Here is a 144,179-nt window from a genome sequence, read left to right as displayed (position 1 = left end):
CTTGGCACCCCATATTCAACTGCATTACATTACCATCAACAGTAAGCAAATCTTTCAAATAGCGCCCAATATAAAAATATCACCAATATATTGGAAAAGAGTTGCTAAAAACAAAATGATGTTACCTTGTTTTTTGTCATCAGATTCTCTAGCATCTTCTTCAGTTTCATAATTAGGATCCATCTTTGGATCAGCATGCACTTCTGGAATTGCAAGTAGCCTCCGCTGATGTTCCTCAGGCGTTTTCAGAAGCTCTAGTTTCTCTACACATTCTCTGAGCGTGGGAAGTGTCAAGGAAATCCTCATACCCATGCTCAAAGTCTTATCCAATATTCCAATTTAAAATGATATCCATAGATATTGAAATCATATGCTCTTTTCCAAAGAAGAATATTGAAATCGATCTTTTACAGCGAGATCTAATAAATCTCCCAATGTTGAACTGAAAATTGTGAGTTAACAACACCACTATGATCCAGCAGCAATTTCATGGTTCACTCTAAGTCATTGTAAAAGATTTAGTTTGCGCATTTCTATAGGTTAAGTAATTTTTGTATAACACATTATCATTTATGCAATTTATAAGAGGTGATTGCAGAAAGAAAAAGTAAATACGAGTGATTCAATTTTAAAATGTGTTTAGAGTACATAAAAAATGGTTACTAATGTATGTGAAGATCCTGACTAGCAAAAATAGTCGCAACCTTTTCAAAATAATTATAGAATTTTGAGAAGCACTCCTATTTATACCAAGTAAATTTATCCATCTGCTTATAATAATGAGACAAAAAATAAGTACTTGCATTTTACTCTTAATTTTTTTTCTTTAAAGTAACTTCAATCACATTGAAATGTAATTCAAATTAGTAATATCCCTGTTTGGACCAACCTTCTCATTGCAATTTAAATTAGTTCATGTCCCTGTTTCTGACCTACTCCTTTTTTCTTTCCATCATGCTTATAAACTAAATTATCCATTTGCCAAGGTAAACAGACAGAAACATATGGAACTGTCAAAAAAAAGTGTGGAGCAAGAGAAAAGAAGAAAAACACAGAAGTTTTAAAATAGTCTCTGCTATGTCAATTGGAGCCATCAATCTGATCTTGAGATAACAATATATAGAGGTAAACTGTTTCAACAGAGGAAAGGATATTCTTTCTTACGCCCTTTCTCACTTGCTCTATCACGAAGATTGTTGAGTCGCAGTATCTCTTCTTCCAGAGACTGTTCTTTTATCGAAAATAAAGAAGTAAAAGCCCATCACAACACAGCCTATATGACATCTTTTTTTAAAAATAGTAACAGTGACAGTATATAAAAAATCTTCGAATACAAAAATATTTAAGTTCCATGAGAGTAGCTACAACATTTTACCTACGTTATGTTTATGAGTCGGAATAGTTTACCTACTTTGGAATGTAGAGTAACAAAATGTGTATATTAGTTACCATTCAGAAATCAATACATTTTCATTCTTTTGGAAGCAATTTTTGTGCTTTAGACACTACTCAATTTTGAAGCACAAAAGATTCGAAAAGGAAGGAAAACATTTAAACATATTTTAAAAGATCCAACTATACCAATTCCTCTCTGTTGCAATTAAATTATGACCAAGTGAAATATTTCTATCTCCCAATACTGGTTTCAATACAAAATATTATTAATACACTATGTGACATGGCCTCTTCCTTGCCTTACTTGCCTAACGAGATACATAGGTATTAGAACTTCATTTAGGCCCTTCAAAGTCATGCAAAAGCTTGCTAAAATTAAATAAGTATTGAATTATACCCAAATGAAACACTCATATCAAAGATCATTAAATATGATCTAAAAGAAAAGGAAATCTTAAAGACTTAATTATGCTCCTCCCATTCCAATTTCTTGTGGCCCATTCATTATCATTCCAATTAAATTTGCATGGCCATTTTATTAAGGGAAACATGTCCATCTACATATACTGATAGAGAAAATTGCAATGAATAATGAAAAGGTGTGATCACTATTGAAAAGCAACTGACATACATCATTGAGTTTCACTGCACGCAGTTCCATTGCTTTCTTCTGTATCTCACCCTATGTTGAAGAATAAGCATCATTTAGTCAGTCATTGTGATATACTAAAGAAAACTTAAAAGTGACATCAGGTTCAACACTTACTATGGTCAGCCGCTTTACAAGCCCACATTTTATAATCTGACGTAATCTTCTGCATTCATCCTGAAGAAATGCCAATAAATGATTAAGAAATTATCCAAATCAACACCAGTCTCACCTGCTGAAATACCCATATACCCTATACAGGGAAAACATATTAAGGTGACAAAGTAGTACTTGAGAGACCCACTTTGTTGAAGGTATGAGTGGTAGTCACTTCAAAAAAAAACTTTTTATTATTACACAGGAGACAATTAAAGAGAATTGGAACAGACCTAATTGAATCCACACTTATTGTAATATCACTAAGCTATAGTATTTTTGGTAGTCTCTTCATATGGTTCCAAACAGTATTCCTCACGAGTTAACTTTAGGGATAGAGTTAGGTCCAAGGTCCATTTTCCTTAACATATAAAAGGCAAACTCATCCCTGGTACTAGACTAACCATTGTAGGGACCCAAATTATGCTATCATTACTCTTAACAACGCTGAGCATACCGAAAGATGTTAGAGTGAACACATTGGATGAGGGAATGGACTGTAATTTCTTTATATGATCATGGACAATCCAGATCTCTGGAGCTAACTTTTGGGGATTAAGTTAGGTCCAAAGTATATTTTTCTTCGCAGAACAAAGAGAAAAAAGGTTTATGTACCATTTGTAGACATGAAAATGAAGCTATTCATTAATAAATGCAACAATCTTGCAACTCGAAGTAGTGAACAAGGAAGAATCACTTGTATCTAATTACCTCAGAGAAATCTTGATTTGAAATAGAATCAATAGGAACAATCTCTTTCTTGTTTAAGTTTAAGACTTCAAGCAATACATCAGCAGTCTTATCCCCAATCTTATATGGAACAACCGCCTTGCTTGTACCTGAGTTGAAGAAATTATGTGCTCTGGAATCTAGATTCGAATCTTAGTTATACCATCATGAGTAGTTAACAAAAGCTTTTAAGAAATATCAGTACCTACGACATGGACAAGCCTGTACATATCTTGCTTCTGATTGTTACCAGATATTCTTATCCGGACAACTGAGCCAATAACTCTGCCTTGGAACTTTTTCATATCTTCAATAAGACTCTCCATCAAATCACGGCGCAAATATATGAGATTGATGTTATGAGCATCAATTGCTGCATACTCATCTAGATTTATCTGCACTAAACTTTCTTCGGTGTGTCTACGCGATTTACGTTTCTTAGCTTTATTCATCAAGAATGAGATATCATTATTATCATCAGCCTCCACACGACTAGTAACATTTCCAACAATTCCAGCTGGTATAAATGCACTCCTCTGCGAATCCTCCTTTATCAGAAAGTGAAACTCAAGAAGCTTTAGCATTTCTATGTGGCCAGCACGATGTTTTCCAAATAGACTTTTGAGCCTCGAATCACAAATTATTTGACTTTTCTGATGAGGATCTCGAAGATTATTTCTCTTTATGTACTCTAGTAATAGTGCCTGGACCTCAAAATGTGATAGAGCAGAAGTATCGCCATTCTTCATGTGTGCAACAAACTCCAAAAGCTCTTTGGACGCCCATTCCATGCAACCATTCAATGATGTCCCCATGGAATCACTCACTTCTTCTTTCTTTAAAGAATCTTTCCTCCGTAACTCTAGTTCTGTGGGCTGCATTTGCTCCAACTGTGGAGTACAACCAGGACAACTTACATTTTCAGCCTCAGCAATGGTTTGGATTTCAGTGATCGGAGGATCCTTGCAAGGTGGCTCCAGCAATTGTTTGGGTTTTTTCAGCTCCAGATGGTCAAAAGACTTGCCCACAATACCTTTTCCATCAAATGCAACAGTATGACCAAAAGGTAGTCGCTGTTTCTTAGCATGTACTGCATCTGATCCTTTCCAGGGCTTTTTAGCTTGAATAAGTTCACTTTGTGTTAATGATAATTTTTCTTTTAAGTACATCCAATATACCTTGAATAGATACTCCCAGCTGCTTTTGTCATCAAAATCTACTTGAACCTGAAAAGATTTCAGGCACACAAAGTTAAATACAAATGGCAGACAAGTGTCAAAAACCAAGATTCCTTCTTTTTTTTCCTGCAGAAGGAAAAGAAAATGAAAAAGTACACAGTAATACTATCTGAGAAGAAAACTTCCATTAAATAATTTCTTTCTTTATGTAATTATTTACAAATCTGGCAAGGCATGATAGGAAAAATGTCTGCAAAAGTTTAGTAATTAGAACTGATGATTAGATCTGTTCCTGGAGAATGTGACATTCTTTATATATTCACAGGCAAAGGGATTAATCGTCAGGAGAATGCCTCTTACTCAAAATAGAATAAAGTAATGAAAGGCCAAGTATCTAGGTCAAAGGGATTAATCGTCAGGAGAATGCCTCTTACTCAAAATAGAAAAAAGTAGTGAAAGGCCAAGTATCTAGGTAGCCCCTCAAACTTGGTACGAATTGTTTAAACACTCCATTAGCTAGTGACCAGTTAAATACCTCTACCTGGCAGAGTTGTGTCTCGTGGACACCTATGTTCACACGTGAAAACATTCACTGTTGATATGACGGCTGAACAAATCAACAAATGTCACGTGTAATATTTTCCTATAAAAATGCCACCTATAATTATATTTAAAAAATAAAAAACTACCTACAAATATCCTACTGAACCTCAAAACAACTCCAAGCATCCGCCATGAATTTTGGGGAAGGAAAAGAATATGTTACAGGAGAGAAGTTGGCTTGTTGCCAGAGAACATTTTCTGGCCATGATTTCCAGTTGTTTGAAGGTGGCCATTCTCTGATATCCGTTGGTGGTCTCTTCCCTGTTTAAGCCACCAATGAACTTTACGATGTTCCCAGAAAGTTGATTGTTCGAGGTCTTAATTGCCTCAAAGAATTTACTTGTCTTGTTGATTGGTTGGTTGTTGGTTAACATCTTTGAAAGAGACCCGAAAAGCTTGTTTGAACAGAGGTCAAGAGGTGAAATTCCATCGGAAATTTAAACCCAGTAACATCAGTTCTAAACAGGTTGTGTGATATCTTTCCCTTTTGCAAGCTTGACATATGTGCAAAGAAATTTGATATACCTTCCATGGAGAAGTTAGCTGATAAGTCTATGGTGTTGACGGAATTAAGCGTTGTGAAATTTGGAAGTGTCCCACGAAGCTTACAGTGTGATAAGTTGAATCAGAAAGTTCTCGGTTTCTAATCCATTCTGGCACTGTTCCCAAATTGAAACTATACAAATTGTTATAAGAAAGGTATATTGACAGAGTTGAAGGGAGGGTATGGAGAAGGCAATAGGCAAAGAATCTAAGAGAGCATTTCTAGATAAACTAAGGTTCCGAAGATTTGGTAGTCCTGCAATAGAATCTGGGATTTAACCTGAGGGGTGCCTTTAACCTGCCAATTTGACTGAAAGTTGTTCCTGTCATCTTATTGTTGTCAAGCGATAAAATAGATGTTTGAGCTAATTGCACAAGTAAATTGGAGTAAGCCATGAAAGTTTCTAGTAAAAGGGTGGAAGGATGAGGTCCATGCAAAATTCAATATTATTCTTAAAAAGGGAGAAGAGAAAAATCATATGATTAAGGCCTCACACGCTCAGATTTAAGTGGAACACACTTGATCACAATTTTTTCAAATAGAGGTACATATCTGGTCACTAGCTAAGTGTGGGTGTCTAACTGACAAATCCCACCAAGTCTGAGGGGATATCTTGGTATCTAGACTTGATGATACAATGAAATGTGAAATTAATAATCAGCAATGAGATTATGGGGCACAACATACCATCTCCTTGATCCCTTGGTCTATATTCTCAATCAGCATGATAATTCTCATGCATGTTGAGCAAAAGCCTTTGTTTCTTCGAACACAGAAGAAATCAGCATTTTCTGTACATCCTTTGCACACCGAATATGTACAAGTATAGCACATATAGTGGGAAGCCTTTTGACATACACTACAAACATGCCAACCTGAAAATAAAGGTAATTTGAGAATGTTATGTCATGCAAACATTTGGAGGTGGTGATGTGATAATCAATAGAACATCATATGCATCTTTAATGATATTCTATTTCATTATAACTTTAAGCAACAACTTCAAGACTTATAGTTTAAGAATCTTATCATTTTCTATTATTGACTTAATTGTTCATGAACATTGCTGACCAAAAATTCAAACATAACACATTGGGAAAAATGAATCCTTTGAAGTTCAAAAAAAAATATGTACCATCTTGAAATGAAATAGAAAAAATACTCAGCACTACACATGCTAATCAGCAATATTCTCATGTATATTTGGTGTTCAATATATGTTTGTGGTTGCACCCCTGCTGTGAATATAGATTCTCCATATATCATGCACATCATCAAAGTGTCTTCGATTGCACACACACACACACACACACATTCATAGACAGTCAGTGTATATGTTGTGCATGTGGAATGTATACATACATACATATATTCACACAGAAAATGACGATGGTAGGTGGGTTACACTGCTCAACAAAGAGAATGCCTTCGATCACATTAACTATTAGTATGGTATACTAAATAATATTTCAAAATCAGTCTTTATCCACTTTAGACTTACAGATTCTTTGCAGCTTGTTCTAACGTAACAATGATGAAAACTAATGGTTTTATTGAGTAAATTACACCAAGGTTTCGCTTGAGCAATCCAAAAGACAACACTATTCGATGTAATTCACAGCTTAGGCATAGTTCAATTTATCATTTTCCTATGGTACCATTTACTCAGATTGCTTAAGGTTTAGTTTAATCAAATAATCTGACCCTTGTTCATTTTTTTATTTGTTTTAATTTTTAAAAGGAATCTGATCCTTGTTTCTCTCTCTGTCGTGGAGGTTTAGTTTCTTTTTTTCTTTTTCCAATTTTGCATTAAGATTTGAGATTTATCCCAATGTGAAAATATGTTTTCAAAATTCTTTTTGAAGAGTGCAAAGATAAAGGAAAACGGAACAAAGAGAGTGAGATGGTTATTGAATATTTGAATGGAATGGGTCCAATTGGAGTGAGGATTCATATAATCGACTCTAACTCTAGGGAAAATGAGCTAAAAGAGACTTTTGCGAGTGGAATGAAGAATAGGGGATTTCTATTTTTTTTTCTTTTCTTTTGTTATAAATATTTAATTAGGGGTTAATTATGAAGAAGTGGGGTTGATTTAAAATATTTGTAAACTTAGGGTAAAAAATTAAAAGATCAAAAACACAACCCCAAAAAGTCTCCTCTTTCATATTTCAAAATTCAAAATTTCTTATTCCCTCCATCTCTTTTTTTTACTAATCGCTCTTTTTCTTCTTTTCTTGTTCCTTTTCCCTTTCATCTTCTTCTTCCTTAACTTCTTTGCCTTTTTTCTTCTCCGTTTTTTTCTTTCTTTTCAAACTTTTTGTGTTTTCATCTTCTTCTTCTTCGGATGTTGTCATCCTCATTTTTTCTTCACTCCGATTTGATTGTGAAAATTATAAAAAAAATTGATATGTTGTTTATATAAACAGGAGTCGTTCAAGCAACCAAAAATTGTTTAAACAACCCTAAGTTGTTTAGTTCAAACAACAGAAGTTGTTTAAACAACCAAAAATTGTTTAAACAACCAGAAGTTGTTTAGTTCAAACAACCAGAAGATATTTAAACAACCCTAAGTTGTTTAGGTGTTTTTTATGATTCTTTAGTTAAAACAATGAGAATATTTTAAATATCAGCTAGTTGTTTGGAGAGATATGAAAATATTTGCTAATTGTTTTGAAGATCGAGACATGAAAACATTTGTTAGTTGTTTAGACAAATGTTTAAACATCTGCCAGTTGTTTGGAGGTGATGATGACGTGGAGGAGGGGAGGTTGGGGGAGGATGAGGCTGAGGGGTGGATGAGGGGCAGGGTAAAAAAGAGAGGGGTCTTTTGTAAATTAAAAAAACTTGTGGGTTCTTAAAATATGTGTCATTATCACTAATTAAAGAAGAGTCCCTTTTACTTCATTTTTAAGACTTGTGTCCTATTTTTTTTATTTACACTCTCAAAAGTCTCTTTTAATTTAATCCCCCAACTAGCTTAGAATTGGGAGGCACAGTTGGTGTTGGACTGTTGGTGTTGTTGTAGGATAAGTAAGGTTATCAGCAACAGAATTGTCAAAAAAAAAAAGGTTATCAGCAATAGTAAGGCAGGGCTGCGAAAGATTATCTTCAGGTCTTCACGTCCCAAAAAAGAAAATGTTCGGAAGTAGCAACCATTTCGAACATGTTACAAATATAGAGTACAAAACATGGGTACCGATCATGATTACAATAGAAAATATACACATGATACTAGTTAGTACGTCAACTATTGTGAATCATGTCGATATTGATCGATTTTGATGGATCGAATGGATTAAAACCTGTTCCTTCAAATTCATAAATCCCAATTGCAGCTAAAAATTCCAATATGCTCATTTCAACACGATGGCTACTTGCACTGCTCTCTATTTGCGTATGTGATAGGACTACAAGAGAACGAACTAGGATACTCTTCCTAGTGTTCCTCCTTCTATCCATTCCTGAATGAACTCCAAATTGTTTCTTTCAACTGCATATGTGCCTTCCTTTCTCACTCTCTCTACTGACATAGACACCGTGCTATCGGTTGGTTGGGCACTCACTGCTCTTTGTTTCCATATTCGAGTCTTCACTCAAATAATTTTATGACTTCTCTTAGCTAGCACACATGTTTTCATTTTACGTGTTTGCTACATATTTGGATGTGAATATAAGTTTGTATACACAGAAGTTATAAATAAGTACTAGTAATTGTCAAAAAAGTATAAATAAGTACTAATCTTGATGTTGTTACGATGAGAAATGATGATTTTTGCCATAGTGATTGATGTAATGCTGTTCTTTTCTGGGCCAACTTATGATGACTTACAAAGCAGAAGTAAAATGAAGGATCCAGCATCTCGCTTCTTAGATATCTACAAAATAGCAGTACGAGGAAGTAATTGAAGTGCCGCTTACCATTTTCATTGTGCACAACCACCTGCCTTCAGTTTATTTGCACCTTATCTATGAGTTTTTGGTGCCACTACAGTAGCATGGTCACCTTTATATGCAAAAAGCTTAACTAAATGCCAGATGCACAAGTGATATGACATTAGAGCCTGTAATGTGTCACTCATGGATTAAATCTACCATCAAACAGAAATCTGCATGACCTTGCCTGATATTTAAGTCCATGTTCCAAATGGACTAACTAGCAATTGCACATCCAAGACAAAATTCATAAATGAGGTGCAATAAACAGAGATGGGACCAACAATCCAAGCCCAGAGGACTAAATGAAATAAACAGGTTCTTTAAGTTCATGTAGAAGCAGAGATACATACCGCAGTTCCATTTAGCTTTGGAGCGGAAAAATGCCTCATCCCGCTTAATACAAGCTGGATGGTATGCCTTCGGACACCCCCTTTACAGTTAAGAAAAACAATAATCAATACAATCAATCAGCTACTTCTCAATCTCAAGCTATTACGAAAACAATTTGGAATTAATTAGAAAAAGCACTTTTACGAACAACTATATCAATTTTAAGCTGAAAAAAGCCAGCAAACTTGGCGAGAAAACGATTCAAAATGGAAAAGGAGACAAAAAAAAATTGATTAGTGCGAACACTGAAAAACGCCTTCTTTACTCACTTGCGATCGCATAAGACAAGAGAACCACCATCGAAACAAATAAAGCAGACATCTTCCCCTTCCTCTTCCTCTCGCTGTCTCTTCGATTGCAGAGCTTTAACCACTGCTCCACGTGGCGGCCGTCCTCGCTTCATCTTCTCGTCGTAGCCGATCCCGTTATCCATCGGCGTCTTCAACTTCGCCGGAGAATTAGAATTTTCAGCAGCAACCGCGGACATCGCTCCCGGAACTCCGACCAGCTTCTTGTCTTCCATATCCTGAATTGAAGTGCAATGTTCTACTGTCGATGCGGCGTCGTCGTGCAACCTTTGACTCTGAGGTTCTTCTACACAGGAGCGGTACATCGGCGGGCTGGAATCATTATCGTCCATGAGGAATTGAGTTGTGAAGGAAAGAGTTATGAAAACCTAGGTTGGTGAATTGGCCGGCGGGAGCAAGTGATCGGAAAAGTGATCATTGACCATGCGAAGGAAGTTGTTCGAGTACGTGGAAATTTCTGAGACGGGAAGGGAAAGAGTTAGAGAGAAAAGGGATAGGGGACGGTGGTTGGGCCCTGTTTGGCAGAGTCTAGTGTGTGTAAAATGTGTATGCGGAAAAAAACAAATAGGAAAGTGGTGGGGACCCGGCTGAGAGGGCTTCACACGACTTGTGAATACACAAGGAGATACATGACGTGTAAAAACTTGTGAATACGCATAGAAATATGTGCGATGCCCTATCTAAGATTCGCCCCCTAAATATACGACTTGTGAAAATTCATTACTGGCTAATGTGAAAATAAGAATTTCAAGTTTATGAATTTTAAATTATTAGATTCTAATCAATAACTAATATATATTTTTTTTGTTTGTTTTATATTAGTTAGTTATTAAATTAAAAATAGTTATTTCATATTAGTTGATTACGTTATTAAATTAAAAAAGTATTAATTGATTTTTTTTCATATTATTTTTATAATTAATTCCTTTTTAAAAGGATGAATTGATAAAATTATTTTATTATTTATGATTTCTTAATATATGTATAAAAAAAATGATCAACAACAAATAGAATATTAAATAAATTCATAAAATTTCAATAAAAGATATTAAATTCAGCCAAATTTGTAAATGATACTTTAGTTATGCTCCTACACGTGAAGAGGAGCAAGGCTCCTCGAGCACAGCCTGATATATTATGAAAATACTTGGTATAAAATTTGTTACACCCTCTAATTTGATTTTACGCACATGAAAGTGTTTGATTATGCATAATCATTATTAAAAAAGTGAAAATGTTTAATGGTTTTAAAATTGTATACAAAGGTCTGTTTAAGGATATGAGGCACTAATAGGATCGTTTAAGATTTTTGTTCAAATTTTCCACTCGTTTAAAAATTAAAAATATGTATTGAAAAAATTTTAATGTTATATATTTAGAAGAATGAAAAAATAAATTTTGACAAAACAATATTGAGGGGTAGTTTTAATACTATTTATCTTGTTAATATTAAAAAAATAACACATTTCAAAATTTTGGTGATAATTTTAACTTTAAAATATATATTTTATATTTAATGAAATGATTGATAGTCAAACACCTATCACTTATTTTATATCATAATTTTCAAAAGTCTTTCTTCTTTTTTAAACTCCATACAAATCAAACTACGTTATATAAAATAAGACGAAGAAAGTACTAAATTAAAGTGAGACAATTAAACTGAAAAGGTCAAAACAAGAAGCAAAAATAAACGGGAAAAGAACACTGGTACCCCAAAAAGGGAAACTACTTGCAAGCAGTTACCCCCTTACTTTCATAACCCATGTTTTTAACTGCTACTTCACGTTTACTATTTGACACCATCGGAATATATAAATATTCTGATGGTTTTAAAGAGGAAGAAGCAGTAAAAACACTACTCAATTACTCTTTGATACCATTAGAGAGTGTATATATATATATATATATATAACAGACAATGTTTCAGTGAAAAAACTACTCAATTACTGCTTGATGGTATCAAAGTATATATATAAATATATATCATCAAAGTATATATATACACACACACTCTAATGAATAATGATATAGAGGATAAAGAAGCAATGATTCGGTGAATAAAAATAAGAAGGCAATCGAATTAATAATTTGGATCATGGATTCAATCCAAATAAATAACTTAAGTTAGATTCAATTTGAATAAATATTTTGCCTAATAAATTGAAATGCAGTTTTTCTTAACATAAATGGAGGGAGTGGCATACACATTTGGAGTTGTTGTTTAGTGATGAGGTGGGTTATGGAGGTGTTAGGAACACGTTAACAAGTTGAAACTTTGGAGAAAGGGGGTCCATTCTTAGCTTTTTTAAGTAGTGGAAGTGAGAGTCACAATAGTTAATTAGTTGGGTTGGAGCAAGTGAGTCACCACAATTTTTTCAAAAAAACGAAGCCCCTTGAACAACAACTGCCTAACTATCTCATATTATTATTATGATCATGTGTAAATTTAGCCAGTCAATTGCGGTTTGCCAAAATCCAAACTTTACGTAACACAAGATGCCTTGTATTTACAACCATTTGTTGACAACTATCGATATGCAATTTTGACTCGTCACAATTGAAAAAGGATAAATATCCTCCTCCAGATGGAACTTTAGAATATAAAGTCGGCACATAGGCCGCGTTTGTGTTTATTGAGTATTCTAGTTAAGTAGATGTGTTTTGTATGTGTATATAAATATTACGTTATTAATAATAAATATATAAATAAAAAAATTATTGTGTATATGTTATATTATTAAGTATCAACTTTTTACTTACAGAGAAACATGATAATTTACCATCACACTTAATTATGGAGCAAAATTTCATCAATAATTTCACAAGTCAAAATTATATTGATATTGATATAAAAACACACTTTAAATAATAAGGTAAAGTAAAATCAAACTCCATAATATATAAGTATAATAATATAACACAACTACCTATAATAATTAAAAATAACATAAAGGATCATGATAAAATAGAAGATGATAATCTGATATTGCGATGAAAAAAAACGAAAGTCATCTATCAAATTTTCTTATCTTATACGTAATATATATATATATATAAATTGATATATTTATCTCGTGAGTATATGTTATATTATATTCGTATCTCGTAAGTAAAGTGGTAGAGATTAGCAACCCTTTTATATATTATATTAGGTACAATAATATGAGCAGTTTAAATAAGGAAGTGATTAATATAGAGTAAAATCTTAGTTGATTTTAAATTTTAGTCAATTTTAATTATTATATATTAGGAGTTTTAATATTTTACAAATAAGTTGAAAACTTATAGTTATAATGTTAAATATTAATTTCAAAGTCTTAAATATTAGAATAATAATTTAATAATAATTATTTGTAAAAAATAATTATGTGGAATAGTCCTAAACCAAAAGTAATTTGTAACTATATAGAAGTTCTAATCCAAAAGTGAATCTTATAATCAAATAAATAAAAGATTGAATAATAATTTGAGAAGACTAGTAAAAGACAATGTTATCAAAAGTGGAGTCGTTTAATGAAGTGCAAAAAGTTCAATCAACATATCTAAGAATCTTCATGCTTTTAATATATAGTACGAAAATAGATAAGATTTAATATACTTCTCAATATTAAAATATTATATTACATTTTGAAAATTAAACAATTAAGACTTATTTTCTCTAAATAAAATGATTTATTTTTATTCAAGTAAAATACTAATTAATTTAATGTTATATATATTGTTGGTGTATATATCATAGATTACAATAAATTACAGTTGAAAATAAAAATAAATAAAAATGAATAAATAAATATTTAGGCTGAGGCACAGATATCTCGCTCTCTTTAAGAAGGTTTAAGCTCACTGCGGAACAATCTACATCGATCCAGCAGTAATATTCCTGACTTGTCCCCTCCAGGATACAACAGCCCAACAAAGTCGTACAACTCAAACAACTACGGATTAGTTAAAGAGTCCAAAACTCCACATAAGAACACCTTCCTTCAACATATAATTATTCTCTTTTATATAGTGAATATAGTTGAAGACTTAGAATATTTTCTTTGTCTCAACTCTCTCTTTCACTACTACACTTTACAATATTTTTCACACTTACCATATTTCATCTCATACTTATTTTACATCCATTTCACAAAGAATGAACCACCATTATTTATAGGTGAAGAAGTCTTTTATGTAATCAATGGGTAGAATGAGGGGTAGTAATGTAGGTAGATGAATGTAATAGATGTTACATAAGTTACAAAAAACTAATGATCATATGAGTTATAAAAACTAATGACCATAAGAGTCACAGGAACCAATAGTCATCTTTTAGCACAATTTATACCTACTAGCATATGCACTTGATATTTTATTAAAATAATAGAATGTATATACACCAATATTTTCCTACTCATTTTAATATTAAAATAAGATAGTACTTCACAATTTAGTTGAAGGTAGACTATTACACATAATGAAGGTGTGCCATTGAACCTTCACTTAGTAAAATAGTAACCTTTACTCCAGAGTCCGTAGTAATGATTTTGTGTTTTTACTTAGTAAAACAGTATACTAGTGATCAATATAATCTCACAATTTTGTGTTTTCTCTACATGAATCTTAATTTATCGTTACAATAATAATTTTGTACTCTACCAATAATATTGATGCTATCATAATTAATCAAAATTAGAGAAATTAATTTTCTCGAAATAAAGTGATTGATATAAATAAATCTCTAAATCAATTCACTTTTTCACTAGTTGAAGCTTAAATATTTTTTACTTCAACCTCCACCATAGATTTAGCAAATAATAATTTGCTTTTCTCATTTCCATCAAATACCACCAAGTTTTCGCATATGCACCAACAAAACTTTTAAGTATAGCACAATATTTTTTTCATAAAACAAGCCATCAAATTTCATACCAAGTAAATATACCTGATAATTTATTTGTACATGCCATATTATATACACAATGTCATATCAAGTGCAATTAGTCACATATCTCTTTTTTTTACTAGGCTAGCAAACTCCTTTTTTTTCTTTGTCACATCATTCTCGCACAAATGAATCTGAAGGAGTTGCAAGACTCACACAACTAACAAAATTGTATTACACATTTTTTCAACATAATGTGACCTGTCAAGAAAAGTTTCATCACATGCTTTTATCATTTTTTTTTATTCTATGAATGAAATTTATTTCACCCAAATATTTAATGTAAAAGGGGATACTCAATATTTTTTTATCATTTCTTTGATAATATGTTAGAGCCAAAATTTATCAACTCATATCCAACAATAACATGTGATTTTTTCAAGACTAATAAAGGCACTTGTTACTCTTTTTAGAGCATTTTTCAAATATGCAAAAATCACAATCTCACAATAATTTATTTTCTCATTTCATTAACCCTCACCATTTTTAGAATTTTGAATATCACTTTGTGTTCATGAAAAGAAGTATTACTTTATTCATAAAAAATATTAGGTAAGTTTTTCACCTTTTCTCTGCTTGAATTGAGCAAGTAGAAAAATAGTTTATCCGTACATGATCTCTTCTCTTCCATCTCTTGATGAGAGCGACGTTGAGCGAAATGATGTTGAGATCTTCTATCGTGATATTCTCACTTTGTCAAACTGTAACAAAATCATGAATCTTCTTAAAATTGTTGGTGTATATACCACATATTACAATAAATTACAACTGAAAATAAAAATGAACAAAAATGAATAAATAAATATCCAGGCTGAGGCACAAATATCTCGCTCTGTTTAAGGAGATTCAAGCCCACTGCGGCAAAATCTACACCGATCCAGCAGTAATACTCTTGACTTGTCCCCTCCAGGATACAACAACTCAACAAAATCGTACAACTCAAACAACTCCGGATTAGTTAAAGAGTCCAAAGCTCCATATAAGAACACCTTCCTTCAACATATAATTACTCTCTTTTATATAGTGAATATAGTTGAAGACTTAGAATTTTTTCTTTGTCGCAACTCTCTCTTTCACTACTACACATTATAATATTTTTTTCACACTTAACATATTTCATCTCATACTTATTTTACATCCATTTCACAAAGGAAGAACCACCATTATTTATAGGTGAAGAAGTCTTCCATGTAATCAATGGGTAGAATGAGGAGTAGTAATGTGGGTAGATGAATGTGATAAATGTTACATAAGTTACAAGAAACTAATGGTCATATGAGTTACAAAAAACTAATGACCATAAGGGTTACAAGAACTAATGGTCATATAAGTTACAAGAACCAATATTCATCTTCTACCACAATTTATACTCACTAACATATGCACTTAATTTAATAATAAAATGCATATACACCAACATATATTAATATAAAAAATTATATGTTGATTGGTGATAGTGATGACTAATTGTAGTGATTATAGATAGAGGTGTCAAATGAACGAGTTGGGCTCAACTTATGTAGGTCAAATTTAAAACTCTTGGGGACATCAATTCTCTTCGGAATCATTTTAATTATTTTTTAAAATTATAGTTTCGGGGTTTTAATTTCTTCACAGTAATACCTTCATTGAGCGGTGAATTTGTGTGGGTCAAATTTATCCCAAAACATTTAACTTCATTGTGTCCATGTAGTCTGCAACTTTTGCTTTTTATTCATTTGTTTATCACCTCTCCTGAACTTTTCTTCCTCGTCCCAATATTAATTTTTATGGAAAATCCTGCAGTAGATTTATCTCCACCTTAACTCTAGCACAATTAGATTTAATCTGATTACATGCTTGTAACCTGAACCAGTGGCATGATAGTAATGTTGGGAAGTTTTCTCTAATGGTAATTCTTGAATATTCATAAGTTCAATACTACTTAGTGTTAAACACCTTTTATACAATTTTATATAAAGTTGATACACATAGGCGAACTCAGAATTTGAAGACAGGAGGCACCACTAAAAGTAGCTCAAGGGCAAGGCTAGTAATTAAATGTCTACGTTAGGCCCCAAAATTTTGAGGCCAAATGGAGTGACAAAGAAACGAGCGGCTAAAAAAAGGTTATTTTTAAAACAAGCTAAATTGAGTTAGAATGGGCTGGCTTTAAAGGCAAATAAAATGCATCCCTTTTCTAGACTCAAACTCACAATGTTGAATGGGAAAGTCACACCTTCAACCAGTGCACCCACAATTAAATATGTAATCATTTTTTAGACTATATATACACATACAATCTTTTTAAAAAGTTTTCGAGTGTTGGAAAAATATTATTTAATATCTCAAAATAAGTTATAAATATTCTTTATTCTTTATAGTTTTCCAACACTGGGTGCACGCGCACCCTCACGGTAACATATGAGTCCGCCTCTGTTGATACATTATTTACGATTAGTGTATAATATTGTATACAAAATGATATAAATACTGTAGCGATTTTTTTAAAACTACGTGAGTATAAAATGAAAATATAGGCACGTGGATGCAATGTGTTGGCTATAATTTTTTTTAAAAAAATTAATCTTAAAATTGAACAAATAGAAAGAAAAAGAGTAAAGTTCTTTCTTCTTTGTACGTGTAATTGTGGTCATAGTTAATGTCACATAATATCTCTGTTGGGCTTAAAAATCAGTTTATCTTTTGCTTTTTGTGCCTTTTCTTCTTCTCATTTATCCATCCTTATTTTAGTTTAAAGTCTACAATTACTTAACTTTTCCCCCTTACCCAAACTTATTTAGGATCATTTACTTAAACTAGTTTAGTCATGTGCGTCAAGTAGTCTATTAATAAAACGATATTCAAGAAGAATAAAATTATTAAATCACAATAATTGATATTAAAATAAATATTATATATACTTAAATAATATAAATAAATATTTATCTCAAATACATTATTGTCTATTGTGTTTCAAGTGGTCTTTTTTTTTTTAATAAATAATTTGTTGTTTATGTTATTTTTCGTCGTTTTAGTTGTTTATCATTTTCAGATAAGAAAATAATTTATATAAAATTAAATCTTGATTGATTTTTAAATCTTAAATATTAGGACAATAAACATTGTTTAAAAGATTTAAAATCAAAATTTTAATTGATTTTAAAATCTATAATGTTTGATGCTTGTTATTACCTATGTTTCTTGCAATTTGATTATCGTGTTACTTTTATTGTAGTTCCCTTTTTTTAGCATGCTTTAACATGTTCTTTATAATATTTCAACATGACTTCTTTATGCTAGTTAATTCTTTTTTTTTTTTAACCAAATGTGTCTATCGAAAATAATTTTTTTATCAATAGTGTTCTCACTTACCCTCTGGCGTGACTTGAATATTCAACCTATCGGTCAATGATGGAGGTTATCAACCAGCCTCACTTGTCTATAATGATTTCATAATTTTATAATATTGTAGATTAAACGAAAATGAATAAAAAAAAGTGTGAATAAAAAGAACACTCAATTAGTTGGAGGAAAAAAACTCAAAATATGTTGTCCGTGTTTATTATTTGTCCTTTGTCGAATTATATAATTAAAAGGAAGGAAATTAACGTAAGTTTTAAGCAAAAATGAATTAAGATCATTCAATAATTTTTTCTTGTACACGTTTGTGAGTAATTGGACTTTTTTATATATATTTTAATGACGATTAGTTAGTTTAATAAAGAAAGAATTTCTATAAATTAACAAAATTGTAAGTTATTTTAAAGTCTCAAATATTAGGGCTTTTAACATAATTCAAATAAGAAAAAATTAAAAAGCAAAATTTTAGTTAATTTTAAAGCATTAAATATTAAGAGTTCAAACATTTTACAAATAAGTAAATATTTAATATTTATAACTTTAATTAATTTCAAAGTCCTCAAATATTAGGATAATAATTAATTTGACAATTATTCGAGAGTTCATGTGTGACATGATTCTTCCTTTATTCATCTAGCTAAATATGGTCAACATTTATCATTTTTAAAAAGTTACACTTCGTTTTTAATTCGAGTTATAACTTAAACACATTATTTAATAAGATTTCTTTAACTTTGTCATACTCCCATTATAAAGGTAGGAATCCAAGTAACTGAAAGTCTTTCACCTTCTTTTTTGTTATATTTAAATTATAGAAATTCTATAAATGAAATCTTAAACTGACATATTTATAATTGACTTCAAATTATTAAAAATATTAGTCAAGTTGATTTTATAGTATTTAGACTTGTAAGTCTAAAGCAAGTGTTTTAACTGATCACCGTAAGTAGCTCATTTATTTTTTTCAATTATTGATGTTTTACTTTCTATATATACAAAGAGTTTTAAACCTAAAAGTAACTGAAAGTGGTCTAAATTTTAGAAAAGTAATTAAATTATTATTTTTAAATACTAATAAATAGAAAAAGACGATATTGTCTAAATACTTTCTTTGCACGTGTGTGCCGCGTCGATAAGAAAATATTATACTTATAGATATGTTAATACTTAAGACAACAATTTATTTTATTTGCATTTCATATAAAAGTTTTATAGATAATGTTTTTGGTGTATGATGTATTTCGTGTGCATAATTTATTTTAATGAGTATATAATTTTAAAAATCTCATAAATAGTATTATATTCGTTTTATTTATTTGTCTGATTTTGTCTTGACACGAAATTTAAAAAATAAGAAAAATAATTGAATCTTATTATTATGTTGTTTGAATTATTGAATCGTAAAGTGGTATTGATTGTTGAATCTTAACATATTCTACTTTTTTTTAAATCCAACAATTTAGATTATTTGCTGAAGCATCAACCTAAAATGACAATTTGGAGTATGTTTTTAATTTTTTTTTGTTATTCTAATAAAATTTTATGTTGGTGTTCGTGTTTTATGGTATTTTTCATGTGTTTTTTAATTGATCGGATTTTAATTTTATGAATGCTTTAAATTACATTGGATCTATATCTTCTTTTGTGTGTAATTTGTATAGAACATTGAAAAAGAAGTATAGTTATATATTTTTATCCTTCTCTTTCGATGTTGTTAGTTTCAAATCATTGGCTGATATTTGTTTTGACATTCATTGTTACATATTTTGCAAATATGTTCACCGTTACTTCATCTACATTCACCCACCACCCACAACTATCAACATCGTCAATTACCATCACCTACCATCCACAACCACCATCCTTAGCCCCACCACAACCACTACTACCGCCAATCATCGAAATCAACTGTCATCACCATTATCCATCATTTGCTATTATCACCACCAGTATTATTACATCACTAATCAATATCAATAATTATTATTTAAGTGAAATTATACATAAATATGTATTTTTATTTAGTTTTAATTTAAAATTTTAAGTTGATTTCCATTAAATTACGTGATATATCATAAGCAACATGAAAATTGAAAGGAAAAAAATAATTAAAGAGCATCATAACAAATTGAGAAGTCATAACAGAGAACATAAAGTTAGAATTTTGCCACTAAAATCGAAAGTGAGTTTTTTTGAACGAATACACTCAAATCATATTATCATTTAAACCAATAGAAATTAACTTGAAATACATCCACAAGATCGTGATTCTTCGTTTCTCTTTGCAATTCCTTAACAGCTTCATCAATATCTTCATTATTTTTACAACAAATTATTTCAAACATAGGGTGATTAGTAGCACACACTTTGAATAATTATATGTAATATTATAATTATATTCAATATTAAATGGCTTTACAAAGAGAATATTTAATTATAAAACTTTTAATTGATTGTATTGATTTGAATAGGTTATTCAACTTGACAAATTAATTGATTCTATAAATAACAATGTACCTCTGTCATAATATCATTTGTAATGCATGATTTCTGTATGTTGATATATACTCTCACCTTCTTTTTGGCATTTTCACCTTTAAAATTGAGTTGATCATCTGAAACTACAATACTAAATCACAACAATTAATACTTTGTACCATGATAAATAAAATAATTAGTTGATGCATAAAGCTGAAGGTATGATGCAAATATGTTATACTGTGAAAGACGTGTGTGAAAGATGTTTCGCAAAGATTCAGACCACAAGATTAGAACTTGATACATATAATATAGATTTTCTGTATTCACACACAATGTCAAGATTTCTCATAAAGCTTTTAATTTTCTATTCTTATCTAATATTTTTTATGCATTTATGCTTTTACTGAGCCGAGGGTCTCCAGGAAACAGCCGTCCTACCTTGGTAGGAGTAAGGTCTGCGTACATTCTACCCTCCCCAGACCCCATGTTGTGGGATTTCACTGGGTTGTTGTTGTTGTTGTACACACAATGTCAAGATTCATATATCAATATTCGTATTAAAAAAAATGGAATGAAAATACAAATATAAGATATTTTGCAGATTAAAATAACATAAGTAAACCTAAATAGTAAAAGAATTATAAAATTAAAGTGACATTAAATAGTAAAACTTAACCTAATATTTTTGTTTGGAGCCTACTGGAGTTTAGGTCGAATAGTAGTCCTAAATCTAAAGTGACACTAAATTATTATTTTTTTTAAAAAAAGACAACATCAATATATTAATTGGTATAAAGAAATTCTAATCCGAAAGTGAATCCTAAAATTAAATAAATAAAAAATTATATAATAATTTAACAAAATAGTGAAAAGAAAATTTTGTTAAAGTGAGTCTTTTAATAAAGATTAAAAAGTTCAATCAACATTTTAAAGGTTTTCATGCTTTTAATATAGTATAATATATAATATTAATTATAAATTTTAATATATATTTTAGCTTTATCAAAAATGACATTACTTTTTTATCTCAAAATAATAATAAAAAATAAAAATATATTTCTTCCTCCCTCTCTCTTTCTTATTCCTCCTCTCTCTCCTTTTTTTTTCTTATTTTGTCCGTTGTTTTCCCCTTTCTGTCTCTTTCTCTTTCTTCCACCCCCTCTCTCCTTCTTCTCTTTTTTTTTTGGTCAGTTTTTTTTTTCACTCTCTTTATCTTTCTCTTTTCCTTTTTTTTATTTTTAAAAATAATAATTAATTATCTTAATTTAAATTTAATTTTGAATTGAATATTAAAAATGATGATTTTATTATTTTTTAAATTAGATAATTTTTTTATTTAAATACATATATAATGTATTTCTAACACAATAAAGAAAATAAATATAAACAATAATTATAATACATTTTAAATTTAATATATTATACGTATTATAGACATATTTCAATGCACATGGTGAATATATAACTAAAATATTTTTAATACAATAATATATTTTGTTAATAAGAGTAAAAAATAAAAAATAATTATAATAGATTTTGAATTCAACATACTATATTATAGGCATGTTTCAATGCGCATGGTTAATATATAACTAAAACATTTTTAATACAATAGTACATTTTAACATTGTTAAGAAGAGAAAAAATTAAAAATAATTATAATATTTTTTTTAATTTAAAATAATTTGTAAGGCTGCGTACAATAGACCCTTGTAGTCGGGCCCTTCCTCGGACCCTGCGCATAGCGGGAGCTTTAGTGCACCGGGCTGCCCTTTAATATATTATACATATTATAGACATATTTCAATGCACGTGGTGAATATATAACTAAAACATTTTTAATACCAATATTTTATAAGTATTATGTGTGAATTTCAAAAAAATTAGTACTATTTAAATTAATTTACGTTGTTAGAAATGTATTATATTTGTTGAAATAACAACAATCAAATTCATAACAATGTATAATATTAAATTCGAATTGTAATACATTTTGAATTCAATATATTATACATATTATAGGCTTGTTTCAATGCATGTGTTAAATATATAACTAAAATATTTGTAATACAATAATATATTCCATTAATAAGAGAAATAAATAAAAAATAATTATAATAGATTTTGAATTTTATATATTATAATTAAAATATGATGAATATATAATTAAAATATTTTTAATATAAATGAATTATAAGTATTATGTGTGAATTTCATATATTTCGATACTAATTAAATTAGGATAATTAAAAGAGGGAGAAAGAGAAAGAGAAAAGGAGAAGAAATGGAAAAAAAAGAGTCACCAGAGAGAGAGAGGGGGGGGGGGGGGGGGCAGAAAGAGAGAGAGAGAAAGAGAGAGAGAAGGGTAATGAAGTGATTTTAGTTATTAATTAAGATAAATATGTTATAAATCGTAATTTTAAAAAATATCTTAAAACAGGATAATTATTAATATAAAATAATTTATTTATGTAAAAATTCTACTTATTTATTTGTTAGAGTCATTTTTAACAATTCATTTATGTACATGACTCTCAATAAATAATTTTGATAATGTATACATAAAAAAAGTATCTTCCTAAGATATTAAATAAAATAAAGAGAGATAATTGTGACGTCTAATTTGCATAATTAATAGTATAATAAGATTGTTAATATTATTTATAAATATGATTTAAATATAAATGGAGCGTCTTGAAAATTTTCTCTACATAATTTTTTTTCTCTCTAAAATAAGTTGTAACTTCTCATAATACAGTCTTATGTATCTTAAAATCAAAGTTAGAGACTTTAAAGAAGAATTAACTAGTTGTATTCATATGTTTAATAGTTAAAACGACTACGTTTATTAGGTTAAGTGTGAAGAATTTTATAATATATATAAACAAGTATATACTAGTTAATTAGCTAATATAGTTATAGTTTGAATTAATTATCGTTCGCGATAAACATCTAGTTGTAATTACAGTTTGAGTTTTGTATAATTCGCATGATTTATACAAACGCTATGCGAGAATCGAATTGTATAGAGAAATATACAAATACTACAAATTATTTAGCGAATTATACAAACGTTGTGCATAAATTGTATAGTGAAATATATAAATGTTATACAAAAACTGCGAATTGTATAGCAAATTATACAAATGTATACAAATGCTGCGTGAATTATATAAATGCTGCTATAACTATAGCCATGAATTATAATTAGCAAACTATAACTATGGATCATAATTAAGGTATTTTTGAGTGACTATATGCAAAAATTCTCCCATATTTATTTATTGTACTTTTTTTCATATGTATATCTTACAATAATATTTGTTCTTTAATTTCTTGAACTATATATAACTCTTTATTGTATATCAATTTTGTACGGAGTATTAAATTCATGAAAAATTATTTGATGAATTAGTTAACTAGTAATTTATTAATTTTAGTATAAATTTTGGTAACACCGACCACTTTTTTATTTTTTGTTTGCTAAGGACTAAACAAATTAATTTCAAATTTCATACAGAGATCACCATGTAATTCTTACCGGTTTTAATCAAACGACCCCTTATTTTCTTAAGAAATACTATTATTTTCATAGAGAATCCAATTTTGTTGAGATAGAAAAAAAATAGAGAAAATATTACACATTTGACCTCTCACAAAGATATTTACAACTGTTAATCATATTAACAAAATATATGCCTACATCAAAATTTTCATTGAGAATCCAAATTTGTTGAGATAAAAAAAAAAAAGTAAAGGGAAAATTACACATTTGACCGTTCACAAAAATATTTACAGCTGTTAATCATATTAACAAATTATGAAAAGAAGTTTTCCGTTGCCGGGACTTGAACCCGGGTCTCTCGGGTGAGAGCCGAGTATCCTAACCAACTAGACTACAACGGATTTGTCTTTAACATAAAAGTATTATATATAAGTCCTATATTACACTTAAGAGTCAAAACCCTCATTCCCTGCTTCAACGATAGCTGTTTCTTCTACTCCTATCCATTGGGGAACTCGAAATCAACTTCAAAATGCCTATCGACTAAGGAATTGGCTGCCGTAGAGCTCACCTTTTCTCAATCTACAATAAGAAGAATAAGAAGAACACAGCAAAGCCATTAATCACCAGGTTCTCCTTTTGTTTTCTCTGTTTATTTGAATGTTACTCATTTCTGTTTCAATTCGTTAAAATAGCTCCAAACTGTTGAAAGATTTGATCTTTAGTGAATTTCGGATAGTGGGGTTTCATTCTTGAATCATGTTGTGGGAAGTGGGAACTGAGGAGGAGAGGGCAACGTTAATTTAGACTCGATTGTACTTCTTGAATGTGCTATTGTCATGGGTCTGAACAAAAATGAAAATTGAGTACCTGAAGTAACAATACCAGACCAGGTAGCAACTGCTCAGTGGCACTAGTGTTTTTGGCATGTTTCTGGAAAAAGATGTCATTAGAGAAGTGGCAAAAGGGATGAACAAGTTCAGTTGACCAACTTGTAAGGTCCATTGGAACAAAACCGATAAAATTTCACGAGTGTACAAGGATCAGCCTGCTACATGTTTTAGTTTGGATTTGTACAAAAGGAAAGACAATAATGAATTTGGTTTGTTGAATGGACATACAAGAAGATTGTATCATGTTTTCGCATTTCTTCTGGCACTGAAATGAAACAGGAGGGCGAGTTTATGTGAGAGAAAGAACCTATTTGGTGGAGTCCCATCCCCTGGAGGACAAGATAGCACTTCTTAGAGGCTATGAGCTTGTTGCGTCTTGTTTTTCTTTGACTGGTTCTTGAGCATGTCGGCGGCAGTGGCGAATCCAGAATTTCAATTAAAGGGTGTCAAAATTTAAAGAAGTAGAATCGCGTAGAAGTCAAGAGGTGTCAATATGTAATATAAATACATAAAAAAATATTTCTACCTAGCTAAACAGTGTAATTTTTTGACGAAGGGGACCGACACCCCTCAAGTCCACTGGTCGGCGGCTGAAAGAGCTACTTCAAAGCTTTACAAACAAGCTAAATAAATGTTATCTATTCTTGAGCATGTCGGCGGCTGAAAGAGCTACTTGAAAGCTTTGCAAACAAGTGAAAAAATATTATCTATTCTATTTTTCTTAGTTAGTAAAGGGACCTTCCCTTACTAGTAAAGTGGTAAGGTAGGTTGCTATTTGATGAAGAAAACACACTGTAGGAAACTAGTTTAGGTAGCTCAGATGATTAGAGCAAAAATCCTTTTCAGTGGTTCGAATTAGCTACACTCTGATAATAGGAAATAATATTATTAAGTTTACTTCTAACTTGATGGTGCATATGGTTACTATTCTTGAAACAACATTTATTTACTTTTTCCTTTTTAGTGGTATCTTTAGTTGATTAAGTTCTTAATTGTTTTGTGACATCTAATGTCACAGTATTCATTGGAGTGGATGAGTGGTAATCCAAATCAAAGTTCTACTTCTTTCTGAGTTATTATATGGTTGATGCCGTTTGGAATGGTCTTGCTGCTGTTGTCACAGTGTTCTCAGATATTTTAACTATTATAGTTAGTATAATCTGCTGAATAAAGCACAGGTTTACAAATTGCAGGTTACCTGTATGTGAACTATGACTGCTTTCCCACAATCCCTATCTTCTTCCTTTTCTTTCCCTCCCTGCATGTGCTTCTGTCTGTAGGGATTTTCACGCTAATGCTTCATTACATAATTCTGATTCAAGTGTGGGCTTTCTTCTTCAGTATGCCACGTTGGAAGTTTTTTCTTTGTAAGATTTGATTCTTTGCAGAGAATCTGCCTCGAACTTTTTAATGTCTTACATCACTTACTATTGGACTTCTACAGAGGATTTGTTTTAGTTGGGTCTTCTGATTTCTTCTGACTCAATTATATGCAGTTTCTCAGTTCGTCAACAAATACTAAGGTGGGCTACAATGACAACAGCAGGAGTAGCTGCTAGTCCCATAAAATACTGTCTCCAATTACCTGTACAATGTCCAGGGTTGCGTGAGAAGAGAATTTCAGTTCCCAACTTAGGGAGATCAAGGTACATGCTCTATCAAGTGTAGCTTAGTGTTTACTTTTTCTTGGAGTTACTCAAATGGTAGAAAGTTCCTGATTGATCGTTTTCATTTCTGTGTTCATCATGTAGAAGTCATTGTACTGTTCCTACACAGAAGTATCACCCAAGAAAAATGCCTTTAGTCAAGTGTGCAATGGAAGCTTCTTTTGGTGGTTCTACAGATGACTCTGCTGGTAATTTTGACGGCTCTTCCCTTAATTTAGCTTCTTTACATTGCAGAAGGTATGCCTGAATTACATGGTTGTTGAGATGCATATGGACTCTTTTTCAAGAGGTTGATGATTGTGGCTTTTCTTCTTTGTTCTTTTCTCCATCCCTTTAGATATCTATTCTGTTGAAAGATGTGATGTGAGCAAAATAAGGTGTCCATTGCCTCTCTACCCTACAAAGGTAGGGGTAAGTTCTGCGTACCCCCACCCTCCCCAGACTTCACATCAATTCGTTATGTATGGATGATAAGATTCCATTGATAAAGGGCCAATTCCAATAGACTTATTGTGGAGGGTCCCATTGGCGTGCATCCAGTAGGAATTGAACCTATGAATTCGCCAGTTATGAGGTGGGCGCTTTAACCATTCAACCATGGATGCTTAACAGAGATCCTCGTACATGGTGAATAACCAAGTTCCACTTGAACTGAAATCTTTAGGATAAATCAATGCAATTTAGTAGGAATCAATGAGTGGACATCAATTCAAATCCTGGATTTTCGAATTGAGAGAGATCAAGAATTCTCACCATTTCTTAGATTCATGGACCCAATTCAATTCAGTGGGAAACAAGTCCGTTTTCTGAATGCGTTTCTCATGTTATTTCTTTTGTTTTTTGGTGGGTCCATCAAATTTAATCACATATAGCAGATTGAGATGCTGCACTTACTGCAAGGATGATGCATCATATCAATAGATGTAGTAATATGGGAAGGTACCTAAATATTGAAGATATCTATTCTAGATAACTTTCCACTTGGATTCCGAATTAACATAAATCCCGTGGTTATAGATTGACACCTTCAGAGAGTGTAATGTGTCACAATACATCCTTTTCTCTTCGAGTTGGTTCTGAAAGGAGTTCTTTGGCCGAGGCAAGCATCACCTGTCAATATCAGAAAAAAATGTCTGTTTTTTTTCCGTTTTTGTGCAGAAAAAGATATTGCCAATTATAACTTCTTATGGGGCTTACATGTGAATATGCACAAAATATCACAGTCTGCTAATGCTTCTTAATTGCCTTTCAGCTCAATAATCCATGTTCTTTATTACTTTTGCTTTTGTAGTTTCTCTTGTTGATGCATTCTCTTCTCTGTGTTTCTTCAAGCGCAGCTATCTTTCCGAGAATCAATGTGAAGGACCCATACAAACGGCTTGGAATTAATAGGGAAGCTTCTGAGGATGAAATCCAAGCTGCTAGGAACTTCCTGATACAAAGATATGCTGGTCATAAGCCAAGTGTGGATGCAATTGAAGCTGCCCATGATAAAATAATAATGCAGAAATTCTATGATAGAAAGAACCCAAAAATTGACATTAACAAGAAAGTCAGGGAAATGAAACAATCTCGTGTTGTGCAGGCTGTCACTAGCAGGTTTAGGACACCAGCTACAAAGTTCATTGTGAAAACTTCCATTGCTTTCATAGTCCTTGGAGCTCTCACAGTTCTCTTTCCTACTGAAGAAGGTCCAACCCTTCAAGTTGCCATTTCCCTGATCACTGCCATATATTTCATTCATGATCGGTTAAAGAACAAACTTCGAGCTTTTCTATATGGGTATGCTTATTAATTGTCCTCTGACCTAACTGTTTTGTCTTTATAATATGGTCGTTATTATCTGCACAGTTGACTTAATACTTCATGACTAACAAAGAAAACTGTCTTAGAGACCTATGTTACATGGACACAAATTTTGCCTTGACGTCCTCATGTTAAATGTATCCAGGAATGGTTTAAATTCTTCAAAATACGCTAGATACGTGCAAAAAATTGAAGAGAGTTGGTTTCTTCATTATTACATTGTATACTGGTATCAGGGATGATGTATTCCTTAATAAAGCTCAAAATTAGTTGGAGACACTAAAGTTAGCCATGGAATTAAGTCTTAGTTTTCGAATTCCTAGACTTCTTCCTTATATTTGATAGTTAAGGTGTTCTCATTTTATATTGCTAAATTGTGGTGCAGCGCTGGTGCTTTTATTTTCTCTTGGCTTTGGGGGACATTCTTGATGGTGTCTCTGGTTCCTCCCATACTTAAAGGGCCAAGGAGTTTGGAGGTGACAACTTCATTGATTACGTATGTACTTTTGTGGGTTTCATCGACTTACCTCATATAGAACGGTTGATTTCATCATCTCAATTTTGTTAGAGAAGTGCCATGATTGTTGGTTGTAACCACTTGTATTGCTAAGATGTAGTGAGATTTTTGATACAAGAAATTGTAGATTTATGGGATGACACATTCTTCTTTGCTTAGAAATTGGTGATTATTCTTCAGGCTAAATGCCTGCTTATTCTGAGGCCAAATGTTTGGTGCTGTTCACTTGCCATTTGAGTGTTTTGTTAGGTTTTTTTTTTTTTTTTTTTGATAAAAAACTAAGCTTTGTCACTTTACCATGAAGTTAATTCCTTAAATTTGTGGACTGTAGACCTGTTTTTCACATCTGATACCACACACACCAATGAAGTAAACTGATGTTGTGGTTGTGCAAGAATTGCAATCTTCTTGTGAGTGTGATTGGTGTGCATAAGCACAATTCTCTCATCACATCAACCTTTCTCTATAAGGTTGCTAATCTTCCTCTTCCAAGGAAACACATTTTTTTTTGCGTACACAAATGAAACAAGGTTGATGCATTTACAATCGACCACCCATTTTTTTTCTGACAAAGAACAAAGCTATAATTATTAATTTATGGAAACATTGGTTTGTATATTCTCTTAGTCTTTGACCTGCTAGTTACCCAAGTTTATTAGCTTTATTAGGTTCCAGTGATTATTTTAATAACTTTTACTTACTGCAACATATTTTTAATTTTAAAAATATCAATGACGGTTGGATCGATACTTCGTATCGTAAACGATTCCAATAAATTAATAATCACTACAAATTGATAATGGATAAATCAAACAATAACATTCAAAATTGAATGGAACTATCCTCCTCTAGTATGGATTGGTGTTAACAAATTGCGGGTGTATCTAGGGGTAGGGGGTTAGCAGAGTTCACGTGAACCCATGCTTTCCTTCTAAGATTATATATAGTAGTGTTATATTTCTTAAAAAAATATTTAAATATAAATTCGTGAATCCACACTCGAAAAATCATAAATTTATAATAATGCGATGATAATTGAGTGCATCTCTCTAAATGAAGTTAGAAATTTAAATCTTATATTCTTCTTCTTCTTTTTTTCTTTCTAAAATTGGGTTACAACTCCGTAAGTGGGTAAAATTTCCAATGTGACATGCTTAAAAAATTAACTACTTTTGATGTTTTAATTATTTTATTATTTGCTTTAGTCTAAAATTTTCAAGCATGTCACATTGAAAATTTCTAATCTTTTTTGAGAAAATTACACAAAATAAATCAAATTGTGAAATTATTTATCCAAATTGGACTCAATTCAAACTATTTAATCTTAATAAACTCATGACTCAAATTATTTACCCTCTTACCCCACTTTTTTCTTTTTAATTTCGCGCATGACATCATGCTGACGTCAACATCATTGCTATGAAATAATCATTTGTGATATTCCATCGATATATTGATACTATATCGGTATCATATAGGATTGAGCTTAATTCTTTGTTATACTTCGTCGGTATATTGATACCCTATTGGTATCATATAAGATTGAACCTTTTTTTTTAACAAATGAAAATAAAATAATTAAAAGAAAATTATTAAAATCACAATCTTATTTATTAAACTCTAAATTAGTAGAAAATATATTCTTTGTGATACTCCGTCGATATATTGATACCATATCGATATCATTTAAGACTGAGCTTAATTCTTTGTGATACTTCATCGGGTATATTGATACTCTATCGATATCATGTAGGGTGGGCGCTGACGTCAGCGCGCGAATTTTAAAATAAATTTATGTCATTTTAAAATAAAAAGGAGATATGAAAGTAATAGGGCATTTAAGAGTAAATACTTTTTATTTTTTGGGGGTATGTGTTATTTTTCCATCTTTTTTTGTACGGTAAATTTTTTATGTAATTAAATCAAATGTGTATATTAAAACCATTAATACTAGATGATATAACATACATTCAATTGGTTTAACGGATCTCAATATCTTCGACATGGAATAAAACTATATATATACACTATTTGAATAGATATGAATTAATTTCTGACCCATAATTTTAAATATTTAAAGGATCTGATCGTCTTTGAGTCCCAACTTTCGTTCATTATTAATGAAAACATCCTAGGCAAATGCTTACGCAGTTTTTCGTCTTTCATAAATCCAAGAATTTCAAATCTGACTATGAAATACGAATGCCCCCGACTATCCCTGTTAATCATTACTCCAATACCAAAGGCTAACATAATATGACTAAAAGCCTATAATGTTATCCCATGCTAATGTATACAAAGCATAGTGTACCGTCCCGCAATCGTCAACATTAATTTTTTGCAATTCCGGGAATGAGACAGTATCACATTTGGCCTCTATGAGCCTAAGTATTAGTGGCAATTTGTAGTGTTAGTGCCAATTCGTATGAAGCCTTGAGGGAGTATTCAACTTCCCTTGAGAATCAGCCTAAGTCCCTGGAAGAGGCTTTTATCTAGCAGGTTACCAAAGATCTCTGCAAAGCTGCACCTGAAGGGACTTTTTGCCATTTATAATAAGCAGATTTGACAAGTTCCACCAATCCATTCCTGATTTGATTGTGATAGCTGTGTAGGACTTTTCTTTTTGGAAATTCAAACTCCCACACTTGTATGTAATTTATATAGGAGCATAAGTCCTTAGGGACTGATTGTATCTTTTTACTCTTGCAATATATCAGAAAATTGACACTTGCCTCCAAAAGTCTTGTTCACTTTTCTTTCAAAGTTCTTAGTGTTTGTTGCTTGTGTTGTTTAACTGTCTTGCGTTAGCATGAGTTATTTGTGCTTCTGGACTGTTAGGATTAAAACCTTGTGTGGTGTTGTTAGCCTTTTAGGCTGTCCTACGTGCCTTCAAAAAATAGGCTTGTGACAAGTGGTATCAGAGCAGGTTTCAAACATGATGGCGAAGTCACAACACAACAATGAATAAGCTGTTTAGAGGGACTGAGAGGTTTGAAAGGATCCTTCCAAGAAATGTGATAAAAGTAGGTGAAGAGAACCTTCCTAACCACCAACCAGTGGCAAGAGCCACGTTGCTGAGGAAGAAGACGTCTCAACAACCAGTCACCTTGACGAAAAGATCATTGGCGTTGAGATTGGTTTGGTGGCCTTAAATAGGCGTATGGTTGTTGTTGAGAACAACTTTAGTTCTCTTGAGTCTATTTCCTTTAAAGGGCTTGATGAATTCAAAGAAAACCTTATTAAGCAGGGTGAAGAGCATAAGGAGGGGTTGACCAACCTTAAGCTTAAGCTCATAGAAATTTTGTCCGCGTTGGAGGAAAATGCGCTCACAGGTGGGCGTGGTCCGGTGACTGTTCGAGAGACTAGTATTGAAGCTCCTAAGCCAAAAGAGTTTGTGGTGAAATGAGTTCTCAAGATTTTGAGAACTTTCTATGGCAAATGGATGCCTACTTTGAGCACGTTAATATTGCTAGTGAAGCTATCAAAATTCGAACTACTGCCATGTATTTGATTGATATGACCATATTGTGGTGGCATAAAAAGAAGGCCGACATAAAGAAGGGAACTTGTTCTATTGATTATTGGGACCAGTTCAAAGAGGAATTAAAATGACAGTTTTATCCTCAAAATATGGTTCACAAAGGGCGCAGGAAGTCAAGAGAGTTAAAACAAACTTCCTCCATTTGTGACTACGTTAAGGAGTTCACAAAACTTACTCTTCATATTTTCAACTTGACGAGTGAGGACTTGTTTTTTTATTTCTTGGATGGCCTCCAAAATTGGTCCAAACAAAAACTCCAAAGGTGACAAGTTAATGACATTGATGAGGCGATAGCAGTGGCTGAATCATTGATTGATTTTTGAGCTGATACGTCAAAAGAAAGGGACAATCGAAGCAAAAATATTCCTCACAGGGTGGATAACAATAGGAACAAAGGAAAGTTCGTTCCTAATTGAAGCATCGATAATAAAGGTAACAACCGCAACCAGCCTTCTAATTTCCGCAAGAACTGTGAGGATCGAAAGAAAGACGTTCCCCACTGTAAGGGTTGTTATCTTTGTGGCTAGAATACCCATGTTGCCTGCTACTGTCCTTTATTAATAAAATTGAGTGCTACGGTTGCTACTCAGAAATAAGAACAGGAGACGATGTAAGCCGATGGACCAATTGATGAGCGTGGCAGACAAGTTAATGTTGTAGATAAGGGAAAGAACAACATTGTTGGGTTGTTCAATCATATGACCTTGGCTGCTATTTCTGCTCAGCTGCCTCGTGTGAAGCTGCGTGAGTCTTTATTTGTTAATGCCAAGTTGAATGGCAAAGGTGTTCGTATCATGGTGGACACTAGTGCAACACATAATTTATAATGGAAGAACGAGCCAAAGATTTGGGTCTATTGTTTATGTCCAGCGACACATTGTTGAAGACCGTCAATGCCTTCTCCACAACTATTAATAACTATGCTCCAAGAGTGCAATTTGTTTTGGGAGAGTGAAAGGGGTTGATGGACTTCACCGTCGCTCCAATGGATGTATTTGACATTGTATTGGGGCTGGAATTTTGGTATGAGATCAATGCATTTGTTTCGCCGTATCTCAATCAGCTCCATATTAATGATCCCGAAGGTTTGTGCATGGTGCTTCTTATTCGAGTTCCATAAAGAGGGATGCACATGTCTGCTATGCAATTAGTGAAAGGGTTTAAGAGAGATGAGCCAACCTTTCTTGCCTCTTTGACCGGAGTCATTGAGAATGCTATACCAACATGTATTGATCAAGTCCTTGATGATAATAAGGACGTTATACCGGAGGAACTTCCCCAATGGTTGCCACCCAAAGGGAAGTTAATCATCAGATTGAGCTCATTCCTAGAGCGAAGCCACCTGTCATGTCGCCTTATCGCATGGTGCCCCTGAAATTGGAAGAATTGAGGAAGCAACTTAAAGAGTTGCTTGATACTGGTCACATTCGTCCGTCAAAGGCACCTTTTGGGGTTCCTGTTTTGTTCTAAAAGAAGAAGGAAGGGACTCTTCATTTGTGTATCGACTGTCGTACTCTAAACAAAAGAAAAAGTATTCGATCCCTTTAATTGAGGATCTATTTGATAGGTTGGGCCAAGCCAAAGTGTTCACCAAAATGGACTTGAGGAAGGGCTATTACTAAGTCCGTATTGCCGAAGGAGATGAACCCAAGATGACTTATGCCACTCGTTATGGGGTATTCGAATGACTGGTCATGTCATTTGGCTTGACAAATGCTCTTGCGATGTTTTGCACATTAATAAACAAGCTATTTCATCCCTATTTGGACCAGTTTGTGGTTATTTATTTAGACGATATTGTGGTGTATAGCAACAACATGGAGGATCATGTGGATCATTTGCGTAAAGTGTTCCAAGTTTTAAGGGACAACGAGCTGTGTGTAAAGCGTGAGAAGTACAGCATTGCACAACCTATTATGCATTTCCTCGGGCATACTATTAGCCATGGTGAGATAAGGATGGATGAGGATAAAGTGAATGACATCTAATATTGAGAGGCTCCAACGAAAGTACCCCAGCTACGATCTTTCCTTGGCCTTTCCAATTATTATTGGTAATTTATTTTTGCTTACTCTGCTATTGCTACTCCTCTTACCGACCTGCTAAAAAATAGGCTCTTGGAATGTTATTTGTGGCACTATGTTAGTTCTAATCATAAGGACTAGGAGAAGTTGCTTGATACTGCCAGTTCTCCTATAATTTTCACTAAAGCGAGGCTACGGGGAGAAGTCCATTTGAGTTAGCTACTGGTCAGCAGCCAACACCCCGCAATCCTTGTTCGTCAATTCAAGATTGAAGAATTCAGGTGCATATCATGTGGCCAAGGCTTGGGAGGAGAAAATTGATTTAGCCAGGTCATATCTCAATAAGGCAGCTCAAAAGATAAAAATGTTTGCTGATCGAAAGAGATGTTCGATCAATTATCGTATTGGAGATCGAGTTATGGTGAAACTCAACCTCCAACAGTTTAAGTCACTGCAGAGTTAGTCAAAGTTTGATCAGGCGCTATGATGGACCCTTCGAGATCACTGCCAAAGTTGGCAAGATCTCTTATCGGTTAGACATGCCATATCATTTGAAATTATATATGGTCTTTCATGCAAGTCAGTTAAAGCCTTATTTTGAAGATGTGGTGGATAAGGATCGCATGCAGTCTATTCGGGCTCAAATTTTTATTACTCCACAAGTGATGGACAAGTAGATCGAGGCGATTATCGACCACCAACTAGTTTGAGGTAAAGGCTGGAATAATTCAAATGCCCAATGCCTTGTCCATTGAAAGAAGCATCATCGGAGGAGGCGTATTAGGAGAAATATGAAGAGTTGTGGCAGTTTCAGGAATAAGTCCACAATGATTTATAGGTGTGTGGTGCCACAGTTGTCAACATTAATTTTTTTTGCAATTACGGGAGCAGTACAGTATTGCACTTGGCCTCTACGAGCTTAAGTGTTAGTGTCAATTCGTATGGAGCTCTGAGAGAGTGTTTAACTTCCCTCGAGAATCAGCCTAAGTCCTTTGAAAAGGCTTTTATCCAGCAGGTTACCACAAATACCTACAAAGCTGCACCTGAAGGGACTTTTTCCCATTTATAGTAAATGGATTTGACAAGTTCCACCAAACCATTCCTGATTTGGTTGTGGCAGTTGTTTAAGACTTTTTCCTTTAGGAATTCAAACTCCCACACTTGTATGTAATTTATATAGGATCATAAGACCTTGGGGAAAATCATATTGTATCTTTTTACTTTTGCTATATATCAGAAAATTGGCATTTGTCTCCAAAAGTCTTGTTCACTCTTCTTTCAAAGTTCTTAGTGTTTGTTGCTTGTGTTGTCTGACTCTCATGTGTTAGCACGAGTTGTTTGTACTTCTGGAATGTTAGGACTGAAGCCTTGTATGGCGTTATTAACTCTTTAGGTTGTCCCATATGTCTTCGAAAAATAGACTACTGACAAGTGGTATTAGAGTAGGTTTCAAACATGACATCGAAGTCACAACACAATGATGAAGAAGCTGTTGAGAGGGAGTGATAGGTTTGAAAGGATCCTTGGCTGCTATTACTGCTCAGCCGCCTCGTGTAAAGCCGCCTGAGTTTTTATTTGTTAATGCCAAGTTGAATCGCAAAGGTGTTCGTATCATGGTGGACACCGGTGCAACACATAACTTTATAATAGAAGAGCAATCCAAAGATTTAGGTCTATTATTTGTGTACATTAAAACATTGTTGAAGACCATCAACGCCTTCCCCACGACTGTTAATGGCTATGCTCCAAGAGTGCAACTTGTTTTGGGAGAGTGGAAGGGGTTGATGGACTTCACCATCGTTCTGATGAATGTATTTGACGTTATGTTGGGACTAGACTTTTGGTATGAGATCAATGCATTTATTTCACCGCATCTCAATCAGCTGTATATTAATGATCCCGAAGGTTCGTGCGTGGTACCTCTTATTCAGGTGCCACAAAGAGAGATGCACCTGTCCACTATGCAATTAGTGAAAGGGTTTAAGAGAGGTGAGCTAAACTTTCTTGCGGCTTTGACCGGAGTCTTTGAGAATCCCTTGAGGTAGTAGCTCTATCACTGTGTATTTGAGTAAGTCCTTGATAATAATAAGGAAGCTATGTCGGAGGAACTTCCCCAACAGTTGCCAACCCGAAGACATGTTGATCATCAGATTGAGCTCATTCCTTGGGCGAAGCCGCCTGCCATGTCGCCTTATTGCATGGAGCCCTCAGAATTTAAGGAAGCAAATTAAAGAGTTCCTTGATGTTGGCCACATTCGTTGGTTGAAGTTACCTTTTGGGGCTCCTGTTTTGTTCCAAAAGAAGAAGGAAGGGAATCTTTGTTTGTTTGACTACCGTGCTCTTAATAAAGTTACGGTGAAGAACAAGTATCCGATCCCTTTAATTGCAGATCTGTTTGATAGGTTGGGCCAGGCTAAAGTGTTCACTAAAATGGACTTGAGGAAGGGCTATTACAAAGTTCGGATTGTCGAAGGAGATGAACCCAAGATGACTTGTGTCGCTCGTTATGGGGCCTTCGAATGGCTGGTCATGTCGTTTGGCTTGACAAATACTTTTGCGACAATTTTCACATACATGAACATGTTGTTTCATCCCTATTTGGACCAGTTTGTGGTTATTTATTTGGATGATATTGTGGTGTATAGCAGCAACATGAAAGAGAATATGGATCACTTGCATAAAGTGTTCCAAATATTTAGGGACAATGAGCTGTGTGTGAAGCATAAGAAGTGCAGCTTTGCACAACCTATTATACAGTTCCTCGGGAATACTATTAGCCATGGTGAGGTAAGGATGGATGAGGATAAACTGAATGTTATCCAGTATTGGGAGGCTCCAACGAAAGTACCCAAGCTACAATCTTTCCTTGGCCTTTCCAATTATTATCGACGATTTATTTTCGCTTGCTTGGCTATTGCTACTCCTCTCACCGACCTGCTAAAAAGGGTCATTAGTGGGAATGGAGTGATAAGTGCAGTGAGACATTTGAAAATATCAAGGCTGTTATAACTAAAGAGCCGATCTTGGCTCTCCATGATTTTACAAAAGTGTTCGAAGTGCAAACCAATGCATCTAATTTTGCTATCGGTGGTGTGTTATTGCAAGATGGTCATTCTATAGCTTTCGAGAGCATAAAATTAAAAGATACCGAAAGGCGTTATATGATTCACGAGAAGGAGATGACTGTCGTAGTCTATTATCTTATGACTTGGCGTCATTATTTATTGGGAGCTCATTTTATTGTCAAAACGGATAACGTGGAGACAAGTAACTTCCAATCTCAAAAGAAGTAGACTGCCAAGCAGGCCCGTTGGCAAGACTTCTTGGCTGAATTTGATTATACCATTGAGTACAAATCGAGGAAGGCTAATGTTGTAGCCGATGCATTAGTCGCAAGGCAGTGTTGGCAACTCTTGTGAGATCGATAACCAGCTAAATTATTGAATCTATTCGTAAAGGCATGTAACATGATCCCATCGCTAAGAAGCTTCTTGACTTGGCCAAGAAAGGCAAGACAAAGAAGTTTTTGGGAGAAAAATTGCCTGTTATATACTACCGGCAAGCGTATGTACATTTCTAAGTGGGCTAACCTTACGTGTATACTGATCAAAGAGGGACAGGACACGGCATGGGTAGGTCATCTAGGGCAAAAGCAGACATCGACGTTGTTGGAGTCCTCTTATTATTGGCCCTGTATGCAGGATGATATTGAAGTGTATGTGCGCACTTGTCTCATTTGTCAATAAGATAAAGTTGAGAACAAGGCGCCTAGTGGATTGCTTGGACTGCTGCCATTTGCAGAGAAACCATGGGACAACGTCACCATGGATTTTATAAATGCTTGTCGAATTCTGTTTGGTTTGGCACTATTATGGTCGTTGTTGATCAGTTCTCGAAGTATGCGACATTCACTGCCACGACGACTAGTTTCTAGGCTAAAGAGGTTGCCCGTCTACTTTTTAGGACGTTGTCAAGCATTGGGGTATCCCCAAATATATTATCAGTGATCGTGATCCTCAATTCATTGGGGCTTTTTGAAAAGAATTATTTGGGTTGCTTGGGTCAAAATTTCATATCTCGACCAGCTTCCATCCTCAAACGGATGGGCAAATGGAGCATATTAATGGGCTCTTAAAATGTTATTTGTGGCACTATGTTAGTTCTAATCAGAAGGACTAGGAGAAGTTGCTTGATATTGCCCAGTTCTCCTATAATTTGCACTAGAGTGAGGCTATAAGGAGAAGTCTGTTGAGTTAGCTACTGGTCAGCAACCTAACACCCCGCAATCCTTGCCCGTCAATGCGGGATTAAAGAATTTGGGTGCACATTATGTGGCCAAGGCTTGGAAGGAGAAAATTGATTTAGCCAGGTCGTATCTTGATAAGGCAGTTTGGAAGATAAGAAAGTTTATTGATCGGAAGAGGCATCCGGTCAATTATCATATTGGGGATCGAGTAATGGTGAAACTCAACCCCAACAATTTAAGTCACTACGGAGCGTTAGTTAAGGTTTGATCAGGAGCTATGAAGGACCCTTCGAGATCACTGCCAAAGTTGGCAAGATATCATATTTGTTAGATACGCCACATCATTTGAAATTATATTCGGTCTTTCACACAAGTCAGTTAAAGCCTTATTTTGAAGATATGGAGGACAAAGATCGCACGCAGTCTAGCTAGGCTCAGATTCTTATTACTCCACCAACAGTGGAAAAGCATATTGAGGTAATTATTGACCACCAGCTAGTTCGAGACAAAGGCTGGAATAATTCAAGTGTCAGTTACTTGTCCATTGGAAAGGAACGTCACCGGAAGAGGCATCTTAGAAGAAATATGAAGACTTGTGGCAGTTTCGAGAACAAGTCCAGAATTATATGTAGGTGTGTGGCACCGTGGTCATCGCCAATTCAGGCGGGGTAGAGTGTACCGCCCTACGATTGTTAACATTAATTTTCCGTAATTTCGAGAGCGGAACAGTATCTCACTTCGCCTCTATGAGCCTAAGTGTTAGTGCCAATTTGTATGGAGCCTTGAGAAAGTGTTCAACTTCCCTTAAGAATCAACCTAAGTCCTTGGAAGAGGCTTTTATCCAGCAAGTTACTGTAGATCCATGCAAAGCTGCACCTGAAGGGACTTTTTGCCATTTATAGTAAGCAGATTTGATAAGTTCCACCAACCCATTCCTGATTTGGTTATGCCAGCTGTTTAGGACTTTTCTTTTTGGGAATTAAAACTCCCACACTTGTATGTAATTTATATAGGAGCATAAGTCCTTGGGGATAATCAGATTGTATCTTTTTACTCTTGCAATATATCAGAAAATTGGTTGTCATGCTCGGGAGGGTACCCTAGACGTGACCGGCACTCGAAGACCATTTCTGATCCCCAAGCGAACCACTTGGTCCAATTACACATCTATTCAATATCAATCAACCAGCGAAAAGTTTAAAATAAAGAAATAATTTGGCGGGCAATCCAAATCAATTATCTAACTCAAGAAAGAAAGGTCATGAGCCAACAAATCAAACTCCGATCTTTGTCATTAAAATAGTTTGACAAGAATAATTCAAGGAAAGAAAATACTCAATCGACCCATCACTATCTAGTCTATGAAGCCTCTATCACTACTATCTAATTGGTGCCAATGACATATTCATGGCTACCTCAAATCAAAATAAAAAGGGCTAACTCGACGCAAGAATAACATAAGCGATGTCCTCTGAATGTAGGGGAGGACTCACTAATACGCTGAGTGTGTATAGATCCTCGATGGTGCTCCTACTGACGATCTCTTAAACCTGTCTCTGCATCATGAAATGATGCAGGTCCAAATGGACGTCAGTACATGGAATGTACGAGTATGTAATATGGCAGAATGAAAACATACCTCAAGGAAGAGTAACGTTGATTCAAATATCTCAACTCAAAAAGATAAGAGAGACTCAATCAAAGTGTCATAAGTCTAAAGTAAGAATGCATTTTTAGACAAAGACCAATCACATTCCATACAATCCAATCCAATCGTACACTATCCGATCACATATCATTTAATCCAATCCATCACATATCACCTACTCCAATCCAATCATACACAATCCAATCATATATCCTCCAATCCAATTCAATCATATACAATCAACTCAACAAACAACTCAACAATTAAGTCAAAGGACTCAACTCAATAAATATACAAATTAGAACTTAGTAATGTGATATAATCCAACTCAATTATCAACAAGCTCAATCAAACCAATCAAATCAATGTATAATCCACTCAATTTGAGAGTTTCTCTAACCGACAACAATCTCACCACCTATATATAGGTGATGCACAACGAGTCACGCCGTTGCTCCGTCCGTTCATACTTGTCAGGGTATGAACGACTCAAACCAATCATGGATCCGTCAATCAATCAAGTCCTATCATTTCAGGACAATGAAATAGGGAAACATTCGACACGGTACAATCCCTTCCTACGTTGGCGGCGTAGTTTATGGGATTCGAGTATGGACTATACTCTTACCCAATTCGGTGCTCGATACTCCTCCCAAGACTCAATACGCGCATAGATATTGAGTAAAATATTTAAAATACCCATTTAGTCTTTTAGGACTTAATTTCAAATCAACTCATTTAGTCTCATTGGACTCTTTTCAAAACTCAATCAGTCTGGTCTCATTGGACCCTCTTTTAAATCGACTTATCTAAATCATCAAACTCTTCTCTTCAAATTTGATACCATCTCAACTCAATGGATGTAGAGAATATTATGCATTTAAATATAATTCCAACTCCTCAACTCAAACTCAAAATAAATATTTTAATAAAAAAAGTTACTCAACTCATTTATACTTAAAATGTTCATGTTCAAAAGAAATTGAAGGACTTCTCAAACCCAACTCATGCTTAAACTCTTTTAAATCATAGATAAAAATATTCATTCTTTAAACTCAAAAATAGTGTATAAATAGTTTATGCAAAAATGCTCATAATTATTTATTTAAAACTCCTTCTCAAAAGATCATTTATTTTCAAAATGCTCATAAGACTCCAATCAAATTAAATTGTGCAAATTACATATCACATAATCACATTAAACTCCAATCTACTTCATCACACAACATCCACATCAACATAACCTCTTCATTCACATCATCATCAAACATCATCATTCATAAACTATTCCAATTCATTCTTTTCATTCCAATCAATACATATACACAAACCATCCATCTCCAACTCAAGACAAATTATGACCAAAAAGAAATCTCATCTTGGGATCATGTGAATGAATACATGAATTCATACTCTCAACAAAACTCAACTCAAGAATACCATCAATACCTATGAATTTATATACAACAATTCATTTGTAGTCAATAATATGAAATATAACTATTTAGTCATTCAAGTCATGAAAATCATCATTCAATTAATAATATATATATAAAAAATATATTCTATAATTTAGGAAAATTCAAGAAAATCTTCATAGAAGTTTCAAACCTTTCACAATCTTCATCCAACACATCTATGGAGCATATAGAAGAAATCAATCCATATTTTAGGTTAGCCTTACATACCTTAGAGTAGATTTTGAAGAAACCTTGTTGTTGGGTCTTCAATGGAGAGCTTGAATCCTTGAATTTTTGAAGGCAAATCTTGTTGGAGATGATTTGAGAGAAGAGGGTGAAGGTTAGGGTTTCTTTGGAGGTGAGGAGGCTGAAAAAAATGAGCCTAAAATGTTCTAGGTTAGGATATATATGTTTAGGAAAAATGTCCAAGTTGCCTCTCCTCAAAATCAGGAAAACTGGGCAAAAATCTTGCTGGCGCTATAGTGGCGCGTCGCGCCACTGCAGCGCCAAGTCAAAATAAGCTTAAAACCCTGCACATCTAATAGTGGCGCGTCGCGCCAAGGACCAAACTACTGAGGCTGTTTTCTGGCGCTATAGTGGCGCGTCGCACCACTGGAGCGCCAAGCCTAAATTTCCTGCAGTGATCGCCAGGCCTGAAATTCCTGCAGTACTAGTCTGTAGTAAAATTGTCATAACTTTTGACTCCGAACTCCAAAAATTACAATCTTAGTGGCGTTGGAAAGAAGACTCAAAGACCTTTAATTTGGTAGTTCGTGGTCCACCCAGTTTATTATATTCTAGGAGATATGGTCGTTTGAAGTTGACCCTCATATTAACTCCTCCGAAAACTTAATCGATTGGAATTCTTTAGACTCGGTTTGGTGCTAGAGATCCCTTATGACCCCTAAACAGATCTAACACACTCCAAATACTGAGGAATTAATCCTAACTCATATATATAATTACAAGTCCTTCAGTTCGAGGCTACACACACGTGAAGAAATGTTTGAGTCTTTGTAAAAAAAAATCCGGGGTGTTACATTGGTACTTGCCTCCCAAAGCCTTGTTCACTTTTCTTTCAAAGTTTTTAGTGTTTGTTGCTTTTGTTGTGTGACTGTCTTGTGTTAGCACGAGTTGTTTGTGCTTGTGGACTGTTAGGACTGAAGCCTTGTGTGACGTTTTTCGCTCTTTAGGTTGTCCCACGTGCCTTCGAAAAATAGGCCCATGACATTAGGCTTGCTTTGAGCACTCTAATTTCTTCAAAGCAACAACGTCGGATGCACGATCCCCACCAAGAGTGCATCGCCAACAGAAGGGACGAGACGATCGGTGTACACCTAGGGAAGACTGAACAACCCATCTCAAAGTTCAACTACGAGTTTTTTAACTGCAACAACTTAAATATACGCTATATGAGCTGGAATTACTGCGGCTGCTGGCACCAGACTTGACCTCCAATGGATCCTCGTTAAGGGATTTAGATTGTACTCATTTCAATTACTAGACTCATAGATCCCGATATTGTTATTTATTGTCACTCTCTCTATATATATATATAACTAGTATACGTACCCGTGTGTTGCGCGATCAGTTGATAAACGTAATCATAATATTGATTTATTGACAATTTTAAAATTCAACTTATTATAAAATGATATTGTAAAGTTTATATGAGATAATAGCATTTAGATCCTTCATAGGATATAATAAAAAACTTATGAAAAAAATTAATATATAAGCTTAGTTCATTGTCTAAATTTGACAATAATAATTTTTAGCATCATTTAATTTAGTTACTTTTTCAAATTATTTAAAATCATAAATATTCTTACCCGGTTCATATTATTCTCTTATTAGAATAATAAAGATATAAAAAAATTTAAACGATAAATTAAAATAATGATTATAAGTTTTTATCCCTTTTTTTGTGTCATCCTTTGCATATATTTTATTTTCTTTTGTGATACTCTAATTAGTTTTTCCTTTTCATTATTATTCATAATTGGTGGGGAGTTCAACTTTTACAACAAAGTTAACAAACAATTCATCCAAATTTCGAACATTGTAATGAAAATCCTAATACCTACTATTCTAATGTGATTTGAAGGATTATCATTGCTCCTCAAGATCGAAAAATGATCTGCATATTTATCGAAAAAGGAAATAAATCAACTAACAAACTAAATTATTATGCTTAGCCTTTTTCTCTTTTTTTTCCCTAGTACAATAGGAGCAACTTTTTCTAATAATTAACGCATATAATTTGGATTGATCACAATAATAATCTAATAAACTGTTGCGTACATCTTATTGTCGCAATATCAATAAATGCTTACTAAAGAACCAAGTAACATTATTCATTTGATTGAAAAAAGAAAAAAATACGATCAACATAAATATTATATTACAAATATAAGTCAAATTTTATATTCAGAAAATATAAAACCTTCTTTTGAAGAGCTCTATGCATATCAAACAAATCCAAAGAAAAAATATATAATAAAAAAGGGAGTTTTGATTTCATGAAGAAATATATCGACAACATAATATTTTTGTGAGTGAAATTTTGACTCGTTTGTAGTTTATCCTCCTAAATGTAGATATATAGATATTGAAGTTAAAATTTATAATTATTATTGCACTGTGTTATTCATAACCATCCGAGTAAAACTGTCCTATTTTTCCGATTATACTGTATTTTTCATTTTTAATTACCCTGATTTTATTTTTTGTTAGATATTAATTTTTTTTTAACATTTCTTTATCAACACTATTATAAATTGTCGTAATTGGTGGAACAATCCATTTTTTAAGAAGCATGTAAATTCAACGTATATTAAATTAATTTTGTTTTTATTTAAACTAAATATCAAAATTTGTAAAAAAATAAATTAAATAGGTAAAAAGTAAATGACGTGGGAAGTTAATATATATGAGTTTATGGAAATTTTTGACTTCTATTTTTTTCCATTATTTTTAAAGTAGTTTATATAGGGCCTAGGGGTAGCTAACCATCTTTTTTAAAAAGTTAAATTTGAATTTTAAAGTAATTGTTTTCAAAATTAATATATTTACTTAAGAATATGTACTAATCATATTCTTGATTGAATAAACCAACTTATATGTTGCACGTTTTATTTACTTTAACTTTTATTTTTTTTTTAAAAAATAGAAGTGGGAAGTTAATGCGTAGTTAGGATTTTTTTAATTTCTTTTTCTTTTTCATTATTTTTCAATGTGTAGTTTAATAGAAGTAGATCATGTCCAGAATAATTTTAAATAATTTTAGTAATAAATATTATTTTTGTGGTATTGACACGTGGTATTTTTTTGCATCTACTACGATTATATATATAGATTGACAAATGTAGGTGGGACATTGAATTATTTTTTTTATTTTCTAACAATCGTATTTTGGTGAAGTTTAAAACTGTAGCAATTCTAATTGATCTCGAATTCAATAAACAAAATGATTTGGATAGATATAATTTATTTATTTTTTAAAAAAAAGTAAAAAAGAAAAGATTCTATTAGTTGCTAAAAAAACGTGTTGTTTTATTTCAAATAATTTTTTTGGAAATATAATCTCCTATAATTGAAAAAAAAAGGGTCATGAACATTGTAGTGAACATTTAATCTTCAAAACTATCTTATTCCCATTCCTCTACCTTGTAATATTATCTAACGATTAAAAAATGTTGGAGAAAATAATGTTTAAGGCAATACTTTTAACATACAGAACATTTTTTCATATCATCTTAACCTTATATCCATCATTATAATAAACCATCACAAAACAATTAACCATCCTTTGTGCGCAGATCAGGGTTGTGTCAAAGTCCAATTCTAGGCTTACTTTAAGGATAATATGATTATATGCATATAAAGAGATGTAAAATTAAGAAAAGAGGAGACAACAGAAGTTGGAAAATGAGCAATAGCAGTATTATTTCATCCTAAAAATATCTAATTTCGAAAATGCAAAATTCATGTAGCATAAAGAAACAAACAAAAATAGCATTTTACCGATAAAAATAGAAAAGATCTGAAAAGGGAAAAGAAGAAAGCTTTGAACTTGTTAATCAAAAGAATATCATCAAAGTGGGAATAGAGAATCCAAACAATAATATTTTTTCTTGGCTTTTGATAATAATAATTATTATTATTATGTGTGGAAGCTTTGGCATATCATCCAAACTTTACCACAATATTTTTGTATACTCATCCACGAGTACCATCTGACTTTATAACTTTGAGAGCAACATTTAAGCTTTCACTGTAATTTGTGTGGCGGTGAGTATTTTTGCAACATTAACTTGTGAATAATCTTTTCTCAATTTTTTTTTTGTATGTAGTGCTACACTCCTGTAAGGTTCTGCTATTGCATACCCATGAGTATTTTGCTCCTCACAAGCCATATGTCTATTAGTGTTAATGTCTCAAAATGACCTCCACATATTGCTGCTATTTCATCAAATTAATTTTGAGTTGAAAAAACTCATTTACAAAAATGTGATTGACTGAAGTAGAACCTCTGAAAATCAACAATAAAAAGGAGATTATCGAGATGTCTAGTACATATTTGATTTGAGTAAATGTACGAGGAATTAGAAAGCAAATTTTATCAACCAAAAAAGAGCAAAAGAAGGAATTATGAGATTTTGGCAGATAAGAGTTTTGAGAAACAAATTTTTTCGTGCATATGTAAGTAGACTATTTAATTATGAATCGCACATATTCTTTTAGTAAATATATTAATTATGACTTTAATAGACAAATCTACATAAAGGAAATATTGAATAATAAATAAAAACCTCTTTTACTCTCTCTGATATTGACCCCTTTTTAAAAGTGCAGTTATAACTTGATTTAACTTCTTAAATTATTATTTATTATTTAAAATAATTACAGATAATTGATAATTTTAATTGTACAGGAAATTTGGAAATTTTATGATGCACACGTGACAGTTTGCTTTTTAAATGATTTTAGTATATTCTATTTGATCCTTCAAATACCTATGAATTAGGGGCATTTTTTTTACCGTATATAGAAATTCAATTATTCTTTTAATGTGTCCCTATGATTTAGGATCATTTTTTTAGGAAGAGTATAACGTAGTTAAATACTATTAAAATTTGAATTTTCAAAAACGGTAAAAAGTTAAAGATTTTAATAATTTTAGAAAAATTAGATATTTAGTATTTTTAAAGTTTTTTTTAGTGTTTGCAATTTTTTATTTTTTTAGATATTAAATTAATTTTATAATTCATAAATTCTATTTTTGGTGGGGGAGGTTTTAAAATTGCCTATTTAAATTCTAATTGTAATTTTAAAAATATAATTTTATGAAAAAAAAAAGAAACACGGTAATTTAGTTAGTTACTCAATTTTTATTTAAATAAAGAATTTAAAGTTTTTAAAATTTTTAATTTTTAAACAGATCATTTAATTTTTTATTTTTTATTTTTTAAGTAATTCTTTTTAAAAAATTATTTCGAATTTTTTGTTTTTAAATTTATTATAATTACAAATTACAAATAATTTATTTTAATTAATAATAATTACAGCTTTTTTGGTGGCACTGACATGTGGCGCTTTTGCATCTCCTATTATGACATGTATCTTTTTTTTCAAATTACTTAATTAAATTTTTTATTTGTTGTTATTTAAAATATGAAATTATGAGAAAAATTGTGGCGCTGACATGTGACGCTTTTGCTTCTCCTATTATATATAGATAGATTATATATACATAATTTGAATAGATATAAATTAATTTTGGATCCATAATTTTAAATGTTTAAAGGATTCAATGATAAAAATCTAAATATCAAATCGATTAAATATATATCTTAAATTCACTTTTTCATAAAATCCTAGATACTTATTTGGAACCAAGTGTAAGTAGTTACTCATTACCATTTTCTCGCGTTATTCATAAAATTATAGAACATGTCAATTCTTCAATGTAATCGTCCAAACTAATTTGATCAAAAAATATTTTTAACCACAAAACCGATACTCCAGGTCAGCAAGTTATCAAACCACTTGGCACTTTTTGATTGGGCATCATATTATGGCCTCAAACGGCATATCTCCTGGTACTATATAAATGTATTGAGCATGGGTCTCTATTTGCATTTATAAACACACAAAAAAGCAAACAACCAAAAAGATAACAAACTTGTAGCTGAGGAGTGAAAGATAAGGAAAGAAAAGAAATGGCATCAGCATCCCTCCTCAAGACATCACCAGTCATTAACAAAACTGATTTCATAAAAGGTCAGGCCCTCCGCCAGCCATCCGTCTCCGTCTCCGTTGTCCGGTGTCACCCTTCCGGACTAACTGTCCGTGCCAGCTCCTACGCTGATGAACTCATCAAAACTGCGGTACGTAATCTATATATCTACCTCTACTCATTCATGAATTTAGCTGATATGTTATTTTAATATATTGTAGCAGGTAAACGATTAATTTAATGACATAATACATAAACATGTCCGTCCAATATAGGCTTACTTGTTCAACTTTATATAAGTTTAAGTGTCTATTTGTACATACCTAAAGTTGGAGGGCATAGATGTTAGCAATAGCGGAGCCAGAATTTCGACTAAGGGCTTCAAAATCTAAAGGAGCAGACACAAGAACTAATCGAAGGGGATTCAACATCTACTATATATACATAAAAAATTATTTTAATCATGTATAAATAGTATAATTTTCTGCCGAAGGGAGACAACAAGGTGGCTCCGCCACTGGATGTTAGCTAAGGCCAAGTTAAAAGGCACTATGCCTAATTTAATCAAGTACAATTATTGCTCTGTTACTTACTAAGGTCTTGCAAGATTGCAGTTGCAATTACCATCTCACTATATTTTAATTTCCATTGCTAATTAATATATCATTTTATGGAATATCTGTCAAACAATAAATTAAAGTATGGTATGGTTACATGTACTAGCTTAGCAAGTGGCAAATAACTGATATAAACTAATTGTAGAAAACTATTGCATCTCCTGGTCGTGGAATTTTGGCGATGGATGAGTCGAATGCTACCTGTGGGAAGCGTTTAGATTCAATCGGACTAGAGAACACGGAAGCTAATCGCCAGGCATACAGGACCCTGCTTGTTTCAGCTCCAGGACTCGGTAACTACATTTCAGGTGCCATCCTTTTTGAGGAGACACTTTACCAGTCCACTGTTGATGGAAAGAAAATTGTTGATGTACTTGTTGAGCAGAACATTGTTCCTGGAATTAAGGTTGACAAGGTAAAAACATCATCACTACACACTTTGATTTAGATATTTAGTTGTCATGTTTAACAAGTTATGATTATTAAATGAAAACTACAGGGTCTAGTTCCCTTGGTTGGTTCAAACAATGAATCTTGGTGCCAAGGTCTTGACGGCCTTGCCTCGCGCTCTGCTGCTTACTACCAACAAGGCGCTCGTTTTGCTAAATGGTAGCATATTATTCTAATTGAATGGAGTTTTAACTCAATGAAGAAACAAATGTTTACTTTTTTTATCATCTTCAATTCGTTGTGCATCTTACAGGCGTACTGTGGTGAGCATTCCCAATGGTCCTTCTGCACTTGCAGTGAAGGAAGCAGCCTGGGGTCTCGCTCGCTATGCTGCAATTTCTCAGGTAAGCTTGACATATAAATGAAATGAAATGTTATATAATTCGACATGATTAACAGAGAAATTTTCGTGGGCAGGACAATGGGTTGGTACCAATTGTTGAGCCAGAGATTTTGCTTGATGGTGAACACAATATCGATAGGACCTTCGAGGTTGCCCAAAAGGTGTGGGCTGAAGTTTTTTTCTACCTTGCCGAAAACAATGTCATGTTTGAAGGTATTCTGTTGAAGCCTAGCATGGTCACCCCTGGAGCAGAATGCAAGGACCGGGCCACCCCAGAACAAGTTGCTGATTATACCCTCAAGCTCCTCCACCGAAGAATTCCCCCTGCTGTCCCTGGAATCATGGTAAGTACGTATTACATAACGAGCTAAACTTGTATGCACTGATAACTAACTATTTATTTATTTATTCATACAGTTCTTGTCTGGTGGACAATCTGAAGTGGAGGCTACTCTTAACTTGAATGCCATGAACCAATCTCCCAATCCATGGCATGTATCGTTCTCATATGCAAGAGCCCTTCAGAACACATGCCTCAAGACATGGGGGGGAAGACCAGAAAATGTTCAGGCAGCTCAGGAAGCTTTGCTTACTAGAGCAAGTGCCAACTCTCTCGCACAACTTGGCAAATACACCGGTGAAGGTGAGTCTGAGGAGGCCAAGAAGGGAATGTTTGTCAAAGGATACGTTTACTGAGAAATTAGAAAGTATGTACATGTTTTCATGATCGATCTAGTTGCGGTGCATAAAAGCTGAATGCTGTCTTTGTTCATATAACATGTACCTTTAGCAACTATTGACATTCATGCTAATGAGTTTCAGTTTTATGCTATTCATTAAATTCTTCTCCAGATTAAGCTAGCGTTTGCCCCCAAATGCCATAAAATCAATAATATTTGTAAACACATTATTTTCCTATCTATGTTTTACCAGTTTTCCCCTGAAACTTTTGATCTTTTCATACACAAAGCAACTAAAAGTATGTCAGTTTTACCTATCTAGGCAACTAGGATTGTTCATCTGTAGCAATTGGAATTCTCAAGTAGGGATACACTATGGCATTAATATCCTAGGTGTTCGCAGTTTGGTTAAAAATCGATTCAAATTGATTTTTGTATGGCTTTGCTTTGGCTTGGATTTAAGATTTAAAATACTTGATAATATTTGATTTGGTTTAGTTTTATTAAAAACAAATCCAATAAAAAAATCGAACCAAACTGATAAATCGTATACATAAAATTTATAATTATATATACACAATATATTATTTTTTATAAATACTTTGTGTACTATTTTGTAATAATTTTATTTATTTCTAATACAAGCTAATGAACTTTAGACTTAAAGCGCATTTATTAAAAGAAAGTCATTGGTCCAAATTCACTTATCCAAAGAATCAACTATGAGATTCACCTATGTAATATTATTTTGTACTTCTTATCAACTTTGTTCACTTGATTAAAATTTATAATAGATATTAATAGATTTTTTTTCCATAATCCAAGAAAATTATATCCACCACAATAAAAGATAAGTAGTGGGTTATAAGATGGAGAATTCTTTTCTAACATTAGGGGAAAACAATAAAAGAGAGAATTATCATTATGTTTGTTAAAAAACAAAAAAGTCAAATCAAACCAAAGACCAATAAATATGAATTATATTTGGTTTGATTTTATTTTAATAATTTAAAATCTGACCAATATTAGCTTGGTTTTGTTTTACCCAAAAATCAAACCCTAAACTCTCATAAAAATTAAGTAATAAATTATCTCTTGATTTAAGATTGGATCAAATCGTTCACCAATTTGTTGTTTCTCTGGTTGAACTTGCAAGGGAAGCTGTGCATTAAGCCCGCTTTATTTATAATTTTCGGAGATGGAAGGATGTATCTGTCTTTTCCAAAGCCAATTTATCCCTTAGTGGTATGGGTGGAAACTTTTGAGCAACGGGAAAGTGTTTCACGCTAAGTTGATGAAACTTCAATGCCCAATATCCGAGAGGCAAGCTAGAGAGGAGAGAGGCGAGAGGCGATTTTGTATTTATATATTTGTTTGGTAATTGTATATATGTAATTATTATGTTTATGTATTATTGAATACAATTGTAGTAACGAATACAATTTGTATCAAAAAATATTTTTTATACAATTGTATTAGCGAATACAATTGTATCGATACAATGTTGGGTAAATATATATATATGTAACTAGTATATATATGTATCAGTGCATACAATTGTATTCATCAACAAATACAATTGTATCGATATTGTATCAAGTTCAAGTGTCTGTTGGATAATTATATGTATGTAACTAGTATGTATATGTATCAATGAATACAATTGTATTAATGAATATAATTGTATCGACGAATAAAATTGTATCAATGTTATGTCAAGTTCAAGTGTGTTAACGAAATACAATTTGTATCAACAAATACAATTGTATCAATATTGTATTTCACAATAAATTGCACCTATATTTGTATACATTTGTTGCCATGTGTATTTGTATTTTGTATCTTTGAAAGAAAACATTCATTTGTTGCCACGTGTATTTGTATTTACTGCCTTGTGTGTTTGTATTTGTATTTGTTGCCATGTGTGTATTTGTATTCATCTGTTGTCATGCGTATTTGTATTTTGTATAACTGAAAAGAATATGTATAATTAACAGTTAACATTTGTATTTGTATTGAAATAGAGTGAAGAAGCGAGAGAGAGGGGGGGGGGGGCAGAGAAAGGCGCACGCGCAATAGAAAAGAGAGAGGCGAGCGAGAGAGGGAAAAGAGAAAGGGGGAGAGAGAGAGAGAGCGAGATATGAAGTAAGGAGAGAAAAAATAGCAATAAAATCCTAACTATTACTATAATTATAATTCTTTCAAACTATAGTAGTGTATAGTAAATACATACATATCACATATTTGCCTTACTACATAATTTTTCCTACTTTATGTGCTACTTAAATCCACTTAGGGAAACATTTCAGGATTTCCAAAAAATTAAGATTGAAGTTCATGTTCAAGGCCCAATTTGTTAGGCCACTATGAAATTCCCAGCAGCCCATTTTAAGAGCACTGATATGGGAAAGAGCCACTAAAGCCCATGCCATGCCAAAGTGATATTGTACTATGTTGAACAAAGTCCCACATCGGCTACAATTGAAGAAGCAGAAGTTGAAACCACTATAAAATAAGCTCCTACGCCAACTTTAGAAATCACGCAGCCACGCAATGAACACATAGCGAACTATTCTTTCGCCTTTTACTAAAGAATACCGTGTGTGCGTTGCAATTAGTGGCATACGCTAATTTTTGGAGGGGTTCTCTTTAAGAGATCCCCAACAATACTAGTTAAGTTTTTGATGGCTGTTCTTCTTTTAATGTAGATGTGTTTTATTTAGTATTAACTCTTTACTTGTACTAGATTATTACATTTGTTATGATACATAAAAGCACATAACTGTTTGTTATTTCAAAAAAATTACATATGCCTTTTGAAAGACAACAAACATGAGTGATTTGATGGCCAATTGTTGAGTAATCATTCAACTCTAAAATATTAGACTATTATCTAATGCTTCCAATAATTTATAAAAAAATTAAATCGTTGATGACTCATAAGTTGAAAGGAAAAAAAAGAAGCTATTTGCTAAAATAACGTTCCAAACCTGCGAAAATTTGATGGTTTACTTTTGCTGCATAAACACAAATTTTAATACACAACAGAAAAAAGCAAAACACAATGAAGAGAAATTAGGACAAATTAGCCAAAAAAACAAAAAAACCCAACTTCCCTTTTTTCTTCGGTAAAAAGAAAAAAGAAGAAGCTTTCCTCTTTGTATTTCCCTTTTCTTTGTTTTATTATATGCTTTGATTCTCAAATTCAATTCTTATATATTCTCTAGTGTATTTTATATCTATTTCCTTCTCTTTCTCTTTTTCTCTGTTATCAAATTCCAAACAAAGGAGAAAAGAGAAAGAGAGGTTCTTTTTTCTTCAAAAGTTCATATCAAATTTTCCAGAAAAAGAAAAAAATAAATTGATCTTCTTAACTATTATCAATATTGTTATATACATTGTAAAAAATTGGACCATAATTTTTATAAGAGAATTACATCCAATAGAACAATTTATTACGTAGCTTGTTGGAGAGTGCATGATCATTTCCAATATATCGCGGGACTTTAAATGAGATTTTTGGTTTAGAGAAAAAATAAAATGGAGGAACATGAAGAGAGGATTTATGTATCTGTGCGGTTAAGGGCGTTGAATGAGAAAGAGAGAAATGATGTTTCAGATTGGGAATGTATAAATGACACAACTATTATCTACAACAATAGTAGCTCTTCCCCATCCGAACGTTTGATGTATCCCTCTGCATATACCTTTGGTAAGTTCTTACATTACGTACGTACATCAATTTGGTCGAAAACATATTGTAATTGTACAACGTATGATGATAGTCTTCTGACATAATTTTGAGTTTGACAATGTTGATATGAAGTAAGAGTTTGTGATACTTGTAAAGGAAAATTAATGAAATGAGAACCAAGCAAAATGAAAAGATTTTACCCCCCATACAAAATTAAATTTCTCTACCTCCACGAGGTAGGAGTAAGGTCTGAGTATACTCTATGCTTCCTAGACCCCTTTTAATGGGATTACATTTAATTTGAAATTCTTAAATGAGGCTTGAGCTTCTTTTTTGTTTTTGTTTTTGTTAACTGTTGTTGCTCAATAATCCAAGTTCGGGAAGAGTTGTGGTTCCTGTTTTACGATATTATCATATGTTAATCACATAAGTTTCTGTGTGTGGACGTTATTGTCTTATTGGTTTATAGACAGGGTATTTAGCAGTGATTGCTCGACAAGACAGGTGTATGAAGAAGCAGCTAAAGAAGTTGCTCTTTCGGTTGTCAAAGGATTCAATTGTGAGTAATAAACCAAATTATTTACTTTTGTCTGTTGCCTCATGTGTGTCTGCTTGTAGTTTTTGGACCTTCTAGTCCATGTACTGTATGATTAATCTAAAATTATTTATGTATCGACTAGCAAGTGTTCTTGCCTATGGCCAAACAAGCAGCGGAAAGACATACACTATGACTGGAATAACTGAATATGCCATAGCAGATATCTACGAATATGTGCAGAAGGTAAGCTAATGCTACTTCATGATCGATCATTAGTTGTCTGTTCACCACTTATGTTCCAAGAGTTTTTGCTTGCTCTAATTATCAAAATTTACTACTTGTAGCACACAGAAAGAGACTTTGTTTTGAAGTTTTCTGCTATGGAGATATATAATGAATCTGTCCGAGATCTCCTTGGTGAAGATAAAACTCCACTCCGACTTCTAGATGATCCAGAGGTTAATTAGTTTGATTTACTGATCAACAAGGTTTTAGTCATTTTGTATTCTTTTGTTTCGTTTCATCTTAAATCATGTAGAGTAATTTCAACAGAGAGGGACTGTTATTGAGAAACTCACCGAGGAAACATTGAGGGACTGGAACTATGTGATTCATCTCCTTTCTATTTGTGAAGGTATGAGAATGAGTAACCATGGCTTTATAGTTAACCATGGTTTTGAATTTTACGACTCAATGTTGCAGCTCAGAGACAGATTGGGGAGACTTCCTTGAATGAAACAAGCTCCAGATCTCACCAAATCATCAGACTGGTAAAAGAACTGAAACTTCTTGTCTAACAGGCCATTGAGCTTTAAAACAACCAGATTTTTGACGTACAAGTTGTTGCAGACAATTGAAAGTTCTTCTGGTGAGCACTTAGGCAGAGACAACAACTCGAGTACCCGTTCAGCTACTGTGGTACGAAAATGTTTCGAGAGTGTTGTTATAATAATGTACTGAGGTAACAACTGATTGTTTTATCATTGAAACACAGAATTTTGTCGATTTGGCTGGAAGTGAGCGGACATCTCAGTCATTGTCAGCTGGTACAAGGCTGAAAGAAGGCTGTCACATAAACCGCAGTTTGCTGACCCTGGGCACCGTTATTCGTAAGCTAAGGTTGTTCAATTTTCGTGCAGTCTTAATCGAGTTTAACATGATTATTAAACCAGTTCTATAAGGAGGCTTAAATCCTGTAATGTTTGTGTTAAAGTTGTGCATTGCGTATAGCCTTGTAATCGGTTGCATCAGATGTGCATAGGTCTTATTAGCATTATTTCAATTATGTTTTCTTCCTATTGCCTGCAAAATCCTAAATGGAAACCAGATTTAAGCATGACATACCTCCTTCGATCACTGCTCGATGAATTTGGAAAGTGAAAGTATTTCAAGTTTTTTGTATACTTAATGCAGCAAGGATAGGACTGGCCACATTCCTTTCCGAGATTCAAAGCTAACCCGGATATTACAGCCATCATTGGGTGGAAACGGTAGAACTGCCATCATCTGTACAATTAGCCCTGCACGAAGTCATGTTGAGCAATCAAGGAATACTCTATTGTTTGCAAGTTGTGCCAAGGAAGTAACTACAAATACCCAAGCAGTCATGTCAGATAAAACATTAGTGAAGCATTTGCAGAGGGAGTTGGCAAGACTGGAAAGTGAGTTAAGGTATCCCAGAGCTTGCATATTCCCTTCAGATTACGAAGCGTTACTGCAAGAGAAGGACCATCAAATACAACAGGTAATGCATCTTGATGACGATAATAAGTATTTGCAAACATGTTAATGTATCAACAAAATGTAATCTGTTTTTGGAAAGGTTAATTGTGGTACAAGAACAAAATAAACGGCATGATATATTAAACTAAAAACATAACAGTTGAAGGTCCAAATTTAATGACGGAAGAATTATACAGATAATTGAGATTTTCAGCATGCAAGATGTACCCTCCATTATATATCTAAGATTTTAATAGTCGTTTTCTTCGTAAATGAAGCATATCTATCATTACCCCTGACATGCTATTTGAGGTCTCTCATCTTTATCGGCTTAAATTAAAAGTTCATTATCCTGATTATATTACAAATGCACTGCTGTTTGACATCTTGAATCCTTGATTTCTCCTCTTCTATAGATGGAGAAGGAGATAAAGGACTTAATTTTGCAACGAGACATTGCTCAGAGTCAAGTTAAAGATCTGCTGAAGCTGCTTGGGGATGATGTAATTCAGGTAGATGAAATTTAATAGACTCTACTAGTTTCCTCATCTATATATTTGCTTATTCTATGCCAAAGATACTTTTTTCGCGTATTCTACAGGTTGGTTTCGGACACTACCCAAATTTACGTGTGAAAAGATCACCAGATTATCAAAGCCCAATGCAACAGATTTCCATTTTGAGAGATACTCGTTACATAGATGTTGATGTTAGAGCACGTTCAATTGGACATAGCAGGTGTAACTCTGAGGATCAGTTTATACACGTGCCAGAGTTTGAAGAAAGCATCTTTCGCAACAATACATTTCCAATGCTATTAGTTGGCAGTTCAAATAATAGCAGAAGTGATTCATGTCAGGGATGGGATGAAGCTGAAAAACAAAGTAATGAGACTTCTGAAGATCTATGCAGGGAAGTTCGTTGCATTGAAACAGAAGAATCAAGTGTGAAGGGAACACAAGTATTCAATTGTTCACTTCCTGAAGAAAATGGTGGCTTTCCATCTCTAGTAACCATTATGAATGGGGATAGAACAAATCACGGAACAATATCACCTCTTGAAAACGGACACAGAAGATCAGCGACATCTCCATACAAGGAAAATGGGGAGTCAAAATCATCACACATAAAAGAAGACCAAGAATCGGTGTCATCATCATTTTTCGAGGAAGGAAGGAAGTCCAATAGAGATTCAATGTCATTTCCCATAAGGGTTGAGCAAGCCCTTGAATCACCAAAGTGCAAGGACAACAAAAAGCTCGTGCCATTGCCGTTAAAAGAAGAGAAAAAATTAGTTTGTGTTCATTCCTCAAATGCTCCTCCAGAAAGATTATCCTCACCATGTGATCTCAATGGTGATTCATCATGCAATAGAAATTCGAAGTTATGTAAAAGTACAAGTTGCAAAGCTAGCATAATTACTGATCGATATTCTCCATGCTTAGAGGAATCCGACAGAACTGATGTTAAGCGTTCTTTAGGAAATGGTTCCACTTTTCATGTAGAGAGTGCTTTCAATGTTGAACTTGAAGTTACAAAAAGGAAACCTTTAACTGATGAGGAGGTCAAAGATGCTGATGGTGCATGCAATGCAAGGACGAATGAAATGGATGAGCTTCAACATGAAATGGGTGTCAAAGAGTGTCCGGTGAGTACACTCTGTCGTCTTAGAAAGCAACTTTTCATATTTCTCTAGTCTTATGTTTTCGTACTTCCAATCATTCATAGGGAATCTATTGAAGGATGACAAAAACTTACATCCTTAGTTTACTGATTGATACTTTAAGATCCCAAGATTCTTAGAGGAAGACCTTTCTTTCACAGTTGCTTTTATCTGGAATGAGAAGCTGTCTCCATCAATTCTACGCAGTATCTACGTATCACTAATCAAGTCTATACATAGAGTAAACCATTGCCTACCTCGAGCGATGATCTTGGAACAAGAAATCTACTCCACGCATGCTTTTTCCTGTCCTTCATGCCTCCAAACGTTCAATATCTAATAAACAAGTAATTTTAAGAGTAACTAATGAACACTTACTCCTCAAATAAACATTTTGGGAATTCAAACCCACTATTTTTACCCTTATTCACGATCGAAGTCATCAAAGGGTCATTCCATCATTAATTAATTCTACCATACCCGCATAATCTCAACTAATGGAGTTTCTACCCCAATTATCCCTTTTAAAAAAATGTTTATGCTAAAGGTTGCCCTCACTTAATAACAGAATCTAGTAGAAACTTGCATTTGGTACTGTCAGATGATATTCCTTGAGATTATGTATGTGTTCGTAAAGTACCTTGATGGCGCTGACTAGAAGATGACACCTCATGAACTTGTTGTAGTTTGAAGCTATTATAATTGAGAGCATGATTGCTCCTACTCAGAGGCACTGGAAACCATCCTTCATTATAACATTATAATCAGAGACGGAGCCAGAATTTTTAGTTTATGTGTTCTGGATCACAATTTCTATTACTTACCGGATTCTCGATAGATTATTTGTACTGGATGAATTTTTATATAGGTGCAACTTATGTCCATTGTTTAATGCGAAAATAGGGGGAACCTAATCTTGTTTAATTTGTTAGTGATTTGTCCTTTTATGTCACAGGTTCAGGAGGCTGAACCAGAACATGATAAACCTTCAAAGAGACTGAGAGACGCTGAGCCAGCAGAATATGATTACAAAAGTCGTTACAGTTGGCCCTCCGAATTCAAGAGACTTCAAGAAGAGATTATTGAACTTTGGCATACGTGTAATGTCTCCTTGGCACACAGAACATACTTCTTCCTTCTTTTCCAAGGTGATTCCACAGATGCTATATACATGGAAGTTGAAATTAGAAGATTAACCTTTCTCAAGGACACATTTTCACGTGGAGAGAAAACCGTTGTCAGTGGTAGGACTTTGTCACTCGAGGGAAGGTAATAATATACTTGAAACTTCATTCCACGGCGTTTCCTTGCAAATATATTTGTCACATAGAAATGAATTGTTCATAATTTTCCTTCTATTTATCCTTACTTATGATGTCTTCATTTTCACCTACCCTCGCCCTTAGTCTTTCTGCCAATGTTGCCAATTCGTAGAGTAGGTACTAATGTACCTTCACATATATATGGAATTTTGTGTTATTAATAACTTGATTCATTGAAAAACAGCAAGAAAGATGTTCGAGAGGAGAGACGGATGCTGAGCAAGCAAATGGAGAAAAAGTTAAGTGAAGCAGAACGAGAAAGCCTATACGTTAAGTGGGGAATTGGAATCAATAGCAAAAGAAGAAGGCATCAGTTGGCTGAGAAATTGTGGAGTAAAACAGATGATATGAACCATATTGCAAATAGTGCCTATTTGGTAGCAAAACTGGCTGGGTTTATGGAGCCAGGAAAAGGTCTTGAGGAGATGTTTGGACTTGATTTTTCAGGAACAAGTAGAAATTACAGTTTCAAAACAGGACTCAAATCTCTTTTGTAATATTTGGTGATGATATAGGCTGCGTCATATATATCTATTTTTCTTTGATTTCAATGTTAGTTCTCCAGCTCTTTTTTCTTTTCCTTTTTTTTGTTATGCTGATTGTAATGAGTTTTAGTTTTGTACAGGAGACCCAAATTAAAATTACTCATCATTGGAGAAAGTGTAACATCCGAATACCATTTGGCGACCAGTTCACTTTAGACACTCAAACTAGTTTTTTTTTTTTTTGGTTTTTAAGATCTTTTTTATTTTTCGGAAGTGTTTGGGAAAGAAAAAAAGTGCTTTCAAACCAAAAGTTTCTTATAACAACTTTCTTCTTTTTTCTTCTGGTATGTTAAAGCCAATAATAAGAGACACAAGATGGATAATACGCAAAAAGAAGAACACAAACCTTGCCAGTATTATGCGGGGTTGAATTTCACATTCAGATCAGAGTTTGTTTGTTCACAAATTTCATATATAGTCAAGTCTCTTGTTAACATGTTTGAAATCAGGGAAACATGTGGCTGAAACAACAGATACATAATCACAATGATAAGCTTCTTATTCCCAGTTTGTTCTCTCTCACTATACTAACAGCTGCATTGATACTTTAGGGTTTTGTGGTCCTGTCCACCGGTACCCACACAACTCCAAGAGTTGAGATTGATAATTTGATGAGAGCCTCCTGTAGAATAAAGAGGAATGATGTTGCTTCAATACATACAGCATCCTCTTGAGTAGTAAGGGAAGCTCAAAGAGAAGGCAGCTGGAGAAGAGAAGCATAGTCTCTACGCAGAGTAAAGCATAGGAACTTAACTGTTCTGAGTGTACTATATTGGGCCTCCGAACCTCAGACTACTTTTCTATAGTTGCATGCCAAATGGGAACCTAACACTGCTCCAGCAAGAACCACCCGATATAGCACTTGGCCTTCCTCCACTCTTTCTCAATATTCATGCAGATATTGAAGCACAAATTTCAAATTACAGCCTAAGCAAGCTTATAAGGCATCCACACAAACGCCGACCTAAAATCAACTTCAGTTGGACTCTAGGCTATGAATCTCAAGATAACACATTAACATGAGAAGCCATGCGAGAATCTGATGAGTGACATCTCTGGTTTAATTGTTAGCGCTAGGATTGATTGAGCTAGAACCAGAACAATCATAATGGGAAGAGTTCTTGTTAGGAAAACAACGTGAGCTTGCTTTGCACCGCATGGAAAACAAATTCGCCTTCTTAGGAATCAGGCAAAATCTTGATAAACGACTTCGATTGTCTCAATTCGGCAGGGCAGCTTGCTTACACCAGTCTTAGCTTCTACCTATGTACCTCATATTTTTGACATCAAGAACATATACATACATCAAAAACATCTTCTAAGCAAAAATAACCCAATAGCAACAATGACTGCTTACAGGCTCACAACAATGACCAAGGCGGAATTCATAAAATGGGAAAAATAAATGTTTTCCCAAGTTCCAACAACAATAATATAATTATTTGACACTCAACCATCACGTTCTTCTCCATAGTTTAAATACAAAGAATATAAATCACATCTTTAGGGAAAATTGGCTACCTAATTTACAATACCAACTGAACACATAATATGACAGGAAAGATGCACTTAGTGACTAGCACCACTTACCAAAGTTCAACCACAGATATGTGAAGACATCCATCGTTACTCTGGGAAGACAGTATTATTCCTTTCTGCTCTGGATTGGTCAGCACGGGAAGAAAGGATGATGCCGACAATCAAACCATATAAAGCCAATGCCTCCGCAAAGATGAGAATCAGAATCATACCAACAAAAAGCTTTGGTTGTTGTGCATTTGCTCTGAACAGATACATTAGTGTTGGGAAATACTATAAATTTGTGGCAACGAACTTCAAATATTATTATATAAAATTGCAGACAATAATGCCTCTCTACATCAAGCATTGTGAGGGAAAACATCTTAGAACCAAATTAAGAGGCCATGCGTGAAGAACTCTAACAAAGTAGTAGTAGAGCAAAGCAGAATCATAAACTAATGCTTTTCTTAAGAAGCTACTAAAACTATAGAAATTGATATTGTTTTTTCACCTGCACAAATATTTGCAACTGACAACGGGAGCTCACAATACTACTTAATTGAAAAAAAATGATAGCTTACTACTCAAACCTATCTGGTTGTGCACTTCCTTCTGAATTTCAGTATTAACTTTCTAATACGAGTTCAGATTAAGGATGAAAATCAAAGCTTCTTCTATTGTCCCTAGCTAAATTACTGCTGTTCACAAAATGTGGGACCCCAATCATCTACAATGTCATCTACACTTCAAATAGGATAAGACATAAGAGTACATGGAAGAAATGAAGTGAACCAGGACAATTGACCCAGCTAAGTTTGGGCTATTAGCACTTGGATTTTAGTTTCTAGTATATATTTTTAATTTTCAAACTAAGAGTTTTTGTTCTCTAGCCTTTTGAACATAAAAAATTCGAAACTTAATTTCTGCGCCCCTTACCCAGTTCCCATCCCGAAGATAGTAGTTTCTGCAAGCTTCAATTTTAGATATATGTTTTAGGAAATATCAATTTTCAGCATAGAATCAACTGATGCTCCCAGCCAAACAATGGCTCCATTAAGAAAAAAAGATTTCAACAAATTAATCTACTTTAGCATCTCTGCCGCTTACTCTTCAAGATATGGGCTTTTGTATTTTGCTGAGGCGCATATAACAAAAGGATGTTAGGGAATACTAGTGCCTCGGAATTACTTCTCCGTCATGTATGCAGCCACCAATAAGGTAAGGAGGTTCAGAGAATGCAAATAGCAGTTTCATTCAATAAAATCATTCCTATCTTGATTTTCAAGCTTCCAGACCTCAGATCTCATATAAAACAACAAAGAATAAGGTTAATATAACTAAGTCATTAGAGAATAATAATTAGGCCATTGAATTCTAGATAGACTAGACCCTAGTGCACCTGCCACATTCAGCTTGATGCCTATCACACCAAATGGCAAAATGAGTAAAACAGTGACAGGTGGATTTAACTATAATTGGGTGATAAAATTAACTTTAAATATTGCATGACTATTTAAAACCTATGAGTTCTCACCAACCAATTTATGAACTACAAGTTTTGCCAACCTATTATGATCCATTATCCCTTCTGCCACCTTGTGGAGGAATGCCGGAACAGGTATGCTACTCCTAGTTGTTATGCTTGACTTTCTGCTGATATAGGTTACAAATCTAGGTAAGGCCCTAGGCTGGTGCTAGCAATTTGGTAGAGACATGCAGAGCGTAAGGCAGAATGTACATAATACCATTGAGGTTGATCACCCTGATCTTTGTGGGTGCGACTTGCGAGCTCTCTTCACGATTAAGCTAGTTACAAAATCAGCAACAGTGGGTGATGCTATCTACTATATGTGGAAGCAAAAGGTGCCAAATATCTGTATGTAACTGGTCCATGTATTGGCTAAAGTCGCCCTTGTCGACAAATATGAAGAAGAGGATATCCAAAGACACGTATATCGGTTAGTAGTTGACTAGTGTAAGATTAAGGTACTTGTAAAATGGTAAAACAAAGACTTCTCTTCAACATTGTTTTATACATGCCATATACAACAAGATACGTCAGATGAAGTATGTGTAAAGGACACATGATAATACACATTCAATACAACAACAACATATCCAGTGAAATCCCACAAACTCGGGTCTAGAGAGGATGGAGTGTATGCACACCTTACCCCTACCTCATGGAGGTAGAAAGGATGTTTCCGAAAGACTCTCAGCTCAAGTGAAACAAAACAACGTAGTAATGAAAAGGAAAAACACAGTGAATAAAACATGGCAACTAATAAAATTTAGATAGTGAAAATGTAAAATGAAAGAGAGGCATTAACAGTAAGCTAGATGCAGTTGAATGAATAATTCCAATTACTCTATTCGCCAAAAACAGCCCCTGCAATTCAAAAATAGAGAGGTTGCAAGATGCCAGCAGCCACACAACAGAAAAAGAAAAAAGAAAAACCTTATATAACATTGTTTTAGAACTGCAACTACTTCAAGCTAATCATCAAGGGTTCCACAATCATCTGCATCTGGAGATTGAGAGGAGCATCCTTTTGCTTCATGTATCCTGTTTTCCCCCGTATCGTTACCAAACTGATGATCATGGTTGTCCAACAGATTATTTAGCCTATCCAAAACTTGGGCAGCTTCAGCCTTAGCTAACAGAGCTTCCTTGACCCTAATCTCAATGTTATTCCTGGCCATAACGGCGGCATTGTGGATACACTCAGAAACAATGGTAGCAGCGGCAACCAACTGTTTAGCCAAATGGGGTTGATTTCAATGGTATATTAGCATGATTGGAGTAACATAGACGAAAGTGAAATTAGGGTCAGAACAGGGAGGGCACAAGTAATCAGGGGAGGGGGAAGTAGCATCAGGGACGCAAGAGAGGTGTGAGATAGAGGTGCATTTTTTGCATAGGAGACGGAGGGTTGTGGAGGAAGACATCGAAGCAGATGGGGCAGAAGGAACTAGGGTGGGAGTCCACTGTCCAGTACGGAGGTGGTGAAAAGATGGTGGTGGAGACCTCTGTAGGGGAGAGTGGTGAAACAAACCACGCATCGATGGCCAGAAACACCGTCAGATGGCTGCTCCTCCACCAGCTGTGACATTAGAACAAACAATTTTCTCTATCCCTATGACATGTCGTAATCTCACATTTATTAATACGGACTGATATAGGAAACTTGTTGAGATTCTAAGTATCCAACCCCCTCCTTTGCTTTCTTATTTTCTCTAGATGCATTTATGACTGATTGAAATGGATACATATTTCCTTTTTTACTTGAAAATTCTGAAATATCACACAAATTTGTTCTTTTTATCTCACCAGCCACTTCTTCTCTCTATCTTGTCCCCTATTGTAGATTCTATCAATATAAGTATATTCACTATGGGGTTGTTTGGTAGAGTGTATAAGAATAATGCTAAATAATGCTTACATTAGTAATGTTTGCATTAGTTATGCTTGCATAATTATTTCTTATGCATTGTTTGGTTTGGTGTATAAAAAATAGCATGCATTGCATAATTTTTTTCAAAAATATTTATTTACAAAGATATCCTAAACAAATGTGGTGGAAAAGATGTAAAAAAAGATTTTGAGGGATAGTTGGGTCTTTATTCATGCTAATGCATGCATTAAATCTCATTGCATTACTAATACCTAGAAATCCACGATATTAGTAATACACACCTTAATAAACAATCATTAGTTATACATAGCATGAAAAAGTGTACCAAACAAGGTACTACTAATACACCAAATTAATGCATGCATTATTTTTGCCAATGCACTCTACCAAACGACAAAAAAAAATGCATGCATTAACTTTGTGTATTACTAGTAACTTTGGTACACTTTTTCAACCTATGTATAAATAATGCAAGCATTAATTATACACTCTATTTGGTATTAAGGTATGTATAACTAATACATGAATTTCCATGGTATTAGTAATGCAAAGGATTTTAATGCATTCAATAGCATAATTAAAGACACAATTATCCCTCAAAACCTTTTCCACATCCCTTCAACCATATTTGTATAGGGTATTTTTGTAAACAAATATTTTTGTTTTAAAAATTATGCAATGCATGTTATTTTTAATACACCAAACCAAATAAAACACCAAACCAAATAAAACATAAGAAATAATCTCAGTATAACTATTACAAGCATTACTAATACATCATATTCAACACTATTCTTACACACCCTACCAAACGACCCCTAAAGAATCCCATCATTATTTAATCCTCATATTATAATCCTAGTATAACTTGTTTACAAACCAAACGACCCCAAAAGGAATAGATTATTTAGTGCCCATTGTTCCCTTTTATGTGACACTCTTTTTTACATCGTCTTTTTAGCATGTTTCCAGAAGAATGACACTTTTTTATATTTAGAAGCAACTTAACCTTTAACTTCTTGAAAGGAAATACATAGAGTAAGAGCCCATTTGGATGGACTTATAAGTTGGTCAAACCAACTTATAAGCCCTTTTTAGCTTATTGTGGTGTTTGGCTACCAACTTAAAATGTTAAATTTAAGCCATAAAGTTCTTAAAGCCACCCAAAAATGAAAAGTTGAAAATCCTAACTTTTTTTTGGAGGGCTTAAAAGTCATTTTCTTTGACCATAGAAATTACTTTTATATCCCTTATATTTTATTTTAATTCCTAAAGTACCCTCTTTAGCCCTAAAATTCACATTTGCCAAACACATCAAATTCTTATTTTCAGCATAAACACTTTTATCCAAACACTCAACTGCTTATCTATAAAAATAACTTTCAGCACTGAAAAGTTCTAAAAGCACTTCATACATAAACGTTACTTTTTTTAAGCCCATCCAAACGGGCTCTAAGACATCTCTTAAAAATCTCATTGATTTTTCCAGTAAAAGCTTACACCGGAAATGATTCATGAATTCAATACTATGAAAATCCAAGTGTGATTTTTTCTTTTGAAAGTGAAAATCCCAGATATTTGTTTTCTGGAAAATTGTTCTGTTCACGTAATATTAGAAGTTAAGCAAATACCGAAAGACGTTTTCACAATGCATTGCTCAAAGTACAAAACAACCCAAGATCTCAATTCATAACCACAAGAAAAGTAAATAACTCAACTGCTCATGCCTCAACTTACAATATTCTCAACCAACGAATCAGTGGAAGGTTAAAGTATGTAATTGAAGATTTTCATCTTTGTATACGTAACTAGATTCAGTTACCATGTTACACTAATGTAGTGTGACCACATTACTTCTGTAAGTCAGGAATTTTGTGGATACAATATTTGTCTGATAAATCACTTACTAAGAACTGGGTTATTACATACGCAACAGAAGCAAGGCTGACAAATCCTTCGAGGGTAGCAAAATCTTCACTGGTTTCTTCATGAGCCTAACCTTTATTCTGTATTTTAGGCCTAAGCCATCTGTGGATATAGTAAAACACAAATGCATCCAATGGAGCAATGCTAGTCAACCAAAACTCCTGCATCTCTCACCCCCTCCCCATTTTACTTCATCTACTAAATATTACAACATTGGTCCAAATAGAGCAGAATGGATACAAAGGATTCCTATAGCTGGCCCCAACTATTTGGAATTAAGACCTAGCTGATTGATTTATTGATATCAAAAGGTAAATACATAGAGTAAAAACATATGCAAACTCAAGGAGCATCAGATCCCCATGGAACCAAAAAAATAAAGCATAAAATTAGTCACAAAAAAGCAAAAAAAAAAAGAAAATCATAAAATGCATCAATTTGGGAGTTCTCAGCATTGGTTTAGCTCAAAGCTGCAGTGCCAGTCAGAGTAAGAAAAACATAGCACTTCCTTGACGAATGTCCACATGCATACACATTCAATGATGCTTCAAAATTCTCAACATTGGGACACAAGGGTACAAGGGCATTTTAGGGAGTCCGGAACCTATTTGAGCCACAAAGAGATATAATTGACACAAGTGAGCCACATTTTAAAAATGTAACTAAAATAGGCTTAGCGAAACTTTTTTTTCCATTTTATCAAAATTTTCAAACGGCAGACGTTAATCTGTTAACATCTAAATTTAATATAAAACGAAAGTTTTTCTTCCACTTTATAAAACGGAAGAAATTCTTCCACCTTATAAAGTAAAAGTTTTTCTTCCACATTATAAGAAAAATTTACTTTACTAGAACTTTTCACTTTCTTATTCACATTTCACACTTTACCAAATATTTTTATGTTTTTTATTATTTATTAATACCTTAAGTTTATATTAAATTAACTTTTAATTTTATTTTAGATTCATACTATGGGGCCTTCATCCACCGCGGACCCTAGCCCCACGAAGACCATGGAGGATGTTTGCTCCGACATTTACTGGGGATCCTGATGTGACATAGGTTTATTTTATTTATTTATTTGTTTTGAAATATTTTTATGTTTTTATTATTTATTAATGCCTTTTAAGCTTATATTAAATTAACTTTTAATTTTATATTTAGATTCAAACTATGGGGCCTTCATCCACCACGGACCTTAGTCTCACGATGACCATGGAGGATGTTGTTCCGACATTTACTGTAAACGTCCAAAAATATTTGGTAAAGTATGAAATGTGAAGAAGAAAGTGAAAAGTTTTTGGTAAAGTAAATTTTTCTTACGAAGTAGTTTCCACTTTATAAAGTGGAAGAAAAACTACCTCTTTATAAAGTGGAAGAATTTCTTCCGTTTTATAAAGTGGAAGAAAAATTTCCGTTTTATATCAAAATTTAGACATTAACATATTTAAAGTCTACTGCTTGAAAATTTTGATAAAACGAAAAAGAAGTTCCTCTAAGCCTATTTTAGTTACATTCTAAAAATGTGGCATACTTGTGTCAATTTTGTCTCTATGTGGCTCAAATAGGTTCTGGACTCCATTTTAGGCTACATGTTCTCTTCTAGGATACACTTGAATATAACCTATACTTGTATCAAAGACATTGAATTTTCTGCCAAACCAAGAAAGGAAACTGTCCAATACCATAGTTATTCATTCTACACACTGATATTGATGCTTTCAGTAATAGATCTGAGGATTTTTTTATGTTCTTGTGTCCATCTAGCATTTAACCTGTTACAACCTAAGATTGATGTAAAGCTAATAAGTATATGTTACAAGAGAAGAAAACATGTATAATTCTCTACTTCTGTCAAATATGATACATCCCAGGTATAAATCTGCATCTCATTTTAAAATTCTTTGAAAAAATTAATATTTACAAAGTTTTTGAACATTGGTGAGCAGCAAAATTATACTTCAAAAGAATTTATTGATGTTTCCCGCAAGACACTATCCTGAAGTCCTAAATCGTTGACATAGATTGAGAAGCATCATATGTCATCTACCAGGTAGTGGCCATATGATCTTTAAATGCAAAAGCTTTTTCCATAGAAGGACATTCATTTTGCACACAAAGAGGAAGTACAAGATCAAATATGAAAAGCCCTTGTAGAAATCATGCACTTGAGTGTTTTGACAACATTAAATGATATGCAAGAACTATCTCTAGAAAATGGTAATACAGGTCAACAAACTTACTGACGAAGAGTTCAAGTTACGTAATAGAGTAGCAAAATAAAACAAGCTTTGCAAGATGCCACATGTATATTTCGCTAATCATAAATGACATTAGAAAGGGCAAATCCAGGATGAGAAAGAGTTAAGCTGCAGCATTTAAAGTAGGATAAATTTATCATGAGAACTATGGAAGTTAAAATTGGACTCTCTGTCCAACATGGTTGGTACTTTTCACTTCCCATATTCAAACTAAGTAAACTTTGACCGACATTTTTTTTAATCTTTTGACCATTTTCATATGAGAAATATTGCATCTTATAATACTCTTCTAAATTTTCAAATATCTAAATTTTATTCTTATAAGTGAACTAATCTAGTCCAATTAAGTTCCAAAATTAAGTCAAATTGACTAGAAATAAGTAAAAGTGCCAAAAAATTCAGACAGGGACTTATCAGGGAAGTGTTCATTCCTAGACAATTATGTGCACAAAAGGAATTTTACTACTCTGAAGTCTATCAAATAACTTAGAGATTGAAAAGTACCTAACACCAGCATCACCAACAATTCCAATAGCCATTCCAGCGGAAAGCCCAGCGAGACCGCAAGCCAGACCAGAAGAAAGGTGTGCATATCCATCAAAAAGGTAATAAGATTTGGTCTTAGGGTTAATTCCAGTACTTATGATCACTGCAATAATCAAACCATATATACCTAGCACTCCAGCCATAACTATTGGCACAATTGACTTCATCACAAGCTCCGGCCTCATTACTCCCATCGATGCCACTCCCACTCCGCTCTTTGCTGTCCCATAAGCTGCGCCCATACCTAAATATTCACAACAAATTCAAATTCCATTATTTCTCATCCATATACTACGAGAGTTAATACATCAAATTTTCAGATAAATTGAAAATTCACATGAAATTTACATAATTGAAACTCAAAAAGCCCACAATTTTTAGTAGTTACTGTTGAATTTGCTGCAAAATAACAGTTGATAAAATTTTCAAAATACTGATAGTGCCATTCTCTTTTAACCAAGGAATTAACATTTCTAAGGATTCAAATAGAGGATCTAGAGAGGGATCAACACATCCAATTTTTTAGGTCAATTCGGACTACTTAATTTTAGCATGGTTAATATATTTTATAAACTACAGATTGAATTACAATTGTTTGTTGTAAACATTTCTGAGAATATTTTTAAAAAAAGGTTCCAAATAGTTAAACTAGGCATCCTTTCAGGAAAGGGAAAATACTTTTAAGGAACCCGTTTAGAGCATGCGAATTGAGTTTTTTGAGCTTACAGGAAAAAACGAGAGCAGCTGCAGCGCCAAGGAAGCCGAAGAAGGGAGCAGTTTCATCGCCGCTGAAAGTTGACGACATTTTCTCCGACGAAGTTGACAAATGATTAGCTAGTAGAAGTTGCAGTCACCGAGAGGAAATTCGCCGGTGACTTCTTCAGATCGGCGACGAGCTTTTGAAGTCACGAGATCTTTCTGTGTGCAATGTGCACTGTCTCTCTCAATTGCAGCTTTTTTCTTTTTTATTAGCTGTTTAATTTTATTTTTTTAAATGGATCTAATTCAAGAATCTCATCACTCATGGCGGTCAGAGATTAAGTCATGCACCCCCAAATCTTAACATAGATTAAAAAAAATATACAAGGAGAGGGACATAAAATTTTAGCTCCAATCTTATGGTGGTTCGTAAGTCAACTAACCTATTAAAGTCAGTCAATTCATTCTAGTACTATAAAAAGTAAACCTAAATATTATGCACCTAAAGAGAGGACTCCTCTCGATACAAATATTTAGGAAACATAAATAAAGGAGACTCTCCCCATAAATCTATGCTAACCTATTCACAATAGTTATACCTAGGATAAGAAATAGTCAATATGAAAAGGTTGTAGGAAAATAAAGTGATATAGAGGAGGTCCATATCATGCAGGGACCATGACAAATAAAGTCAAGGTGGTTGCTTAATTCTCTTCAATCTTTTCCTCCTGAATGTATCTATCCCTATTTTCTTCGGTATGCAACTTCCTTTTGCTGCTGCTGGTAGCTGATGGTGTGTATAATAGTGCTAGGGTATATCAAAATTATGGCTCTATTTTGCCAAGTAATCTGTAGTACCATTTGCTTCTTTATAAGTGTGTTGACACTAGAAGAAATCCAACTGACTGTTGAGATCCTGTAGGTCCTTAATGTATTGTTGAAGCTTTCATGAAGGTGTGATGATCATGCTGATCCATTTGGTGAGGAGCTCTGAGTCAACTTCCAAAAGCACATTACTGTATCTATGTTGTATGCACCACTATAGACCGTGAATTGCTGCCTGGGCTTCTGCCTGACTGTTGGTTCCCACTTTCAAAGGAATTGAGAAAACATAGATTATTTCCCCTTGGTAATTTCTTAGGATTCCACCACCTGCTATCCTTCCAGGGTTGTTCAAAGCACTCCCATCAGTGTTAAGTTTGTAGATATGAATAGAAGGGGCTTTCCAGGTGACAATACTAATTTTCATATCATGACTGTATTTTTCCATCATATTGGTCTAACTCCTTCCAGTTATTTGGTCATTTCAAGTATGGAAATGCACTAATAAGTAAGTACATAGTGTCTTTGTAAATCAAATATTTAACTCTTACACTGCTTGATTGTTTTTCTCCATACTTTGCTGAGCACCTATTCTTCCAAAGGTTCCAACATATAATAATGAGAAATGGTTAAATCATAACCTTGTGAACTTCATTTTTGGTGTTAACTGTCCACCACCCCATTAATAAGTTCCCCAGAGGGATGTGACTATGACTAAGTCCAAAAAATACAGAAAAATATTCCCAATTATGATTAGCAAAGTGACCACTTACAAATATGTGGTAAATGTTATCCAAACCAATTCTGCTGCAGCAAGAACATGGTGCAGGCTCCCTTCCAAAGCTGGTAATCTTGTCATTTGTGGGTAATTTCCACCTTAAAGCTCTCCATAGTAGGAAGGACATCTTGAAGGGGACATGTTTGTGCTGGCAGTATTTGTTAATAGTAGTCTTGGTTCCTTTTCGCCTAGTAAATTCCCAAGATGATGAATAAGTAAATCTGTCATTTTCATTGAGCTTCCAGATTGCCTCATCTGGGACCCCTTCTTGAAATTGAATCCTAGTTTGAAGAATTTGAGGAATCAGATTAGGAGGGGCATGTTGTCTGATTCCAATTACCATTCTCTAGGAAGTAAGACACTTATGTGTTGTTGAGTCTATAACTGTTGTTGTAGTTAGCAAGAGCACCAACCCCTAACCAATCATCCTACCAAAATGACTAGTCCTTGAATTCACCTTCCAACTGATCTGAGTTTCCACATCATGCTTGTTTTTTGTCATGTATTTTCACACAAGGAATTGTCCAGTATGCCATTTTTTAGCCGTAGGGTTTGCTCTTCTACAATACTTGGCTTTTAAAAACTGACTCCAAAGTGAAGTTTTAGTCCTAAAAAGCCACCACTATTTGATTTGAAGGGAGGTGCAAATATCAGAAAGTTCCCTAACTCCTATACCACCTTCTGCATAGGAAAAACTGAGAGTTTCCCAAGAAGCCCAATGATATTTCTTTCTTCCTTTATTCCATCCCCAAAAGAAGTCAATTGTAACATTCTTGATATATTTAATAGTAGTCCTAGGAGGCGAGATTGTAGAGTGAGTATGGATAGGGATAGACTGAAGAACATGCTTAATCAAAGTAACTCTGCCTCCAAAATTGAGAATTCTTGATTGCCAACCACTGATCCTTTTGATCACCTTATCCACCAGTTCAGAATAGTAGATGATTCTTTGTCCCTTTATGTATAAAGGACATCCAATATAAGTGATTGAGCTCTCTTTTTGAGTGAAATCAGTAACTTCCTTAATTAAAGTGATGATCTCACAAGGAGTTTTAGCAGTAACCATAAAGTGACTTTTTCCTTTGTTAATGAGTTGGTCAGACACCACTTCATGGGATGTTAATGTATCCATAATCAACTATAATGAATTTCTGCTACTGAAAGTGAAAATAATTATATTATCAGCAAAGCTGAGATGATTAATCTGAGGACCTCTAGTCTCCATATGGAACCCTTGGTACTTGTGATCCTGATAAAGAAGATTCATATTTCTAGAAAGGACCTCAACACCCAATATAAACAATGCAGGGGATAGAGGATCCTTTTGTTTGGGCCCTCTGGTAGAATAAAAGAATCCATGCCTTATTCCATTGATAATGATGGAGTACCAGTTATTGTTCATTATTCTCCACATCATGTTAATAAACATCTCACCAAACCCCATTTTCCACGGAACTATGCAATTGAAGGATCAAGACTCCCTATCATAGGCCCTTGGCTATATCTAACTTAATGACAACATTGTTCCCATCCTTAGGCTTTCTGATACCATGAATAATTTCCTGTGCAAGCATTATATTTTTAGAAATACTTCTTCCTCTAACAAATTCAGACTGATTGAAAGATATAAGATCAGGTAAAATAGGGGCTAATTCGAGATAAAGAACTTTGGAGGTGATCTTGTTTATGAAATTACTTAGACTGATAGGTCTAAATTCTTTGAGCTAATTGGGATGTTCAACCTTAGGAAGAAGAACTAGGCATGCATGAGTCATAAACTTAGGCATTATATGACCACAAAAGAAGGACTGTACAACAGCTAGTAGATCCATCTTGATGATATCCCAGCAAACATGAAAAAAAATTCCACTCATGCTATCAGGGCTTGCTACAGAGCTGGGAATCATTGAGAACACAACTTGTTTCAGTTCTTCAGTGTTAGGCATAACTTAGAGAATCTGATTTTGTTCAGGAGTAACTCTTTTGTAAATTTTTAGCAAAACTTCTTCATTGATCTTATTCTCATGACTAATAAAAATATGTTGAAAGTGTTCACAGGCTGCTTTGGCAATATTTTCATTCCCTTGGACCCAGACATCATTTTTTTACAAATTTGATGGATGAATAATTTTCTTCTTCTGCCTTTCATCAGTGTATGGAAGTACTTGGAGTTAGCATCTCCCTCTTGAAACCAATGGAGTTGACTTTTTTGCTTGAGTATAGATTCTTCCAACTTCATATATCTAATATATTCAACATTAATCTGATATAATTTAGCTCTATTATCGTTAGAGTTGATATTGATAACTTCTTCTTCAGCATGTTTGACCCTTTCTTCAAAATTCTTCACATAGCAAATATATTCCCATATTTATTTTTGGACCAAGTGCTAAGAGTAGAAGCCAATCTTTTCATTTTCTGATGTAGACACCACATGGGATTGCCAAATGTCTCTCTGCTATTCAAAGTTTCCATAAAACTATCATTTTGAATCGAACAATGCAAAAATTTGAAGTATCTTACATTGTCTTTCCATTTCACAATAAGTTCCTAAAGTAAAGGATTATGGTCAGATCCACAGATGGCAAGTGTGAGATAGTGGTTTGTGGCATGGTTTCCAACAATTTGTCATTCACCATACCCCTATCCAATCTCTTCCACACCCTGGGCCATGTCCTCAATTTGAAAGAGTAAGAGAGAAATGGTGTACTTACTCCATTAGTAAAAAAACCTCTCCTTACACATACGTTACATTGCTACAACGGTCCTTTTTTCACCCTTTATGAGCGATGGGGGACCACACACCCAGAGATGGGGACTCCGATGGTCTCTTCGTCGGCGCATCTCCCTGATCAAAGTGTGGTGGGTATCATTAATCAAGGAGAAGAGGAGGTGAATATCCAAAAATCAAACTACCCAGAAGCTATTCAAACCCCTGCAACCTTAAGCCAAAAAATTAATAGATATGGGGATCCAGCGGTGAAAGCTCGCTACTCTGCTCATAATGGAATACCGACCGTTATCTTTATAGCTTTCGATTACTAAGGAGTTATGGCGGATGAATGTAAATTCACATTAGTTGGAAAATTCCTAACGACTCAACCTCAAATAGACAAGATACGCTCAAAGTTTGCAGAAAAAATCTCCACAAAAGGTAATGTTAAGATTGGGGTTTATGATTTCTGAACTGTTTTCCTTGATTTTACTATAAAGATGACTTTAGAAGTGTCTGGTTTCGGAGATCTATTAAAATTAAGGGAGAACTGATGTGGCTTGAGAAGTAGGCGCTGGACTTTAAACCGGAAGAGGATTCACTGATAGTTCCCATTTGGGTACTACTACCTGTACTCCCATTTCATTTCCACACATGAAACTACATAAAATAAATTGTTGGGCCTGTGGGAACACCTCTATCTATGGACGTAGCAACTGATCACAAAACGAGATCAAGCATGGCTAAGGTAAAGGTTGAAGTTGACCTAACTAGACCAAAATTAAACTCGGCTTGGGTCAAACTGAAAGATGAAAACAACCCTCTTAAAGGTTATACTCAAAAGTTTAAGTATGAAAATGTTTCCAAATTTTGTAGGCACTGCAAACTTCTAGGGCACAATATACTTCAGTGTAGCAAGGTCAAGAACAAAGAGGTGGATATTAAACACAAAGTTGAGCCTACGAAAAATAAAACAGAAGATAACAATAAGGGAAAAAAGGCAAACAAAGGCAATGGAGATAGTGAGGAACATGGGGAAAATAATGTTACTGGAGATAGCAACTATGAATTACAAAGTCCTGCAAATCAACAGGAGGCAGATGCTACCCATGAGAAGGATAAAAAAAAAAGAATGACCAGTAGACTTGGGAAAAATAAAAAGAAAAAGATGCCCAAAAATAAAAGGACAGACAAATTTAAACATGTTCATTCACGGGAAAATAGCATGAAGAATACCAAAAAAAAATATGGCAAGTAACAATTCTCTCAAGGAAGAATCTAGTATCAACAACACAGGTGAAAAGCCCCTTAGCAGTAAGGATAATAAGAATCTGGATATACAAGAAACTCAACAGGATGACAAAAAGAACAAAAACTATTCTAACAATCAAGACAATAAACTTTTGGAATCAAGTTGTGAAAAAGGGTAGCACAATCAAAGCCGAAAAGGTACTGATAAGGAAAATCAACATGGTGAAGTGAATAAGGATGTTTTATCTGAAGAAGAAGTCTTAAAAAGTATCCCTACTGAGATTAAGAATCAAAAGAGACTTTCTTTGTATGTGGACTTAAATGAATGCAATGACAACACTCAAGTGAATAATCACAAACTATTATATAAGAAGGATACAAATGAAATGCAACATGGTGATATGGAAACTTCTATAGAGAATACCAACCAAGAAGATGACCCTGCCCAGGCATATCTAAAGGAAGTCAGTGACAAAAATGACTTATCTACTGTGGGAAGAAACATAAGTAGAATTAAGAATTGTTAAAAAACAGCAGAACAAATCAGTACCTCCCTCAAAAAGAAGGAACTCAAACTAGCTTCCTCCCTAAACCTTCCAATGATCAAGTCCATATTTTTGAATATTAGAGGAGCAAGATCTAAAAAGCCCATCCATAGATTGAGACTTCTAGTCAACATTAACAGTCCTGTTTTTGAAGCTATAATGGAGCCTCTTGTGGATAGAAATAAAATTGAAGGTTACAAAAAATTTATAGGTTTTGAAAAATGCTTGGCTAACAATAATGGAAAAATTTGCCTTTTTTGATCCTTCATAGATCATGATGATACTATCATTGATGATGATCAATAAATTACCTTGAAATTTAACATCAACAACATTGATAAAGACCTCAATGTCACGACAATTTATGTAAAGTACACTACCACGGAGAGAAAGGAGCTCTGAAATAGTATTGGAACTTTGGCTTTGAACATTAAAGGTCCTTGATGCATTGAAGGAGACTTCACTGTAATCATGAATTCAGATGAAAAAAAGGGAAGCAATCTCCATAGAACTTACAAGAGTCTAGATTTTATCAGCTGCATGAATAATTATGGGATGATTGACATTGATTTCTGTGGCTCAAAATACACTTGGTGCAACAATAGAGGGCCTGTAAAAGAATCTGGAAAAGGCTTGATAGGGTACTTGTTAACAATGAGTGGGACTCTATATTTCAAAATAAATACATTAAAAATCTAGCTAGAAGTGGTTCTGACCACAAACCCTTGCTTATGAAAAACTCTAATGATCAACAAAATCATATCAAATATTTTAGGTTCCTTAACCTATGGGTTAATCAACCTGATTTCTTGGAAACTGTGCAAACCATTTGGCACACGCCAATTTAGGGTAATCTTATGTGGAGACTTCAGTTTAAAGTTAAGCTCTTGAGTAAAAAGCTTAGCAATGGTCTAATTGAATCTCTTGTAAATATTTATGATCAAGTCAATCAATGGAAAACTAAAGTTCAAGAACTTGAGGATTTGGATCTAGTGTACAACTCAGAGCTAGGTAGAGAGGATTTCAACAAGGCTCACAGTGAGTACACCAGACGGCTGAGCATACAAGATAATTTGCTAAAGAAAAAGTCTCAAATAAAGTGGTTTGAGAAAGGTGACAAAAATACCAAATACTTCCATGCCATTGTGAAAAATAAAAGGAGGAGAATACACATTCAAAAGATCCATAACCATAAAGGTAAGTGGGTGCAGGGTAATGACAAAGTGGCCAAAGCTGCAATAAGACATTTCAAATAAATCTTCAACTTACAAAGGTCTAACAACAAAGGTATGGTCCTTAAACACATTCTAGTTGTATCTCTGATTCTGATAGTCTATTTCTTACTTCCATTCCTAATAAAAATGAAATTAAAGAAGCTGTTTTTAGTATATCTCCTGACAGTGTTGTTGGGCCAGATGGTAACAATGGTAAGTTGTGTCACCACTGTTGGAATATTCTCAAGGAAGATATTGTTGATTTTATGCCATACTTCTTCAATGGTAGTAATCTGACAATTTTTTTCACTCATACATGTCTAATCCTCATTCCCAAGACCTTTTCCCCTAAGACATTTTATGATATGAGACCTATTAGTCTCTCTAATTTCTCCAACAAGATCATCTCCAAAATTATTGCTACTAGACTTAACCTTTTCTTGAATACTTTGGTCTTTGGGAATCAAAGTGGTTTTATTAAAGGTAGGCTCATAACTGAAAATGTTTTATTGACTCAGGAGATCATTCAAGATATTAAGAATCATAACACTGTGAAAACATGATTCTTAAGCTTGACATGGCTAAAGCTTATGATAGAATGTCGTGACCTTTCTTAACTTTTGTTTTAACAAAATTTGGTTTCTGTCAGACTTGGGATGGATGGATTGAGAAGCTTTTAAAAAATGTTTGGTATTCTATTGTTATTAATGGATCTAGACATGGTTTCTTTACCGCCTCACAAGGTTTGAAATAAGAAGATCCTCTTTCACCTTCCTTGCTTATTCTAGGAGTCGAGATTCTATCTAGAATGCTCAACAACCTTGAAAATAACCCCAAATTCACCCTTTTCTCTATGAACAATAAAAGACCTTTTATCAATCACTTGGCTTACGCTGATGATATCTTGATTTTTAACAAGTGGAAATAATAGATCGATAAGACATGTTATGAAATACATCAAGGATTATGAAAGTGCTTCTGGTCAATTAGTGAACAACGATAAAAGTTTTTTTTATTACCGCTCCTAAGACATCTGCTAGTAGGATTAATAGAATGAGACAAGCTACTAGTTTTATGGATAAAGAATTTCCTTCTAATTAACTTGGTTGTCCCGTCTTTATTGGCAGAAAAAAATTATTTACTTTGATCACATGATTGAAAAAATAGACTAAGCAGTTGGCAGGGTAACTTATTATCTTCAGGCGGTAAGATTGTTCTCGTTAAACATGTTCTTTAATCCATCCTTATTTATACTTTATCTGCTTTAAGTCCCCCAAAGGAAACTCTGAAACTAATTAAGAAATATTTCTCCAACTTTTTCTATGGATCCTCAGAGAATAAAAATAATTATCATTAGGCTGCTTGGAATAAAATGCGTTTTCTCAGGAGGAGGGGCGAGTTGGTACTAGAAGCATGCCTGAAATTAGTACTAACCTTGCCATTAAAAGATGGTGGAGATATAAAACTGTTCCTTTTCTCTGGGCCATTTTCCTCAATGCTAAGTATTGCAGTAGACTCCATGTAGTAGCTAGAAGTGTGGCTCCCAATACCTCTCACACTTGGAAACAGATGATGAAAATTAAAGCTTTGATTGAACCGTATATACATATTGGTGTACCCAATCTAAAAATAGCAACTTCTAGTGGGATAATTGGATTGGACTAGGTGCTCTTGCAAAAAAAAGTCAGGAAAGTCATCTGTACTCTAAAAAACTTGTTAGTGATTATATCATTAATAGGGACTGGAACATCTCTAAACTTCAAAACAATTTAACTACTAAATTGGTTCAAAATATTTTGAATATTTGTAGAGATGACAAGAATAAGAGTGACTATGCTGTTTGGACACTCTGTGAAGATGGTCACTACTCCAATAAAAGCGCCTAACCATATAAAAGAAGCAAGACAAAGGACCTCAAACACCAATAAGGTTTGGAATAGTAGGCTACCATTTAAGATGTCTTTCTTCTCATGGAGATTTCTACTTGGTAAACTACCGGTAAAACTATTACTAGATTTGGCATCAATATACCCTCAATTTGAAAATATTGTTCTAACCCCTATTGGGAGACTCTACAATATGTATTTGTTGATGGTGAAGCTGCCAGGGATATCTAGAAATATTTTGCGTGTTCTTTTGGTATTTTGCATACCACAGGCACTATTGGACCGATTACTCAAGCATGGTGGACACCAAAAACAAAATGCAGAAGCAAAATTTGCAGATTACACCTGTAGCAATCATATGGGAGATCTGAAAGGGCTGGTGTGCTTTCACCTATGGTGACCACAAATGAATTAGTCAATTAAGAATTATATATCAAGTTGAACGGAGCATCAAAACTACCTTATACAAGCTTCTGCCATAAACTAACTTCAGCATCCCTTGGAACAATTTTTGTGATCTAATCGATAGACTCAAACTCGCTCCTAGATGGAAGATAGCCAATTGGGAGAAACCTGGAGATGGAAGAGTAAAAATAAACACTGATGGAAGCTTTCTAGCCAAAAGTGGAAGGGTTGGCATTAGAGGCATCATTCAAAATGATAGTGGCAGGTATCATATTTGTATTTGCGGTCTTACTTAAATGGAATACTAATAATATAACTGAGATTCTTGCTATAAATTATGGAGTAAACCTATTTTCTATGCTGGGGTATTCAGAAGTAAATTTGGAGTTGGACTTCTTCATTGAGTACAAGTCATATTCAGCCGGCTGCGGAGCGATCTCAATTAGAAGAGTGAGCTTGTTGGAGTTCAAGGGTGAGTTGTTTGTTTCAAACTGTCATGGACTCTTCTATGTTCCAGTCCCTTTTCTAGGACTAAGATTTAAGACACTATTTTAGTACTATGACTTGGTTTTGGGGAGTGTTTCCCTTCTTATATTGACTATCAATTAGAGTTTTAGTACGGATGACTTTTAGTTCCTAAGATGTTTTCGCATTTCGATGTTATTAAAATTATTGGCTGATTTTATGGAAACTCAGTATTATTTCTAGTTTTATTCCTCTTTTCTCAAGTCTTTAATTATTATCTCTTAAGTTTGATAAGTTGGGCTGTAAAAATAATTCTCCCACTGGAGGGTTATTGTGGGTGTCAGTCACGGCGGGTCGGGATCGTGACAAAGTTGATATTAGAGTCTAGGTTCGTTGATCTAGTCGTACCAAAATGAGTCCAGTAGAGTCTTGCAGAATGGTATGAAGACGTTTGTACTTTTCTTGGAGAGGCTACAAGATTTTAGGAAAAATTTCATTCTCTTCTTTCCTTCATGCTATAACTTGATTCCAATTGGTATCTGGCGATCCAAATTGGTATCTAACCTCTTTCACTCTCTTGTACGTAGCTGGTCAACACTAACTATAATGGTGTCAGGCCTACAGGTTTGGTGAATCCAGAAGAAGAGCCAGTCGTTCAAGGGCGTGACAGACGGAGAGGCAAGAGAGGGAGGTGAGCCAAGGGTAGAGGGAGAGCAACACCTACCAGAATGAAAGTTCCTATTAAGGAGGTGATAGTAGATGAGGCCCCTCCTTCTCCCTAAAATGAGTTAGAGAGAGAGAGGAAAGAGTGGGGGAAGAGAAAGATCGTGTTGAGCAAGAGGAAGACACCCCGACTAGGGCTGCTGTTATCCCCCCTATAGACCTATACTATCCAGAAAATCATGGCTTTCTCAAGTAGATTAGCTGGCACATGAGCCATTCCCACCATACCTGCAGAACCAGCTCCTGTTGCTCATCCAGTTGCTGCTGCAGCTCCGCTATCAGGTGAGGTGGTAGGCATTGATGCCTTTTTTAGACCATTAATTGGTCTTGTGATGATCGGTACTAAGCATGACATGCTCACCAAGTTCCTCAAGCTCAAACCCCAGTCTTCCATGGTATTAAAAATAAAGATGCCTATGAGTTTATTCTTGATTGCTATGAGAGGTTGCATAAGCTGGGTATAATGCATCAGCATGGAGTAGAGTTTGTGACTTTTCAATTGTAGGGTGAGGCCAAGCAGTGATGGACGGCTTATGTAGAGTGTCATTTGCATGTGTTGCACCCACTCACTTAGGTTCAGTTCCATGCCCTGTTCCTAGAAAAGTATGTGCCTTGTACTTTGAGGGATAGAAAGAAGGATGAGTTTATGGCTCTTGAGCAGGGAGGATTATCATGGTTGCTTATGAGGCCAAGTTTCATGCATTGTCCAGGTACGTTACTCAACTGGTCACTACAGAGGAGGAGAGGATCAGGTTATTCGTAAAGGGATTTAACCCTGAGTTGTAGGTACTTTTTGTCCATATGACTTCGTCTAGTAGGAGTTTCAATGAAGTCACAAATTTTATTAAGAAGGTTGAAGGTGTGAGGAAAGATGGGCAAGTCAAAGCTTTGGATAAGAAGCTAGGAGTGCAAGTAACTTTCAGGGATCCTATTCTAGAGAGTCAGGTAGGCCAATGATTACTGCCCGACCAATTTGGTCGGCATTGCCTACTTCTACTGGCTTTTTTTCAAGTACTCCACCATAGCACCCAGCTCATGAGGGTCACGGAGCATCATTCCCAGTTAGCGGCCAGTCCTTTGATCGCAGTTATTTTAATTATGGAGAGTCGAGCCATATACGAAGGGAGTGCCCTCACCGTTGCGAGATAGTTTTAGCACCCCAGTAGGCCAGAGCAGTGGTCATAGCAACTGGAGGGGGCAATGGAAAAGGACATCCATAGGGTGGACAATGATGAAATCCAAGAGGCCGTAGGGGATGAGATAATGGTAGTACAGGTTGAGGAACAACCCAGTTGGGCAGGGATGTAGCCCTTCAGGATTTCTAGGTTCAGTTTTATGCATTTCTAGGAAAGAGAAGGACAGAGGCGTCTGACACAGTTATCACAAGTATTATTCTTGTGTGTGACCGGATGACTACTGTTTTATTTGATCCGAATTCCACTTATTCCTATGTGTCTATAAAAATATTTCTTGGGTTTTAATGCACTGTGTGATATATTAAATGCCACTATTTATATTTCTACCCCAGTTGGAAAGTCAGTCATAGTCACCTATGTGTATTGTGTTTGTTTTGTTGTGTTCATGGGATATCGGACTTGGGTTGACTTAGTGATCCTAGACATGACATATTTTGATATGATCTTAGGTATAACTTGGTTGTCCCCCTACTTGGCTGTACTTAATTGTAATGTAAACTCTATGGCTCTAGAGATCCCGGAGAGGAAAAGGTTAGAGTGGAAAGGGGTGTACAAGCCTAAGCCAGCTAAGGTCATATCCTTTCTCTAGGCTAAAAAATTTGGGGAAGGGTTGTTTGGCTTACTTAGCTCACATCCGTAATGTGGAGATAGAGTCTCCTACTATTGAGGTCTATCCTAGTAGTGTGTGAATTTCTGGAAGTTTTCCCTTCAGACTTGCCTAGTATGCCTCCTGACCGAGATATAGATTTCTGCATTGACTTAAAGTCGGGTACTCATTCAATTTTCATTCCTCCATACTGTAAGGCTTCGACAGAGATAAGAGAGCTTAAGTCTCAGAATTAGGAGCTTCTTGACAAGGGGTTCATTCATCCTAGTGCTTCTTCTTGGGGTGCACCAGTGTTGTTTGTCAAAAAAAGGATGATAATATGAGAATGCGCATTGATACTGACAACTGAATAAGGTCACCATCAAAAATAAATACCTTTTTCCTTGTATTGATGATCTTTTTGACCAGTTGCAGGGTTATTAAGTCTTCTCAAATATTGATCTCAGGTCTGGGTATCACCAGTTGAAAATTAGGCCTGAGGATTTGCCCAAAACAGCTTTTAGAACCAGGTGTGGGCACTATGAATTTTTAGTATGTCCTTTGGATTGACCAATATACCTGCAACCTTTATAAGTTTGATGAATAGGGTGTTCAAACTGTTCATTTGTGATAGTGATGATATATTGGTGTATTCAAAGAGTGAACAGGAACATGGAGATCATCTTCGAATTGTGTTAGGTATTTTGGGGAGACAAAGTTGTATACAAAATTGTCTAGGTGTGAATTTTGGCTTCCTTCAGTTGCCTTTTTAGGCCATGTTTTTTCAAAAAAAGGGGTAATAGTGGTCCCATAAAAGATTGAGGCAATTAAAAACTGGGCTAGGCATAGTTCCGTGATAGTGGTTAGACGTTTTGTAGAGCTGGCCAGTTATTATTGTCGGTATATGAAAAACTTGCTTCTATTGTTATTATTGTCGGTTTATGAAAAACTTGCTTCTATTGCCATTCGAGTGGATTGATAAGTGTGAAGAGAGATTTCAAAAGCTCAAGACTCTTCTGACCACAACACCAATCCTGACCCACCCAGTCAAAGGTAAAGTCTTCATTGTGTATAGTGATGATTCACATTCTGGTTTGGGTGCTGTGTTGATATAGGATAAGAATGTTGTAGCATATGCTTCACGATAATTGAAGGTGCATGAGAGGAACTACTTGACTCATGCCTTAGAATTGGCAGCAATAGTGTTTGCACTGAAAATCTGGAGACATTACCTGTATGGCGTCAAGTGTGAAGTATTACTGATCATAGCAGCTTACAGCATGTGTTCACCTAGAAGGACTTGAATTTGAGACAGCGAAGGTGGATAGAGTTGCTTAAAGACTATGATGTCACTATCCAGTACCATTCAGGTAAGGCTAATATGGTAGCCGATGCATTGAGCCAAAAATTGTTGAGCATGGCAGTTTAGCCTGTTTGGGAGCCCTTAGGTGGCCACTGGCTAGAGAAATTCAGGACTTGGAGGCCAGGTTTATAAGGCTAGGTATTTCAGAGAAATATGGAATAATGTTCGGAGTTGATCTAAGGACCACTTTTATAGAAGAGATCAAGACCAAGCAGTTTAAAGATATTAACTTAAATGAAATTATAAGAAAGTTGTTGATAGGCAAAGCTCAAGACTCAACACTTGATGCAGGTGGGATGCTTCACTTTAGGGGAAGAATTATGTTCCTCGAGTAGATTGACTACTTCAGAAGATCTTGTTTGAATCTCATGGTTCACGATACTCTATTCATCCGAAAGTGACTAAGATGTATCAAGACTTGAAACGGTTATATTGGTAGTCTGGTATGAAGAAAAACATAGCTGAATATGTAGCTAAGTGCTAGAACTTCCAACAGGTGAAATATGAACACCAAATACCTGTAGGTTTGCTTCAAAGAATGCTTATTCAAGAATGGAAGTGGGAGACAATAGCTATGGACTTCATAGTGGGACTTCCCAAGACTTTGGGAAAGTATGACTCCATTTGGGTGGTGGTTGACAGGTTAAGAAATTCAGCACACTTCATCCCGGTTAGAGTGGATTACAATGCACAATAGTTGGCCAGGATTTATGTGAAGGAGATAGCAAGGCTGCACAAGATGCCCCTTTCTATCATTTCAGACCGTGGTACACAGTTCATTTCCAAATTTTGGGGGAAGTTGCACGAAGAGTTGGTCACTCAACTCACTTTCAGCACGGCTTTCCATACACAGACAGATGGGCAGTCAAAAAAGACTATCTAGGTGCTGGAACATATGTTGAGGGCGTGTGTTATAGACTTTAGGGGACATTGGGACAAGTTCTTGCCCTTGAGTGAGTTCTCCTACAACAATAGCTACCACTCCAGTATTGATATGGCATCATTCAAATCCCTGTATGGGAGGGGATGCAGGTCTCCCATAGGGTGGTTTGAAGTTGGATAGATGGAGCCATTGGGGGTTGACTAAGTGAGGGATTCCCAAGATAAGGTAAGAAGAAATCAAGCTAGGCTTTTAGCAGCTCAGAGTCGTTAGAAGGAGTATACTCACCAAAAAGTAAGAGATATGACATTCGAGGCTGGTGATCAAGTACTTCTAAAATTGTCACCCATTAAAGGGGTGATGAGATTTGACTAGTAGGGGCAGTGGCATACTAATTGGCCTTACCACCTAAATTTTTTAGGGTACACCTAGTGTTCCATATTTCAATGCCGAAAAAGTACCATGGAGATGGGGACTACATCATTAAATGGGACTCTGTGTTATTAGATAAGAAACTTTAATATGAGGAGGAGCCAGTTGCAATTCTTGATCATGATGTCTGGATGTTGAGGACTAAGGAGATTAATATGGTTAAAGTTCAATAGAAATATCGTTCAATGGAGGAAGCTACATAGGAAATTGAGGAAGACATGCGAGACAAGTATTCTCAACTATTCGGCGAAACAGGTACTACTCTATCTTTACTATAGCCTTATTTTCCCTAGTTATTCACTCGGGGATGAGTGATGGGTAAACTGGTATCTATTGTAATGATATATCCCCATCATTAGGAATAAGCCAATAGGGGAGGATTTCGGTCCAGAAAACTTCGGGTAGTAACCTTAGAAAAATTTAGCCTAGGCCAGACTTGGACGAATTCTGAGTCATGTAAATTCTAGGGTAATCATTTGAATGATGAGAGGTCAAATCTCTAATTTGATTGGATAGTCGAATATCTAAGACGATACAAAGCATTTACAGCTTCTTGGAATCACATTCAGATGAGTAAAGCTCCCAAAATAGAATTTTGCGTGAAGGGTATATTTTAGTACATCTTGGAAAGAGGGTATGTTGTGAAACGGGGGCTTGGAGCTCAAACTCCGAGGTTTCTATTTCCGTACAACCCGCTAGAATGGGATTTCTCACGCTAGAGTGGCCTCACCAGAGCGGGATGGGTTCCACCAGAGCGGGGCAAACGTGACTTAAGTCGGGGAAAAACCACAGAATGGTCTTTCTCTGCAAAAAATGTTCCAAAAACTTTAGGAGGTTACCTAGGGTAATTTCTATCAATTTTCCATGGATTTTCAAGCTTAAGGTAAGGATTTTACTTCCTAAATTCATTCTTTGATTCCTAGAACCTAGAACTATATTTGGTAATCATTGGGAAAGGGTTTGAACTAAAAAATTAATGGTGGGAAATAGCACTAGGTGGGGTTAGGATTATGGGTTTGTCCTAGGGTGTAAATTTTGTAATATTTCATGATAGTTAGGCCATTGTGTTGATCCTTTATATGTATTTACTATTTTCTAGACCAATAACGAGAAGAACGAACTCGGAAATGGAAGGCTCTTGCATTGTAAAGTTATTGAAGCTTGAATTTGGTAGGTGATGGTCTAGTTTTCCGTATGTGTTTCATATACTTGTTAAATTGCTTCATGATATGCATGTGTCTGTATGAATATGGAAACATGTTAGATTATGTGTAAAATGATCACTTGCTGATCTATTTTTGTGATGAACCTGTTCTTGGTGATATAAATACTAAATATATTTATGATTGTGGTATGCCTGGATTGGGTGTCACATTTTGACACATACTTGGATCGGATGTCACGTTCCAACATATATTTGGATCGGATATCACATTCCGACACATATTTGGATCGGGTGTCACGTTCTGACACAAAGTTAATTATTTGTACGTCTTTTGAGAGGACCCTTGTTTGAACTTATAGCTTGTGGAAGATATTGAGTTGTGATATTGCAAAATATAGTTGAACTTGAGATTAGTTGACTTATTCTGTATATGTATATGTCTATTTTGTGGAATTTACTTGTCCATGATCCGCTTACTTGCTAACCGCGTGATCCTACCAGTACAACATTGTTTTTGTGTACTGATACTACTTTCGCTCTGCCTTTTATTGAGTACAGGGCATATTCAGCCTGCTGCGAAGAGACCTCGGTTAGAAGAGTGAGCTTGTTCGAGTTCAAGGGTGAATTGTTTTAGTCCCTTTTATGTTCAAGCTGCCATGGATTCTTCTATGTTCTAGTTCCTTTTTCAGGACTAAGATTCCAAACACTATTTTAGTACTATGACTTATTTTTGGGAGTATTTCCCTTCTTATGATGACTATTAGCTAGAGTTTTGGTACAAAAGACTTTCAGTTCCTAGGTTGTTTTCGCATTTCGTTGTTATTAAAATTGTTGGTTGAGTTTATGGGAACTTAGTATTATTTCTGGTTTTATTCCTACTTTCGCTAGTCTTTAATTGTTATCTCTTAAGTTTGATAAGTTAGGCTGTAAAATGGTTCTCCCACTAGAGGGTTATTGTGGGTGCCAGTCACGGCGGGTTGAAGTCGTGACACAAGATCACAGTTCAATAATCTCAACTCACATAACTTCACATAAGGGTCCTCTTATGGGGCCTGCAAATACTCAACTTGTGTCGGAAAGTGACACCCAATCCAAAGTTTGTGTCGGAACGTGATACCCGATCCAAATGGATGTTGAAACGTGACACTCGATCTAATTTATGTGTCGGAAAGTGACATCCGATCCAAAGTTTATATCGGAATGTGATATCCAATCTAAATGGATGTCGGAACGTGACACTCGATCTAATTTATGTGTCAGAATGTGATACCCGATCCCAACATACAAAAACAACCACAAGTACTCTCAGTATTCAATATTATATCACCAAGAATAGGTTCATCATAAAATAGGTCAGCGAGTGATCATTTCACATATAATCTAGCATGTTCCCTTATTCATATACATATATGTATATCATGAAACCATTTAACAAGTATATGAAACACATACGGTAACAAAACCATCACGTACCTCAAATTTGAGTTTCGACCACTCTAAGATGCAAGGGCTTTCCCTTTTGGGGTTCTTTCTGCTAGTTCTTGGTCTAAAAACTAATCACATATATACAAGGATCAATAAAATAGCTTAATTTACAAGAATTATAACATAATTCCCTCCTAGGCCAAAACCCATGATCCTAACTCCATCCTAGGGCTATTTTGCACCATTAGTTTCAGTTCAAACCTTCCCCCTAATGATTACCAACCATACGTTCTAGGTTTTAGGAATCAAAGGATGAGTTTAGGGAGTAAAATCCTTACCTTAAGCGTGAAATTTCGTAGAAAATTGATGAAAATGCCTTAGGTCGCCTCCTGTCGTTCTAGAAACTATTTTAGCAGAAAAAGATCGTTTCTAGGATTTTTTTCCGACTTAAGTCGTGACTGTCCTGCTCAGAAGGGACCCATCCCACTCTGACGCCCCCACTCTGACGAGAATAATCCTGCCCTGGCGGGTTGCACGAAAACAGAGAGCTCGGAGTTTGAGCTACAAGCCCCCATTTTGCAACACACCCCTTTCAAAGACGTATTAAAATATACCCTTCACGCCAAGTTCAATTTTGGGAGTTTTACTCTCTCGAATGCGATTCCGCGAAGCCGTAAATGCTCCGTATCATCTTGGCTATCAGCTTACCCACTCAAATTAGAGATTCGATCCCTTAGCATTTACATGATCACCCTAGACCTCACTTGACTCAAAATTCATCCAAGTCTGGCCTAGGTTAAATTTTTCTGAAGTTACTATCCGAAATTTTCCGGCCCAAAATCCTTCCTCATTGACCTATCTATAACGATAGGGACAGATCGTTACAATGCGATTCAGTTATTTAATTAATTGTTTTTTAACAAAATGAAATCAACTATTATCAATTTTTTTAAAAAAACTATAAATTTAAATTAAATCAAAGACAAATAAAATTAATTAATTTAATCAATTTATTCATACAAACTACTTAAAATTATCTCATAATTTCTTCCTATTAGTTTCTCTACATACATTTTCCGTCTCTCTTTCCATAGTTTATGTGTTGTAGTATTTTCATATATTACTTTACTTATATTTATTTTATATATTATATAGAAACGGGCAGAAGCAGAGCCCGTCGATGTGCATGCTTTTAATCGAGGATATTTTTGGAATTTCCGTACTTTTTCAATTTTACTTTTTTTGTTTTGTTTTCCTTTAAATTAGTTATCTATATAAAAAAAATGCTGAAGCCTATCAAAGTATGTGGCTTCTACTATCATCTACTAAAAACATGATTTAAAAGAAAGATATACTAAAGTTTAATTAATAGTGTGATGGCTAGAACATAGTTAAAGTTACACAAGCGTACAAGTTTTTGGATTGTAATTCATATCTAAATTAAATATATTTTTTTTACAGTATTTAAGACCTGAATACTTTTAACATATATATCATACAATATATGTTGAGTGAGTCATCTTAAATATATGTGCGCATAGCGGAAGCTTTAGTGTACCGGGCTGCCCTTTTTTTATTGGTATAATGTGTGGTGACTTTCACTTCAAAATCAAGAAGTTGTCTTTTTATTTTTTATTTTCTTGAGTTGGAACTCAAATTGTGGTTAGAAAAATTAAATAGTAATATGTTAAAAATTAGGAAAAATGACACGAATTAGCAAATATATACTAGTTAATTAATATACATACCTATAATTTAAGTTAATTTTCACTCACGGCAAACCTTTTCCAGTAATTAATATACATAGATATAGTTATCCAGAATTTGTATAATTAAGCTCCCAATTGTATAAATTCAGAATTTTCTAATTGAATAAATCCAGATTTTGTATATACTTACCCTTTCATGTATATAATTATAATATTAATACATTTGATTTGTGTAAGCTCTGAAAAAAATTCTAAAATGTATAAATATATAATTATATATATTTATCATGTTTGTGTATTGCCAGAGAATTATACAAACGGATTTGTATATTCGTTAACAAATGGGTATGTGAATTATACAAGCAGCTGATAGCTATAGTTACGGAATGTAATTACCTAAAGTGTAGCTATTTTAATCTATTAAGATTTTTATAGTAGCTATTTATGAAATTTTCACTAAAAATTAAAATTCTTGAAATTAAGCAAATCATTATTCAATTGAATTTAATCTATTTTAATTCAATTTAATTTAATCCAAAATAAATTTAAGCAAACCATAATCAAACCCAATTTCTAATCTAACTTGTTCTAATCTCTTCAATTTCAATCCAACCGACCAGATCCTTAATCACATAACAAATGTCACTATTGTGCAAGTCTATTTTAAATGAAAAAGTTCTGAGTTTTATATATGGAAATAACAAATGAGTGCAGCTTTAGGTGGTCAGTTTGCCTTGCAGCTTAGCCGCCACATTTGAAAACTCAAATTCTTATAATAGACACCTATCTTACTAATTATTCGTTTGAATTAATTTATTTTAAGTAATTTATAAATTGAAAATTTATTTTTTTGATTTATAAATTATTTTAAGCTTATAAATTATTTTAAATAAGTTAAGCCAAATAGATTTAACTATTTTTTGGAACTTATTTAAAATACAAAATATTTTTAAATTGATCAATCAAATACTTAAAAAAAATTAAAAACGATCTATGAACAATTTATAAATCAATCTAAACGGGCTCTAATACTAATATACCATTGTCTAATTCTATCTGTTTCACTTGTCAAGGTTTTTTTAAAATAATTAATTCAAAAATGCTTGTCATTCTGATAAGTACTTCCTCCATCCACTTTATTTTTTATTATTTTAAAATAGATATTTATATTTATTAACTTAATTTAAATAAAATAATAATAAATAATTTATCATTTTATATTTATTTTATCTTTATTATTACAATAACTTATCTTAATCATATTTCAATGAGTGAGATAATCTATAATAATCAAAACTAATATAGTAAAAATTATCATTTATTTATTACTCCCTCCGATTCATATTATTTGTTGTGTTTTTTTTTTTTACATACTCCTTAAAAGATCATTAATTAAGAAGAATTTTAATTACTTTATTTTTATTTATGACTCAAAATATAATCTCCATGTGTTGAATATTTATTCATAAGAATAAAATGAGAAAAAATAATTAATTTTATCTTGAACTTTTAAAATAACAAACTTGAGGCAACTATTTAAGAAATTACAATAAATAATTTACGACAAAGGAAATACTTTTTAAAAAGGTATGCTAAGCCAAATATAAACGAACAGAGTAATGGATAGATGATGGACCTTCTTCAATTAATTGCATGTCCAATATCTAGGGTTCAACTTAAGAGAAATATATTTTTTTCAAGGCCATTGATTACAGCGCTTCAGTAATTTTTAATTTCTGCTTTCACCAAGCTGTGGGTAGTGTATAATATAATTAGTCTCTGCCAATAAATAATGAACATTTATCTATTGTGCTTCTTTCCAAGCCTTTTATTATATATACTCCTATTAGTTATTCTACAATCTACCATACCAAAAGATTTCCAATGAAGTTTCAGCTACTCTACTCCCTCACCATTTCTGTGGTGAGTTGTATTTTAATTTTTATATATAGTTTTTTTTATTTCACAATTTATTTAATTTTCATCCTTTTCTTGTTATCATTTTATTTTGAAAATTAATTAAAAAATTGTTTATTGTTGTATATATGTAGCTAGCTTTTGTAGCAAGTACTCATGCAGCTATATCTCCAGAGGTTTATTGGAAAATGAAATTGCCAAACACTCGTATGCCCGTTAGTCTTAATTTGACTCAGTGGATATTGTTTGAGAGAGTTAATTAATATCATGGTCATTGAGTAGTAAGTCTTGGGAATTTTCAATTAAAATTTGTGATAGAAAAAAGTAAAGGCATCAATTGGAAACTTATCAATGATTAAGGGTGTGTTTGGTATGAAGGAAAATATTTTTCAGAAAATGTTTTTCTATTTTCTCATGTTTGATTGGCTTAAAGTTTGAAAAATGTTTTTCAAATCAACTTATTTTCCTCAAATTCAAGAAAAATGATTTCTCTTTAAAAAGTAAGAAAAACATTTTCCAAAACCATTTTGAACCTCATACCTGAACTTTCTATCCTAACTTAAGTCTCGAATATCGATTAACAATACTAATTCTAGATCCAACTCCTGATTTTCAAGTCGAAACACGACTCTCGACCTCGATTTGAGAGCCAATTCTCGAGTTCCGAATTAATTCAAGGTCAAATCTCGAATTAGGATTAGAGGTTGAATTTTGGATCGAGTGTCGGGTCGGAATCTCGAATTGGGAGTCAGGAGTCGAAAGTTAAGTGCTAATATCGAATCTCGGATCGAAGTCGCATCTCAAGTCAAGTGTCAGGATCAGGATCGGGGTTAGGTGTCGAGGTAGGGGTCGGGGTCTCGAATCGAGGTCGAGACAAGAGTTGGGATCGAGGTTTGGTCTTGGATCACGAGTCAGGGTCTTGGGTCGGGTCTTGAGTCGGGATTTGATGTCTAGAGTCGGAGTCCAAGTCGGGGACGGGTGTCGGGGTCGGGGTCGGGGTCGGGGTCAAGTCTCGGATCGGCATCGGGTTTGGGTAGGGTTTGGGGTCAGGTGTCGGAGTCGAGTCTCGGGTCGGGATCAGGGTCGGATCTCAGATCAGGTGTTAGAGTCATGGCCGAGGTCTATAGTCGAGGTTGAAATCAGGTCTCGGATCGAGGTCGGAGTAAGAGTCGGGCCTCGGGTCGGGGTAGGGTGTCGAGGTAGGGTTTGGTCTCAAATCTTAGGTTGGGGTCGGGTATCGGGTTGGGGTCGTGGTCGGAGTCGAGTGTCGGGATCGGGGTAGGGTGTTGGGGTCGGGGTCGAGGTCGGGGTCTCGGGTTGGGGTTGGATCTCAATTTGTGGAATCGATTCCCTTCTCATCAGAAAAATTTTCAGAAATCCTAAACCATTTCTCAATAAATAGAACCACAAGGATGCTCAAACAATCAAGGAAACAATTAAATTTTGTGAAGCGCCAACGAAGAAAGGACAGAAGCAAAATTGTGCAACTTCTTTAGAGTATATGGTAGATTTCGGCGTATTCATGCTTGGAACAAACCATGTTAAGGCAATTGCAAAAATACACTATCGAAACAGTTGAAACTAATAGGTGATGGAGTTAACAATATGGTATGTCACAAACTTAACTACGCGTATGCATTACATTTTTGTCATGGCGGAGGAAGTACGAAGACATTTATGGTATCGATGATCAGTGTTGATGGAACAAAGGTTAAAGCAGTATCAATATGCCACAAAGATACATCTCTCTGGAACCCAAAAGGATTGCCTTTTGTAGTGCTTAATGTTAAGCCTGGAACTACATCAATTTGTCATTTCCTTCAAGATGATCAAATCGCCTTTATCCCTTATGAAGAGGCTTAATAAGGGATATTTATGTCACTCCTGATTGTGTTTTGTGAATGCCTCTCAAACTTGAATTAGTTTTGTTGTTGTAAAAATCATTCTCATCATCATTATGGGTTCGTTTTGTAGACCGTATAAAAATAGTAATAAATATGATGTATTAATAATGTTGAGATTTAGTTAAGTTATCATTAAATTTTATCGACTATTTGTTAGTTTGTTGTATTAAAACAATTTGTTGTAATAGAATAGATTGATAACTATAGTGTATTAGTAATGCTGAAATTTAGTTATGCTGTTAGTAACTTTAATTTTACTGACTGTTTGTTAGTTAGTTGTATTAAATGAATAGGTTGTATTAGAATAGAAATAGTATTTTGCATTGTTAGTGTCATGATTTTCTATATTTAAAAATAGTAATAAATAAGGTATATATTTAATACATGTATTAGTTATCTATTGTTATGACTTGTATTTAAAGTTAGTAACGAGAAACAATAAAGATGAAATGAAAAACAGTATCAGAATCCACATAATTCACTGTGTGTCCTTAAGGAATTTAATCCCCTCTGTATCCAAGCTTATGGATTATTTCTGCCCAGGATAAAACGGATAGAACATTAAAGAAGTAGAGATACCTCAAAGTTCAATAATTTCAGCCAACTCAGAAAGCAGCAACGTAATCACACAAAGACACAGCTTTGTTTGTAAGAAAATATATGCAGAAGAGGGAGAAATTTTCGATGTCAAAAACTGAAAGGAAGACTTTCTGTTAATACCCAACAAGGGGTGCGAACTCACCTGTTCAGAACAGTCTCATCCATTCAGAAAAGGCATGGTGTTTTTTGGGAAGGAAAATAATTGTTCGGAAGGAACAGGTCCTTTCCGAATCCGCTAAGAAAAATATTTGTTCGAAAGGAACAAGTCCTTTCCAAATCCGCGATTTTCAAATTAATTCTGTTTCGCAAATTAATTAGTTAATTCCATTATTAATTCAAAGATATAATTAATTCAAATTAAGTCTATAAATCGCCTTTCTCCCTTATGAAGAGGCTTAATAAGGGATTGTGTCAGTCCTGATTGTGTTTTGTGAATGCCTTTCAAACTTGAGCTACTTTTGCTGTTGTAAAAATCATTCTCATCATCATTATGGTTCGTTTTGTAGACTGTATAAGAATAATAATAAATATGATGTATTAATAATTAATGTTGAGATTTAGTTATGTTATCATTAACTTTTATCGACTATTTGTTAGTCTGTTGTATTAAAACAATATTTTGTATTAGAATAGATTGATAAATATAGTGTATTAGTAATGTTGAGATTTAGTTATGTTATCGGTAACTTTAATTTTACCGACTGTTTGTTAGTTTGTTGTATTAAATGAATAGGTTGTATTTTTAGAATAGAAATAGTATTATGCATATATTGTTAGTGTCTTGATTTTCTATATTTAAAAATAGTATTAAATAAGGTGTATAATTAATACATGCATTAGTTATATATAAATTGAAGATACTATCAAATAAAAAAATAAATAATATAATATAATGTTCCTTCAACTTATTAAGGATATGACGCTAGAAAAAAAAGAATTAGGATCAAGAATTAAAATAGAAAACTAGTAATATGTTATTGTTTGTCTATGTCTAGGGCTGGGCATAAAATACCGAAAACCGAATTACCGAATCGAACCGGGTATTTCGGTATTTCGGTATTCGGTATTCGGTAATTCGATTCGGTATTCGGTATTTATAATTTTACTGTTCGGTATTCGGTTTCGGTATTCGGTATTTTTAATTTTACTGTTCAGTATTCGGTAAAATACCGAATACCGAAATAAATTAGTCTGTTGGGCCTAATTGCCTAAAGAAGTAAAGGGCTAAAGGCCCATAAATATTTTAAGACCAGCCTTGTGCCCCTCCAGCCCAAATCCGTTGCCCCTGCAGCCCAAATCCATAAAAATCACCTACATCTACATTCCCTTTCCATTCATCCAAATGCCCAACCTTAGACAGCAGCTTCTTTCAAATTTCTCATCCAAAGCAAAGAATCCACTTCGTCAGGAACCTTATCAAAGAAGTCGCTGGATTTGCTCCATATGAGAAGAGGATTACTGAGCTTCTTAAAGTTGGCAAGGACAAGCGTGCATTGAAGGTAGCCAAGAGAAAGTTGGGTACTCACATGAGGGCAAAGAAAAAGATAGAGGAGATGTCTAGCGTTCTCCGTAAGATGAGGGCCACCGGAGGTGGTGAAAAGAAGAAGTGAAACCTTTATCCTTATTTTGACAATTGAGGAACTGAGCTTATTAGTTATTATACATCATCTTTTTAAATTAGCTATGAAATTCTCTAGACTCTCTGTGACAGCTACTTGTGGCTTTGAATTTTTATTAAGATTGTGACATTTTGCTAAAAAAAAAATACTTCAGTTAATAGTTTTGCCTTCAACTGTGGGTTGTGGCGCTGTTAAGACCTCAATACTTTAGTATTCCCATACCTTTCTATGCTTGTGAGATATGTATGTTTGTGTATATTTGGATGCATATATCGACCCTGATTTTTCTGTGGAGTTATTGGTCCTATATTAGATTCACTCTCTGGGTATGCTATTATTGATTACAGCCTTTAGCTGATGCAGAAGGAGCTAAGAAACATGGCATGATTGATTTGTTGAAGTTATATAGTGGCCTATCTTATGTGAGTTCTTTTGCTTATCTTGTTCAGGCTAAACTGGATAGATTTGATGTCTCGTTATTTTTTTTTACGCAATTTGGCAGTCTTGTGATTTTTCAACACCTTAATTTTCAAGTTGTATTAGGGTCAAAAATACCTTTTGATATGATATTTACTGGCTGCTGACTCTATTTCCATCAAGGTCTAGGTACTCATCTATCAAAAAGCATATGAACTAATTAATCTTATGTTGATTCTTTTTCATAGTTGTTTTGTTCTCTTAACTTTGTGATTGATTATTTTCTGTGACACATGGTATATTCTGCATTTTTTACCCGTCATATTATTAATGTTGCAGCAGTGGTGTGTTTGTTGTCAAGAGACTGAAGAAACTACAACTCTACAAGTGGGATTCAAGGAATTTTCGCAAACGATGAAAAAGATAAGGAACTTGAAGCATCAAAATGTACTTCCACTTGTTGCTTATTACTCTAGCAATGATGAAAAAATGCTTATCTACAAATATCAGAACAGTGGAAGTCTACTAACACTTTTCAAAAGTAAGCCAATTATAAGTAGTCAAGAACTTCAAATTTCTCATCTTGTAATTCTTTATCATATTGTTGTTCTTTATTGTTGCAGATTATGTTGAGGGGAAATGGAATTTCCCATGGAAACAAAGGCTGTCAATTGCAGTTGGCATAGCAAGGGGTTGTGAAAAAATATTTGAAAAAATGTACTTCAATATGGTATTACCGAATACCGTACCGAACCGAAGTTTAATTTACCGATTACCGAATTACCGAACCGAAGTTTGAAAGTTCGGTATTTGGTATATATTTTGAATTACCGATTACCGAATTATCGAACCCTGACTTTAAAAATACCGAACCGAATACCGAACGCCCAGCCCTATCTATGTCGGCCAATATTGACCAGCAAATACAGAAAGCACTCAAATTACAGGTCTTTCACACTTCAAACAAGTACAATATCAGCAAATCTAATTTTCAATGTTTGGTCAAAATGTAGACATCGATTCTTACTAATATTTTAAGAGATAAGTGTTAAAAACAATTTGAATTTTTCATCGAGTTTCATATTTAAATTATTGAGAGTGTGAGTTTTAATATTAAACTATCATTTATTAATTTGAAAAACACATATTTTTCTTTTATTTCACTCTCATCATGATATGTATACTACACACTCTCTTTCATTTAAAAAAATTTAACACATTACATTTCACATGGACAAAAAAATTCATCTTAATAAAATTAAATAAATTATTAGAATTAGTTCAAATTAAGATTAAAATATTACTATAACCCGCCCAAAAAAAAATTATAAAATAAAATATAAATATTTCTCTTAACTCACTCCACAACTTTCTCTCACCATACACACCTCCCCCCACCCCAATTTTTTTGTTTTATTTTTATTTATTAAATTTCGTTTATAAAATTTTAAAAAAATTAATAATTCATCACCCCCCCCCCCACAAATATTAATTTAAATATTTTTATTTATTTATTTATTAAAAAAAATTCTACCCGCCCTACCTAACCCTCCGCTTTCAAAAAAAATTCTCATTTTGTTTTATATATATGATTTTAGGAAAGTATATTTTAATTGTCGCAAGACTTTTTTTAAAATAAAATTTTTATTTCTGTTAGATTCGATACACAAGTAGAAAAAAATATTTTCCTAAAAATAAATGTACATATCTAACACAAAACAAGAAAAATATAAAAAAATATATGTAAATATATTAAGAGCGGAAGGTTAGATAGAGTGAGTATAATTCTATATTTAACAAAATAAAAATAATAACATTTTTTAGGAAGAAGTGGAAGGATGGGTGAAGTGTGAATTTTTTAAATATATTTTATAAAAAAAAAAAAAAAAAAGGACGGGGATTGTGGGAGTGGGGGTGGGGAGAGAGAAGTGGTGGAGTGGGGAGTAAAATATTTTAAATTTTATTTTTAAAAAAATAATTTCTTTTTTAAAAAAGTAATTTCATTTATAAAAAATAATAATAATTTTTTTTTTTTGGGGGGGGGATAGTAGAAATACTTTAATCTTTAACTTTTAACTAATATTAATAGTTTATCTAATCTTTGTCAAGGTGGAATATTTTATCTATGTGGAATGTCATGTGACAAAGTTTTTTAAAAAAATAGAGAGAGTAGAGAGAGTGTATTACACAAACCACTTAGGTGCAGGGGCGGACCTACCTTATGCCGAGGGGGTTCATCCGAACCCCCTTCGGCGGAAAATTATACTATTTATATATGATTAAATTAATTTTTTATGTATATAAAGTAGATGTCGAACCCCCTTTGACTAGTTCGTGTGTCTAGTTATTTAAATTTTGAACCCTCTTATTTAAAATTCTGGGTCCGCCACTGCTTAGGTGTGTTTCTCTAAGTGATAATTTAGGTATGAAACTTACAATTTCAATAATTTAGGTATGAAACTCAAAAAAAGAGATAATTTAGATGCGTTTTTGACACTTATCTCATATATATATATGCGCCAAGTATTTATATCTATATATTACTTTAAAAGTATGAACTCCTTGTTTTGAAAGTTGAATTACGTAAATACCCCTTAAGTTTAAAAATTAAATTACTAAAATACCCTCCTTACTAACCCAAATAATCTTCAGTCAAAATTAACTAACGATGTTTGGTTCCAAACCGTGGCTATCCTAGGAAAAGGCACGTCTATAAGAATCTACTATAGCGACGCTAACTCAATCAAGAGTTGCTTGTAGTTTCATTGTCTTTGAAAATCAATTTCCCAAATGAATTTTTTTCCTTACGGTTCATCTTCTCCATAACACAGGTTAGGTTTTTTAATATTCTTTCACAAAATCAGCATCTTTATTTTTTTTTTGCTTTTCTAACCAAATCTGGACAATTTATCATGAGTTCAAAAATTTGGTCCTTCACTTAGTTAGTGTCGAAATAGTGTAGATCAATCAAACCCAATCTTGATAACGTATTATTTATCATTAAAGTTTTAATAAACTTATACTGGTATGAGAAAAAGAAAAATAGTCATAGATGAGATAATACCAATGCTGGCACATTTTGGTGTTTGTTTGGAACGATATTTTAAAATTTTATATGTGAAACTTTTGTTGAAAATTGTGCCATAGTTAGTAAAGGTGAATTTTCCTTGAAAATTTAAAATAAGTGTATGTATACATCATCGGATTATGAATTCATGTAGTTAATACTCAAATAATTTATGGAAATTACTAATATTTATAATTATAATTATTATTCATGTATTGTATTCAAATATTTACTGTCCTAACAATAACTCATTGTTTTCTTCTATCTCTACATATATGTAATTTTATGTGCAATGACACAGTTGAAAATCATGTTTCAATGGTTCTTGAAAATGTATTTTATATGTAATTGTTGTAAAACATCATACATTTCATAACTCTGCCAAATTATTGAATCAAAAGATAAAAGATGTGATTACATGCATTTTTGTTACTCCTTGCGGAAATATACATTTACTTAACACATTAGATGTGAGTATTTTCTTTTTTTTTAATCTGAAAAAAATTTCAAGTTCTTTTTATCTCTCTCATCCCATATACTAGTAAAGGATTGCTAGAAAGAAACTAAGCAACTCTTTAGCCAATTAATCTTATCACAAATAAGGGTACGAAAAAGTTTGGTGTTTGTTTGGAACAAGCTTTTAAATAAAAAAAAATTAAAAAAAAACTTTTAATTTTGATTTTTGTATTGAACGGACTTTCAAAGTCTGGTGTTCGAATTTGAATTTGATTTTTATACTTTTCCAATTTTCTATCTTTTGGAATAGCTTATCATCAGAAACTATTATTATATAAATATTTCTGCAAATTCTTTTATTAGCCTTTATTTATATCAAATTCTTTAGATTGTTTTGGGTAATTCTCTTACTTCTACTAATTTTGGGTTCAAATTATTTTAAATGATAATTATGAATTAAAAAATTACAGTTTTTGATGTATTTTTGAGATTAAAAAGCAGGACTTAGGGTTAGACTTCTTAATGATTATTGTGATAGAGTGAAAAATGAAACTTGCATTACAACTCGCTCCATATTAGAAGTAGTTCACATTAAAAAAAATTAAAAAAAAACAGGTGTCAGAAATCAAATATGTGTGTGTTTCTTACATTTTGTATTTATTAAAGGAAGTTCATCTATTGATGACTCCCAATGATTCCTATCTACCATTTTAATCATCTAATCTAAAAATGCATGCCCCCCTTGAATTTTGAAAGTTCATATTAAAGAATATTATTATTATTATTTTAATTAATGAATTTTCGTAATTAATTATAATTTGATGAATTAGCAGTTAGTAATTGTGTGATTAGTAGTTTTTATTAAAATATTATGTTATGATTTTAGGATAATGTTTCTATTAGCTGGTTCATAATAAAAATGATAATTTTATATCAAACTTATAAGTATTTTCTATAGTTTTAGAACTTATACGTACAAATCATGTTTCATACTTATCAATAAAAATAAAATGAAATATGTTTCCAAATTATGGTCAAACACAATTTGATTTTTCAATTCAAACTCTAAGTACCCGAATTTGATTTCGCAAAATTATTTTAAAATCTATAATCAAACACTAGTTTAGTATTAATGAATCATTGGCACCCATAATGACTTCAATGATTAGTTAATCATTATTGAATAATTATTCACATAATTATTTCTCAATTATTACCAATTAATTAATGATTCGAAGCAATTCAATAGTATGAGTTCATTCAACTAATTCCAACACTTGTATCATTAGAATTATTGTATACTCCAAGTTATATCATTATATAAACTGTTCTCATGATTTTATTATACTCGTGTGAATTTCCTGTAAATCGAATTTGATTAAATTATATTCAGAAACTTATTGGAATTAGTTTAAATTAATTGTAGAAATTAACCAGGCTTCATATACACCCCTAGGCATCTCCCTTCATCTGTCCGTCGATTTTACACTATTCCACATACGATGCTTGACCGCAGTTTATAGTCAAAGGCGAAATTAGAATTTTAATTTTATAGATTTTGAATTTTATAATTATAATTTTAAATATTGATAAATGGATTTCAAACTTAATAATTATATATATTTAATAAATTTATTAATATAAATATACTATTTAAGTAAAAGTTTCTAAATTCAGTCGAATCCGTATCCGACATTCTAGATCCGTTCATAGTTGATAAACTTAATGTCACTATAGGGATATTACAAGCTCATTCAAAAAATAAATTATGCAACCATTTTATTAAAAGCAAGTTGCAACTCAGCCGCAAATTTAAGGGGACCAATATTTGTCTGATAAAGATCACGATTATTAATAGCGAGTCAGAATTTTTATTAAAAATTTTTAAAATATATAAGAAAAAATTAAGAAAATTTTATGTCTATTATATATACATAAAAATAATATTAATCATATATATAAATAATATATTTTTAAAATAAAAAAGAATTTAAATAACCCTTTCTAGTACTTTTAACTCCGCCCATGCCAACAATTATCTAATATTCCTTCCGTTAATTTTTACTTATTCATATTTGATTTTGCACATCTTTTAAAATTAAATAAGAAATAAATAATGATTTTTCTACATCACTTTTACTAATTATAAATCATCTAAATACTGGTGAATGAAAAATATTTAATTATAAGAATAAAACAGCTCTCAGAGCCGGCTGAAGGGGTAAGCCGCTTGCTTTAGCCGCCTCAAACTTGAAGGCCCCAAACTATTATTTTATATGTTCTAAAAGTTTGCATAAAAGACATTAGATTTTATATTGCTTTCTTAAAATGTGATAAATGTTACTATAATACTAATTCAAATTTTATGTTTTTTTCATAATTTGTACAATTTATTTCACATTACAAGTTTTTAAAAAATTATTTATTTTTTAAAATTTTGTATCAAATCAAATACCTTTACATGAATTAGAGAACAATAAACATTATGCCATATAAAAAAATGAAATTTCTTCTTCTTCTTTTTTTTTTCTTGGGGAAAGAAGAAAGGGAAGGGAATTACAAAGTGGAAATCGAATTCTTACCAAAAAGGTGAAAATTTAGATAATCAATCAACTGAACTATTAATATTTTTTAATGAGATCCCTTCTACAGTTGATTATACCATTTTTTTTACTTCAAAATACAGAAACAACAACATACCTAGTGAAATTTCACAAAGTGGGGTCCATAGAAGATAGAGTATATGCATCTTTAGTAACCGTCAATATATGTTTTTTATACAAATTTCAATTTGAGATAATAGAGTGGATAATCAAGACAAGTACAAAATAACCGCATACCCATTTTTACAAAAAAAAAATCGAGTAAAAATATATAAAATTTTATTAGATAAATTTAAGGTCTCGTATAAAATTTTGGCTTTAGAATAAATTTAAAGCCTCGTATAAAATCTTGGCTTTAGACTATCAATTTCTTTGAGCCGCCCCTGACAGATATAAAATAGATGTAAAGTATCTTTTAATTGTTTTAAATTAAATAATTATTCTTAATATATTAGATAAATAAAAATGGACGGAGAGGGTGCGACAAATTAAATGATGGACCTTCCACATTTAATTATATGGTCAATAGTTCTAGAGGAATTCAAGTTTATCACACTAGTGGACTCAACGTACCAATATATATATATATATATATAATTTTTTGACCATTGATGTCAGAAATTCATTAATTGTTGTATTAATTAATTAATTAGGAGTACAGTATTCTGTGCCTATAAATATAGTGTAGTTTCTGTTCTTGTTCATCCAAGATTTTGCTTTGAGTCTTTTAACTATTCTACAATCTATTTCTAATTATACCAAAAACAAATTCAATGAAGCTGCAGCTACTCTACTCTACTATTTTCTTGGTGAGTGGTTTATTATATAGTTATTCTCTTAATCTTTCGTATTTTTTAAAATTTTCTTCATAGTACTCTTTGACAAACTAAATGAAAGTATTCGAAAATGGAAAAAGCTTAGTAGGTGCAGAGGCGGAGCTAATGGGGTTCATTGATCTGAATTCCCTTTAGTGGATATTATATAATTTATACATAATTAAAATTATTCTGTTAGGTAGATTTAGTAGAAGTATTGTATTGAAAAACAGTTAGTTACTACTTACTATAATTGTTGATTTTTTGGATTATTGAATCTTTGTAAAATTATGTGTATATTTGAAAGTTTATAATAGTATATAATAGCAATAATTTCTTTATAAGAACAAACATGGAGATATGTAATTTATGCTGCATTTTAAGATTTTTTTTTTGATATATTGTTTATAAATTATGATTTGCTTATTTGGTAAGATTGTATAAGAGTTAGAGGAAGTTTTGAATAATTTTCACAAATTATGAGATTTTCATATTTTCAAAAGAAAATACAACCAAGAAACTCCAAATTACATGTCTAAATTAAATAAAATTTCAACTTCATTTTTTCAAATAACTAATTTAAAATCATATTCAAATTAACCCTTATAATTGGCTTAATCATGGTAGATACTGATAAAAAAAAATTATTTATTGTTATATATATATGCAGCTTACTTTTGTAGCAAGTAGTCATGCAGCTATATCTCCAGAGGTTTATTGGAAAATAAAATTGCCCAACACTCAAATACCCAAAGTAATTGAAGATTTACTTCCCCAAGCAGGTTAGTCTTAATTCCACTGAATGGATATTGTTTTACAGAGTTAATTTCAGATATTATTACAAGATCACAAACTTATTTTTTGTTATATTAATATAATTGAACTTTACCGGATATAATAGTAAAGTGAATAAACTTTGTCCTTTGTAATAGTAAAATCACAACTATGTTTTGTCTGACTAAAATATGAAATTCAGTATGACCATTTGTATGAGGATTGGATTTCATATAAAACTTTGACACCCTTTATCGAATTAGGAACAACACATATTTTGATAGATGGCTGCCCATATTTTGTTTAACCATAAAACTAATTGATTGTTATTGTGTTACTACAGAGGATGAGATTGTTAACAGAGAGAAGAAAGTATACTATGGTTTACACCAACATGGAGCCTGGATTTTCCATGCTGCTACTGAGGACGAGATTCGTGAGATAAAAAATAAGACCCCTACCCAAAGAGATAACTTTCTTTACAAACCTTACTTCTTCGAAAAAGAATTACTCAAAGGAAAAATCATCAACTTTCCCTCTCTAAAAAACAAAAACGAAGCACCATTCTGGCCTCGTCAATTTGTGGAATCCATTCCCTTCTCATCGGATAAAATCCCACAAATTCTAACCCATTTTTCGATAGATAGCAACTCAAAAGATGCAAAAACAATTGAAGAAACAGTCAAAGTTTGTGAAGAGCCCGCGATGAAAGGAGAGAAGAGAAAGTGTGCAACTTCTTTGGAGTCTATGGTAGATTTCGGGATATTCATGCTTGGAACAAACAATGTTAAGGTAATTGCAACAGAGGTCCAAGGGGAAAATCAAATGGTGCAAAAATACACCATTAAAGAAGTCGAACTCATGGCTGATGGAGTTAACATGATATGCCACAAACTTAACTACGCGTATGCAGTACATTTTTGTCATGGCAGAGGAGGTACAAGGACATATATGGTATCGATGATTGGTGTTGATGGAACAAAGGTTAAAGCAGTATCAATATGCCACAAAGATACATCTCTTTGGAATCCAAAAGGATTGCCTTTTGTAGTGCTTAATGTTAAGCCTGGAGCTCCCTCTATTTGTCATTACCTTCAAGATGATCAAATAGTATTTCTCCCTTAAAAACTAAAGTGAGAATATATATATATATATATATATCACTCAACCATAGTTAATTTAAAAAATAAATGTTTATACAAATAAGTATTGTATCATCCTAGATTGCCCTTAAGGAATACTTTAGTTATACCCTTCAAGTACTTGTTATTTGTTTTCCTGTAATGTATGTTTTTTTATTTTCCTGGAATGTATGTGATCTCCAAATTGAGTTTTGAACATGTTGCAAAAATTCAGTTTTAGAATTCCCAATCGATTGTATGTTAGTATTTTATGTTGGGTGAAGGTTATTTGTAAGTCCAATGTATCAATGGACATACAACACATACACGTAACGTACAAAATACAAAGTACAAACAATATAATTGTATGTTTTTATTGGATTGTATACATTTTATATGCCAAATTATCTTTTCTATTCTTAAATGACGGTAAAATAGAACTAGCTTATTTTTCCTCAGCTTATAACCAGTACGGCCCACAAACACAAGTACTGAATAATCCTGTACATCAAGGTTTAGAGCAAATGAGCTCAAACTGAATGTTGTTACTCCAACGCCTCAACCAATTCGTATTCCCTTGTGGTGGAGGTAATCACTCCTATGTAGTCTTTTCAAAAGCATTTTTGGGCACAGCGGACCAAAAAGGCATAGTGTCCCTATCGTAAAAGCGTACGCCACGTTAAATTTCATTTTTAATACTTTTTATTAACCTATGCTCTTATTATTGATGTACCGATATTTATACTTCATGGCTTATGCTATCATGTTTTCATGTTGTAATGACTTCTCCTAAAATATATAAAGAAAAAAGCAACCCTCATTAAAAAAATGACAGTGATAAGCAATTTTTTTTGAAAAAGACTGTATGATACTATGTTCTTACACAACTTTATCCATTTCTTTGTCATTGCTCTTACACTCTTTATCCTTCTCCTTCTTTGAAATATAAAAACAATAATCATTGCAAATATTAATTAAGAGTAGGAAGGACTGGTAGATGTGGAACAATAATTAAATGGGTAATGATTTCATTTAGGGTCTATTTGAAAAGCCACCTAGTAAATGAAATTGAAGTAATTACTAGCCTAGCAAATTACTAGACTACAATGACCTATTTGTTTGTCACAATATAATTTCAATATAATTACAATATTTATGTTTTATTGTACAAGTGTAATTACAAGGTTATATTAAATTTTAAAAATAAAAGTTAAATTTTCTAAATTTAAAATTTACATTAGACAAATAAGGATCTTTATAAATAATATTAAATATTAATTAAGAAACATATGTTCTTAACTAATATTATAAAAAAATAATTTATTTATATTTTTTAAATTAGTATATTTTAAATAATTTAATCAAACTAAAAGTATAAGATTTTTATGAATATGATGAAATGTATATTGATAAAAATGTTAATATTATAAATATAATGTCGTAAAATTATTAAAACATTTGACAAAAAAATAATCTATCAAATTTCGCTAAAAAATAAATATTTTGCAATGTGAAATATCAAGCCAATAGTACTAAAACAAATAAAATTGAAAATATGACATAAATCCTAAATTCAAAACAAAAAATTTAACATAATGATCTTATATCAAATTTTAACACAACATACATAAATATGATTTTAAAAATTTAGAATACTAACAAAATTATTTTTCAAAAAAATATAATAATAAATAAATAATATGAAAAATTACATGGAATGAAAAAGTAAGGGTTGAGAATGAAAATGAAATGAAAAAAAATAAAAAAAATAAAAAAAAAATATATATATATATATATATATATTAGAAAATATTAGAATAATAAAAATATTTTTTAAGGAAATAATAGAAATAAAAAATAAATTAAAATGAAAAAATATAAACGTAAATAAAAAAAGAATTTTTAAAAAGCTTCATATAATTTAATTACATGATGTAATTACATCAATTCTTTACCCTCCCTTGAAAATTAAAGAGTGTAATTACTCCCCTTCAATTACACTCAATTCCTCTTGCCAAGTAAATTACTCGATCTACCAAACATGCCAAAGAGTGTAATTACACCAAATCTCAATTACATAGTGGCTTTCCAAACATGCTCTTAAAGAGTATCTCAATTAGCATCATTTTTTGTGTTACCTTTCTCAAATAATATTTATAACATTTTTTATAATAAAATTGAAGATATATGATATATATGTCTGGTAGATCCATTGGACTTGCCCCCAGTATTTCAGGGCTTACGCCTTTTAAAATACTGCTCCTAGCCTCCTATGCCTCAACCACTTAGTATTCCCTTGTGGTTTTACATTAACGGTTTCCCCAGTTACCATGGCAAGGCCATCTTTTTAAAGAAACACAGTTGCACTAATCGGCTAATCTTAGGTCTTATATTCCGCTTCAAGCAAATAATTAAGAATGGCAGGAAAGCAAAACCAACCAATTCTACAAGCCTAATCTACACATGCTCCATAAATGTCTATTTCGGACATCTTAATCTCTTACCTAAAAACACACACAATAATGACGCAATCGAGAACACATATATAACAAGCTGAATGGGATTTCTACAGTTTCTTTACTCAGCATTGTACAGGAACTGAATCCACATACAGTTAGAATTACAAGAATGCAGAAAAGAATTACTTACAACCAATAACAAACCTCAGTTATTGCTTTATTCTAATACATACCTACCCTACATATGCATCAACCAAAAAGAGAGTAAATAGAAGATGCAAGACTGGACCACTCGGATTGAATTGCACAATCACCTGTCATTTCATGGAAACGATGAACGCAATCTCACCTAACTTAAGACTCAAAAAAGAGAGGTAAGAACAAAACTGGGCCATCACAGCCCAATATCTCAATCCAACGCACTTGCACTAACCCGCACCTAAGTCACAGTCAATATCTAATCAATATCATCTGAAACTAAATCATGTAAACGAGACAGACACCAACTAAAAAATCTACTCCCATTATAACAACCAGAAGGTAAGTTACAATCTGGAACAAACATGAACTTTGAAAAGATGATATATGTAGCCAAAGATGAGAATGTCGATGCCTTGCCTATGTTAGAAGTAAACTGACCAGCTTTAATACAGTGGAGTAACTAATATCACTGCAGCAGAAACATATACTCTAAAATTTCTCGTCCGCAATAGAGATGCAGCAAATCTTGGCTTTACTGGACTAAAGAACCCACCATGATGTGAATATGACATCAGCAGAATGGATCTCGAATTGGAAACCTTCATATTTATCAAAAAAAGAAGAGTGGAAGAACAGAGAGAGCAGCACCAAAAACTCCAAAGGCTCACATCATGAACCGAATTTTCCTGCATTTGGAAACAAATGTTGATCTTAACCTAGATTTTTAACCTCCCACCACAAAGCAACCCGGAAAAAAAAAAGAGATGACACACAAGATCCGCTCAAACGTGTCCTTGATTTTCAATTACACGCTTTCAGCTTAGTAGCCCGACTACTTCGACACCTAGCACTTGCAGTGTTTGCATGAAAATAGGAGCGCGCGGGAGAAGCCCCAAAGTTGTGGGTTTTACCATTTCTTTCATTAATCTTTTTAGCACTTTTTCCTTTTCTTTTTCTTTTCTTTGTTTATCTTTTTTCATTTTTTCTCCATACCGCATCCTTTGCCACTTCACAAACCTCCCTTTTCTTTTTTCTCTTTCTTCATGTTCTGCAAATCCATACCACTTCCTTTCTCTTTTATTTTATTTTCTTGTTCTCTTACTTCTTTTTGACAATTCAGTTTCTTCGGCAAAGACCACTGTCCAATGATTCTGATTTTCAGATTTTGTGCAAAGGTAATTTGGTGGCCCAATTTCAGCAGTAGTTTGGTGGTAGTTTTGATTTTTAGATTTTGTGAACTAGTGGTTTGGTTTGAGGAGAAGATGTGATGAAGATGGTGGAATAAAAATTGAAAAGGAAAATAAGAATAGTATTAGAAAAGAAAAGAAAAGAAAAATCACGTGCAAAACATGCCTTTGTTAAAACTGCAGTTGGTCGCAAAAGGTGGTATCAGGACTATTTGAACTAGTTTGGAGGGTTTTTTATTGGGTGGGTTGGGTGGGTGGAGGGAGGGGGGGCAACTACTAATCTCCCAAACTTAAACTGTGTAATTGGAAAAAGTAGGAGAAGTCGGACCTGATAGGTTTTCTATGCCTTTTATCATCCAGTGTTGGAAGTGATCAGATATGATGTGGTAGCGGCTGTCCAAAACTTCTATGATCAAGGCGTGTTTGAAAGAAGCTTTAATGCTAGCTTTGTAGCTCTGACTCCAAAGAAAGTGGGTGCTACAGAGTTACGAGATCTCAGACCTATTCGTTTGATAAGATCATTTCCAAACTTTTTGACTGATGAGAGACTGAAGAAAGTTATAGACAAGTTGGTAGATAATCAGCAGATGGAGTTTATAAAAGGTAGGCAAAGCCTGGATGCAATTTTCGTTACTAATGAGGGTGGTAGATACTAGAACAATGAGTGAGGAGCCTATATTACGTGAATTGGATAAAGAGAAGCTTATGATCATCTCAACTGAAATTTCCTATTGGATACTTTGAGACAATTGGACTTTGGTGTCTAATGGATAGGCTGGATCAGATATTGCATCAGCACAGGAAGGTTTTCAGTTCTTGTTAATGGCTCTCCAGCTGGTTTCTTCCCTTCAGAAAGGAGTTTGAGACAGGGAGATCCTTTGTCCCCTTTTATTTTCATTGTTTCTATGGAAGGACTTCATGATATTGCTTAGAAAGGCTGAGGAGAGGAATCAGGTCTGGGGCTTCAAGGTGACTTCAGGGGTGGATAGTACTCTAAAGATTTCACACCTAAAATATGCAGATGACGCATTGGTGTTCTGTGAGGTAAATTTGTGACCAAGTGAGAATGTTGAGGATCATTTTTATTCCTGCTTGAAGCTATATATCTGGTTTACACACAAACTGGCCGAAAAGTTTACTTTCTCCAGTAAAAGGAGTAATCCAGTTACACTCTTTGGCCAGAATCCTTGGAGGAAAAGCTGGTGCCCTGCCTGCTGAGAATCTAAGGATGCCTTTGGGAGCCAAAAGCAAATGAAAGAAGAAATTATCTATTTGGAAGAGTAATTATTTGTCCCTGGGGGTAAACTAATTCTGATAAACTCTGTATGAGATGTCATGCCTACTTACTTGATGTCCTTATTCCTACCCAGTTAATGCGAGCAAGAAATTAAGCTCTATCAGAAGAAACTTCTTCTGGGAAGGAAACAGTGACAAGAAAAAGTCACATCAGGTAAAATGGGATTCTCTTAGTCAGCAAAAGGAAAGGGGGATTGGATATCAAGAACCTTAAAACCCAAAATAATAGCTTGTTGTGAAAATTTGCTGCTGAGGAGCTGGAAGGAGACGATTCTAGACAAGTATGAGAGAGAAGGAAGATGGACTACAAAATGTTTAAATGGTTAGTATGGGATCAGTCTGTGGAAATCAATCAGAAATCTTTGGCCAGTGCTCAGGCAGAAATCTTCAATCAAAACCGGTAACGGTAGGAAGACATTATTTTGGGAGAACAATTGGTTAGGCCAAGGACATCTGAAGCAGAGTTTCCCAGAGATGTTTGTACTTTCTTTACAGCAGGGGGAACTGTAGCTGATCTCGGAGCATCCTAGGGCGGAACCTCATTTTCAGGAGACCACTTAATGATGGGAAATCGCAATTTTGGTAGAGCTATTTAAAAGTTTTGGAATATTCAAGAATCTTTCTACTGCTGAGAATAGTTTAAGGTGGGCTGGTGAGAGACAAGGTAATTCTACTGTCATATCTGCTTAGAAAGAGTGCCATACTTCCAACTTTCAAATTGAAAAGTGGCCATGGAAGTTGATATGGAAGGTGAAAATACCTTACAAGGGTGCATGTTTCACCTGGTTGCTAGCCAGAGGATCAGTGCTCACCCAGGATAACTTTAGTAAGAGAGGATATACCCTGAAGCTGAGAAACATTCTCCATAATTGTAAGTCACTTTACAGTGCTAAAAGAGATGCGGAATAGGCTCTTAAAAAAAACACATCTAGAACAGAGAGCAGGAATAGGCTCTTAACTCCTCTCAACAAAAAAAACACATCTAGAACAGAGAGCACTGTAAAGTGACTTACAATTATGGAGAATGTTTCTCAGCTTCAGGGTATCAGTTGGGCTATGCCTTGGAACAAGGGGCGGCTCAATATGATTTGTGGACTAAAGCAAAATTTTAAAATGAGGCCTTAATTTTTTTCTCAAGAAAAAAAAAAGAATTTAAATATTTATTTTATTTAAATTTTATTTTTATAGCTTTTGGAGATGCAAAATTATGAATAAATTTTTTTTATGATCAATTTTATCAATTTTAATTTTAAGAAACTTTATTCAGAGGAGACAGTTGTTATAGGAACTCTATAAGCAATATATGCAATTGGAAAATGATAAATCTTCTAATCTAATTGAAATATTTCTTACCTTTCTACTCCCTCTGTCCCTCACGTCAATTAAGCATATAATAAATATAGGGTATAGCTTACCAAGTTATACATGTATATTAGATTCTCTTTTTTTAGGATTGAGCAGTATTAAAATTTAAAAATAAATCTTCTATATTGTTAATGATATAATTGGAAACAATTGTCAAGTTTAATCTTAAATTCCTAAATGATTTTTTATGGATCTAACACGACATTAATATGAGACGGAAGACTATTAAAAGTACTCAATACTTTTAAAAAGAAAAAATCTACATGACTATAAACCTATAATTACTAAAAATTGGGGGCCTAAAGCCTTGGCTTCAGTAGCTTCATGCTGAAACCGGCCTTGCTAGGAACATTGTAGATGTTCTAGCAAGTTGGAACAGAGAATGTACCAACTCAAGCCAGAAGGAGATGGAAGGTCATTCCAGCCTGTATTTGGTGGAAAATAAGGGAAGGAACAAAAGATGCTTTTAGATATATCAAGTCATATCCAGAAGAAAAAGTACAAGTTGTGGTATTTTTGTATTTTTGGCGTAAAGGAACATGTGTAGAAGATCATGATTCAATTTTTGATGTTTTAGACCCCTTGTAGCTGATAGAGGAGCTGTAAGTTTGGTCTCTTTACTGCATGAAATAATGCAGTAACTGGAGCCAATATCAGCCAACAAGAAGGAAGAGCAAACGTTAATCCATGTAAAAAGCTTTTCCCACGACACCATATTCAAGAATATAAGATATATATAGTCTTTGTATAGTCTTACTATTTATATAAGATATGTTACCTTTTTCGGGGAAAAAAAGTAGGACAAGATTGAAGGGATCTGCATGTATTATCCAAAAAAAGGATGATTTCCATATCTCAAAGTGTTAACACCAACCCAAACCCATTTCTCGTTATTTTTCCGCTAAGCAAACACGCAATTGATTAACAAGAAAAATGCTAAGCGTCCTTAGGGATCATACAGCAAGGATTAGTAAAACAGAGATCAGTAATGCAGTGATTGTAATGCGAGGATTAGTAATGTCAATGACTGTAATCCGAAGATTAATAGTGCAGAGATTGTATAATTGCAAGGATTATTTCTTGCTGAGCTTATGCTGGCAACAGTATTTACACAAAAAAAGAGATCACATTGTACACTTACAAGGCTTACGAGGGCTCATTTCATACGAGGGATGAGGGATAACTAATCCCGGGATTAATTTTAGGATGAGTTTATCCCATGTTTGGTTGGGATAAAATCACGGGATAACTTCTCCCGCGATTGTAGTGTTATTTTTATCCCACATTGAGGGTGGGATAACAATCCTGGGAAAACTAATCCCAGGACAACTTGTTCCCCAACCAAACAAGCCCTAAGATTATTTCAGTATCATCTAAAAATACAATTCAACTTAATATTTTGTACGGAATATACTTATCTTCAAAACTTGTTGAATGCTTAGCTTGATATTACATATTAGTATACAATGTATGACTTAAAATATTAGTCTACTTTTGAACAAAAAAAAAATCTTACTATTATGAGGGTTAGTTGGGTCATTTTAGCATTTTTAACCCGTATACTACTAATAAGTGCATTCTTATTCCACATTCTACCCAACATTAAATAATACATAGATTATCACATAACTTATGCAGGTATTATTTGTGAGTTAAAAAGGATTAACCAAACATTGTATTTAACTAATGTTGATCTCTCCGTGGAGTTTAAATCTCCTCAATTTATAACCAAACATGGTATAAATTTATGTTGATTGTTATGTGGAGATCATATCTCATATCTCCTTGAACCCAAACCAAAACGGTCTTTAAAGGCTACATAAATTGTTGCAACCATTGAAAAGAAAAGGCCAAGGATAGATAGTTCAAAATTCTCTATCTTGGGAGCTAGGAGTTTCCATCATCAAGCCTGAGAAGGGACATTCATCCATTTACCAAAAGTACAAGAGAAATTCTATAGAACCAAACCATCAGTGCCTAATATTGATGGTAATACACCCTTTTTCCATCATCAAAAAAAAAGGAAAATAGAATCTATACTAAGCCAACCAAGCGCTCTATTTGTTGACGCTTCAAAAGTAAAATTCTTAATACTTTATTCAACTTGGAGAAACCTGATCATATGATATAAAAGCTTAGGAGGCTCTCTAGATACACCAGAATCATAGTATAAACTGGCCTATAACCACATCATATTTCCGTTACAGAAAAACCATGAGAATACATTGAGCCAAAGGTGATCCCACAAGACAAGATAGTAGACAAGTCACTCATAATGCATCACCATGATGAGGCAAATCTCTTCCAAAACAATACATCATTGCAATTCAAAAATACTGTTCATAATTGAAACCAAATGCTACTCTTCTTCTCTTGAAAGGCTGAAATATCTCGATGACTACCACAGCTCAATGACGAATTTTACAAGAGTCTACCTTAGGAGGATCTTTTCCTTAACAATAGTGCTGAATATTTGAACCTATATAAAAAATCTCCACAAATGCCATCGAGGTAATATCCCCAATATCATTATTTTGAAAGACTCTGCAAATTTGCCTCTCTAGGTATGTGAATATTGACCACTAACTACTAAGTACAGTAAGACACCCAAATATGAATCTTTCACAATGAAGATCTTAACACACGTAACTATTCCAGCAAAAAAAAACTCTTGTAGGAAAGTTCCCTTATCTTAATAGTCATATCCACTACCCCATAACACTGCTTCTATCTAGAGCAGAAGGAGCTCGTTACTAGTCAAGCTCCATCTAACAGACTTAATACCATGTCCGGATTGATGCCCCAAAACAGGCACAATCTAAACTAAGAAAGATGGAACTTTGGACAGCCGAAAGCCATTACAGCGGGGGGGGGGGGGGGGGGACAAAGAAGAGAGAGAAACATTAAATGCATAGGGAAAGAAGTTAAGAAGACTGCTTCTCTTTCCTTTTTGTGCTGCACCAGAAAAATCCCATTCCATTGTCAAGAAGAACATTCTACCATCTGAAGACACCTGAAATAGTTTTGTAACAGAAAACTCAGTCAGACAAACAATATGAGGTAAGATGAGTATGAATAAAGAATAATAAAGCATCCGAGTATCCAAATTACCAAATGCTCATCAAGACTAATAATAACCACGACCATATCCACGCCCATGTGGACGACCACCTCCATAGAAAGATGGATGTTGGCCTCTCCCATACTGCAAGATTACATAGAAAGAAATATCACAACTAGGGTTCAATAACACCAAGAAAGATGAAATGAAACATCATACTCACATCAGAGCCATAATAATCACGTGTGTAATGATCGCCACCGGGAGGAAAATTATCTAACATAGAAGAGAGTAAATACATAAATAATAATGGATCTAACAAACAAGCAGCTTAACAAAAGAACTGCAGATAAACCCCATACCTCTATAACGATCCCCTTGAAGAGAACTTGCAGAATCTGGATGATCAAACCGAGGACGTCTGCTAGGCCCCAAGTAATCTGGATTCGGGTCCTACAAAATAGGAGGGTCAATTGTAATATACTACAGTCAGTCATCTAATGCTCTTTGACCTAATATAGTAACAGGGAAAGGAGCAGCAGAGAAACTCCAGCTTACTGTCATAGAAAAGGGCCTCTTTAATCCATGGTCAGTGTTATCGTAATGGTAACGGTCCTCAATGTGCCTATCCATGAATGGCCTGTTAATTCCTTCAATAGGAAATTGTTGTCTCCTAAAGAAGGCATCATCTGTGTGGCCTCTACCTCCATGCCTCATTCTATCAACAAACATTGGACTCTCACTAGTTACTGGATGAGCACCACCTAAATTCCACCTCCCACCTGCTAAATTAGTAAGATATGTTACTGAAATCTATTTTGTGGAAGATATAAGTCATAATAGGAAGTAGACATGAAAAGGGAAAAGTGTGAATGATGTACTTGGAAAATGGATGGGAAGAGCTAAAGCAGATAGGTTACTGAGATCTACAATTATCTTAAAGTCAACCACATCAGAAGACATAGAATTTGATCTAGTCTATGTAAGTAACATACATTAAACAGATTACTAAACAAAAGTAAAATGTTGAAAGACCAAAATGCCCACATAAAGTTGAGTTACCTTTTTGCCCTTCAATTAAACTACTTCTATAACATTTTTGTACAAAAATATAAATATAACAAATGTAAATTAGAAATGAGTCTTGAAATATTCAATTGCTTATTAATTAATATTTAGAAAATTTATTCTGGAGGATGTATCCAATACCTATATGTTTTTCCAAGTTTACCTATATGTTTTTCCAAGTTAGTTTCAAACTTCACAAAAGACATATCACATCATCTCAAATTTCAACTTTGACTGAAGACTTTAGATGAGATTTTGGCTTATAAATATATATTTGATAGAGAATACAAAATGTAAAATTATGGTAATTTGGATGTAAATAAATTTGGATGTAAATAAATTTATGCCCCACTTGTAGGATTATACTGGGTAAAGTTGCTGCCATGTGACAAGGAGGTTACGGGTTCAAGCCTTGGAAACAGCCTCTGGCAGAAATGCAAGGTAAGGCTGCGTACAATAGACCCTTGTGGTCAGGCCCTTCCCCGAACCCCGCGCATAGCGGGAGCTTTAGTGCACCGGACTGCCCTTTTTTTTTTGTAGGATTATACTGGGTATGTTGTTGTTGTTGGATATATAAAATTATGGTGATTTGAATATTGAAGATGTCTGGAGATAGCGAAACTGGCTATCAAATTCTTCTTACATATGTATTGTTCAAGCATAAGAATCTCTCTCACCAAAAGCTGCAATAAGAAGGAATTGTGTGACACCAAAGAAGCAATGGCACTACGAACTTAGAATTTAATTTCTTCATATCAAGTATATTCTGCTAATAAATCCCAAAAAAATTAAGAAGATACTCGAATAACTTGGGTAATTGGAGGCACAGTCATAAACTATAACAAGACATTCAGGGGAAAGCTGGAAATTATAATAGGCACTTGAGGACTTCTGCAGGGCAGGATTTCTTCCTTTATTCAGATAATTTAATAGTATCAGCATTTCTTACATTCAGGAACTTTTACTTTTTTCTTTGATATTTTATTTTATAACTCAAATATAGAGTGTAATAATTTTTCTCTGACTCATTTAATTGTGTACTCATTAATATTGGGTACACGCGCAAAGAGTGTGCCCAAAGACCAGTTTACACAAATGGGAGAGAGAGGAGCGGGAGAAAGAATAAAAAGTTTGCAAATTTCATTTTTAATGCAGATGAACAAAGTTTGTTATTTTCATTACCTCGTCCAAAGTTTGACCTTCCACGGAAAGGAGGATAAGGGCTACCAAACTCATGTTCAGTGAAGCCCATTCTACCGCCATGACTAGGTGCACGAGGGTGAAGGCCCCTACCACGCGGAAAATTAGCTCTACCAAAAGTATGTCCTCCTCGGGGAAAGCCCCTTCCTAGAAGCAAGTTCCATACTGCAGTTAGGTCATGCACAAAGGAAAATTTCTTGAGCAGCTTATAGAGAAACATAGAATTTGATAGAGTTACCCATGGGACCACGACTAATTCGGAACCCTCCAGATATTCCACCTTTCACAGCCTGAGTTTTTGGTTGAGGATTTGAAAGCCTGGCTCGCACTTTTGCCTAACAGCACAAAGTGAAAAAGTAATATAACAAAACTGTGAGCATTCACCAATCCAGTAGAGACATAACAACAAAATCATCTCTTATGTGAGGAGGAAGGTTTTTGCATGTTTATCCGATATACACACAACTGAATAGCAACAGTCCCACATCAACTTATAGCTCTTCTACAAGGACCATCATCCACTTAAAGAGCAAAATATAGGTTAGTAAGAAAACCCATTAGGGTTATATGTACAGAAGTTCAGCAACATACACAAACCGGAAGCATTCTGAAGCTTTAAAGTATGACATCACCCAGCAAAATACTGACAAACAACAAAAAGTCAAGAATACCTTCAAATTCCCATCACCCAGCTCTGTGTTATTAACTCCCTCAACGCAAGAAACAGCAGCTTCATGTGTGCCGAAATCAACAAATCCAAAATCCTTCCGCTTTGCTGTTGATATATTCCTGGCTAGCGTAATTCTTGCAATCTCCCCAAAACATTTAAATTTCTCACGGACGCGTTCTTCATCCCAATAAGGAGGGAGTCCATCAATAAATACTGATTTCACTTGAGCCATGACCTCTGGATCTGGATCGCGTAAAGGTTCAGCAAAAGCTATTTTGGCAGTCCTCTCAGAGTGACCAAAAACAACATCAGGCCTTTGAAGTCTTTTGTATGCCGTCATGGCGTCAGTGTGACAAGAGAACTCGAGAAACGCAAAACCACGACTCAAACCTTCACGTTTCGGATCGGCCACCAAATTAATGTTTTCAACACCTTCTACACCATAATCTTTCAGCTTTAGTCTCACCTGTCACAACCACAGATCATAGTTAACTAGAGATACTTAATAATCCAATTGTGTACATTGAATATTAACAATCCTGCAGAATCAAATTCCTGCACTGTTGAAGTTAAACAGAGTTAACCTTAAACATGATTCAGCAGAGATTAGTTACATCACTTACGGCTTCCTTTGTCCATGTGTTGCAAATATTTCCTAAGAATAAGGTGTCATTGTCCTCACTTGGAGAAGTCCCACATCGCTTTCCCCGTATCTGATGTCAAAAGAATAGATTAGAATAATAGTGCAATTCCAAATGTATTCAAATATGAATTGGAAAAAATCATACAACTGGATTTCTCATTTCAGCCAAAGCACGGCTAACTTGCTCCTTAGTTGCAAACTTCACAAAGGCATATCCCTTATTCTTGTTTGTTGACAACTCTCTGTGCATTCGAACATCAATAACCTCCCCCACATGCTGGAACACCCTTTTCAGATCCTCCTCCACAGCATCACGGTCTAACCCACCAACAAATACTTCCAGCTCTTTCCTCTTTTTTCGTTCCTTTGCAAGAGCATTCAATTGAGCACGCTCATCTTCCAACGTCTCGGCTTCTTCACAGTGCTCGGGTACATCATCTTCCACAAATTCTTTACCATTTTCTTGATCAGCAAAAGCCTCTATTTTATCTTCACCAGTTTCGTCAAGAGAAATATCCTTTCCTTTCATCTTCCTATCTGTATCTTCCTCCATTCTATCTTCTGCACATTGTGCATTTACATTATCCCCTGTGGGAGTTGAACTATCGTCCTTTTCTCCCCTCAACTCCAATCCTTCTTTTCCTTTATTAGATCCTTCACCCAGCTGATATTTCAGTTCTGTAGTAATAAGTTCCTGACTGTCTGAAGATTTCATATCCTCATTAATAGGCTCCTGAGATTTGACATATGTAACAGTAGGTCCCTGATTTTCTGAAGTTCTCAGATTGTGGCCAATTTGTTCTGGCAATCTCACATCATTGACAACAGTTACTTCATCTAGAGACACTAAAGTATTTTGAGCTGGTTCCTCCTGTGCATCACCTGCCTGTTCCTCCTTGTTTCCATTTTGATCTTCCACCACGGAATCACCAACATTTTTAGCTGTGGCCACTAAATTATTTGAAGATTCTTCAATTTCCTCATTCATCTCATACATGGGTGTTGGTCCTGCATCATTTAAGCCCTCTACATCCTTCTCCTTAACAGGATCTTCGTTTGAATCCTCTGCATCTTCCCCCGTGACAGGATCTTCCTTTGAGTCCTCTGCATCTTCCTCCTTGGCAGGATCTTCCTTTGAGTCCTCTGCATCTTCCTCCATGACAAAACCTTCCTTTGAGTCCTCTGTGTCTTTCTCCTTCACAGGACATTCCTTCGAGTCTTCTGCATCTTCTTCCCTAACAAGATCTTCCTTCAACGCCTCACCATCTTTCTCCTTCACAACATCTTCCTTTGAACCCTCTGCATCTTCCTCCTCCATAGGATATTCCTTTGAGTCCTCTGCAGCTTCCCCCATGACAAGATCTTCCTTTGACTCCTCAGCATCTTTCTCCTTTATAGCATTTTCTTTTGAGTTCCCTGCATCTTCCTCCTCGACAATACCTTCCTTTAAGTCCTCTGCATCTTTCTCCTTCACATGATATTCCTTTGAGTCCTCTGCAGCTTCCCCCATGACAAGATCTTCCTTTGACTCTTCTGCATCTTTCTCCTTTATAGCATTTTCTTTTGAGTCCTCTGCAACTTTCTCCTGGACAATATCTTCCTTTAAGTCCTCTGCACCTTTCTCCTTCGAAGCGTCTTCCTTTGGGTCCTGTAGATCTTTCTCCTTGACAGGATCTTCCTTTGGGTCCTCTGCATCTTCCTCCTTGACATCAACTTCCTTTGACTCCTCTGTATGTCCCTCCTTGATGGATTCCTTTGATTCCTGTGCATCTTCCTCCACATGATCTTCCTTCGAGCCCTCTGTATCTCCCTCCTTGACATATTCGGTTGATTCGGCTGCATCTTTCTCTTTGACATGATCTTCCTTTGAGTCCCTCGCATCCTTCTCTTCAACAGGATCTTCAAGCATTGCCGTTCCAGCATCTTCTGATATAAGTGTTTTATCCGAGGTAGTTTTAGAAGTAGCAGGACTTTTCTTTACCACCTTCCTCACAACCCTTCGAGTAGTTTTCCTACCTGAAGCGGGTTTTGCTACTGGTGTTGATTGAACAGCCCCATCTGCATCTGAAGCCTTCGCTTCTTCAGCTGCATGAAAAAATATAGAAAACATGATAACATTCTTTGGGTAAATAGAGAACATGACAACTAATCACGTACCTAACAAACTTTAATCCCCACCCCAAAGACAACTACAGATAGATAGTTCGCATGCTTTCATCAGCATATATAGGAGGTTAAAAGCCCATTTGGTTTGGTGATTGGAAGTAGCTGATAAGCATTAAGTGCTGAAACAAATTTTATAAACAAGCAGTTATGTGTTCAGGCAGAAACACTGAACCTAATAACAAGCAATCGATGTATTGCGTGAAAAAGTGTTGATAAGCATTTGTTCTGTTACAATGACTGTAATTTACAAAAATCATAAATCAAAAAGTATCTGTACAAGGGGAAGAACGAATGATGGAATAAAAGAGAATTATTTTAAGAATTTTAAAAGATATAGGGATAAAATATTCAATCAAAATAAAATTGCTTATAAGCTGGAAAATCATTAGTTGCTTTTAGCTTAAAAGCACTTTGGGTGTATGCCAAAGGCATAGATAAGATAGAAAGCTGGTTTGACCAATTCAACAAGTTCACCAAAATACCCTCTAAGCCGCTGTAATGTTCAATCAGATATAGTTTGTAAAGTCGAAAGGCAAAAAAACTGGAATTTGATATATTGTGATCTTAGCAAGCCATTACCTCCATCTCGAGATAAATAAATGAGAAAAGGTCTACACTTGGAAATGAAGATGGCAACAGGCAAGCTATTAACTTTCCTATCTCATGCCACACCCCCCACACACACAATCAAAAAAATGCTTACGGAAGCAACAGAACGGTCAATAAAGGATGAATCTTGGTAGCTCAGCTGATTAGCTAGCTGAACTTTCACCTTCACCTTGTTGGTTAGGGCTCGATTCCCCCACCTTGTAATTCCCATTCCCCTAAGCCCAAATTAAAAAAAAAAGGGGGGACCAATAAAAATCAAATAGATATCCCAAAACCTAATCCGCCATTCTTTTGAATTATAAAGATAGAGCAGAAAATGCGAAAATAACCAAAATGAAGCAACATGCAGGATCAACAAAGAACTAGTTCAGATATTACATCAATCAAGTATCAATTTTGCGTGGTATATAATTTCCCTAAAATCTTCACATTAAATTGCGAGGCTAACATAAATCCCTCTCCATCAAACAATAAAATAACACAAAACAAATGAAAATAGAGCTTTTTGGAGTACCGGCTGGTGAGCTTTTGGATCCAACGTTCCTAGATTGTTTAGCCCTAGAGGTCGGAGTACGCTTCGGCTCGGCCGGCGGGATTTGATTTATTCCGGCAGACTTCTTTTCGGCGCTTCGGGTTCTCATAATTGATTGATTGAATTAAAAGTTAGAATTGAAAGGTTAAAAAGATAGAGTGAAGTTTTATAGAGTCGATAATGCAACGGGGAGGCAATAGAGGAAGACACGAATACCCTCCCACCTAAGTTTTTCCGGCTTGGTGCATGTAATGATTTAAAATAAATATTTTTAAATTAAATTATTATTAGATATAAAAATATATAAAAATTTTGAAACTGATTAAAAAAAAAAATAGGTCATAGAAATAATATAAATTATTTAAAATGTTTTTACTAGTTTCTGTTTTATAGATAAAAATATGTTTTTCCAAATATATATATATATTTTAGTGAAAATAAGAAATAAACTGTATATGACATTTTCAATTTGTTATTTCATTCTCATTTTCTTGTGTTTTCTCTAAAATACATATAAATGCTTAAGATTTTTATTATTTTTTACTTACTAAATTCTAACAAAAATAAACATGATCATGAGAAAACTAGTTAAAGAAACTTTGTACCAAGCTAGTTACTTAAATTTATAAGAATAAATATATTTCAATCATTTTATCGTATTATCACAATCATATTACATTTTACAATCATATTACATTTCGACCATTTATAATTTTGTTGACATATATGTTAAAGTGTTTGAATAGCATAAGTGTTCTACAAATTCCTATTAACATAGTATATCTATAAAAAAAATGAAAAAGGTTCAAATATGTCATCAAACTTTAAGAAAAGACTTATTTATAACATCCGTTAAAAGTTTATCTCATTTATATTATTGCCGTTTGAGATAAGGCTCATCTATGCCATTATTTTTTAACTCCGATTTTGCAAAACCACCTAAACAACTTTTAACACTTTTCAATTGGAGTTTTCAATCAAATTTATGTTTTTTGCTTCTTCTTCTTCTTTAAGAACACCAAAAATCCAAATTTTCAACTTCTTTAATTTTTTACGAAATCACTTCAAATTTCAATAATAGCATCTTTCCGAGCTAGATATCAAAACTCAATATCTTTTAAGCTCAAATTCAACCTAACCCAACAAGACACACTTAAAATTTCTTCAAAGTTTTAAAACTTTAACCTCTTTTAATGGTAGAATTTTATCCGCAACTCCAAATCACTTGAAATTTTGAATATAGACATAGTGAACTTTAAAATAGTGTCTTTTGGGTCTACATTCAAAATTTCAAGTAATTTAAAATTGTGGCGAAAATTTCACCATTAAAGGAGGTTAAAGTTTTGAAACTTTGAAGAAATTTTAAGTGTGTCTTTTGGATTAGGTTGAATTCAAGCATAAAAGATATTGAGTTTTGATATCTAGTTTAGAGGGATGCAACTATTGAAATTGGAGATGATTTCGTAAAAAATTAAAGAAGTTGAAAATTTGGATTTGGGGTGTTTTCATGTGTTCTTGAAGATCTTGAAGAAGCAGCAGCAAAAAAATACATTTGATTCAAAACTCCAATAGAAAAGTGTTAAAAGTTGTTTAGGTGGTTTGCAAAATCGGAGTTAAAATATAATGGCATAAATGAGTTTTTTCTCAAACGGCAATTGCATAGATGAGCCAAACTTTTAACAGATGACATAAATAAGTCTTTTCTCAAAATTCGATCGCATATTTGAGCCTTTTACCAAAAAAAAATTAAAATTATTGTTGGTAAACCTTAATCTGATGTAACATACATTTTTGTTCACTTTAAACTATATGTCAATTATACTAAAAAAGGAAAAACATAAATATACTAAATAAAATTAAGAGAAAGAAAAAAAAAACATAAATACACTAAATAAATTAAGTATTATAAGTATTAATATAAGATTTCACTTTTCAAATATAACAGTAAAATTTTATCAAATCTTAATAAAGAGAATAAAAAAAATTAAACATAATTAAAAAAGTTAAAGTATGTCATGACTCCTCCCCTAAAATAAATAATGTTTTGTTGTTACTAATTCCCTAAAAAAAAAATCAACTTATTGTGTCTTTCTATAAATTTCTCTTACTTTCTCTCTCTAACTTTTTTCATGAACAAATATTTTCATATTAATCCCTCAAATTTCTCCTAAATTTCTTACTTCCCATAAGTTTTTCTCAGATTGTTAAAATTTACATTTTCTGGTTAACTTTTTCATATACAAATATTTTTTCCTTTTTTATTTTTTTGTGATATAAGTTTTATTGAAAATCAATTTTTATACACAAGTCGACGAGAATTTCATGTTTTCCTCCATAATTTTCTCATATATTTTTTTACGAAATAACGAATTGTGTATAATTTTTTATATACAGTAGATAAAATTGTTGATTGAAGTTTTATCGAAGAAAGAAAATTTATATTTTTTATGTGTATATGTTGAAGAACAATACAACTTGATAAGCAAAGAACAATGTCAGAAGGTATACTTGTTTCTATATAAATTTGAGGCCCCAAAAAATAATAGTTTACCGAAAATTTAGTTTATGCATAATTAATATATAAAATATATTTGTTTATATCTATGATTTTGCGGGTAGTGGAGGGAGGATTTACGAGACACTGAATTTAGTAAACAACTTTGAATTCGTGATCAACACTAGTTTGTATACAAATATCTGATATACAAACATACAAAAACAACTAAAAAATATGATGAAACATCAGTTTCTATACAAATTTCAGATAAAGTTGTACATGAATTAATTAAATATATTATATTTTATACACAATTCATACACTAAATGCATGTACAAATTCTTCACATACTAACATGTAAAACTAACAGATAAATAAAAATAAACAAATTTTTTTGATATACCATATTTTATACATAAACCATACACTAAATCATGCTTGAATATAACATAATAACATATCATAAAAAAGGCTCTTTCTATACATATGAAAATTATATATATAATAAGATACATTCTTTTTTCATTTATTGTTATATTTATACGTGAATCACGGGCTCAAAGCAATTTGTGATGCGAAGACATCCAAAGGTCCCTTGTGTTATTGAAATCTAACATGCTTTACATAGTGAATTTTAAAATTTTCTTACATAATTATTAATTTTTCGTCAGAGATAATTAATTCACCATTGATTATTTTACAATATGTACTAAAGCCTGACATATAATAAGATAATCTATCCATTAGAACTTCATAAAAATTTATGAATAATTATTTTAAAATTTTGATTTAACTTATTCTGTAGTCCTAATGGACGGCAAGACTCGTGACAAAGTAAATCTTTGTCGTTCATCTAGAACTGTAATAAATATTTTAAGGTTATTAATTTTTACAAAACTTATTTAAAGGAATCAAAATTTAAATAATGAAACTAAAATACTTCATTTATGCAAGTCATCAAATGATTGAAAATTAGGCAAGTGAAATTTATAAAGCAAACGAACTTGGACTCCTGAGTTAAGAATTGTTACTTTGAAATTTGAACAAAAGGATTTGCAATGGAAATCCATTGAGTTCTGTCAATATGGATAAAGTAATTGACATCTATAAACCTTGCTTATTAACATCAATGCAAAAGTAATGTTTTGTCTATCTTCTTTTCAGTATGAATTAGTTTAAAATTTTTTACTTGAAGTTTTGGCTGGGGTAAATAAATTTTAATTCATATTTCTCATTTTTCCTTATGACATGTTTTTATGATAATAAAAACGTCTTGATATATTATAAACTAATGTACTTTTTCGTGCTCCGCGATATTATAAAAAATAATTAAAAACATAACACAAAATAATAGTGTTATAATTCTTAAAGAAAAAAATTAATCAAATATCTTTTCAAGATTCATATAACATATGTAAACGATTTTAACAAAAAGAAAAAAAAATCATGAAGCTTAATTCGTTATATGCACTTGAATAAGAAAACTAAAGATGCATACCAATCAATATATGTGAAATGCATAAGAAAAAATAGTAGAAAAGAAGAATATGGTAATGTAAGAAGTGTTTGTTAATATGAATTGTGTGTTTCTTAATATGAAATTTCATGCATTTTCTTAATTTTCATAGTTAATATTTTCCATTGTTCATAAATTAAAATCATAATATCAAAAGAAAAATGAAAGAGAAAAAAAAGAAATTGAAATGAAAATACACAAGTTACATGTCTATCGTCATTGATGGGGTCATATTTCCTGATTTTCATTTTTTTTTCTAATTTACCTTGTTTGTTTAAGTATTTGTCTAACATCCATTCATTTTAGTTTTCAATTGCAGTCTCAATAATATCAGACTTCTAGCTCTGTCAATTGCAACTACACACTCATTTTTCACGGAGGTTCTGTGACCCCCTGAATCTTTTTTTTTTAATATTATTTAACCCTTCTATGTTGATGTGTCATAGAAGGTGAACCCACCTCCTCCAGATGCGTCAAACATTAATTTTGAGCTACACATGGAGTCCAAATCAGCAATTATTATTTTTTCGCCATTATTTTTCAACGGTCACTAAAAGGAGAAAAGCTTAAAGCTTTTTTCTCATCTCCATTTTTTCAGTTCTCACTTCTTCAAATCCACCATTTTCAAAGCTTAAAATAGGGTGATACTTGTCATTGCTTGTAATTGTATCTTCCGCTACAAAATTTGAAGATTGAGGGCGCATAATCTTCCCCAATTTTTTATTTTTTGTGATCTTAGGGTTAGTAATGGCAAATGCCGATTTGAATAAGCTATGCATGGAAGTGCCGGACCCAATGCTCAAAGCCATAGTGCGATGCAAACATGAAATTTTACTGCATATGCATACTTCTTGGTCGAAGTCAAATCTTGGAAGATGATTTTGGTCTTGCCCCTATTATGGGGTATGTGATTTCTCTTCTATTGTTGATTTTCTTGGGTTTAATTGATGTTAATGTACTATTTTGATTCTCTTTTTCAGTGTAAAAATATAATTTTTTGATGGGGAGACAAAGAAAAAGTTGATTCAAGATCAAAATTTATCCTCCCAAAATTGGTGAACAAAATCAAAGAGTTGGAAGATGAAATTTGGAGAAGGCAAAATCAAATAACTGAGCAACAGGTTCAGATTGACAATTTGAGTAACACTAATCTAAATCTGAAAAAGAGGTTCAAAGGAAGTTCATTTCAAATAGTTCAAAGAAAGTGGAAATGGTGTAGGTTCATTTGAAAGGTCATTCTATGTATTTTGATTTGTGTTGTTGCTTTGTTCATCAACCTATTTCAAAGTAGTGATTCAAGTACTGAGGTAATTGAATTGTCATAGCCTAGTTAGTAGTGATTCAACCTATTTTGTGTATTTTGATTTGTGTAGTTGCTTTGGAACACTCTTTTAATTGCCATATGTAATATGACAAAGTTCTATATCAATGAATCTTTTCAAAATTTTGTGTAAAGACATGAAACAAAACTTTGTTCGTCCTCTCTATGCTACTGATTCTTTCCCTATATTATAACGAATAGTGAAGCAATTGAATAGACATAAGCACCATTTGTAAAATAGAAAGCTTTTAATAGACATAACACCATTGTAAAATAAGCCTTACATAAGGTCAAATTACAATCAAAAAACAAAAATAGAAGTTGTAGTTTAATACTAATACATCATTAAACAATAAAATGAGAAAATATTTTCATGTCTACTAAATAACTTAAAACAATACTGCAATATCATTGCTTCCTAAATTGTCAAAAAGTGTCATTTTGAATTGGATTATTTGAACTGCTTTCTATTGATTTTTTTCTTTGTTTCATTCTCATTTCTTCAAGTTTTCTTGTTGCGATAGCTACTCTTCCATTTTATTTCAGCTTACTTGTAGTACTTGGTTTGAAACCAATATCACCAGTAATATCAGTTGATCTTGTCACCTTTGTTGTACCAATAGAGAAGATCTTACAAGTTGGCATACTAGGCTGCACTCAAATAATAAAAACAGTTAGTCTAAATTAAGAGCTAGTATACTTACATTAAGGAATAATGTTTGAATTAATAGAAAACACTTACATTAAGGACTTTGATCCATTTTCAGCTTGAAACAAATCCCTTTCAATGATTGTTGGCCTTCCCATATGTCTACCCCTTCCTCTTTGGATATTAGTAGGTCTTGAAGATGCATGATAATTAGGAGGTGTAGAAGAGAATTCAGGGTAATCAACAGGTGTTGGATATATATGAGGTGCACAAGGTGCTGCAGATGCATTGGATACTGCAGAAGTACTAGGTGATGCAGGTGGAATAGATGTTTTTCTTGGTCTTCCTCTTGTCCTCTTTAATGAAGGCTCATCTTCAGTTTGTGGTTTCTATAGATATAAACAAAAAATTAAAAAAATTATATTTATCACATATTAATTAAAAGTTAAGATCTATTTGGTCTGCCTCTCCTTTTGCTTGAACCTGAAGTGTTGCCCTTTTCTCCTCCTGAATTTGATGGTTGTTTTCTTGCTGAAGACTCAACACTTTGTGAACATCCTCTCTTGTTATGGCCTCTAACATTACATTGGCTACATGTCATGACAAGTCCAATTCTATTTAATTTTTTAGAGTTTTTATTTTCACCAGCTTCTTTTCTTTTTACTTTACTTGACCTGCCAGACATGATTTTTATTTCTAGTGGTGCAACTATGGGATTAGTAGATGCATGCCATATTTTCATGATTGTGACTGGTTGAAGAACATTGGTATAAGTCCTCAAGTAAGTCTCCTTATCGTAGCAATTGTCAATGTAGTCAAGAGTATCATATTTTTTAAAGTAAATTGCAGCCACAACATACGCACATAATATGCCCTTTAACTGCCATGCCCTACAATTACAAGTCCACCTGTCAAGATCCGCACTGTGTAACTCATCAACTCCATTGAGTTCAATATTACAATTCATTGACCTATCAATATTCTCCTCTAGTACCTTCAAAGTCATTAGAGAGAAATTGCACTTTCAAGTATTTGTGAACTCTCTTAATTTAGCTATTCTTGTCATTATCTTCACTCTTATATCTTCAAACATAGTATTAATTGTCTTGTGTCTTGCTGTCAAGATCCATACATTAAAGCACCTAGACATGTTGTTGTCTATAGAGTCACATTTCACTTCAGTATTAAAGAAAACTTTCACAAGTACTCTATGTTATAGTACATTAAATCATCCATCATTTTTTCTGGACCAAGCAACTTCATCTTCTCCACTTTTTTCTTCAATTGAGATTCAAATGTACTCTTGGCAATCAACCAAAACTGTTATTTTTTTAGCTAAGATGTGCCTAGCATACTTTCTATGTTCAGCAATTGGTAATATATTTTAAATTGCTGCAAACAATTCCTATAATAGATGTAGTTATATTAAAATAACAAATACAACATAAAAAATAATAAATAATTGTTATAACTCGTATTTTCATATGTGTACATTTGAGGATAATTGTAACAAGTTAAGAATAATGTTATATTTTGATATTGTTGATATGTAAGTCGGTTATGAAAATTTTGGATGTGGAAATACTAGAAAAGGTTAAAGGCAAAATTGAAATTTGGTGGTGGGAATATTGAAAAAAGGCTAAGGGTAAAATTGAAATTTTACACCAAGTAGTTTTATGACATGTATGGTCTAAGGGGTTGGGCTTGGAAAGAAATTAAATTAAAAAAATGGTAAGATAAGCCCAATCATGACATGATCCATAACAAAGATCCAAGCCCAAGTCATTCATCCATGTGATGAATGAAATAAAAGGGCACTTAGTCATCAAATTTGCTAGAACTTTCAAGAGAAATAAAAGAAGATAGAAGAGAAGAAACTAAGGGGGAAAATAAGGAAAATTCGGCCAAGGGAGAAAAATATTTGGCCTTGAAATCTTGCTTCAAAAATTATTTTTTTCCTAGTATCCCCACTAATTCAAGGTTGCTCTATAACATGGTGAAGTTGTTTTAAAAGTTTGGATAGCTTACTTGGAATATTTTTCACCTATGTTTTAATGAGTTTAAATTAATTATGAACATGAAATATTTATATTTATTTGGAAATGCAAAGTTGGATTGAAAGTTGCTGCACTATTTGGAAAAGAAATTAGTTTATGTGGTGATGCATTTTAAATTGATTATTGATGGTATTGGTGTTGTTGTTGGCATGATTGTTGATATTGTAGCCGAGTTGAAATCTCGAGGTTGTTGTATATATAGGGAAGATGCTATCAAAATTTTTGTAGACAAGTATTGGTAGAATTGAATTCTTAAAGTCTTATGAATAGTAATTGGTAAATGTGACCAAATGTAGATTTTGAAGAAAATGGGAATTGAATTTGGACAACAGTAAAAGGTCAATAAGGTAGGTAAAGCTTTACCTTTTCTTGTCTTGGCATGTCTTAGGTGTAATAAGTTTGGATACGAGCCTCGAAAATAACTCTACTCTTCGGAATTGATACCTAAATTTGCCTCTTTTCTATTTAGTAGAATTGAATTAAGTATTAATGAATATTTTTGAGAAATTGTCTAAACTTCTAGAATTCGCACAAATAGAACCCGAATACCTTGCAATTCTTATAAATAACGTTATAACATTTAATGCGCATAATTTAGATACGCCACCTCATTTGGCCGAGGTGGGCCCCGCTATTCTCGAATTTTTCTTTATTATTCTGTTTGACTTATAGTAAGTAGAATTTAAAGAAAATTCTTTGCTACTCTTCCAAATATCATATGATTAATTATTTCGTTAAGTACCATAATATATTTTGAAATATAAAAACGATTTCAGAAAATCATTTTGACATAGACTATCGGGACATTGGAAAGACTTGCACTATTATTATTATTCAAGTCCTTTTATATATGATTTATTATCGAAACTATGCTATCGAGTCTGTATAAATATTTTATATTTTAAATTGCATTTGATTTCTCACTACTCTACTCATGCACACTGTAACCACTCTTTCATTGAGTCTAAGCCAGGATATGTTATCAAGCGTATTTCTTTACATTTTTCGTCGTGCCCCGACTTGAGGGGGAAGGTACACTTTGTATATGGGTTTATGGAGTTATGTTGTGCCATGTACACATATGTTGATGTCTGATGATTTGACATGATATGATATGATATGATATAACATGGTCATCTGATATGATATGATCTGTTACGGAGATATTCCCTACTCTAGAGTTATGATGTGCTGTGGCGCTAGTGACGGAGTGGCGACCACGTTTTATTCACCAAATCCCATAAAATGGGGTCGAATATAGCATATGTCTTTGCATATATGATTTCTGATTATGATAAGCATTTTGAAATTCTGAACATTTGTTCCATTTTCTGCATACACTATTTAGATTATGATTTTATTTATTACAGTTCATGCTTTACATATTCGGTACATTTTTCGTACTGACCCCCTTTCTTCGGGGGCTGCGTTATATGCCCGCAGGTACAAATATTCATTTTGCTGACTCGCCTGCTTAGGACATCCGTCGTGTCGTTGACAATGCTCTTTTGTCCGGAGCTTATCTTTTGGTACTGACTTTTTCTCTGTATATTTGTATACGTTGGTCAAGGGTACGATGGGATCCTGTCCTGTCATATGACTATGCTATCATCTGTAGAGGTCTGTAGACAGAGTTATGCTGTGGATTTTATATATATGTTTTGGCTTTTATGTATTTCGTGACGGCCTATCGTCCCTCGTCCCTATATCTATTTTTGTAATCTATTTAGCAATCTCTTCTAATTACTACCTATGTTTACTCGGTTAATATGCTAATAGCGGATAAGGGTACGTTTGGGTGCCCAACTCGAGCACGAATCATGGCCTACGGGGTTGGATTGTGACAAAAGTGGTATCAGAGCAGTTTGGTCCTCGAAATATCTACAGACTGTGTCTAGTAGAGTCCTGTTTATCAATGTGTTGTGCACCATATCTATAAGTAGGAGGCTACAGGGCATTTAGGATATTACTTTTTCTTTATTATTAGGATAATTTTTCCCTAACGAAATGAATTGTTATGTTTCCAGTGATGCCACCGAAGAAAGCGATGGCTGCTCAGAAGAGTAAATCAGTAGAGCCAGGTAAGGCTAGTCAGGCCCATAGAATTACCAGGGCCCGATCTCAGCTTGAGTTGGGGACTGTGCCCCCGACAGCCAGCTCCGCGATGCCGCCAGTATCAGAGGGGATTAGGGCAACCTCAGCTGCGATCAGAGGGCGGCTTCACCGCCAGTTTTTGGAACCTCAGCACCTGAGCCCCTAGCTCCACAGCTAGGAGCCGAGGGCAGGACTATGCAGGATGCGGTCCAACTGTTGACCAGATTGGTGGTAGGATAGGAGCACAGACGCGGTTTAGGCAGAGATCAGGTACACAAGATAAATAGTTCGAGGGCTCATGAGTTTCTAACTTGTAACCCTTTAGAGTTCTTCGGGACAAAGCCCGAGGAGGACCCTCAAGAGTTCATTAAGGAGATGCAGTGCACATTACGTCTGATCAAAGCTTCTTCGACGGAGTCGGTTGAGTTGGCTTCGTATAGACTACACGAGGTAGCTGCTAACTGGTATGAGTCCTGGGAGTTGTCCAGGGGTAGAGTAGCTCCTCCAGCTATATGGGACGAGTTTTTGGAGCCGTTTCTCAGTCATTTCCTGCCTCTTGAGATGCGGAGAGCTAGAGCAGACAGATTTTTATTATTGAGGTAGCGAGGCCGCAGTGTTCGCGAGTATAGTTTGGTGTTCAACTCATTGGCTCGACATGTACCTACTTTGGTAGCTGACATTACTGACAGGATGCACAGATATGTGATGGGCATAGATCGGTATTTGATTGATAGTTGTTTGGTGATGGCTGCCCAACCAGGGATGGACATTGCCCGTATTCAGGCATATGCTCAGGGCATGAAGGACAGACATAGATGACACCAATCTGACCGAGAGTTTGGTAGGAGTCAGCCCAAGAGGGCCAGATTAGCTGGGTAGTTTAGAGAGTTCTGGAGTAGGTCATTCCAGCAGTAGGGTAACAGACAACCGACCTAGCCGACATGAAGTATGCCTCTACTATCCTCAGACTGGAGATCAGGTGGCACAGGATATTCGGGAGCAGGTCCGAGCTCCAGAGTTTTCGATTCGCAGCTAGACAGAAGCTCTGGTCAAATAAGGCCACCCAGGCCTCCGGGGTTTTAATTGTGGCAGATACCATCTAGAAGACTGCTACCGTGCTACAGGAGCTTGTTTTTCTTGTGATCGTCAAGGCCATACAATGAGGGATTTTCCAAATAAGGGTAATTCAAGCGGTGCAGCTCGGCCTACAGGATCAGTTGCTGGGTCATCATCTACTTCGGTAGCTATGTGCCCCATGGGGCAGGGTGCGTCTACATCAGCAGGCTGTGGTAGAGGCCGGGGCGAATTTTTTTGTTCTATTGGTCCTTCGAACCGTACCTATGATTTGGCCACCCGGCAGGATCAAGAGATATCTCTAGACGTGATCACAAGTACATTGTTGATCTTTTCCCAAATTGTATATGCATTGATAGATCCAGGCTCTACATTATCATATATTTCCTCGTTGACTACTGATAAGATTAGGGTAAATCTCGAACCGATAAAACTATTTGAGGTAGCTACTCTTGTAGGGAATTCTATTATAGCAAGGCGAGTATATAAAAGTTGCTCGATAATTATATGTGACCGTTGTACTAAGGCAGACCTAATAGAACTGGAGATGACTGAATTTGATGTGATTATGGGAATGGATTGGCTATCTTCCTGTTATGCTAACGTTGACTGTCAACAGAAGGTAGTTCATTTTTAATTACCAGGAGAACCAGTGATGGAATGGGCAGGTAATACAACATCTCCAAGAGGGAAGTTTATTTCCTACCTTAAGGTGAGAAAGATGATCAGAAAAGGCTGTATTTATCACCTAGTTCATGTATAGAACTTGGAAGCGGAAGCATCAACCCTTCAGTCAGTTTTAGTAGTTAATGAAATCTCAGATGTATTTCCAGACGAGCTTCCAGGCCTTCCTCTCAAAAGGGAGACAGACTTTACCGTAGATGTGCTGCCAGATACCCATTCGATATCTATTCCTCCGTACAGAATGGCACCTGTAGAATTAAAAGAATTGAAGGAGCAGTTGAAAGACTTGCTGGAAAAAGGCTTCATCAGGCCTAGTAGTTCACCTTAGGGAGCCCCGATATTATTTGTGAAGAAGAAAGATGGGTCGTTGCGAATTTGTATTGATTATAGAGAGCTAAATTTTTCTTTATTATTCCGTTTGACTTATAGTAAGTAGAATTTAAAGGAAACTCTTTGCTACTCTTCCAAATATCATATGACTAATTATTTCGTTAAGTACCATAATATATTTTGAAATATAAAGACGATTTCAGAAAATTATTTTGACATAGACTATCGGGACATTGGAAAGACTTGCACTATTATTATTATTTAAGTCCTTTTATATATGATTTGTTATCGAAACTATGCTATCGAGTCTGTATAAATATTTTATATTTTAAATTGTATTTGATTTCTCACTACTCTACTCGTGCACACCGTAACCACTCTTTCATTGAGTCTGAGCCAGGATATGTTATCAAGCGTATTTCTTTGCATTATTCGTCGTACCCCGACTTGAGGGGGAAGGTACACTTTGTACATGGGTTTATGGAGTTATGTTGTGTCATGTACACATATGTTGATGTTTGATGATTTGACATGATATAATATGATATGATATGATATGATATGACATGGTCATCTGATATGATATGATCTGTTACGGAGATATTCCCTACTCTGGAGTTATGTTGTGCTATGGCGCTAGTGACGGGGTGGCGATCACGTTTTATTCACCAAATTTCATAAAATGGGGTCGAATATGGCATATGTCTTTGCATATATGATTTCTGATTATGATAAGCATTTTGAAATTCTGAACATTTGTTCCATTTTCTGCATACACTATTCAGATTATGGTTTTATTTATTACATTTCATGCTTTACATATTCGGTATATTTTTCGTACTGACCCCTTTTTTCGGGGGCTGCGTTATATGCCCGCAGGTATAAATATTCATTTTGCTGACTCGCCTGCTTAGGACATCCGTCGTGTCGTTGACAATGCTCTTTTATCCGGAGCTTATCTTTTGGTACTGACTTTTTCTCTGTATATTTATATATGTTGGTCAAGGGTACGATGGGATTCTGTATCATCATATGACTATGTTATCATCTGTAGAGGTCTGTAGACAGAGTTATGCTGTGGATTTTGTATATATGTTTTGGCTTTTATGTGTTTCGTGACGGCCTATCGTCCCTCGTGCCTATATCTATTTTTGTGATCTATTTAACAATCTCTTCTAATTACTACCTATGTTTACTCGGTTAATATGCTAATTTGAGATAAGGGTACGTTTGGATGTCCAACTCGAGCACGAATCACGGCCTACGGGGGTTGGGTTGTGATAATAATAAATACAAATACAAAATACAAAAGTAGCATACATTTTGAATATTTGTAATCAAGGTGAGATCTTCACCATCTCCTAGTCTTAGATCATCCTTTAACATATTGACAAATCATATTCATGTATTTTTGTTTTCATACTCAACTACTTCCTACGCAAGTGGCAACATCTGGTTATTACCATCTTTGGCCTCAATAATTAACAATTGGCCTCTACAAATTCTTTTAAGAAAACAACCATTTAAACCTATGAACCTCCTACAATTTAAGAATGCATTTTTTAATGGATCAAAGCAAATGTAAAAGCTCTGAAATACTGGCCTACCAAGTGCATCAGGTTCACCAAGTTTAACAATATAAGTGCTCCGTGAATTGCCCTCAAAAGTTCATCTTTGTAGTCAAGAATTTTGCCAAATTTCACAATATGATCACCCATGATATCTTTCAACACTTTAGCTCTTGTCCTCCTAACAGTAGTCTTGCCAACATTAATTTTAAATTATTTTCTAATTAACCCTTTCAACTTGAAAACTCTTATGTTTGGCTGCTCAATAATTCTTTTTCTAAAGCTGGAAGATATGAATCTTACACAAATAATTTCTTATTGTGCTGTTATAAGTATGCTTTGAATTGTGAGTCTTTATCATGAAATCATTTGTTGTGTTGTCAAGATATGCATACAAAAGTCATGAACAATCGTCCTTGCACCTAACTCTAAATCTTTTTGGCTCATTCACCCAATTTTTTATTTAAACTTTGTTTTGGACATCATATTTAGTTACTGCTCTTTTAAATTCATTCACATCTGCAAAGACCATACCTAACTGTCACACAATTTTTTTGACAGTATGATCATGAATAATTTTCTGCTTTCTTGCCCTCCTCCTACTAGATAAATTTACACTTCTTGATAAATATACTCTACTAGATTAAGCATCTTCATCACGAAATACAACTTCATCTATTTCAAAACTGTCAGCATCAGAACTTGCATAATAAGGTTCATCACCTCCTAACCTTCCTTCAATATTTATTTTACCTGTTTGAGTTTTATCAAAATCTAAATTTGGTCCACCTACTCCTTGAAATTTGCCAGAACTGTCATCACCTATGGTTGATTAAGAAAAAAAATTGGAAAGAAAAGAAGAGACCTGGTTTTTTTTCCAGTATCAACTGGTGCTTTATCACTTCTTTGAAAAGTTCTCTTTTCAATCCTTAACTCATTAACCTCCTCATGTACATCACTACCATAATCCTCCCCATCATCTCCAACCAATTCACATTCAGACTCAACACTACCTTCAATTGAGAAATCAGAACCTTCTTTTTCTATGAAATCAGATTCAACTGGACCTAAACTTATATCATCAAAATTTTCAGTACTAGGATCTGTAGTAGTGCCATAATTTCTTATGGAATGGTCTCTAGTAGAATCATTTGTAGTGGAAGGAGTTGTGGTAGGATGAGATCTAGTATCAAAGACAACAATAGTAGTGGAAGGAGTTGTGGTAGGGTAAGATCTAGTATCAATAGTAATGGAAGGAGTTGTGCTAGAATGAGATCTAATATCAAAGGTAGCAGTAGTAGAAAAAGGAGTTGTGCTAGAATGAGATCTAATATCAAAGGTAGCAGTAGTAGAAAAAGGAGTTGAGCTAGAATGAGTCTAGTATCAAAGACAACAGTTGTAGTAAAAGGGTCTTTACCTACCCCATTGTTTGGATCACCACTTTATTTATTTACTTTACTAAAAGCCGAACCAGATTCCTCTACATCCCCATGACTAACATTTTCTAATAAAATGGGGTCCACAATTGCTTCATCAATCAAGTGCTTTACATATACCTCCACATTATCTCTATCTTTCAAGCAATAACACAAGCCTAAAATATTCATATCATTATCAATATCTTTCAAAATGCCATTGTTAGGTGGTTTAATACTAAATGTGCAAATTGTGGTATATCCCAATTCTTTAATGTAGCCTCTCAATTCAAAATAGGACATCCTATCCACATCAACATTTAAAATTTTTATAACTTGTCCACCATTAAACACTGGTTGTCCACCACTTAAATCTAACAAACCACCATGATACCATCTTAAAGTAACCAAAGTAAACCTACTCATCTTCTACCTGAACAGAATGAAATACGCACACACTAGTTGAACACCGTATGAAAATAAACTGAACAATGAAATTCATGATCACAATTGTATTCTTTATTTTTCGAATTACTAGTAACATAAAGCCCTAATCAAACAATACCGTTAGGACTAAATAAGAGATCTTAACTAAATAATATTTAATTAGTAATGATATTAAGATACATATATTGTTGAATACAGTATTGTTTCACATTTTTCAAATTAACAGTAAAAATAAAAAATCCTAATCTAACACTACTATCAGATCTAAAGTGAAACACCTTAGAAAAATAGCCTTCAATTAGTAAAGAACTAACCTTTAATCACCTTTTCAAGCAAATAAAAAATCCTAATCTAACACTACCATCAGATCTAAAGTGAACCACCTTAGAAAAAAAGCCTTCAATTAGTAAAGAACTAACCTTTAATCACCCTTTCAAGCAAACTTTAATCACAATTCAAATATTTTCAACCAAACTTTAATCGTTAAACTGAAGAAGAATAGAGGTGAATTTGGAGAGAATGGAAGAAGAAAGAGGAGAAAGTAAAACTGAATGAAGGAATTTCTAAAGTCGTGGTCTCTAAAGTCCTAACTGTGGGGTCCAATCAATAATATGTTGTCAGCGCGTGTAGATAAACAATTTTATATATTTGATTTATATGGACACATCAACGTATAAGGGTTAAATAATATTTTAAAAAAGTGTTCAGGGGAATCATAAGACCCCATGAAGAATGAGTCTGTAGTTAAAAATTCGATTATAGCTTAGGGGGCTTTTGGCCATTTTATCAAAGTAAAATTAATAAACATCAACTAAATGTGTTTTAGAAAACTTAATTAGATTTACTGGTAACCAGAAAGTTCCAAAATGAATATTACATACTTATTGAAATCTTAATTCTTCAGAAGAAAAAATTCTTTTAGAACAATAGGTTAACATCCACTTTTGAAACTGTATTATTTTTTTTGTAAGAAAAGGGGAAAAACCCACACCCAATACACATTTGAGAAAAAAATTCTGACAATGCTGAAAAGGATAAAATTACAATTTCAAATTAATAAACAACTGTAAAAGAATATATAAGGAGTGTAAATGTATTACAATTATAATTTTAAATTCATAAACAACTATAAAAGAATATACAAAGAGTGTAAATATATTATAGTTGAAAAATAAATGGTGAATAATATTGAAAGAATAATTTATTAACAAACTATAAATTAATATTTTGTGCCACAAACATGCCTTTTCTCAAGTTGAAAGACTAAATCATTTTTAATGAGTCTCCCATCTTCGTTTCAATACGTACTTATTTTTGGTTTGAACCATAGCAAACCTTCACTAAATTTTTCGTTTGCTTCTTTGAAGTTTCTAAGCAAAGAGTTGTAAAAAATGGTGTTTTATGGCAACATAGATTAAAGTAGTATGGCATTACCATAAATAGGCAAAACTCATCAGTGGCTCCCTAAAGTTGGTACCAACTTTCACTTAGACACCTCAATTAGGCTTTGTTCATTTTAGACACCTCAAGTAAGGCTCCGATGTGTCATTTTGACAATCACCAAAATATATTAAATGTGTGTAATGCACTCTCCTGACGTGTCAAAAACAGCAAATTAAATAAAGACACGTGACATATATATATCAAAAATAATTATCAAATAATGACTTTTGAATAGAAAAAAATGACCAATAATTTGATGACACGTGATATTTTTTTTATCCAAATAATAATTTTTTTTAAAAATAAAAATTAACAACTATTAACCCCACCCACCCTGCCGTCATCTTATCCAATCCTACCCACCCCAACCCCAACCGCTCCCCCACCCCGCCGTCATCTTCTTCAACCCCACCCACCCTACCCCCAACCCCTCCCCCACCCCACCAAATCTTCTTCTCCTCCAACACTCACCCAACGCTATCCATATCATCTAAAGAGAAAAAAATGGAGCTATAATGGCAAACAAAAATATAAATCAAATTGAATCAAAAATCTGACGAACCTCCATTTTTTCCGGCAAGATTAATTCAAATATAAAATTATTTTCTTTGAAATTGTTAAAGAATTCAAACCTTAAAGAACCCATAACAAAATTCGAAGTCCAATTAAAAAATAAATGAGCTATTCTCCAATTTCTCAGATTTCTAAGAACAACTTCAACAATACAACTAGTAATCTTTGAACCCAACTCATCAAGTTCTTAGTTTTTTGATGAATCATGAGGCTTGGTGAATATGTGAACAAGTCTATTAACAATTCTTGAATCGTCTAGAGAGATTGGGGGAAGGGAATTTATGGGTTTTGAGCAAATGGGTGTTGAAGAAAATGGAGAAAGATTGTGTTTTGTAAAAGAGATTTGTAAAAGAAGAACACACAATGAAGAAGAAGAAGAAGAAATGAAGAAGAAAATGAAGAAGAAAATGAAGAAGAAGAAGAACAACAAAAAAAATAATAAAAAAGTATTTTTAAAGAAAAAAACGTTTTTCACGCGCTTAAAATGGGTGCAGCACACGCAATGTGCCAAGTCAGCACAAAGTGTCAAAATGACACATTGGAGCTTTACTTGAGGTGACTAAAATGAACAAAGCCTAGTTGAGGTGTCTAAGTGAAAGTTGGTTCCAACTTTAGAGGGTCACCGATGAGTTTTGCCCCATAAATAACGTGTTATGCTTAGACTTTTTGCCAACAATAGTAAAAAAAAAACATAACATACTTTAAAACCAACCACCCTACCTTAAAGTAAGGATAAAAGGTAATTAAAAAGAGAAAGAAAGAAAGAAATGTTTTATGTGTTGAGTGTGAATGAAAATAAAATCTAGGTCTGATTAAGAGTTGTTTGGAAGAGACGAAGAGGCTAAATTAATTCAGAAGGTGTCTTTTAGGTTTTTGAGAAGTGTTTATTGAGTTTTTTTGGGAAAATTTGACATATGGCAAATATTTTATGCATAGTAATTTCATATGAATATAGTTTCTCTAATTACTTATAATGACAAATTTATATTTGTTATGGTCCATTTAAATTTGTATAAACGAAATTTAAGTAAAAAAATATACAAAATTCCTTTCCTTTAAAGATGACTGATGTGCGCGATTATACAAATAATGTGTGTGATTATACAAACATTGTGCATAAATTACATACCAAAATATATAAATATTGTGAATTATATAACGAATTATACAAATGTCGTACACGAATTGTATAGCAAAATATACAAACGCTATACAAAAACTGCGAATTGTATAGTAAATTATACAAACGTTATACAAAAACTGTGAATTGTATAGTGAATTATAGAAATGATGTATCCACGAATTATAGGAAATCTCAAACAAAATATGCCCACGAATGGTAATAAAATAAAACTATACTCATATAAAATAATAAACTAGTAATGTTTGTCAACTCATGTAATTTTTCCTTTTTTTACCGATGAAGAAAATAGGAGTAAACCCCCCAAAAATTAGAAGAAAAAAATCAAATTGCTGGCCACGGATAATGCCACATTACCCATCTTAAGATTCTCTTTTATATAGATATAAGATACGTCTCAAAGTCGAATCTCATAGGATGAGTATAGAAGCTTGCAAGAAAGAGAAAACACATCAAAAGCATGCATGAACACACAAAATAGGTCAAAAGGTTTCTGGCAAATATAAAAATGCCCAAATATACCAACTGAAAGAAAACCAAATAACCAAAGACAAGTCTTTCCTTTTTTTGGGGGGGTTTCTAATTTTCTTAAATCTTCACCACAACCTCAGGGCATAGAAGGGCCTAAGAAAAAAAAATCTTGGCGTGATCTTCTAATAGTCCATAAGTATCAATATGAGCATTTTCTGGCTGAGTATTGCACCACTCAGGTAATCGTTCTTCTGCAAACATCACTCACATTACATTCACAATTATGCCGTTCTCAAGATGATATGCACACCACTTTCAGTTTCCACGATGTCACTTATCTCGCCAACTTTTAGAGCAAAGGTTGCTTCTTCAAAAGGTTTCTGCATCTGACCTTTGCCAAATGAACCTGAATGTGAATTTTCAGAGGTTAGTATAACTTGCTAACCAGAACTCATTGTTGTTCAAGAAACTAAGTAAAATGCGCATGACCATTAAAACCATTAGCGATCAAAGTCTTTACTCACATCCATTTGATGCTATAGAGCAGTGTATGTGCGTGTTTAGTAGTTTGTGCTCCAAAGCCTATGCAACAGCTACGGATTCAAAAAATAAGAACTATATATTTCTTTTATAAGAATATATGATGATTCAGCTATAAGTTATCCACCAAGAAGCAGAGTTACAAATTTGTGGCCTTGACGCATGAACCCAAAGAAGCTAGGCAATAATAACACTTGCAATAATCTGAGTTGACCGATTCTGAGCTGTTGAATCAGGCAATATGTTATAGAGAAAAATACTATACAAAACTTGAGATGATGAATCTGTATACAATTTTTTCCTTTTCTTTTTTGACGAGTGTGGATAATTTATTTGGCATCTTTCAAACATACAGCTAGCAAGAACAAATGATTGCTCTATTCTGCAGCTCTAGAAGCTCAAAGCCTTTTAATGTTACATTTATATCCAAAGAATCACGTCACTAAGCAGGGAATGCTAGTTTCTAATAAACCCTCATAGGAATCATAGAAACATCTTAATCCCTATCTCCAGTGAAAGAAACAATTAGGTGTCGTCGACTTGTTTCTTCATTAGTGATCATAGTAATCATCTCTCCATAGAAATTTTCATTTAACCTTAATTTCTTGATAGATAATAGGATAAATAAATGCGAAATGCCTCCGTCAAGATAACAATGTAATTGTATGTTCAAGAGGTCTGTTAGTCACAATGACTCTTTTTAAATGCCTCTTTTTTTTTTTTATAGTAGATCACTAATCCAACAAACAAGCTACAAGAATTAAAATGGAACCAATAGGAAAGGGACCTGGATTAGGTCACAATGAGACCATTACTAAGTTAAATTTACCTGTTTATGCATATGAAGGAAATAACAATTTATCTCAATTTAGAAAAAAATGAAATACCAATTTGTCTATCCATTCATTATGATTTTGAACTTTAAATTGGGAGAATTTTAGTGGCTCAGTTGGTTGACTACTTGAACTCCCACCTTATTGGTCAGGGTTTGATTCCCCACATTGTGATCCCCTCACATTTCCCCTTCCCCTACCCCAAATTTAAATTATTATTTTTTTAAAAAAAAGAAACCTTTACAATTGTAAGTGCAATCAGAAAGGAAGTCATAGGATGTTGATGGAGTAATATAAGCCCCGCTGTCTCAGTTTGTTGCTTCTCTTTCAAAGGAAATGGCTGTATTGGGCAAACTATTTTAGAATCCAGTGCATGCAAAATCAGGACTTCATAACAATAAAGTTTTTAGTTAAAACAGCTAATTGCCAAAGTGTCCAGATATAACGAAGTGTGGAAGTTTTCCTGAACCTCAGACATACTATGCAGTATGCAGAGTGCGAAAATTACAGCATAATTCATGGTTTCAGGCTTTCAGCCAGCTAGAAAATCCAAGAAATTGCAGTGGAAGTCTGTGCATGAAGAGAGAATTTCATGACACCAAATTATATAAACTGTAAGAAAAGGAATATAAGTTAAGCCACAATTCTGATTTACTGTACAGTTTCCCAGGGGACGAGATTAACTAAGACAGCATCCCTGATGCGTAACAAAAAAAGTGCTTATTCATCAAATAAAACTGCAGAATAAACTCATATTAAAGTTTAAACAAAACTCAATCATGAAGTAGGCAGCAGCTTGCTATGAACATTGAAATACATTCAATCGATCACTCTTTCATCTTGATAGCTGGATATTAAATCCTTGTGAGGATAAGATTAATCCTCCCTCAATTCCATTTTGTATTACCAATTTTATTCGTGTATTATGTTCTACTGATATTGACCTATTTTCTAGTGACAAAATCACAACCTTCAAATATTAAAACATATGAGAGTTATTGCTTTGCATTATCTTACACTTACAATGACCTCCTCACCCTCTAATGACATTTTCACCTGTTATTTAAAAATATTTCTAACAAACTCAAATGAAATAATTTGTGCAAATTTCTTCTTTTAATTGCCACATTATTCAAACAAAATCCACGGAAAAGCACTAGAAAACATCTAAAAGCAGCAGGATTCTTAAGACAGAACCTTTATAAAAGAGAAATCTTTTCTTAAAAAAAGAGACTTAAGACATAGAACCACAAAATAAAGTATTTTCAATGACACATAAACTAAGGAGAGTTTAAAAATAATTAAAGCACTTGAAATACTAAGATATGAAAGTAAGAATTGAAACATATTATAATTTATAGCTCCACACATGGAGAGGAACCGCATAAAACTAAAGAGAGCCTTAAGAATGAGGTCAAAAATCATTATCTCCAGATTTCACAGGGTTTATCATGGAACTTCGCCAACAAACTCATAGCAGACAAGATACTGAAGAACATGAGGTACTGAGCTTTTAGAAGCAATATATGATTTATGAAAGACAGGAAATCTCATTACTTTTAGATCATGCTTTATCAAAAACAGCCAACGCTAACATACTTAATGAAGAAAAGAGGGAGGCAGGAGGGGAAGCAAAGTATATCTATAGCTCCTGTGGCTTCTCCACCACGTTATTTAGTTAGTTTCTAACAAAGTTGGAAGGAGATATTTATCGAGAAGCAGAAGACTGCCTGGCCAGAGAGTGATGATTATCCTGCTCCCAAGGATATAGATAAGGTAGATGGGCAGAATTGACCAAAAAAAAAACAATTGGAACTGCTTTTTGTGTGCAAGACAGAGAGGCGAGGCGTCCAGACTTAGGCCCTAAATATCAAATGACTCGAGTAGAATCCATCACTTCATAGCTCCTTGTCTTCATTTCATACACCAATCCTTCAGTAGTAATCAGTAGACATAGGCTCTATGAAGCAGAATGAGCCTGTGTTAAGAAAAAAGCGAGATACTGCGGTACAGTTGCCTTTAAGTTCATTTATTCCTTGAAGAAGACCATCTAGATTTAGATTAGGAGACTTTCTAAGGAGGA

At 33.7% G+C, this 144,179-nt stretch overlaps 8 protein-coding genes, 1 long non-coding RNA gene, 2 other non-coding genes and 1 pseudogene across 18 annotated transcripts in view; 6 read left to right on the top strand and 6 right to left on the bottom strand.

The window, feature by feature from the left end:
- Positions 1-10,424, bottom strand: part of LOC129874078 (zinc finger CCCH domain-containing protein 44-like) — a 13,111-nt gene extending 2,687 nt beyond the window's left edge. The window contains exons 1-10 of the mRNA XM_055949303.1: positions 9,853-10,424; positions 9,544-9,623; positions 5,942-6,129; positions 3,135-4,155; positions 2,912-3,039; positions 2,162-2,221; positions 2,027-2,077; positions 1,155-1,225; positions 126-280; positions 1-19 (exon numbers count right to left, since the gene is read on the bottom strand). The exon at positions 1-19 is cut by the window's left edge and continues 53 nt beyond it. Of these exons, the coding sequence (XP_055805278.1) occupies positions 1-19; positions 126-280; positions 1,155-1,225; positions 2,027-2,077; positions 2,162-2,221; positions 2,912-3,039; positions 3,135-4,155; positions 5,942-6,129; positions 9,544-9,623; positions 9,853-10,223 (2,144 nt within the window). The 5' untranslated portion in view covers positions 10,224-10,424. The remainder of the gene's footprint in view (positions 20-125; positions 281-1,154; positions 1,226-2,026; positions 2,078-2,161; positions 2,222-2,911; positions 3,040-3,134; positions 4,156-5,941; positions 6,130-9,543; positions 9,624-9,852) is intronic.
- A 14,053-nt stretch (positions 10,425-24,477) lies between these two features.
- Positions 24,478-24,550, bottom strand: TRNAE-CUC (transfer RNA glutamic acid (anticodon CUC)). Its single transcript has one exon. It is a non-coding gene; the product is annotated as a tRNA-Glu (tRNA).
- An 80-nt stretch (positions 24,551-24,630) lies between these two features.
- On the top strand, positions 24,631-29,264 carry LOC129874443 (protein CHAPERONE-LIKE PROTEIN OF POR1, chloroplastic). The gene is made up of 5 exons (XM_055949729.1): positions 24,631-24,779; positions 26,539-26,688; positions 26,794-26,897; positions 28,047-28,491; positions 28,901-29,264. Exons 2-5 carry the CDS (start codon positions 26,576-26,578, stop codon positions 29,049-29,051), a joined length of 813 nt encoding a protein of 270 aa, XP_055805704.1. The 5' UTR covers positions 24,631-24,779; positions 26,539-26,575; the 3' UTR covers positions 29,052-29,264.
- An 18,833-nt stretch (positions 29,265-48,097) lies between these two features.
- On the top strand, positions 48,098-50,453 carry LOC129872983 (fructose-bisphosphate aldolase 1, chloroplastic). The gene is made up of 6 exons (XM_055947956.1): positions 48,098-48,343; positions 48,955-49,224; positions 49,309-49,418; positions 49,513-49,603; positions 49,677-49,946; positions 50,020-50,453. Exons 1-6 carry the CDS (start codon positions 48,176-48,178, stop codon positions 50,296-50,298), a joined length of 1,188 nt encoding a protein of 395 aa, XP_055803931.1. The 5' UTR covers positions 48,098-48,175; the 3' UTR covers positions 50,299-50,453.
- Positions 50,454-52,808: 2,355 nt separating this feature from the next.
- Positions 52,809-59,945, top strand: LOC129872827 (kinesin-like protein KIN-7F). The gene is made up of 14 exons (XM_055947732.1): positions 52,809-53,442; positions 53,746-53,994; positions 54,446-54,535; positions 54,657-54,757; positions 54,859-54,972; positions 55,067-55,148; positions 55,217-55,284; positions 55,364-55,432; positions 55,509-55,633; positions 55,928-56,258; positions 56,653-56,748; positions 56,838-57,884; positions 58,855-59,168; positions 59,406-59,945. The coding sequence occupies exons 2-14, from the start codon at positions 53,823-53,825 to the stop codon at positions 59,716-59,718; spliced, it is 2,922 nt and encodes a 973-aa protein (XP_055803707.1). The 5' UTR covers positions 52,809-53,442; positions 53,746-53,822; the 3' UTR covers positions 59,719-59,945.
- LOC129875352 (U5 spliceosomal RNA) lies at positions 52,827-52,942 on the top strand. The gene has a single exon (XR_008763151.1). It is a non-coding gene; the product is annotated as a U5 spliceosomal RNA (small nuclear RNA).
- Positions 55,972-78,881, bottom strand: LOC129872828 (V-type proton ATPase 16 kDa proteolipid subunit-like). 7 transcript variants are annotated; one of them, XR_008762569.1, is made up of 5 exons: positions 70,163-78,863; positions 69,395-69,680; positions 61,357-61,549; positions 60,521-61,029; positions 59,968-60,388 (listed from the first exon to the last, which is right to left on the bottom strand). XR_008762569.1 is itself a non-coding variant. In XM_055947736.1 (4 exons), the coding sequence occupies exons 1-3, from the start codon at positions 70,239-70,241 to the stop codon at positions 61,393-61,395; spliced, it is 522 nt and encodes a 173-aa protein (XP_055803711.1). In that variant the 5' UTR covers positions 70,242-78,867; the 3' UTR covers positions 55,972-56,034; positions 61,357-61,392. The 7 variants fall into 7 exon arrangements, 6 of the variants coding, with proteins under 6 accessions (XP_055803711.1, XP_055803710.1, XP_055803708.1 ...); XM_055947736.1 differs by lacking the exons at positions 59,968-60,388; positions 60,521-61,029 and adding an exon at positions 55,972-56,034 and having other exon boundaries at positions 70,163-78,867; XM_055947735.1 differs by having other exon boundaries at positions 59,968-61,037; positions 70,163-78,867.
- A 1,745-nt stretch (positions 78,882-80,626) lies between these two features.
- On the top strand, positions 80,627-93,575 carry LOC129872525 (BURP domain-containing protein 13-like; annotated as a pseudogene).
- Positions 93,576-102,978: 9,403 nt separating this feature from the next.
- Positions 102,979-105,374, top strand: LOC129873602 (BURP domain-containing protein 5-like). The gene is made up of 3 exons (XM_055948728.1): positions 102,979-103,085; positions 103,762-103,873; positions 104,209-105,374. The coding sequence occupies exons 1-3, from the start codon at positions 103,050-103,052 to the stop codon at positions 104,988-104,990; spliced, it is 930 nt and encodes a 309-aa protein (XP_055804703.1). The 5' UTR covers positions 102,979-103,049; the 3' UTR covers positions 104,991-105,374.
- Positions 105,375-113,659: 8,285 nt separating this feature from the next.
- On the bottom strand, positions 113,660-121,671 carry LOC129872314 (uncharacterized). Of its 2 annotated transcripts, none has more exons than XM_055947254.1 (11): positions 121,426-121,671; positions 118,282-120,221; positions 118,117-118,206; positions 117,495-117,959; positions 117,062-117,158; positions 116,806-116,970; positions 115,114-115,340; positions 114,918-115,008; positions 114,779-114,831; positions 114,606-114,699; positions 113,660-114,507 (listed from the first exon to the last, which is right to left on the bottom strand). In XM_055947254.1, exons 1-10 carry the CDS (start codon positions 121,550-121,552, stop codon positions 114,622-114,624), a joined length of 3,333 nt encoding a protein of 1,110 aa, XP_055803229.1. In that variant the 5' UTR covers positions 121,553-121,671; the 3' UTR covers positions 113,660-114,507; positions 114,606-114,621. The 2 variants fall into 2 exon arrangements, with proteins under 2 accessions (XP_055803229.1, XP_055803230.1); XM_055947255.1 differs by having other exon boundaries at positions 115,114-115,337; positions 121,426-121,670.
- A 5,496-nt stretch (positions 121,672-127,167) lies between these two features.
- On the bottom strand, positions 127,168-137,627 carry LOC129874472 (uncharacterized). The gene is made up of 3 exons (XR_008762903.1): positions 137,515-137,627; positions 127,520-127,815; positions 127,168-127,428 (listed from the first exon to the last, which is right to left on the bottom strand). It is a non-coding gene; the product is annotated as an uncharacterized LOC129874472 (long non-coding RNA).
- A 2,985-nt stretch (positions 137,628-140,612) lies between these two features.
- The window catches only part of LOC129874510 (peptidyl-prolyl cis-trans isomerase Pin1-like), a 5,199-nt gene continuing 1,632 nt past the window's right edge, over positions 140,613-144,179 (bottom strand). The window contains exon 2 of the mRNA XM_055949802.1: positions 140,613-141,129. Within this exon, the coding sequence (XP_055805777.1) occupies positions 141,005-141,129 (125 nt within the window). The 3' untranslated portion in view covers positions 140,613-141,004. The remainder of the gene's footprint in view (positions 141,130-144,179) is intronic.

Source organism: Solanum dulcamara, chromosome 11 (genome assembly GCF_947179165.1).
Source record: "Solanum dulcamara chromosome 11, daSolDulc1.2, whole genome shotgun sequence".
NCBI classification, from domain to species: Eukaryota; Viridiplantae; Streptophyta; class Magnoliopsida; order Solanales; family Solanaceae; genus Solanum; species Solanum dulcamara.
Note: the sequence above shows the minus strand (reverse complement) of the source record. Positions and strands in the feature narration are given on the sequence as shown.

What these genes read in the sequence shown, in the direction of transcription:
- LOC129874443 (XM_055949729.1), top strand. Translation starts at nt 26,576, where the DNA reads ATGACAACAGCAGGAGTAGCTGCTAGTCCCATAAAATACTGTCTCCAA. An exon ending in TTCTACAGATGACTCTGCTG is followed by an intron (nt 26,898 to 28,046) that starts GTAATTTTGACG and finishes CTTCAAGCGCAG; the next exon opens with CTATCTTTCCGAGAATCAAT. An exon ending in CTTCGAGCTTTTCTATATGG is followed by an intron (nt 28,492 to 28,900) that starts GTATGCTTATTA and finishes ATTGTGGTGCAG; the next exon opens with CGCTGGTGCTTTTATTTTCT.
- LOC129872983 (XM_055947956.1), top strand. Translation starts at nt 48,176, where the DNA reads ATGGCATCAGCATCCCTCCTCAAGACATCACCAGTCATTAACAAAACT. An exon ending in ATGAACTCATCAAAACTGCG is followed by an intron (nt 48,344 to 48,954) that starts GTACGTAATCTA and finishes AACTAATTGTAG; the next exon opens with AAAACTATTGCATCTCCTGG. An exon ending in CTGCTGTCCCTGGAATCATG is followed by an intron (nt 49,947 to 50,019) that starts GTAAGTACGTAT and finishes TTATTCATACAG; the next exon opens with TTCTTGTCTGGTGGACAATC.
- LOC129872827 (XM_055947732.1), top strand. Translation starts at nt 53,823, where the DNA reads ATGGAGGAACATGAAGAGAGGATTTATGTATCTGTGCGGTTAAGGGCG. An exon ending in TCTACGAATATGTGCAGAAG is followed by an intron (nt 54,758 to 54,858) that starts GTAAGCTAATGC and finishes TACTACTTGTAG; the next exon opens with CACACAGAAAGAGACTTTGT. An exon ending in ACTTTGTCACTCGAGGGAAG is followed by an intron (nt 59,169 to 59,405) that starts GTAATAATATAC and finishes ATTGAAAAACAG; the next exon opens with CAAGAAAGATGTTCGAGAGG.
- LOC129872828 (XM_055947736.1), bottom strand. Translation starts at nt 70,241, where the DNA reads ATGTCGTCAACTTTCAGCGGCGATGAAACTGCTCCCTTCTTCGGCTTC. An exon ending in AGCTGCTCTCGTTTTTTCCT is followed by an intron (nt 69,681 to 70,162) that starts GTAAGCTCAAAA and finishes GTGAATATTTAG; the next exon opens with GTATGGGCGCAGCTTATGGG. An exon ending in GTTGGTGATGCTGGTGTTAG is followed by an intron (nt 61,550 to 69,394) that starts GTACTTTTCAAT and finishes GTATCTGTTCAG; the next exon opens with AGCAAATGCACAACAACCAA.
- LOC129873602 (XM_055948728.1), top strand. Translation starts at nt 103,050, where the DNA reads ATGAAGCTGCAGCTACTCTACTCTACTATTTTCTTG. An exon ending in TCTACTCTACTATTTTCTTG is followed by an intron (nt 103,086 to 103,761) that starts GTGAGTGGTTTA and finishes ATATATATGCAG; the next exon opens with CTTACTTTTGTAGCAAGTAG. An exon ending in AGATTTACTTCCCCAAGCAG is followed by an intron (nt 103,874 to 104,208) that starts GTTAGTCTTAAT and finishes GTGTTACTACAG; the next exon opens with AGGATGAGATTGTTAACAGA.
- LOC129872314 (XM_055947254.1), bottom strand. Translation starts at nt 121,552, where the DNA reads ATGAGAACCCGAAGCGCCGAAAAGAAGTCTGCCGGAATAAATCAAATC. An exon ending in CTGAAATGAGAAATCCAGTT is followed by an intron (nt 118,207 to 118,281) that starts GTATGATTTTTT and finishes TTTTGACATCAG; the next exon opens with ATACGGGGAAAGCGATGTGG. An exon ending in AATTAGTCGTGGTCCCATGG is followed by an intron (nt 116,971 to 117,061) that starts GTAACTCTATCA and finishes ACTTGCTTCTAG; the next exon opens with GAAGGGGCTTTCCCCGAGGA.